Raw genomic sequence first — 144,179 nt, forward strand, 5'->3', positions numbered from 1 at the left:
GAAAATGTTAGGAATGTTTGTGTCATTTTTGTCCTCCTACAGAAACCATATTTAAAAAAAAAAATGCTTCCCTCACCCATCTTTTTCCATTTTCAAACATTTTTGAAAAGCACCAGGGAGGCACTTTGGCAGTGCTAAAGAGCTGCATGCGGCTCTAGAAATGCCTGTTGACCACCCCCAATCTAGGTGGACCAATATAATGGCCCGCAGAAGAAAACCATAACTACAGTGTCGCTCACGACAAAAAACACCCCTGTACTAGAGTGAGGTAAAAAGTCACAGAGGTCATAAATGCAAGTTCACGATAACTTGGTGACGGAATAACTTATTTAACTCAAATTTGCAGGGGAGGTGATATGAAGACTGATGACATTTTGGGAAAAGGTTGAGTGCCCACTCTAACAAATATAGCAATGCTTTGAATTTGGCTGCTTAGGCGGAAGCCTGCCCTTAGAGTGCTCCTCTAATACGTTCACAACAGGAACAAAGCGGAAGAAAGTAACCCATGACCAACAAACTTCCTCTTGCTACAGACCAAAATCTCGAAATAAAAAACAGTGATGCAAGTGAAACTGTTAAGACTCGAAATGCCAAGTCTGACTTGGACAGTTACACATTCTTACTGGGGTTACCCAAAAACAAATAAAGAACCAGCTCTAGCAACAAGCCAGACAAATGTGTCACCAACTAAACAACAGACAGCCCACGCAGTGATCACATTACTTTGACTGAAGAAAATCAAGATGTAAAGATATTCCTGGAGAAACAAAATATGACATCTACTGTATTACCCTTGCCTGACTTTGGTGAGTGACTCACGGACCACCTCAACACCATGGACACCACCGGCAGCATCAAATTAACCCATGAAGAAGAAATAGATCAATCCATAGCCTTTCTGGACATAAACATACATCACACAGACAACAGCTACATCAAAATAAAAGTACACAGGAAACCCCCACACACCGACCAATACCTCCTATGGACATCGGAACACCCCACTATCCACAAACTGTCAGTAGTCAGAACACTACATGAACGTTTGGCCATAATAACGGACCCGGAAGAAAGAACACAGGAAGAAAAACATATACAACAAGCATTAAAAAGGTGTCAGTATTCACAGCGGGCAATAGAAAAGGGTACAAGACAATTGTTGTTCAGGTCAAAAACAAGAACAACACAACACGGGGGGGAAAAAAACCAAACAAAACAAGAACACAGAGATAGGGTGACATTGCCGTACGTGAGGGGAGTCATGGAATGTATCCAAAGGGTCATGAAAAAATATAACATAAACACACCGGTCAAACCACACACAACACTCCACCAAATATTGGTCCACCCAAAGGACAAAAACCATCCAGAAAACAAATGCAACTCAATATATGAAATTCCATGCAAATCATGCAATAAATCATACATTGGGGAGACAGGGAGGAGCTTTATTACAAGTAAAACAGAACACAGGAAGGAATGTGAAAAGGAGACAGCAATGAGACAAACAAGGACAATAAAAGAACAATCACAACAAGAACATCACAAATCAGCCAATACCGATCACTGCAAAAGGGAAAACCACATCATGGACTGGGAAAAGGCCAGAGTCATCTGCATTGAAGAAAACAAACATCAGCGCTGGAGCAGGGAGGCCAATGAGATCCGCAAGCGGTGCTCGAGGACCATCAACAGGGACGAAGGGGCGTACATGCTCTCTTCGACCTGGAACAGCATTCTGGAAGAGTGAATGGGCAGCAGAGGGTGTGACGCGAGTCACGCCTTCATCCATCAGCTGATAAAGACGCGTCACACCAACATCAGTGACCCTCTGACGAAGGCGGACGTGTTTGCCGAGGCATGTCAGGTAAATAAACCACCTACTATTGTCTAGGATAAAAGAAAAGTTTTACAAATTTATAAGTGTAGGCAAAATGAAATGTAACAGATGTATATCAAACTTGCTAATATTGTATGTTTATATTTTATAATTACATAAAATTTGGTAGTTTATATATTTTATTTTTGTCAATCCTCCTTCAAAGTTGGAACTTTTTGTTTGTATGTTGTTTGTTTCCTCTGTGTCATTGGAACTTTTTGTTTGTATGTTGTTTGTTTCCTCTGTGTCATTTATTAACGTGACACCTTCCCCTTTAATTTGGGTGCACTTTATTAGTTTTGCCCTTTTCTGTATGGATGTTGATGGGAAGGTAAGTGCCATTTAGCTGTGAAGAGTTTTGTTAGGAAATGTAATTTCCAGGCATGCATTCATGTATCAAAATCGCATTGCATATCTTTTTTATATTCGTGTTTAACGGGAGGATTGGCTTTTTCTGACTGTTATCGGGTACTAGTATGTCGCGTACTTTTCTGTGTGGATGGCGATGGGGAGGGGCACATTGTTAAAGCCACGTTTAACGGGAGGTTTGACTTTTTCAGACTTTTATCAGATTAAAAGCAAGTCACACCACACTCTTGACTCCCGTCGTCATTTCAAACTACACATACAACGAAGAGTCTAAACCCACCGGTCACACACACACACTAACGTAACACATTGTAGATATAAATAAATGAAATATTTTTCTTAAATACTTTGTTCATTCCATAGTTGAATGTGCTAACAAAAAAATCACACAAAAATTATCAATGAAAATCAAATGTATCAACCCAAGGAGGTCTGGATTTGGAGTTATACTCAAAATGAAAGTGGAAAACCACACTACAGGCTGATTCAACTTTCATGTAAACAAGTCAAAATGAGGCACGGTAGTGTATGTGATCTCCACGTGCCTGGATGACCTCCCTGCAATGCCTGGGCATGCTCCTAATGAGACGACAGAGGGTGTCCTAGGGAATCTCCTCCCAAATCTGGACCAGGGCATCACTGAGCTCCTGGACAGTCTGAGGAGCAACCTGGCTTTGCCAGATGGACTTAAACACAATGTCCCATAGGTGTTCTATTGGATTTAGGTCAGGCAAACATGGGGGCCAGTCAATGTTATTAATTCCTTCTTCCTTCAGGAACTGTTGCATACTACAGCCACATGAAGTTGGGCATTGTCGTGGACCAGGAGGAACCCAGGTCCCACTGTACAAGCGTAGCTTATGACAATGAGTCCAAAGATTTCATCCCGATACTTAATAGCAGTCAGGGTGCCATCATCTAACCTGTAGAGGTCTGTGTGTTCTTCCAGGGATATGCCTTCCCTGACCATCACTGACCCACCACCACACCGGTCATGCTGAATGATGTTACAGGCACCATAACGTTATCAATGGGATCTCCGGACCCTTTCACGTCTGTCGCATGTGCTCAGGTTGAACCTGCTTTCATCGGTGAAGAGCACAGAGCCAGTGGCATAGGAGCAAATTCTGGTGGTCTATGGCAAATGCCAATCAAGCTCTATGGTGATTGGCAGTGAACACAGGGCTCACTACAGGATGTCAGGCACTCAGGCCATCCTCATGGAGCCCGTTTCTGTTTGTTTGGTCAGAAACATTCACTCCAGTGGCCTGCTGGAGGTCATTTTGTAGGGCTCTGGCAGTGTTCATCCTGTCCCTCCTTGAACAAAGGAGTGGATCCCGATCCTGCTGAGGGTTTAAGGATCTTCTACGGCCCTGTCCAGCTCTCCTGGAGTAACTACCTGTGTCCTGGAATCTCCTACAGGACGACATGTTGGTCCTCAAACTGTCCAGGAACTCAGTGATGTGCTGGTCCAGATCTGGGTGGAAATCCCTCAGGAGAACATCCGCCACCTCATCTGGAGCATGCCCAGGCATTGCAGGGAGGTCATACAAGCATGCAGAGGCCAAACACACTATAAGCTTCATTTTGACTTGTATAAAGGACATTACATAAAAGTTGGATCAGCCTGTAGTGTGTTTTCCCACTTTCATTTTGAGTATAAATCAAAATCCGGACATCCATGGGTTGATACATTTCATTTTCATGGATAATCTTTGTCTGACTTTGTTGTCAGCACGTTCAACTATGGAATGAACAAAGTATTTAATAAAAATATTTGATTCATTCAGATCTACAACGTGTTTTATATATATATATATATATATATATATATATATATTAGGGCTGTCAAAATTATCGCGTTAACGCGCGGTAATTTATTTTTTAAATTAATCACGTTAAAATATTTGACGCAATTAACGCACATGTCCCGCTCAGACAGTAGTCTGCCTTTTGGTAAGTTTTACAGCAAGGCTTTTTGTGCTAACAGCTAACTCTTGTGGTCGTTTTGCGACATGGTTTATTTTTTTCTTGCCAGTTCAATATGACGTCTCGGGCTGACGCCTACGTTGTAATGTTGTGCTTATATGATCCTTGGACAAGATTTGTCAGTAAGTAAGTATGGTTGTTGTAAAGAATGTACATATTATGTTAGTAAGTGAAATGTTCTATTTTTTGTATGAGACGCTTTTTGTTGATGTTTAGTGAACCTGTATAGCGTGCTAAGCTAACGTTGTTGCTAATGCAATGCTTGTGTACTTTTTTTTGGTAGTTTTACGACGGTCTAAAGAGGACAATGGTTTGAGGCTATTTTATTAATAAATCAGATGAAAAAGGAAGAAGTCTGATTATTAAGGCGTCGTTCACTAGCTGTCTAGCTTTGGAAAAAGTAGACGCTTCGGAGTGAGGACAGCATAGACAGATTTAAATGACAGTAGAGTGAAATGCCCACTACAGTCCTTATGTACCGTATGTTGAATGTACAGTGGGGAGAACAAGTATTTGATACACTGCCATTGGGAAAACCCATTGGCAGTGTATCAAATACTTGTTCTCCCCACTGTATATATCCATCTTGTGTCTTCTTTACATTCCAACAATTTATTTTACAGAATATATATATAATTTACAGAAAAATATGGCATATTTTATAGATGGTTTGAATTGCGATTAATTGTGATAAATTATGATTAATTAATTTTTAAGCTGTAATTAACTCGATTAAAAATTTTAATCGTTTGACAGCCCTAATATATATATATATATATTTATATATATACAGTGGGGAGAACAAGTTTTTGATACACTGTCAATGGGTTTTCCCATTGGCAGTGTATCAAATACTTGTTCTCCCCACTGTATATATACATATGTATATGGCGGAAAACACTGACAAGACTGAAAAAGCAGTTTCTGCTCTTGCACTCCTCTGTAAAAGAAACTGCTGTATTTTAAGCCAAAACAAAACAACAGCCATAGCAGATTCATGGCGCATTAAGCCCCCCAACTATTTTTAATTTGTCTGTTTTACCCTGGAAACCCCCGTTTACAGACGTCGCGCAACCGCTTTTGTTTCAACCCAGCCATAAAACGAAGATAATTAATTATATTTATTATTCAAAATGTCTGTCGTTTTTAGCTTGGAATTATTAATTGATGTCTCATGTTTCGTTTAAAAAAAAAAAAGCAACTTTAAAATATTATTCACTCACATATTTTAAACTTTTGAACAAAATATGTCACAATGAAAAAAATGGCGTCTGTAAAAATGTCACGGATATCTACCTCATAACTATCGCTTAATTGTATTTTTTTTTGTTATTTTCGCATTTTCTCCGATATGTTAGATGATAAATAATCGATCCAAACAAAAAAAAGTTGAAAAAAAACTTTAAAAGGGTAAATATATGAAAAAAAAAACATCTCGACCACTCATTGATGTCTGCGATTTCTGCATCACGACCCTTGTTATATTACCATGTTTCACCCATAAAATCCCCCAAAAATCCAGCTGTGGCCATTCACAGCTGTGTCTTGACACTCAGTGATACATGCTGCATGGAGTTTTTGGATCGAAACAAGGTAAGTACGCGATAATATCTCGTTAAAGTCATGGCGTCTCTAATTCTGTTCTTGCGTGCTCTCACCTCCAGATAGGGTTTTGCTGTTTAAAAAACATAAAAAAAATAAAAAAAAATGCTCTCCTGTTTAAAATTTTTCTTCCCCCAGAAAATTGAGATTTTAAGCTTTCCAATGATGTATCACACACGCATATCGGACAACTTTGAAAGTTGGCTAAATTGGGGGTCTCAGAGCGGAACTTCAAGTCACCTGAGTGTTTTCCGCCATATATATATATATATATATATATATATATATATATATATATATATATATATATATATATATATATATATATATATACATACATACAGTATATGTATGTACTGCATGTATGTATGTATGTATGTATATATGTATGTATATATACACACACATATTCCGTGACCCTCGTGAGGATAAGCGGCATGGAAAATGAATGAATATATATATATATATATTTTGCAACGGTAGAAAATACTTTTAGTTTTTACTTGTAAATTTTAAAGCAAGTACTTTTGTTATTTACTTGATTACCTTTTTTCTTAGATGCTTGTACTTTTACTTTAGAATTTTTTTGCACCTGTATCTGTAATTTTACTTAAGTAAAAAAAATGATTACATCATCCACCACGGTTGTAAACAAAGAACCTTACCGACTTCACACGATGGGGATGTTAAAGTTCCCTCTCTCCTCTTCTTGTTTGCACGCATCATCACAGAAGCTGAAATACGTAATGCGACGTCATGACGTATACAGAAACAAACATGGCGCCGCGAAAGTGAGAGAAAACTCCGACGTGAGTGCCTTTCACCATAATTATTTCCTTTATAGTAGTTTTTCTGATATTTGTAGGATTGTACAACATTCGCTACATGTTGTTGCTAACTTCTCATTAGAACGCTCTAAAAAACAATACGAATATTGTTTTGTCTTTTAAAAACGTGAGGTACCAGTAGCTGGTTATGGACAGTTGGCGAGCTCCAACATAGCAGGCGGGTAGTGTTTTATTTTAGTTTTATCTTAGTCACTCATGTCAAATTGATGAAACAAGTAAATTTAGCTGAGTTTCCCGTTTGATACTACAGTTTATGGACCAAAAAAGTCACTGTTATGTTTCACGTGGAAAATATTAGCCATTAAAGACGGTTGACGTTGAAGTTGAATGCTACCAAATTTAGCTGGAAAAATAAGTACCAATACATTTATTTATGTAGCACTTTTCACAGAGAGGATCTGTAAAGTGTTTCGCTTATAGAGTATAGGCATACCTACAATTCTGAAAAATAAATAACCCTAAAAAACAAACAGAGCTGGACACTGGCATTTTGTCTATAATTGCGCTTTACCAAACATTGTAGCTGCTGGGCCCATAAAGCAAAGGTTTGCTTCAAATAATGTTATGAAATGTTTGAAATTAGAAGCTAGGGATTAGTCAGGTGAGATTAAAGGCATTGTCATACAATGATATATAATTACATATTATCAATTATAATTGCTGAATTTCCATTCTACTTGAAGTGGGGAGGCTGGCAGCGAATGAATGTTCATTCAATCCTCCTTGCATTCTGAATGATCATTCCCTGCCACTCCTCCCACTTTAGATGAATCAGATGTCTAGCGCCGTCAGTGGCTGCCAATGAGTTAAGTTGTGTGTTTTTAAAAGTTATAGTACAGCCAAGCAGGATGTCCCTGAGGAAGCAACGCAGTAGGGACAGACCCCCTGAAAGCCCATCATTGGATGCACAGGAAAACAAAGGTGTCACTGATGGGAAGGAACAGGTAGAGAATTGAACACATTCCACATGAGAGAAGTATTCATACTTTTTACTTTAGTAGACTTTTCAGATATTTGAACATCTTAGAAATAATACATTAATGTGCTTTAACATTATAGCAGGCTTCATTGTAATTGTTGTTGAGAAGACCGGTTAAACTCTGTTCTTTCAGGATGAATGCTCAGCTTGGCTTCTGTCCCCAGTCTTGTCAGAACGAGAAAAACGATGGCGAGAAAGGAAATACAAAGCCAAGTACAAAGGTACACAACATCACGACTCAATGTTAGACAAGTATGGTAACACGCACATGCACTTAAATCTGCAATCGACAGTCTCTGGCTTTTTGAAAAAACAAATCTGACAGCTATGCCACCAGGGTTTGTATAACGGTCTGAAATGCACATCAAACCTTATGGCAAGTTAGGTTTGGCTGATAAATCAATGTTATAAATCAATTTTAGTTTTTTTTTTTTTTTTTATTGTGGATGAATAAAACAAGTACATATGAATGTTTTATTCATTTATTTTTTGCCATAAAGGAAATCTAACAACCACTTATAGAATTTGTTTCTTTGTAAAGTTAGTTATTACATTGTATGTTTCTTTATTAGACATGACAGATGAGGAGATGATGGCTTTGGCCCTCCATCAAAGTGCGCAAGAAGCTGGCGTCATTGCGCACAAAGTGCAACAGGAAGAAGTAGCCGTGATGAGAGCCATCCGAGAGAGTGTAAGTACAGTACATTCAAGTAAAAGTTGAAAGCAAAGTGCAATTAGGTCAGACTGAAGTCAGCATGACTTGGTTGGCAACAACTTTAGCAGTAATGCTAGTCAAGTTTTACAGCAACTCTAATTCATTTATCACCATCAATGGCTGCCAATGAATTTATAACGATGTTGGTTTTCTCTGCTAGAGTGGTGATTCCACGCAGACTGAAGACTGTCTGCTCCATGAATCCCCCGTCTTCCCCGCGTGTGACCGCGAAGCCAAAGTGACCGTTCCCAGTCTGAGCAAGGACATGCTGCAGACATGCGAGACTGTTGGCTTTGTGGTCTGTTCGCAGCTCTTGCCTGAGGAAATCCCTTCTTTGGCTGGGCCAAAAAATCCCTTCTTCTCCGAGTCAGACACAGGAGACGATTGCGCCGTGGGAGACGATTGCACACAGTGTATAAAAAGCCCAGTGTTTGGCGATGGAACGCGACTCATCGAGTCTCTGGATGCCAAAACTAAGAGTCGAGATGGACCAAACTCGGGCTGGATCTTTTATTCTCAGGAAAGCTCAAGCCCATCTGAAAGACCTTCTACCTCTCTGACGTTAAGCCCCGTATTCCCAAGAAGCCCGACGCCCTCTGAGAAATTTGCTTCCCCAATAAACTCGACACTCTTAATAGATGATTCCGTCTCGCCGTGGAAAGACTTAACGCACGACCAAGATGCCCAGTCGATAAGCGAAGACGAGCAAAACATTCCCGATATTGCTGGCGACTCATCCGAAACAGAGCTGACCAGTGACTCGACGCCTCGTCGAACCATCAAAGATAGAGATGAGACGGTAATTACCGTAGGTTTTTGATCAGATCTTTTTTTCATGGAAGTGAACAGTGGAAACAGCTTAGTGGGTTTGACAAAAATCTTTTAATCAAACACTGATTTTTGCCATTTGTTTGGATTGTGGGATCTGCTTTTGTATTGTGTCTGCATAAAGGCATATTAGATTTCCAGGTAGGAGGGGTTCCTTAAACGCTTTAGCGTTCTTCTGTAGATTGGCTGTCTTTGAACCTTCCCTGTAGGTAAGATCATGCAGTCCAATCTTCCCAGAGGAGAAGCGCTTCCAACGGACTCCAGTGGAAGCTGTCTGTTTGAACGACGAGACCCAAGTCGACCTGGGGGCAAACGCCGCCAGCTGCAGGTAAAAACAAGGCAAATATTGCTCTCCAGCTGCTTAAAGTGCCTGTGACAGAATAAAAAAAATCTTAAATAGTATTATTATATGAATTAGAATCATATTTTGAGAGGATTCGACTATATACAATAATTTGGCAAAGCGCAGATGACGAGAAATTGGTCTTTTAATCCGCCGTTTAGCCCCGCCTGTCATTATAGCGCTCTATTGTCCCCACTTGGAAGATGACGTTGGCAGGGTCACGATTTCATCTGATTTAGAATTCAGCCCATTGATGGGGAAGATTCAGAAATGCGACAGAGAGCAGCAATATGTCATCATTGTTTCAATCTTTCAACTCCAATATTTTTACAGGATCTTCTTTTTATCTAAGTATTTGGCCCCAATTGCTAAATAAATGTTCATGACAATTAACAGTCTTGTGCTAAATGGAATATTAAATATTAAAAATGCATTTATTCAGTATGGCAGGGCAAAATAACTGCATAATGGTTAAAACTGCTGACTTCTTCCTTTCCTGAACGGTATTTTATGCCACGGGAGTCAATCTGGCTTTTGTCATTTGCCTGCCCCTGGCTTCAGAGACAGAGGAAAGAGCTTAAACAAAGGCGGGCTGGCACTGCTCGTCGCCGGAAATGAACGCCGAAAATAGCCTATGATCGGTGGACAAACCAGCCGATGTCGGAGCTGGTCGTGGCCAAGCTGAGGAAGGTCGTCGGCCGTGTGGCCTTCTCTGGTTTGTCACCTACAAAATGCAAGCCACCTGCCTATTAAAATGTTTGTCATGATCCCAGTATTTGACATAATATAAAACACAAAGCTTAATCCCTTCTTGTCCGTCCAATGGTTCCTTGGTTGTCCGACAACCTTGTCGGACTTGTTTTGCCCATCGCGGTTAAAAAGAATCTTTTGGAAATCCAAAAAGCCTCACACCACTCTCCCTGGTGCAGAAACAAAAGCCTGCACCACATTGGACTGGTCTGATGCGAAAAATTAAAAAAATTAATCTGCAAAATAGCTGAATCCACAGCCCATCTGCATGTTATGAAGCAATGGCTGTGTTGTGAGATGGTGACCCATCACATTCGCATTCATCAACCCGAGACTGGAGCCGGAAGTCACTCATTTTCATGTTGTGTTATTAAAAAATTGAATGAATCGATTGCATCCACACACATCCAAGCGTTTCATTTAGGAGCATAAAATACCACGTGAAATATGAAATAAAGTTAATAAACATGCTTTTGCTGTCATTAGCACTTTAACTCATTGGCTGCCATTGACGGCGATAGATGTCCAATCCATTTGAAGTGGGAAGATTGACAATTGGGAGAGGACGTCTACTCGTGACAAACTTGTTTCAATTCATAGCAGAAGGATGAAAAGAGCCACACAATTGGGCATTTATCATTGTCAGTTGACTGAAAGAGTTGAGTGTCATATGAAAAAACTACATATGTGGACATCACATTTTGTAAGAAACTATATTTATTCAGAATACTTGCTAGTATTTTGTTTATATTAGAGAATATTTAATATTCCCTCATTGCCTGCAATTGAAAAGTATAGACGTCCAGTTCATTACAGCTGGGAGGAATAGCTGCAAATGTTCATGTTTTAGTGCCACTGATTGCGCTAAACGTCCAATTCATTTGTACTACAAGTCAAAGACGTCATTCGACCCTCCCTGGTCAAATAGATTGGATGTCTAACTCTGTCAGCGGCAGCCAATGAATGTCCTAGAAAAGGTTAACCAATGCAATATGTTAGCCCACTTCCTAAATGCTTCACAACTTTGTGCTTCCAGCCTAAACGAACAGCGGTTTGTCCCCTCCCAGCCGACTGTTCACTACTACTGGGGTGTCCCCTTCTGTCCTCGCGGTCTGGACCCAGACGCCTACACGCAGGTAGTCAGCTCTACGTAATAGCACTGAGAGTACTGTTGTAGTTGGAACTCGCCGTATCTTGCTTTCAGGTCATCGTAACCCAGTTTGAGGTGTATGCAAACTGTCTAAAGGAGGCACAGAGGAGTCTGCTGAGAAAGGCCCCATGGGGGGATCCCATTCTCCCTCTATCAGAGGTAATGGCTAAAGCGCATAGAGCAGGCATGTCCAAAGTCCGGCCAGGGGGCCAAATGCGGCCCGTGGTTAAATTTCATCCGGCCCCTAGCCTCTGTCGTAAAATCAATAAGGTCTGGCCCGCACACAGACTTAATAAATTGGTCAGCAGTACTGCTACCAGCATATGAAGTAGCTTACACACTAAATGCTGCTCCTCATTTACCCACTAAAAGACAGCACTCTAAGCAACATTACCCCGTGTGACCCTTACAATTTTCTAAAATGGCGACAATCAACAACAAAAAAGTTGACTGCGACGGCTGACGCCTCAAGGTTAGGTGGATATAGGACTATTTCTTTACTAAAATATGCAACAACTGTGTCTGCCTCATTTGAAAAGAGACAGTCGCTGTTTTTAAAGAGTTTAATGTAAGGCGATATTACCAAACAAGACACGCTGACGTGTACAACAAGATTAGAGGGAAGAAACGCAGCAAGAAATTGAAGCAACTTGAAGCTAGTTTAATTTCACAGCAGCGGTATTTCGCAAGAGCCTGAGAGTCGAAAGAGAACACCACAAAGGCTAGTTGCGAGATTCTTGAAATTATTAATTTAAAAAAATAATAAAGCAAATGTGACACACAGAATGGCTTGCTAAAATGTGCTTAAATATATTGTTCTACGTGAAGGACGTCAGCCAAGGTCGGCCCCCCACATTTTTACCACACCAAATCTGGCTCCCTTTGCAAAAAGTTTGGACACCCCTGGCATAGAGGATCATAACCACCAATATTGACTGTATTTTTTTTTTATCATTCAAGAATCATTCACCTGATTGAGTTTACAGTCAACTATTTGGGCATTTTTTAAATTTCTGAATCCTATTTTTTGTTTTATTGGGCATTTTCCCATATTTATGAAAAAGAAACGAGTAGGGATGGGTATCTTTATCAGATATCCGTTACTCGGAATGTCCCAATGATGGTGTTTTTTACTTTCGATTTGTTTTTTTTTTCCTCAATGTATATTTTGCCAACACTGATGCCGAACGAATACTTGGTTTTGGACCAGTAAAAAAATAATGGAAAACATGTTATTTTATTTTTTTTATATTAAACAGAGCTCTGCTGGTTCTTCCTCAAGAATATTACATGATGCTCTGTTACTACCATTAGTTTCTAAAAAGCAAAAGTCTCACTAAGCGGACATAATTGCCTAGTGGTTTGATTTACAGCAGCCAAAAAGCACGATGGCACTGAAAATACGTGACTACTGTATTGAATTCAATCTTGTGACTAAATTCAGTACTCCAAAAATAGTCGTATCGGGTCCCAATACCGATGCAGAGTATCGGGTCGAGATATCCTTAGCCTTTACTACTCGGTACTTTTTAAGAACCATTCTGGTGCTTAATTGGTTCTTGAAGTGATACTTCACAAAGAAACCCAAAACACACACAAACTAAACAAATCTAAAATAAAAAACAAAATCTACCCTTTAATTTACAGCGGAAGATTGAATACAATTTAGAATAAATCTTTCAAAATTATAAACATTATTGAATTGGATTTACCTTTCTTTTAATGTTATTGTTAAAAGGAAATGGAATTGAAAATGGTTAAATACCGAGATATAACAAAGTTATGCCCCCCAAACCATTAAATTCATTAAAAAATATGTTATTTCACTCATTTGCTGCCATTGACAAGGATATGCATCCAATCCATTTAAAATGGGAGGAATATCATTATCTGTGTAATCATTTTATTTGTGTCGCTTGGGTCCAAAGTAAATGAAAAAGTGCCACTAAAGGTAAAAGTTTGGTTTTGCTAAAATTAGAGGCTATATTCAAAATTTCCGATTTTACGTCCTAATTATTCAAAAAGTATTTGTTAAATGTCATTTTCAGGTCAAACTAAGTATATAAAATAAGGAGGACAATGTACATGTATATAAATAAAAGCATTAGAAAGTACAACAGTAAAGAAAAGTGGAAAATACAATTTCAAAGTCGTGACCACAAATCCAAACTTTTTGGGGAAAAGTGTTTTATATGTCAATGCGACGAAACAAACTAGGAAATACCACTTAGAACCTGGGAACAAAATATATTACATGGTGAATTGACCTAGAACAGGTTAAACAGTTTTTTAAATTGTCACCTTAAAAAGTGGGAGAAAAAAAGAGCTGCAAATATCATAAACCAAATTTTGGCAAAAAAAAGTATTATTATTAAGTAGGGCTGCAGCTATCGAATATTTCAGTAATCGAGTAATCGAAAATTCTATCGATTAATCGGATAAAACAAATATATTTTTAGGTGAAGAGCAATTATAAATATACATGAGAAAACAAGACATTTCATCTAATCTTGAACCATTTTCAGTCAATCAATGTCTTTATTTTCTATGTATATTGTTGAAAACAGCCAACAATTGCATCTCAGCTGTAACTAGAATAAAAAAAAAGACTAATTCACTGCTTTCACTCAAAAAACCTTTAGATCGTATTTAAAAAAAAAAAAAAAAAAAAATATATATCTAAAAATGCCGTTACGCTTGATAACACACATCACTTAAAAATTAGGATTCTTTCCCACTTGTTTCAATTGAATTTCTATTTGTGTCAAGCCATTTTTAAGTTCTAGTTAAGTTTTAAGTTAGTCTAAACTGTAAGTCCTGATAGGATTTTGAGTTTTTGCAGTGTTCAAAATAAATGTATGATACAGGCTGTATTGGAGCACATTAGGGACCAGTGCTACTTGGTGTTTTATCCAGCAATGACTGCTGAGCTAAAATTGATAGTTAGCATTATTGAGTTTTTATATTACACCCTCATCACTCCACAACGCTATGTTATGTTAAAGCCTGTATGTAAGACACTTTAGCCACGCATCGACAGTGGTCATAATTAATAGAAACCTAGCCCTCCACAAGGCAAACGTTACGTGAGCTAGTGACAATCACGTTAATCTTATTTATTAGCGCTTAGTGCTCTTTATCAGCGCTTAGTGCTCTACTGCTTTAAGATGGCGGCTGTTTACTAACGCTGCCCAGACGTGGCCGAGTCTGTCATTTCGCATCTAGTTCAACATACATGTGATCTCTATGAGACTCATCAGACGCTACCTGCTATCAACGTAGCATCGTGCGGGCTAGTATTTAGCAACGTCCGCGTCGTTTGTGGCGGCTGTCGGCTGATGTAAGTTTTTTTAAACAAAGGCGGCATTAAAAGTAGTCCAAGCAAAACGTGATGCTTAGAGCTGTCAAAATAAACGATTACTCGAGGTGAATAAAATTACTCGGATCAGTTTTTAAACTCGAGTTGCTCGAGTATTCGTTTCAGCTCTATTATTAAGCCATATTGCGCAGCCCTAGTTAGAATAAAATTTTATATGTAGTTGACTAAAGCTGCAAAGTGCTGAAATCTGACATGTGACTGGTTATTACTTTTTGTTCCAGAAATTACCTGAGATTCCACAAAGGTAAAAACCTGTCATGCCCTTCAACATTTTATTTTTGATCCTGACAGAAAGTAGTTAACCGTAGACTGATTTCCATCTATGTATAGCAGGTGTGGCGGCAGAAAAAAACGAAAGCTTGGTAATCAGGACACGGTCAGCCATCTGGGTGAGATGGAAACAAGAACGATGGAGGAGGTTGAAGAGGAGGAAGAGCATCAGCAGCAGCAGCAGCAGAGTGGGAATCCATGTGAGACTGGAGATCTGACAGATACCGACGAGAGTTTGGTTTGTCCAGGTAAACAAAATGGATTAGACATCGAGCCTCAGTCACTGACCTCTAGAGGGTTAAATCATCTTTCCCATTTGAAATTATTTAAAATGTTCTGATCCGTTCCAGACAAAAAAAAAAACGTAAAGATAATATTGCCCTAAGCAAGCATTTGGTTGAGTATCTGCATTTTTTTGTTTTATGTTTCGTCACAATAATGAGAAGAGTTCGCAAAAAAGTACATGGAAATACAAGAGAAGAACTGTCAAATATATTTTAGTACTCTGTGGTTATTCTGTCTTGTTTTATGCCCACAGAGACCCAAATGAGTCAGGATTGTCACACCGATATATTTAAGGTATATAAAAGTACTGCTGCGTTTGCGATGGAAGTTGCTTGATTTTACATGATCTCACCATCTTTTGTTCTGTCGTATCCTGTAGCCCAACAGCCCGAAATGCCCCGAAACTACAAAGAGAAGCCACGAGTCAGATATCCAAAAGCTCGGGGATGAGGAGCACATGAGGAAAGGTGAATTTTTTTCGAAGGAAATCTATTAGGGTTGAGACACAATAAGCAAAAATAATCTCATTAATTAGAGCAGGAGTGCCAAATTCATCTTAGTCGCATTGTTAGGGTTTCCTTTGGAGGCAGGGCCATTATGTTGTTCGACCCATTAACTGCCATTGACTGCGCTAGACGTCCAATCTATTATAAGTATTTGAGCTCATTCACTCCTTTCAGTCAAAATGGATTGGTCGTCTCGTGCCGTCAATGACAGGCAATGAGTGAAACGACTGTCCAATTAAGCATGCCTGGTGGATGCTCTTAAGCTATTCTTTAATTTTGTTGCAGTCTCTGCCAACAGAGAGAATCAGACAAACCATCTTGTCAGCAGCTATGGTGCGACACATGAGGAAGAAAGCGTACCTACGGTGTTGCGTTCACCCGAGCCGGAAGCTGCCATGGAGTGTCCCATTTGTCAGGGAACATTCGCCATTGATGAGATTGAACAGCACGCGGCATTCTGCAACGACGAGGCAGAGACCGAGGACGACGGGGGACTTGGTGACCAATTTTTGCAAGGTTGGAGAAAAGAGATCTTCCAAAAATACTTTTCAGCTTTTTCACCACTTGATGTCGCTGTAGTATCCTTGAGGCCGCGAAGGAAGAGGAGGAGAACAACAGAAGAGGGCGACGCCTCGTCCACTGACAAGTACGGATGATTAAGAAAAAAGAATTGAGTTTTTTTGTTTTTTGCCCAAAAGGAAATATAGCTATTAGTCATTCAACAGATTATTTCACAAGAAAACGTTTTTTTTTTCTTTGGGAAGTTATAACTTTGTATTTTGGGATGACAGCACTAGAGGGTAACGAAAAGATCGTTTTGCACTTTATTTTCTTGAATTTTGTTCATTATTTCAACTTTCAACAACTTTTTTTTCTTTGTCAGGAAAGTGCCAATTTTTGGTAATTAAAAAAATGCAATAAAGACCTGGCATTCACATATTTGAACATCCCATTTTGGGTCATGTAGGCCAAATTAACATTTCTATGCTTATGTGGCCAATATGCCTCAAAAAGTGACGTCCACATATGTGGACGCCAGACCTCAATTATGATTATAAATACACTTTTTATTTTTAATCACTTTTTATTGAATACATGATAAATTAATGAAGATAAAATGAATAAAAACACAAACATACTCTGGTTATAGCCCCTCAATAACTCTTAAAGTTAGTATCTTTTTATTCAATTTCATAGTATTTAACTCATAGCCTACAATTGACAAAGATAGACTTCCAATTACCCTCTAACACCTAAGCCTGTTTTGGTCGAATTTGTATGCCTTTGAAGTTGCCTTTATATTTCAAAGAAAAAAATGTTAACAATGGCCAGGTGTGGTCCCTTTTTTCAGGACACCATAACCTTCATGTCCAAACTGTTGTTTTCTTCACTGATCAATTATAATCAACATTTTGGACCAAAAAAAGACAAAAAAAATCCCCAAATCTTTTGTCAAAATTTGTAATATTGATGTGCCATTGACAACCAAACATGCTCGATCAACTGTTTTGAAGCTTGATCATATTTATTCAACTTGTTAGGATAAACATTCAACAACAACAACAACAAAAGAAAAGAAATAATTTCATGTTTGACAATTCAACGCAAACAGCAGGTATGGTCATAGGCGTTTTTGGCCTTTACACGTATTATGGTCAAAACAGGTTATATACAGTGCAATATAGTGAATATATACAGTGTATCACAAAAGTGAGTACACCCCTCACATTTCTGCAGTTATTTAAGTATATCTTTTCATGGGACAACACTGAAAAAAAATGACACTTTGACACAATGAAAAGTAGTCTGCGTGCAGCTTATATAATAGTTTATTTATTTTCCCTTCAAAATATAGCCATTAATATCCAAACCCCTGGCAGCAAAAGTGAGTACACCCCTTCGAAACTACATCCCTAAATGTCCAAATTGAGTACTGCTTGTCAGTTTCCCTCCAAAATGTCACATGACTTGTTAGTGTTACTAGGTCCAGGTGTGCATAGGGAGCAGGTGTGTTCAAATTTGTAGTACAGCTCTCAAACTCTCTCATACTGGTCACTGAAAGTTCCAAAATGGCACCACATGTCAAAGAACTCTCTGAGGATATTAAAAGACGTTTTTTTCGCGCTACATGAAGATGGCCAAGGCTACGTGAAGATTGCCAACACCCGGAAACCGAGCTGCAGCACAGTGGCTAAGATCATCCAGCGTTTTAAAAGAGCAGGGTCCACTCAGAACAGGCCTCGGGTTGGTCGTCCAAAGAAGCTAAGCGCACGTGCTGAGCGTCACATCCAAATGCTTTCTTTGAAAGATCGTTGCAGGAGCGCTGTCAGCATTGCTGTAGAGATAGAAGAGGTGGGGGTCAGCCTGTTAGTGCTCAGACCATACGCCGCACTCTACATCAAATTAGTGTGCGTGGCTGTCATCCCAGGAGGAAGCCTCTTCTGAAGACAGTACACAAGAAAGCCCGCAAACAGTTTGCTTAAGACATGTCAACAGAGCACATGGATTACTGGAACCATGTCCTATGGTCTAATGAGACAAAGATTAATTTGTTTGGTTCCGATGGACTCAAGCATGTGTGGCGGCGACCAGGTGAGGAGTACAAAGATAAGTGTGTCATGCCTACAGTCAAGCATGGTGGTGGGAATGTCAAAGTCTGGGGCTGCATGAGTGCTGCAGGTGTTGGACAGTTACATTCCATTGAGGGAAACATGAACTCCAACTGTACTGTGAAATACTGCAGCAGAGCATGATCCCCTCCCTCCAGAAACTGGGTTGCACGGCAGTGTTCCAGCATGACATTGACCCCAAACACACCACCAAAATGACCACTGCTTTACTGAAGAGGCTGAGGGTAAAGGTGATGGACTGGCCAAACATGTCTCCAGACTTGAACCCAATAGAACATCTTTGGGGGGGTCCTCAAGCGGAAGGTGGAGGTGCGCAAGTCTCAAATTTCTGGCAGCTCTGCAAAGTCGTCATGGAGGGGTGGAAGAGCATTCAAGTGGCAACCTTTGAAGCTCTGGTCAGCTCCATGCCCAGGAGAGTTAAGGCAGTTCTGGATAATAGTGGTGGCCACACAAAATATTGACAGTTGACATGTTGTATGTAAATATTGACAACTTTCACTAAGGGGTGTACTCACTTTTGTTTCCAGGGGTTTAGATATTAATGGCTATATTTTGAGTTATTTTAAGGGGAAAATAACTCTATTATATAAGCTGCTCACAGACTACTTTTCATTGTGTCAAAGTGTCCTTTTGTCATTGTTGTCCCATGAAAAGATATACTTAAATGTCTGCAGAAATGCGAGGGGTGTACTCACTTTTGTGATACACTGTAAATACATATATGTCATCTAACACAAAAAAGTGTTTGGAGGATATCTCTGTGAGGTTAGGTATTGTACCATCACCTTATCAAAAGTATATACATGCAATCAAGCTTCTCGAACACACACATCTTTACACAATTTGAAAAGATTCATAGTGAAGAAAAAAAAAATTAAATATAACATGGAAAAAAAGTATTTTCAAAATATTGACCACAAACCAGTTAAATTTTTTTCAGGCATGCCACTCAGTTTCCTCTTGAACAGGACACAGAGCTATGCTACGTCACACAGCCCACTCTTCTGCCATTTGCGCGCTGCTGTCACTTCTCACTCGCCGAGACGCCGACTCATCCGAAGAAAACAACGACAAATCCGGCTCATCCACTTCCTTGAGTTGATGAAATAAGGCATTAACGTGCGCTAAATTTAGTTTTCGATTCATTCCGCACGTTTCAAAAGTTGCCTGCTCAATCAAACTGGCTACCTTGCCTCCCTCTCTTTATTTGGCGCCTCGATCGATGATTTACGTAGGTGACGTAATTACAGCGTGACAAGGCTTCATAGATGATATACGGAATTTTTTCGCCGCCGACACGTTTGGTGTTAAAGGGTTAAACTCTGATGAGTGGACTGATACAGCAGAGTTGCATTTTAAGTGTGCAATTGAACCAAACCTAAAAGGAGAGTAAATTCTGATGGTATTTCTCCCTTATAGAATCCAGGAGAAATGTTATGTCTGCCAAAAGGTGGTGGCTCGGCGAGACTACGGTGCGCATACTGAGCTCTGCATTCAACAGCGGACGACAAAAGACAACAGAGTTGGAGTAAGACTACCTACATTTATTTTTACAAATTTATTTGGGTGTTTGTCACATTGATTTTTTTTTTTTTAAACTTCCTGAAGGGAAATCTGTTGAAAGCTTTGGAAGATATAGAGAGCAGGCATGCAGGTAAGCCTATTGTGACAATTGCCATCTGTTCATGTCAAAGCCAGTCGATATTTATGATGAGTAGATTTTGGGCACTTGTATTCCAAGGAAACTTTGCCTTTTGGACAAAACAAAACGCCAAAGAAACAAGATGTGGTTTACAACAACTCAGTTGAACAGTTTTAGGACTTACTACAGTTTGCAATCAACCATTCCCACTTTTTAAGGTCAAGTTAACATTCACAAAAAAACTTGACTCCCAGTCAAAATGGATTGGACGTATAGCGTCGTCAATGGCACTGAAACCTCAATCAATGTCAGCCATCCCAGTTAAAAATTTATTTTGATGTCCATCGCTGTCAGTGGAAGTAAATAAGTGAGGAGACCAAATGTAATGTGACAACCGATGTAATGGCGTTAGAGCCAAAAAGATGAGAATTGCGTCATTTCTGGACCTGACTACCGGTATGTATGTTCATTTGTAGGAGCCGGTCCATCCAGTTGCAAACTCCAGCAAGGGTAAGTTGGTGTCAGCTCAGTTCTAAAGTCTTCAAAGTTTCTTAATTTAAAGCCATAACGCCATTGCGAACAATTCTATTAGCTGAATTTAAAAAATGATAATATTTTTGGGACAAATAGTATTGTGCGATAAAAATGTGATTAATCACAATTATTAACTAATTACAAAGTGGCTCATTAATTAGATTTTCTTTTAATGGACTCCCACCCCCAATAAGAATCCAATCTTGCTCACATTCAGCGATGTCATCGACCTTCTGGATGACGACGAGGAAGAGACGGCGGCTGTTTCCATGGCAGATATTTGCAACTCACCCATTAGGTCGTTCACACCCATCTCAGAGGTCACTGATTGCCTCGTGGACTTTAAGCGGCGGCGGCGGCTGAAGAAGCCAGGTCACAAACCAAGGTGAAGGATGAGGGGAAATGCCCGACGAGCCTTAACAAAGATGGTAAACGCCAGAAATTCTTTAAATCATTGGCTACCATTGACGACGATTGACGGCCGATCATTCAACTGGGAGGCGCCGACCAGCGCCTCCCATTTGAAACGGATCAGATGTCTTCTAGTAAAAAAAAAAATTCACACATGAAGGTTGGACGCCACATGATTGGACATCTGTTATCATCAATGGGAGTGAAGGATTTAAACTGATGCACTTCAATAAATTGTATTCTGTATCAATTTCCTGTTTCTCAATACATGTCTAATAAATGACAAATTTTTCTCAGATGAATTTTGTAATTTTCATTCGACTTTATTTGATGAAATTGGCTATATTTAATATACAGAACTTTTTGTGTGAAAGTGATTTTGGTTGCAAGAAAATTGAGAGGGTTAGTACTGTAGCTTGTTGCTCGACGTGATTACTTTAGGATACAATGTTTTACAGAAATGTTTTTCTATTTTCTTTTTTTCTTTTTTCAAACAGTTTTCCAATGAGACCGTTTGATGCCTTATTTAATTTTAGAGTTTGAATATTCCCAATTTGTTTGGGGAAAAAATAGGTCTGGAGTGGCGTGGCTCAGTGGTAGAGTAGTTGTCCCCCAACCCAGAGGTTGTGGGTTTGATTCTCTGCCCTGATGAACTCGTCTAAGTATCTTTGAGCAAGATATTTTACCCCATGTTGCTCCTGGTGCTGCGTCACCAGTAGGTGGATGGGGATGTAGTGTAAAGCACTTTGAGGTCTGCGAAGGTGGAAAGGCGCTATACAAGTATAACTATTTACCAGTTTCACTAACCGTTTTTAGGGCATTCATTGGCTGCCATTGACGACTCTAGACGTTCAATCTGTTTGGACTGGGAAGGGCCACCGACTCCAAATGGATTGGATGTCTAATGCTCTCAATGGCACTGAAAGTTCAGTATTCAGAGCCAGTTTAAATTTATTGGATGTGTATGGTTGTCATTTGCAAGCAAAGAGGTAAATACGGTATTATGAAAAAACAACAACTCTAGAGTTGTATCGGGTGTCATAACTACAGTATATTTTTTTATTCATTAAAAAAAAAAAAAAAATCATAAAAATAAATCACAGAGATGTGGCCTCTATATACAGTATACAGGTCACGAGTGAGTTTTTAGAGGGATTAATTTAATAAGAAATTCACCCTATGTTGTTACAAAGTACCCTTTACATTTCATCAGGCTGGAGTTTTTGTATTTCCCCTTAAGTGTGTGTGAGTGAGGCACTTTGACGCACACTTGGGTTTTCGCAATGTCACAATCAGCTTCTCGCTGCTGCCCTCTTCATGTGCCTGCTTGTATTATTGAATTTTTTTCCTCCTACATGTGCTGTCACTTTCTCCCTCTGGCCGGATGGCTGAGCATACTCAGTTTGGGAGAGGACATAGCAGGTGAGTGACGCCTTTTTCCCTACTTGACTGGGAGGCGGTGTTTTTGGGTGATCTAAATGCACTGTTCATTCAGCTTTTACGACAGAACTAGTAAGTGGAGCTTCTTCGTTGTTCACGAATATACCGTCATTTTCTTTTTTTTTTTTTATCTGTGGAGCACAACTTGGAGGCTTTAGAACTTGTTTAACCTGATTGACTGACACAGTTTAAATTCCTCTGTAGCTCTTGAGTAAGCGACTTACCTCCCTTCTTCATTTATCTCAGCATCCTGATATTCCTTAAGAATCTCACATCCATAAGGCTTTTCTTTGTGTTTCTTTCAGATTGCGTGTGAGAGAAACTGGGACTACTGTACTTGTGTGCTTGGACGACTACAGTGGGTGTATACGTTACTTCAGTCAGGTAAAGACAAGGCTTTTGCGTCATATGAGTCTTAAATGATCACCACACCTGAAAAACAAGCATCCTCAACCAGGATTAATGTGACCTCAGTCATTAGTATCGGTGTGTTGGCAATGTATTTTGTTAAATTCATTTGAATCCCTGTTATCACCGAAGACGTGATATTTTTGGAGGCGTTTCATCCTATTTGCATGATTTAAGCAACGTATAAAACCCACCCTAACCTATGAAACATACTGTATGTTTTAAGGTATTCCTCATCACCTTTATCCACTGTCTTGCTTTTTAGACAAAGACTAATGTACTGCACCGCTTTGGGGGAATAAAACTTGAACGCACTCCAAATGGGAAGCAAAGTGTACTTGCATCTTTTCATTTTGTCACACTAAATAGAATTTTACTGTAAAACTGACCCAAACAGAAAGCATTATTAACCCTTTATAAGGTGCTCATTAAATATGATTTTTTTTTTTCTTTTTCGGAGTGGTATTAGAGGCTTCAAGAATTTATTGCCGTGGAAATGCCCCAAAATCAAAGGGAAGTGACTTAGAAATGCCCCAAATCAACAACATGTGACCTGAACAATGGTTACTTACCCGAAAAAGCATAGATGTTATCTATGGTAAATCTAAATCTTTCAAAAATAGAACAAACAAAAATAATTGAGTTTGTGCTTCTTGATTTTGATCTACAGTGTAGGTGAACGACAGAAATGCAAAGACAATCATCAATGGACGGCAACATCTGCACCATCCATGTTGACGGCATCCCTCAGGACACGCTCACCAAGGTTAGGCGTATCTATTTAATCATCTGGCCAACTTTAAGGCATTTACACATTTATAGTTAATAATCATTCTGATATAGGTTTATAGAAAAAATTCATGTTTTTGACAGGACATTAAAACATTAGTATGGCCTTAACCTCTGCAGAGCACTATTGAACCTATTGGCTGCTATTGATGACGCTAGAGCTAGACGTCCAATCCATTTGAAGTGGGAGGGTTGACACCGAAAAAATGAATGTGGGCTCGACGATATGCCCTGGAAAAAAATGCCACTTCTAAAACAAGTAAAAAATTACTTGAAATGAGATAAGATTTGCTTATAACAAGAACATTTTGCCAATAGAACAAGCCATTTTTGTCTTGGTAAAAATTCTTAAAATAAGACATCCATTCAGGATGAATGAGATCTTGAAACTAGTTATATTTTACTAGTTCATCCTCAATGGATGTCTTATTTTAAGAATTCTGCGCAAGACAAAAATTGCTTGTTCCATTGGCAGAATTTTCTTAGTTGTTATAAGCAAATCTTCTCATTTCAAATAATTTTTTACTTGTTTTAGAAGCGGCATTTTATGCAGTGTGGCCTAAAATATAATCTCAAATTTCAAAACAAGTTTGATCCTTTATACGGCCATCATTGAACTCTGGCTGCCTTTGAAGGCACTAGACGTCCAATTCATTTTGACTGGGACTGTGGGATTTGCGATTGAACATTCATTCATTCATTCATCCCTCCCGATTGAACATTCATTCATTCATCCCTCCCACCAAATGAATGAATGTTCACTCGCCCCATCCAGTCAAAATGCATTGGACGTCTTGCACCGTCAATGGCATTGAAACATGAGCATTCACAACCAATCCTCGCAGTTTAAATGAATTTGATGTCTGTCCTTGTCAATGGCAGGCAATGATTTGAAGTTATTTGAAGTTTATGAGTCATTACTAGAGTGTATTATGTGTTTTAAAAAATATATATTAACTTTGTTTTTATTAATTATTTATAAAATAATAATGTCAAAGGCAGTCCCCGGTTTATGAACGACTTCCGTTCCTATGCCGGTGACCTAACACGAATTTCCATGCAACTCGGAATTAACCCTTTAAGTACCCTTAAATACCCCTTAGATCTCAAAATATCTATCCAAAAACATGTATTGTACTTCATATTAATACAATAAAATAAAAAATAAAATACTGTACCTACTATCAATGATGAGAGGTGTTTCTTTTTTGGGGACATGATGTGTAAAAGGATGGTAAAAAAAAAAAAACGACTGGAAACTAAATGGCGGACGAGAAACTGGCGTCAAAAAGTCGAAATCAAGTAAGTCGGGTACGTCGTAACCCAGGCACTACCTGTAGTAAATAAAAAATATTAATTTTTTAAAACATATATATTTATATATAATTATAAAGGAGATCTTGTGTCCACATATGTACATCACTTGTATAACAAATGTTAATATTGTAGCTTACATGACCCAAAATGTATTGTCCTCATAAGTGGACGCCAGGTCTTTATGGGTTAGTTTTTAAAAACATTTTTTTTTTAGATTACCAAAAGTAGTCACAACAATGTTAAATGTTGAACTACATTAATGTAACTAAAGCCCAAAATGTGTGTGTTCAATATCATTTTGTGTCCCTTTATTTGTGCTGTCAGCTCCGAAATAGAAAGTAATAACTACACAATGAAACAACCCCTTTTGGATGGAATAATTATTGAATAACCGGTTACTAAATATCCTTTTGGGCAAAAAGTAACGACAGAAGACTGAATAAAATGAAAATGAATTACTTTTTTAATTTTGCACAAAAAAACCTTGAATTAATACATAAAATCTATTTATCGGCCAGGCATAATGTCGGTTCTTACTTTAAATCTCAGAATGAACTGCAACAGCAACCTCTGTAACCTTGTGTGGCACATTACAATCCATATTTTTCATCCAATTTTTATATTTTGAAGTCTTTCAATATGTCTGAAAGAGAAAGTACAAGAGACACAAGGCATTTGGTGAGATGGGCTGTAATTCCTGAGTATTGTTAAGCGATAAAGAAAATCATCTCATAAGATTAAGACTATTATGAGCTGTTTTGATACTCATATTTTCATTTAGATGTAATTTAATTTCTAATCCACATAACCAATTTTAACATACTCTTGGCGCTCAGATGTCCATGCCTGCTTCTATGTGTCGTGATGGAATGAAGTCATGTACTAACAAGTTGGCGGAAAGCAGCAGGCTGGATTATAAACAGATCCAAATAGCGAAATGAGGCGGGAGCCGACACGCCTGGAGGAAAAAGACAGGAAAATGGCCACAAAGTGGCAAAATTTACCTTCCAGGTTTACACAAAGCTAAGTTGTATAAGTAACGCAGAAGTGCATGACAAGGATGTGATCATGTGACGGAGAAAGATGACGGCCAAGGAAGTTCGCCAACAGTAGCAGGATGTCATGAAATGAGTCCTGTGTCGCAATGTACACATGCCTTGCGTGTGCACCTTTGTTTAAGCACTTCACAGCACTTCACTTTTAACTCATTGTCTGCCACTGACAAGGGTAGATATACAATTCATTTTAAATTTGAGGACTGGCTGTGAATGCTCATCTTACAGTGCCACTGACGGTGCTAAACGCACCCCTTCCAGTCAAAATAAAATGGACGTTTAGTGCGGTTAATGGCAGCCAATGAATTAAAAAAATGTGAAGAGGGAGAAAAAAAATACCTAGCGAATTCCAAAATGGTTTAATTTTGTTTTATTCTTGAATATTGAGAGAAGAGCTTAAAATGACCTAGTAAATACACTACCGTACTAACCGTAGTGTATCATATGGGATTTTTCATTATGTACACTACGGGTCGCTTAGACCCCAAACTTTTGAACGGTAGTGTACATCCCCCAAATTTTAAACTCATTCATTGAGGGTTGAGTTGATGGGACCAGCACCTATGGAAATACAAATCGAAACATGTTCTATTCAAGCAAACTTGAGCTTTTTCTCAAGTAATTTGACTTGTTGTTGTCTCATTATGTTCTGGGTCATTAGTTTATTTGGACTTTTGTGTGACAAGGCCATTCCTTACTTTATTATGAAGCTAAAATCATGCTTGAGTTCCTTCACTCAATATTTTTATACTACAATGGGATCTCTACTTACGAACATCTCTACATACAATATTTTCAGGCTAAGACACATCTCAACGGGAAAATATTGAACTTCATTTAACTTTAAATTTCAGGATAGGAAAGGCAAAAATACAGTATGGCTGGTACTTGCAGCTCCCAGAGTTAACTGAACTAACATACTCTTAGCTTCTCTGCCATTTTCTGTTGCCAGGCAAACCTGGCATCCAATTGGCTAAGAGGGACCTCTACTGTATGTGTGTATCCCAGCGTCATCTTCATTTGCCCCTCGTGTTCTGACAGCATTACATGAGTCTAACTTCTTTATTCTTGTTTTTTTTCCATTATGCGCAACTATGATTTTATGTTTAGTGTACAATAATCTAATTGTAACATTTATTTGTTACATGTTTTGATAGATTTTTATGCATTATAAACGATTTAAGTCTGAATTTTGGAGGAGCTTGAAAAGGATTAGGGCATTGACATGGAAAACACGTCTCTAATTACAGAATTTTAAAATTATGGAACTATTTCCAGAACCATTCAATTTCATAAGGAGAGGTACCACTGTGTTTTTTATGTTTGTTTTATACATGTTGGTTAATTACAATCAGTGGGTTGCTGATTGATGCTTGGTGTTTTGCTAGCTTGAAGGGGAAACAGGAAAACGGGAATTTTTGCTATCTCGAGGTGATCGTAAACATCAGCCTTTTCCTGCCCAAATTACGTTCTCTTCGCTCTGCATGCTAAAGTTTGTAGCAATCCAGCACATTGAGTACTATGTCGTAACTGTACTTTTTATATTTGATGGAATTGATAATAGGCCTGGGCGTTTTTTAAATTTTTTTTATTACAGATGATTTTTTAAAAAATCCTTCAAATTATTTTGTTGTGGTTGTGTTTTTTTAAATTTTTTATTTCATAAAGTAAATCTAGCAAACAATTATTTGATAGATTGTTCCATTATGAAGACTTTGTTTCTTCGTGAAGTCATTACTTTGTATTTAGATGCTGACAGCACAGATGGTGGGAGAAAAGGTTTTGAACTTAAGTTATGTTACTTCTTTTTCCAAAAGCATTTGATAACAGTTGTCCTTTCTTCTTTTTCTCCTTGTGCAGGTGGAAAGCTACCTGAAGCCGTTTGTGCTGTCTCTGGATGTACTGCAGCAGGTTTCTACTCGCCTGGAGCGTGAGCTGAAGCGAGGGTTGGGAAAACACTCGCACCACAGAGCCGCCGTCCAGATGCTCCCAACCTTCGTCACGGCCACGCCAGATGGGACAGGTAGCATTTTTGACTACATTTTCCAAAATCACATCTTAGCACGTCATTGCAATCTCCAGTGAGTGTAATTATACCACATAGCAATGTTGTTATTGTCAACGGGACAGTAACGAGCTAAACATAGCTCTTTAGACAAAACCTCCACCAGCTGTATTGGGGATTTGTCAATAATGGGACTAGACTAGACCTGGGCAATAAATAAATTTGAAGAATTACTTATATTTTGACACAATTTTTACTTTTACAAATACAAAGTAATTTGTTCTAAAACATTTTTTACTAATATTTGAAATGGCAATTTTTCCCAGTGTTATTACTTTTGTATTCAGGGGCTGACAGCACAAATAGGGTGAGAGAAAGAATATATTCACGACTGGGGCTGCAGCTATCGATTATTTTAGTAGTCGATTAATCGATGAACTAGTTAGTTCAAATAATCGAGTAAACGGATAAGGAACATAAAAATTTAAAATACCTGAGCTGAGCCTCAAATGGTATAAAAGATAATAAATAAATGAGGATGTAAATACAACAAAAGAACAATTGGCTAGTTCTTTTGCTGTTTTTTTTTTTTTTTTAACAGTGCTCTTAACAAGTGGTTCAAACATATATTACCTAAAAAAAACAGCTAAATAAACCTATAAACTAAATTACGAATGTGTTAGAAAACATTAGCTCATACAAAAACTTAGCTTATGTTGGTCTTAACATGGAGCAGCTAGATTCAGCCATGTGAAATGAGTTATGTCTTATTCACTGTTGCCACTATAGGGCAGTGTATCCACCCAAATCAATAAAACTAAATGCAAAAACTTTTAAAACAAATCATTACAACACCTCTTTAATTAAACGAATACTCAAAGCAGCAAAATTTAATTCGAATCTTTTTTCTAATCGAATTACTGGAGTTAATCGATTAATCGTTGCAGCACTTTTCATGACAAAGTTTAGCACTTTATTTACGTTCGTTACATTCGTTCAACATTGAAAAACTATGGCACCTATTTTGAGCTTTCTCTTTTTTCAATGCCTGAATGAAGGTCTAGCGCCATTAATATCACCCAGTAAGTTCAATGAGTGCCCTAAAAATGGTTAAAGCCAAAAATCTTTTTTTTTTTTGTAAATGGACTATAAATAATAAGTTATTATAAATCTTTTTAAAAGCTTTTGTAGTTCTCGTTGACTAAAACTGGACATAAACTGCCCAAAAGCACTAAAACTGAAATGTCTGCCAAAAACAAGTTGGGACTTCAGTCCAACATTTGTTTTTTCTATTTGTGCCCGGTCATCGAGAAGCCAAATTTGTCGCTGCTTGTAGAAAAAGGCGATTTCCTGGCCTTGGACCTTGGCGGGACAAACTTCCGGGTACTTCATGTGCGAGTGCTGGAGGAGGAGCAGAAGGTTGTGAAGATGGACGGGGAGATCTGCGCCATTCCGCAAGAGATGATGCTAGGACCTGGAGACAAGGTGCACTAAAATTACCTGTGTCGTTCAGCCCTAGTAATCAAAAAGAGCTGTGCTGTGAATTGGAAAGAGTTTATCACTAGTAGACGCTCAATCCATTTGAAGTGGGAGGGCTGGCAGCGAATGAAAATGAACATCAACTTCTACATCATATTGATTGGACATCTATCACTGTCAATGGCAGCCAATAAGTTGGTTTTCTCTTTACAGCTGTTTGACCACATCGCCGCCTGCCTGGGGGATTTTCTCAAGTCGCAGAATCTGCAGGGGAAAATTCTCCCTTTGGGATTCACCTTCTCCTTTCCTTGCCATCAAAAAGAAATTGACAAGGTCTCACACAGACGCCACCAAACAAATCAATTATTCTTAAACTTCATAATTCGGAATGTCCCGATTGCAAATTTTTGGACCCAAGTTGCCTGATTTTGAGTCCCGATCCGATGTTTGTGATGTATTAAAAGAAAATAATGCATCCAAATAGTGATAATAATACAAATATTTTTGTACTACAGAGATGATTACTCTCACACCATGCTCTCTTAACATTAGCTTTATGTGACAGCTACCAGAACGATTGCGCTGTTCTACGATGTTGTCGCATAAACCAAATATATTTTTACGTCTGGAATATTTTTTTGCTTTCCAGCCCTTAAAATTAAAAAGTAAAAATAAATACAATTTAACAACCTGATCTTTTTCACCCGATTTCCATTAACTCTGTTGATTTTGGGTCACTTCCTCTTTCAGTTTCAGTTGCTTCCTGTTGATTATTGACTTACTGATTGTTTCAGGAGGTTTTTGGCAATGTGACGTTTTAGTACATGTTGTATGTGCCATTGGAACTGAATGGATGTATTGGAAATGTATGAGAATTTTTTCATCAGATTGTGGTGGAACCATACATTTTTGCCAAAAACCTTTGTGCGCTTTGATTTTGAGAATTTTTTGAGGTGTGACTTACCGTATTGGCCCGAATATAAGACGGTGTTTTTTGCATTGAAATAAAAATGAAAAAGAGGGGCTCGTCTTATATTCGCGGTCTAGACATTATACCCATTCACGACGCTAGATGGCGCCAGATATCATTGAAGTGATGTTCTGTCATGACAGATCTCAGCTACTCTCAAATTTAACCATTTTGCATTATTTTATTGCAATGTTTTTCCTTATTCAGATTTGTTTCAAGACTATAGTTACAGTTAGACTTCACTTTGATGGTTAATGCAGTTATTGCAATTTTGTTGTTTTATCACAACAGATTGGTTTATTCACACTTCAAAAACCAGAAGCCATTCATTTACGAATGTGATTGCACTTTAATTTACATATTTAAATGTTCAGATATTAAGATTTGCTTTCTCTCTCAAATATATTGTTATAATTATATGTTTTGGATGTACTGTAATTATTTTCTGTATAAAAATGAATTTGGTGTTCAAAAAGTCTTTCAAACTTGAGTCTTGAAAAAGAGGGGGTCGTCTTATAATCAGGGCCGTCTTATATTCGGGCCAATACGGTATCTGAATCCGACAAAAACTGTAGGAGGCCAAATAGCATGTTTTTTGCCACTGGAAAAGAAGCCTTTTTTTTTTTTTTAACTTGAAATTCCTCCAAATTAACAGGAAATTACCCATAAATGCTCCAAAATTAACAGGAAAAGACCAAAAAATAAACAGAAATGACTTGTCAATGTCCCACAATCAACAGGAAGTTACTCAGGGGCGTCTACTGACCAGAATAGCAAGCGTCCTCATGTAATTTCCCTAGTAATTTTTTGTTGTCGTCTTTTTAAATGCCATTTTCCGTTTTATTTCTTCTGCAGAGCATCTTGATCCGCTGGACGAAAGGCTTCCAGTGTTCGGGCGTGGAGGGACAAGATGTGGTGAAGCTCTTGAGAGAGGCCATCCACAGACGAGGGGTGAGTTGTCGCCTTTGCCATTGGCTGCCACTCATTGAAAATACCTGACCGTTGTCCTTCAGGATTACGACGTTGGCTCCATTGCCATGGTGAATGACACGGTGGGCACGATGATGAGCTGCGGCTACAAAGACCAAAGCTGCGAGATCGGGATGATCATCGGTGACTATACCGCACGCATGCGCTGAGTGCTTCGACGCGCGTGACCGTCTTCGCGTTTGTTTCCACGTAACAGGCACGGGAACCAACGCTTGCTACATGGAAGAGATGAAGAATGTGAAGCGTGTAGAAAGTAACCTCGGGCGCATGTGCATCAACACTGAATGGGGCGGCTTCGGCGACAGCGGCTCGCTGGCGGACATCCAGACGGAGTTCGATGTCCTGGTGGACAAGACATCCATCAACCCTGGCGTCCACACGTATGTGCACCGTATTTTGGAAAAGAAGTGGCTGACTTTTGACAGTCATTTGAAGAGTACAGCTGACTTTTAGTGCTGGATGTGGGCTATATAATAAATACACTTAACCCTTTCTGGTGCCGTCAGTGTGGAAGCCAGGTCTTTATGGAGTTGAACATTTTTATATGACCAACCAATAAAGGGTTAAACACTGTTTATCTGAAGGTCAGTCAGAGCAAAGCGTTTAGATTAAGTATTTAATATTGGCTGTTGGCAGAGGCAAGGAACTAAACTACTATATAGGACATTCTGTGCATTTGATTAATTGTGATCAAAGCCTATGAAAATAATGTAAAAAAATGAATGCAAGCTCACCTTTAAGATTCAGTGGAATTGGACTTTTAAAAGAAGTTTCAGTCTTCTAAAACATTGTTGTTCCACAGCTTTGAGAAAATGATCAGCGGCATGTATATGGGTGAGATTGTGCGCTTCCTGCTGGTGAAGATGACTAAAGACGGCCTGCTGTTCAAGGGACAGACGTCCGAGGTGCTGCTGTCGCCCGGCGGATTTGAGACCAAATACATCTCTGAAATTGAAGAGTAAGTCCATATATTAGTCTGCTTTACAAAATTATCACCTGTCCAAAATATTTTCATTTGAATTGCACCACTTAAGCCATAGCTATATATACAGTACAGGCCAAAAGCTTGAACACACCTCATTCAATGCAACCCAAATGAAGGTCCCAACCCCATTAATAAAACAATAAATCCCACTAATTAACCCTGAAAAGGCATACCTGCGAAGTGAAAAACCATTTTAGGTGACTCCCTCTTTAACCTCATCAGGAGCTTAAAGAGCTGAAAGCTTATTCTCAGACATTTCTTTTTCTAGTTACAGTGCCTTGCAAAAGTATTCGGCCCCCTTGAACCTTGCAACCTTTCGCCACATTTCAGGCTTCAAGCATAAAGATATAAAATTTTAATTTTTTGTCAAGAATCAACAACAAGTGGGACACAATCGTGAAGTGGAACAAAATTTATTGGATAATTTAAACTTTTTTAACAAATAAAAAACTGAAAAGTGGGGCGTGCAATATTATTCGGCCCCCTTGCGTTAATACTTTGTAGCGCCACCTTTTGCTCCAATTACAGCTGCAAGTCGCTTGGGGTATGTTTCTATCAGTTTTGCACATCGAGAGACTGACATTCTTGCCCATTCTTCTTTGCAAAAGAGCTCGAGCTCAGTGAGGTTGGATGGAGAGTGTTTGTGAACAGCAGTCTTCAGCTCTTTCCACAGATTCTCGATTGGATTCAGGTCTGGACTTTGACTTGGCCATTCTAACCCCTGGATACGTTTATTTTTGAACCATTCCATTGTAGATTTGGCTTTTTGTTTTGGATCATTGTCCTGTTGGAAGATAAATGTCCGTCCCAGTCTCAGGTCTTGTGCAGATACAATGCCTTGCAAAAGTATTCGGCCCCCTTGAATCTTGCAACCTTTCGCCACATTTTAGGCTTCAAACATAAAGATATTAAATTTAATTTTTTTGTCAAGAATCAACAACAAGTGGAACACAATCGTGAAGTGGAACAACATTTATTGGATAATTCAAACTTTTTTAACAAATAAAGAACTGAAAAGTGGGGCGTGCAATATTATTCGGCCCCTTTACTTTCAGTGCAGCAAACTCACTCCAGAAGTTCAGTGAGGATCTCTGAATGATCCAATGTTGTCCTAAATGACCGATGATGATAAATAGAATCCACCTGTGTGTAATCAAGTCTCCGTATAAATGCACCTGCTCTGTGATAGTCTCAGGGTTCTGTTTAAAGTGCAGAGAGCATTATGAAAACCAAGGAACACACCAGGCAGGTCCGAGATACTGTTGTGGAGAAGTTTAAAGCCGGATTTGGATACATAAAGATTTCCCAAGCTTTAAACATCTCAAGGAGCACTGTGCAAGCCATCATATTGAAATGGAAGGAGCATCAGACCACTGCAAATCTACCAAGACCCGGCCGTCCTTCCAAACTTTCTTCTCAAACAAGGAGAAAACTGATCAGAGATGCAGCCAAGAGGCCCATGATCACTCTGGATGAACTGCAGAGATCTACTGCTGAGGTGGGAGAGTCTGTCCATAGGACAACAATCAGTCGTACACTGCACAAATCTGGCCTTTATGGAAAAGAGTGGCAAGAAGAAAGCCATTTCTCAAAGATATCCTTAAAAGTCTCGTTTAAAGTTTGCCACAAGCCACCTGGGAGACACACCAAACATGTGGAAGAAGGTGCTCTGGTCAGATGAAACCAAAATTGAACTTTTTGGCCACAATGCAAAACGATATGTTTGGCGTAAAAGCAACACAGCTCATCACCCTGAACACACCATCCCCACTGTCAAACATGGTGGTGGCAGCATCATGGTTTGGGACTGCTTTTCTTTAGCAGGGACAGGGAAGATGGTTAAAATTGACGGGAAGATGGATGCAGCCAAATACAGGAACATTCTGGAAGAAAACCTGTTGGTATCTGCACAAGACCTGAGACTGGGACGGAGATTTATCTTCCAACATGACAATGATCCAAAACATAAAGCCAAATATACGATGGAATGGTTAAAAAATAAACGTATCCAGGTGTTAGAATGGCCAAGTCAAAGTCCAGACCTGAATCCAATCGAGAATCTGTGGAAAGAGCTGAAGACTGCTGTTCACAAACACTCTCCATCCAACCTCACTGAGCTCGAGCTGTTTTGCAAGGAAGAATGGGCAAGAATGTCAATCTCTCGATGTGCAAAACTGATAGAAACATACCCCAAGCGACTTGCAGCTGTAATTGGAGCAAAAGGTGGCGCTACAAAGTATTAACGCAAGGGGGCCGAATAATATTGCACGCCCCACTTTTCAGTTTTTTATTTGTTAAAAAAGTTTAAATTATCCAATAAATTTTGTTCCACTTCACAATTGTGTCCCACTTGTTGTTGATTCTTGACAAAAAATTAAAATTTTTTATCTTTATGTTTGAAGCCTGAAATGTGGCAAGGTTCAAGGGGGCCGAATACTTTTGCAAGGCACTGTACCAACAGGTTTTCTTCCAGAATGTTCCTGTATTTGGCTGCATCCATCTTCCCGTCAATTTTAACCATCTTCCCTGTCCCTGCTGAAGAAAAGCAGGCCCAAACCATGATGCTGCCACCACCATGTTTGACAGTGGGGATGGTGTGTTCAGGGTGATTAGCTGTGTTGCTTTTACGCCAAACATATCATTTTGCATTGTGGCCAGAAAGTTCAATTTTGGTTTCATCCGACCAGAGCACCTTCTTCCACATGTTTGGTGTGTCTCCCAGGTGGCTTGTGGCAAACTTTAAACGAGACTTTTTATGGATATCTTTGAGAAATGGCTTTCTTCTTGCCACTCTTCCATAAAGGCCAGATTTGTGCAGTGTACGACTGATTGTTGTCCTATGGACAGACTCTCCCACCTCAGCTGTAGATCTCTGCAGTTCATCCAAAGTGATCATGGGCCTCTTAGCTGCATCTCTGATCAGTTTTCTCCTTGTTTGAGAAGAAAGTTTGGAAGGACGGCCGGGTCTTGGTAGATTTGCAGTGGTCTGATGCTCCTTCCATTTCAATATGATGGCTTGCACAGTGCTCCTTGAGATGTTTAAAGCTTGGGAAATCTTTTTGTATCCAAATCCGGCTTTAAACTTCTTCACAACAGTATCTCGGACCTGCCTGGTGTGTTCCTTGGTTTTCATAATGCTCTCTGCACTTTAAACAGAACCCTGAGACTATCACAGAGCAGGTGCATTTATACGGAGACTTGATTACACACAGGTGGATTCTATTTATCATCATCGGTCATTTAGGACAACATTGGATCATTCAGAGATCCTTACTGAACTTCTGGAGTGAGTTTGCTGCACTGAAAGTAAAGGGGCCGAATAATATTGCACGCCCCACTTTTCAGTTTTTTATTTGTTAAAAAGATTTTAATTATCCAATAAATGTTGTTCCACTTCACGATTGTGTCCCACTTGTTGTTGATTCTTGACAAAAAAAATAAATTTCATATCTTTATGTTTGAAGCCTGAAATGTGGCGAAAGGTTGCAAGATTCAAGGGGGCCGAATACTTTTGCAAGGCACTGTATGTTAAACAAATTAAACCATTTGTTACTGTATGCCCACTTCCCCAAATTTAAACATATTTCCTTAATTTTTTGTAGATGTAATGCAACTCTAAATATTATTGATACCGTGCATCATCATGTGATGCAGTAACGATTTGTATTTCCTGTCTTGAGGGAGGGGGTTGGCCTGCAGAAGGGTGAGAAAATTCTGACTGGCATGGGTCTGGCATGGGACCCGGTGGACGTGCGTGTGGTGCGAATGGTCTGTGATACGGTGTCGTCGCGCTCCGCTCGCCTCTGCGCTGCCGCCCTGTCCACGGTCGTCAACCGCATGCGGCTCAGCCGTGGCCTCAACCATCTTAAAACCACGGTGGGAGTGGACGGCTCAGTGTACAGGAAACACCCTAAGTAAGACATGGCTTTAAATGGGAAGTAACATAAGTGGGCTAACTCCATTTTTTTTTTTAAGTTGGGAGTTGGCCCAGTGTTGCACTAATGATACAGGAAAACTGCTAATACTGTACAATATAATGACTATACCATAATCTCTTTTTTCCCCTCTCAGTTCTAAAAATTTGAGTTAGACCACTGTAGTCCTCAGCGACCCAAATTATGACTGGGGGATATATCATTTTCATGAATTTCAGTTTTTTTTTAATTAAATAGATTATTCCCAAAAGTTTGTTTCTGTGTGAAGCTATTACTTTGTATTTGGGGGCTGACAGCACAGAAAAGGAAACAGAAAAAGATACTTAAATGTTTTGCAATTGGTAACTTTTGTTCAACATTTAACATTTTTCACCTTTTATAGGGCAAGAGACTAATTTTGGTAATTAAAAAAAAAAAAAAACACATAAAGACCTTTGTTCATTCGCCTCTCTCAATCCAAATGATTGACATCTATCACTGTCAATGAGCCAATGTCTTCAATGAGTTAAAGGGTTAAATTTGTCTTTGACAAGTGTATTTCATTAATGAAGCACTGCCGTGCTGATTGAAAACCCAATGTGTACTTTGTGACTTCCACAGCTTCAGTGCTGAGCTCCAGGCCACGGTGCGCAGGCTGGCCCCCGAGTGCGACGTCACCTACCTGCTCTCTGAGGACGGCAGTGGCAAAGGCGCCGCCATGGTAACGGCCGTGGCGCAGCGGCTGGCCCGCCAGTCGCGCCTGCTGGAGGACAGCAGTGGGGAGGACAGCGATGACCAAGACTAAGACAAGATCGTGCCATCTTTCTACATACATGTTAACGTTTTATTTATAAATGGAGTTTTCCTTAAATTTGTGCACTTTTCAGACATTGTTATATTGCAGACCTATTCCAAAATGGAATAAATTCATATTTTCACTCAAAATCCTACATAAGGACAACATGAATTTTTTTTCAAATATTTTTTTTAACAATAAATCACATAAACATCAACTAAGTATTCACATTCCTTCCCTTTCTCACATTTTGTTGTATATGTATATAATTATATTTTTTATGTTTCTATTATTTTATGTTACCCCTATTTAGAAATACATTAAGTACATACAAATAAGGTTCATAGGATTGTCTTTGGAATTATTTTTATTATTAAAATTGCATCTGGAAAGTATCAGCGCTTCCACATGTTGTTACATCACAGCTGTATAATTTGTAAAAAAAAAAAAAAAAAAAAAAAAAAAAAAAAAAAACCACCCCACCCCAAACAAACACATTTTGCACACTGCAGCTCAAAAAAGTGAAAGTAAAAGGTTCATGAAGTGATTTTTTTTTTTCTTATGCAAGGGTGAAAATGTATTTTGGAGCTCCCTAGCAATGCTCATATTACCCCCTAGTGTTCTGTTTGCAAATTTCACACTACAGCACAGGGCTGGTTTATCTTTTTACCTTATTGTACAAACAATGTTTCATAAATAAAATATTTGCATTTTTGAGAGGAAAAGGTCATAAATAATAAGATTAAAGTTAGAGTGTTGCTCGAAAATGTATTTTTCTCTTTGGTTCTAGTATCAACCCAATTAGGGCACCCATTAAAGTCATTGGCTGCTACTGATGGTGCTAGACGTCAAATTATTTAAACATTTTTAAAACCTGTTTTAATTTAAGAAAACTTTTTTTTTTTTTTTTAAATTTCAAAATAACTTAAGAATACTGCCATTATCCACATTATTAGATTAGATTATTAGATTTGCCTTGCAATGGCCCAGATAGTTTAAAATGTTTATTCATTTTTAAATGTTAAAAAAAAAAAAAAAAAAAAAAGGAATTTTTAAAATGTTATTTGTTGTGAATGCTGTTTTATTTATCAACTTTATTAATAGGGGCCATAACCAGAGTTTATTTCTATGTTCATTTTAATTTATAATGTTATATTATAATGTTATATTCCTAAAACAACACATTTGGATGCCACATTTTGGGTCGACCCCAAAATTTTGAACGGTAGTGTAGGCCACAATTTTATTAGGTTTTTATCATGAAGCCATATTGTATGTTTTTTATATTATCTTTACATAAAGTAATGATTGAATGAATATAAAATGTGTACATTAAAATTGTTAATAAAAACAAGATCAATCAAATTAAAAATTAATAAAACCAGAAATACGCTCTGTTTAAGGCCCACTATAACAAAAGTTTATTTTTTAAATTTTCAATAATTCATACTACAGTGTTTAACTCTGCCCTGGCATTGACAACAGTAGACGTCCAATTCATTTAAACTGGAAGGACTGATCGAATGCTGATCTTTCAGCGTTTCGCATTAAAAGAAAATTAAGATTTGCTGTCCCCTCCCTTTTAAATTTAACAGTATTTAAAAAGTAATAGAGTATTCACTGTTTTATTTTTTAATTTGGGGGGGGGGGGGGGGGGGAGCACCAGTAAATAGAGAATTTAGTATTAACAGGCTCAAAAAAGAGGAAATGGAAGATTTGCAGTTCAAAAATATCTCAGACTATCAAATCAAAATAGTTCTCGGTTAAATGAATGCTCTACAAAGAGTTAAAAAAAAGAAAAATATAAATATGTCTTCGAGTTCACCTTCATTTTCAACAAGGCTATCAGAAAATGGCAGGCTGCATATTTGCAGACACATGAACAATGGATGCTGTCATTACAGCCACCATTCAATGCTCAACCCCCCCAAAAACTACACACTTGGTCCTTCATATATTCCCACACATTAATTGAATACTAATAAGTTCAGTATATTATTAATCAGACGGATTGAGCTCTACAAATAAAATTCCCCATATTTTCAGCTGTCTTTTTTTTTTCCCCCTGCAGGCTTTCAAGCTTTATGACCACTGGAAATCATCGCCATGCGTTCAGTCAAGCGCATGCGCAGTAGGCGAACACACAATACTGAAACACACGCACACAAAAAGAGAGGGAGAGAGGCAGCTCTGGGACCAACTCAACTATTTTATTTTATTTTATTTTTTAATTTCCCGACGTAACGCGACAATGTTAATTACCTGGACGTAAATATCGCTTCCAAACTTGGACATTCGATTTATTTTGTCACATTTATTTATTTTATTTAGGCAAATTTATCGAGTTGCTCGCTCATCCGTAGATTAAATATATAGAAATTGTCATTATTAACATTTGAATTGGCGAACTTTGGCCACACCTCGAGCCTGCCCTATTTCTACATAAAAAAAAAAAAAAACATTTTTTTTTCTTGGTTTCTTTTTTCCCTCTGGTTCGGTGGTGGTGCGTTTGTTTTTGTGACTGCAAGTCCCGGCGGCGTAACCGGAGAGGGGGCCTCATAGAGGGAATGCAGGACTGCAATGGAGCACAATGCAATACAGGTAAAAAAATAAATTTGATATTTATTTTCCTAGCAATAATTTACCCGATTGGTATCACTCGATTATCTAGCTGTTCACCGCCTTGAGGAAATTAACCGTCGATAAATTGGACCTCGGTCTAAGAGTTTTATTTCATTTAGTTTGACCATATCGCATTGATTGTCTCCCCCCTCTTCTCCCCCCCACACATAGTTGCTGTGACTCAATTTCAACTTTTATTTCAACTCCCCCCCACCTCAAACGTGGCATATATGTGAATAATATTGTGGTATTTGGATATTTTGCCAACAATAAACATAGCCAACTGGAGCCTGGGTTTTCTCCCCTCAAAGGCAGCACGTTCAAAATCCTCGTGTAATAATTTCTTGATATTTCCCGTCGTGTTTAATGATTAATTTCTTTGTGTAGTCGTGTCGATATTAGTCTCCCCCCGGTTTCTCGACTAGGCTAACTGAGCACCCACACTCACCCACCCACGTCGAAACACATTTAACCGAAATAAAATGACATTTATCGTTTAAAAATATGAGGAAAAACAGGAAACTTTTAAAGCTACCCTCCCTCCTCCCCTTCTTTTCGAGCCTAGCCAACTAGCTTGCTTAGCATGGCTGCAATCTATTTTGCGTTATAATTTTAAAAATAAACTTGATGTTATTTTGTATTTCAAAATGTTGGAATTGGTCGAATGGGGCGACGTTGGACTGTTTCGTGGGTGTTAAACAGCGTGCTGATATTAGAATAAAGACCCGACATTTTGTCTCGACTGTAATTAAAACAGTTTAGGGAGGAATGGTAATTATTGAGGTAAAAATGTATTGCCTTTTTTTTTTTTACCCCCCGACATAAGATCTAGACAGCAAACAAGGCTCATGAAATTAATTTAATTCGAAAATAATCCTCCCACGAGTGTATTTAATACTATTGTCTAATAGTCATGGTTTAAAATGTAAAAAATTCACTGCTGTTTCCCTTCACTGTGGCGTTAAATAACAGGATATAGCCAAGGTCAATACTCCTAGCTTGTTTTTAAAGGCTTATTTTTGAATTATAAGGCACGGTGATTTTGATATTCGTTGAGAGCTTTCTCAAAACTGTTAACAAAAATGTCTGCGCATGTTATTTCCCAGAAATATCACGAGCACTGACGCAAGCAGATTAAGGGTTTCCATCTCAAACTCCCTCACATTTTGAGACTGGCCTCTCAGATTATATTATGTTGCTTTTATTTTCCTGCCTCATTTCCACCACTAGGCAGAGTTGAGCACTGTACTCTAGACACCCCCTTCAGGCTCATGGAGGAGGGACAGAGGTGGGGAAAAAAGTCTAGATAGACAGCTGCATGAAATGCTTGTATTGGATAATAATATGTTTATCATACTCTAAAGTTGCTATTCATCACATGGCCTCACTGTAATTAAATTTAAGAAATGTAGAATATACATTCTGGTGTACAAGCTGCTGGAAAAATGAAGACATGTTTTCCTTGCTTTTTTTCTTCTGTTCGTTTGGACAGAAAACTGTTCTATGCTTGGGTGGTAGATTTTATGAATTGATATGATTTTTTTTTTTTTTTCTTTTAATTGCAGCTGATTAAAAAAAAAAGAGTTGTTTTTCCAAAAGAAAATCTAGAAAACTGTTATTCAATATATGATTCCATAGGAATTTTTTCTTTATGCAGTTATTACTTTCTATTTGGGGGCTCACAGCACAAATGGGGCAAGATTTTTGAGAGCAACGTTTAACACTTTACGGCCCCCCCCCCCCCCCAACATTTTTAAAACATTTTATTGTGCAAGTGACTATTTTTGGTAGTTTAAAAATACAACAACTACACCATGAAAACCTGTCATCCACATGACAGGCGGAAAACACTCAGGTGACTTGAAATTCCGCTCTGAGGACCCCAATTTGGCCAACTTTTAAAATTGTCCGATAAGCATGTGTGATGCATCTTTGGAAACCTTAACCTTAAAATCTCAATTTTCTGGGGGAAGAAAATTTTTGAACAGGAATGCATTTAAAAAAAAAAAAAAAAAAGCAGAATTAAAGATGCCACGACATTAAAGAGATATTATCGCGTACTTCCCTTGTTTCGATCCAAAAACTGCATGTATCACTGAGTGTCAAGACTGGCCACAGCTGGATTTTTTGGGGGATTTTATGGATGAAACATGGTCATATAACAAGGGTCGCGATGCAGAAATCGCAGGCATCAAGGAGTGGTCGAGATTTTCTTTTTCATATATTTACCCTTTTAAACATTTATTTTCCATTTTTCTTTGTTTGGATCGATTATTTATCATGTAACATAGGAGAAAATGTGACAGTAACAAAAAAAAAAAAAAAAATACAATTAAGCGATAGTTATGAGGTAGATAACCGTGACTTTGTTACAGACGCCATTTTTTTTTTCATTGTGACGTCATTTGTTTAAAAGTGAAATATGCGAGTGAATAATTTTTTTAAGTAGTTTTTTTTTTTTTTTTTAATGAACGAAATATTAGACATCAATTAATGTTTCTAAGCTAAACATGACAGACATTTTGAATAATATAATTAATTACCTTCGTTTTCTGGCTGGGTTGAAACAAAAGCCGTTGCGTGACATCTGTAAACGGGGGGTTCCAGGGTAAAATGGACAAATTAAAAATAGTTCGGCGGCTTAATGTGCCATGAATCTGCTATGGCAGCATATAGACTTATTGTTCTATCAATCACAACAGTTCTTTTGGCTTAAAATACAACAGTTTCTTTTAAAGAGGAGTGCAAGAGCAGAAACCGCTTTTTCAGTCGTGTCTGTTTTCCGCCATATATATATGTGTGTGTGTGTGTGTGTGTGTGTATGTATATGTATAAATATATGATTAATTGCATTAAGTAATTTTTCAAATATATTCTAATGAATAAATAAATGAATCATAAAATATTATAATCAAATAATAAAGATGCAAGATAATATCAGTTACCGATCATTATCGGGCAATAATGGCAATTATGACGTCACGCAGATGATCCAGAAACAAAAAAACTCAGCTGATGAAGCAATGGGATAATTGTATACTTGATTTAGCCTCCAAATGTGCACAATCAACACAGTTTTGTCCAATTCTGAGCTAGCGCCTCAACCCCTCCTAAAGGCAGTTTTGGGCGATTAATAAATATACATTGTTTCGATGTTGGCATTTACTAGTAGTTCACATTTTGTGTGGAAAAAGTAGCAATAAATTCTATTTTTGCACAGTAACATTTGCACTTGTGTAAAATTTAAAAATGTATATTTACCTTGTAATAGAATTATTGGCTTGACGTTATCGGCTCGAAGGAAAAGGAAATTATAGGTTATCGGTATTGGTTGAAAAATGCATTGTCGCGCATCACTATTAAATAATTATGAATTAATAAAAATGTTAATAAAATTTAAATGAATAGAATACAAAATATATAATGTTTCTTCCCTGAGAACACTGTAGTCTTTTTTATTTTATTTTATTTTTTTAATTTAATACTATTTAACTCATTGCTTGCCATCGACAACTATAAATATCCAATTTAAACTGGGAGAACTGGCTGTGAATGCTCAAGTTTCAGCGCTGTTGACAGTGTTAGACATTCAATCCATTTCGAATGGGAAGTGCGAATGAACATCATTTACCCCTCCCAAAAAAGGAATAAAAGATAAAGTTGTGTTTAACATAATTCTCATATATATACTGTATATTTTTTTCAATTTCTGTAGCCAAATCCAATAGCGCCTGCCTAACAAAGTTACGTAGACCTCAAATGGTAGACAACACGACATGTTATGTTGACATTTAGGAAAAAATGAGTAATAAACTACTATATTCCATGCTCGATTACCGTGGAAAAGGTTATAACATTTGTAAATCATTTCAGGAGTGGCTGACCAAATACCAGTCAGTGCCTTATATTTTCTGAAAATGTTATTTTTATTGTATGTCTCCTCTGCCAATGTGCCATTATAATATCGCTGCAGTCTTCCCACACTTATTTTTATTCTTGCTTCTGTAATTTCAGCTGCGTATAGATGACCTCGCCTTTTAACGTTGGGGGCGATAGATATCGCGTTGAGACTGAAAATATGAAGACTTTGTTGTGGTTTGGGAGTGTTAGTGCATGTCTGTGTGTGGAGTTTTCCCTCTGGGCCTCTGTCATGTGTGACTTCCTTTTTTTACCCTCCGATAATGAGGTGCTGTGACAGTACCACGTCACCACTCAGCTTATCCTTTTTGTTTTTTAAGCATCTGAAATTTTGATTTCCTCCAGTGACTTTTTTTTCTATTATAAATTGATCCTGTTCCTGCTGCAGCTTGTCTGCAGAATTGTGGCGCGTAGGGGGAGGGTGGGGGTTAGGAAGGCGGAGTAAGAGTGGCTATGCAGTGGGGGAGGGGGTGCACACGCGGCGTGGTGGGTCTTTTTTTTTTTTTTTTGGGAGGGGGCGCTGATTGTGCCTGTTCAGAGCAAGAGTGAGAATTTGAGAATATTTTATATTTAGGCAGGCTGGCAGGGAAGTTGGGCGCCAAGCGTGACAATAACGGGCCAAACAGGAACGACTGGTTGTTGTAATGTACGCGCGTGCTCTCTTTGGGCAATACAGGAAATGCGGAGTAAGCTCTTTATTTGGATGAATTTTGTAGTCCAAGCTTTTTTAATAGGAGCAAATTAGAAGCAGCTGCACAGGCGACCCCGCCCATACACAAAGACGCACACAACTCATTGACAAAAAGATTATTGTAGTATAATATGACAGGAAGTGACCCAGAAATGGCCCAAAATCAACAGCAAATGACCTGACTTTATGGGGTTATTATTATTTTTAACTCTTTCAAGCACAAATTATGAATTTCGTTCATTTGCCCCTCCCGTCAAAATGGACTGGACATCTTGTGCCGTCAATTGCGATGAAAGATGAGCATTCACAGCCAGAACTCCCAGTTAAAATGAATTGGGCGTCTTTCGCTGTCAATCCTATGCAATGAGTTAAATACTATGACAAAAAAAATTAACAGTGTTTCTTGGGGCCATAACTGGCTAACTGTATATTTATGTTTTTATTTATTATACTTTCAATAATTTAGCCTTTGTAAACATAGTATTAATTATCAATATATTTATTATTATTTAAAAAAAGACAATAGTTATGAATAATTTAAAAATTGCTAATATTTAAGGTTTTTGTTCATGACCAAAAATAGTCACTTGCTTTATAAAGGGTTATGACGTCATCACAAGTCACAACAGTTCAAGATTAAAGTTGTTGTAAATTGTCATAATGAGAATGATACTCTAAAACAGAATGAAAAATAGAACAATATTAAGATTTTTAGCCATGCTCATGTCATCTTCTCCTCCTATTCTCAGTGGTTGGGTGCTCCCTCCTGCCAGAGAGGCAGCTACGCCTTCTACAAGTCAGTCGGCAGCAAGACTGGAGCCGATGGCCCCTTGCGAGTTTGGAGGCTGGGCGAATTTTACTTTGTTCGGTGCGCACCGGGGGATCCCGTGTGCATTGCTGAGGTGAGGAGGATAAGTAAAACAGCTTTACAAATACCTAACACCTCCCTAGTTAAACCCTGAGTAAAGGTGACTATCTTTGTTCCTATAATTGTTATTTTTTTAAAAACCCCACAATGATCAGGCGTCTCGCCGTCTACATATGTGGACATCACATTTTGGGTCATGCAGGCCATATTATCATCAATTGCTGTACAAGTTATTAGGGATGTCTGTTTGCATATTTTTGCGTCTGAGTCCGAGCCACCTCATTTTGAGAATCTGCCCTCCATGGGTTTTTATTTTTTATTTATTTTTTTAATTTGAACAAAATTTCCAAACATGTTACAGTACTATACTGTTTACTGTACCATATTTTTCGGACTATAAGTCGCACCTGAGTATAAGTCGCACCAGCCCAAAAATGCGCAATGAAGAGGGAAAAAAAAAACAAAAAACGTTGCACCGGAGTATAAGTCGCATTTTTGGGGGAAATTTACTTGATAAAATTCAACACATACAACAGATATGTCATCTTGAAAGGCAATTTGAAATAAAAATACAATAGAGAACAACATGCTGAATAAGTGTACAGTATGATAATATTACATGAACAACGAAATGCAAACGTGGTCAGTATGTTAACGTAACATAGCTATTAAGAGTTATTCAGATAACTAGAGCATAAAGAACATGCTAACAAGTTTACCAAACCATTAGTGTCACTCCAAAACACCAAAATAACATATGAAATGAGATAATAATGTGTTCATAATTTCATACATAAGTCGCTCCAGAGTATAAGTCCCACCCCCAGCCAAACTATGGGAAAAAAACAGTGATTTATTGTCCGAAAAATTGGGTACTTACTCTTGCGCTTTTCCCGGAAGTGTTGCGGAGTATATATTTTGTTTTCTTTTGGCAATGCCGTTGTATTTCTAGTAGGGATGCACGATATCCATTTTTTGAAACCGATATCGATAACTTCCTGCTCCTCAAGGCCGATACCGGTATGATAACTGATAATATATATATATAATTTTTCAATGTATATCAATCAGTCAATATCGTTGACGATGTGTTACCCTGAACAATGAGCTGATCTAAAATATAAACCCAACAGGCTGTTTTATCTGCTTTGTCAGCAGATAAAACATTTGGTGCAACGGGAGAAGAGACTTTTGTGGTCTTGGTCCATGAAACAACTTTCTTAGGCTGGCAATTATAGAACAGCAAGCCTATCAATAACCAAAAGGCCTCTCAATAACTTGTAAACATAACACTGTAAAATGCAAACATTTGCTAATTGCCATAGAAAGGTTTATACGTAATTCTTTGAAGGAAAAATACGGCCTCTAGAACAGTAACAAAAGTTTGCATACTGGCAAAACAGGAGTGGAAACAAACGCACACATCGCAATCAGACACCAAAAATATTATTAAAAGGACCGATAACATATATTGTTATTGAATTTATTGGGATGACATCATAATTCCTATTATCGGACCGATAATTATCGGACCAATAATTATTGTGCACCTCTAATTTCTAGATTATTTTGTTGATTTTTATTTAAAAAAAAAAAAATCCTTTTCACCCGATTCCGATCCTCTGAAAATGGCCAGATTTCCGATCACATTATCGGATTGGGGACATCCATACAAGTTGTTATTAATCATTATTTTATTTTGAAAATAATTAAATTAAGGGTGAAATTGTTTGCCTCATTTGTGTGTAGGTGACCTTACTGTGGGAAGACCAGGCACAGCGCCACCTCCTGGCCAGTGCGAGACTGTACTTCCTGCCTGAAGACACACCAAAGGGTCGAACGAGGGAGCATGGAGAGGTAGGTGAAAGGTCCCGGGAATGGGAGGGACTGAGGGGAGGGGGTGTCTGATTCATTCAATACCAGCATTGTGTTCTTGTACTCTCAAGGCAGTTGTTGATTTTTTGTTTTTGCAATGTAATCCTCATATTTTGGGGGGTGTATTTAGAAGAAAATTAATCATCTTTTAGACTGGAATTATATTTTTAAAAAATATATATATGTATCCATTTTTCTAATTGTATTTGAATAAAGATTTGTAAGTTATATATATATATATATATATATATATATATATATATATATATATATATATTTTTTTTTTTTTTTTTTACCAAAATGGAAATCTAGTAACCAGTTAGTAGATGGATTATTCCAAGAGAAAACGTTTATTTTATTTGTGTAGTTATTACTATTACGATTACTGTAGTTATTGTATTTGGGGTCTGAGAGCACAAATAGGGGGAGAGAAAAAGCTACTCAAGATTTTCTTTACTTTTCTTCCTTTTGACTTATAATATTTTCCCCAGCCTAGGGAAATCGACTATTGTTGGTAATTAAAAAATAAAATATTATATATGACGGAAAACACAGACAAGGCTAAAAAAGTAGCTTCTGCTGTTGCACTGGTCTTTAAATAACTGCTGTATTTTAAGCCAAAAGAACTTGTGTTTGATAGAACAATATGTCTATATGCTGCTATAGCAGTTTCATGGCGCATTAAGCCCCCAAGTATTTTTGATTTGTCAGTTTTACCCTGGAGACCCCAGTTTACAGACATTGCGCAACTTCTTTGTTTCAATCCAGCCATAAAAAGAAGGTAAGTAATTATATTATTTGAAATGTCTATCATATCTATAGCTTAGAATCATTAATTGATGTCTAATATTTAGTTTAAAAAAAAAAGACTTTAAAAAATTATACACTCGCATATTTTATACTTTTGAGCAAATTATGTTACAGTGAAAAAAAAATAGTGTCTCTAAATAGGTCGCGGATGTCTACCTCATAACTATCGCTTAATTGTATTTTTTTTTGTTACCTTCCAATTTCCCCGATATTTTAGATGATAATCGATCCAGACAAAAAAAAATTGGACAAAAAACTCTTTAAATGGGTAAATATTTGAAAAAGATGTCTGCGATTTCTGCATTGCAACCCTTGTTATAGTACCATGTTTCACCCAACAATTACCCAAAAAGTCAAGCTGTGGTCATTCACAGCTGTGTCTATGCACTCGGTGATACATGCTACACAGAGTTTTTGGTTCGAAATAAGGTAAGTATGCGATAATATCTAGTTAAAATCATGGTGTCTTTAATTATTCCCTCTCATAGTCTCACCTCGAGTCAGGGTTTAAGGGTTTCAAAAAAAAAAATTTTTTTAATGCCCTCCTGATCAAAAATTTTCTTCCCCCAGAAAAATGAGATTTGAAGCTTTCCAATGATGTATCACACATGCATATAGGACAATTCTGAAATTTGGCCAAATTGGGGTTCTCAGAGCGGAACTTCAAGTCAGCTGAGTGTTTTCTGCCATATTTATAATACACCATAAAGACCTGCCGTCCACATATGTAAAAATGACATTTCGGGTCATCTAACCCACAATATTAAAATTTGGAATACAAGTGTGATCTGCATGACCCAAAATGTCATGTCCACGCTACTTATTGTCGCTCCATTAAACGCAATGTCATACATGACACTTGAAGTGTTGCCCTGTATTTGCATAGGACGAGGTTCTGGCCGTGTCCCGAAAAATGGTACTGCGAGTGGAGGACCTGGTCCGGTGGTCGTGCGCCGAACCGTTAGGGTGGAGTCACACACCCAACGGCCTTAACAAACCACCACAGAGCAGCGACGTTGACGGTGTCTGTGTGACCGACTACAAACCCCTGAAAGACAAGCGCGAAAGTGAGAAATGCACAGAACAAACACAGCAAAAGCATTCAAACTCTCCACTTTTGATGTTTCGTTGTGCTAAACGTTCCACTTTTTTGTCTTGTAGACGTTGTGGCTGAAAGCCAGAGCGTCAAAGTCCTTAGTTACCCTCAATACTGCCGCTACCGCTCGCTGCAGAGGCGCATCCAGGATGGTGCCCGGGGCCCGACCCTGCAGGATGCCCACCTGTTAGCGTTAGGTGGCATCAGGGCGACGCCCAGCACCCGCTTGATGTACTGCAGGGACACCTTCAACCACCCGACGCTGGAAAGCAGCGTCAGCTTCTCCTGGCAGTTCCGTAAGTGCTTTAGAAACACTGGCTTAGATCGATGCAGGAAGATAAACCAGAGATGCTTTAAAAAATTGCTGTTTTTACTTTGACCTCACAGTAACCTTGGCATATTACCATTTAAAACTAGTATCGGTACCTATACATCAGTATCGGGGAGCACTAAGAAATATCGTGCCGATGCTGCGCAATATGTTCTATGTATCTTCAAGATCTAGTTTCCAACCGCCACAATGATAGCAGTTAATTTACATTCAAATAACTATGCAGTCATTTAGTATTAAAGGAAAAAAGCTTTTTTGCCAATATTTTCAAAAAATGTATCGATGCAATTTTGGCATCTGCCGATACCACACTTGTAACAAAATTGCTTTTGGGAGCCAAAAACAATTGGTGCAACACCAAATATCTGAAACTTGGAAAACAAATGAACAACCTTGCTAGTAGGGGTGTTATAAAAAATCGATTCAGAGATATATCGTGCTATTACGTCACACAATTCTTGTTCTTGATTCAAAATCCGTCTGTATTGATCCTTATACATGTGTTTTTGGTGGAAATAAACAATTCAATGGCTGCAGTTCTACTCCCGTCCACTAGTTGGCAGCGCACAGCAGCATTGCCTTGTAGTCTGCTGAAGTAACAACAACATTAGACTGAGTAGAGATTTGTGTACATCGCCATCGAGTGGTTGGCCGCCATTACTGGGGTGTTTACACACCTATAGCAGCTCAACACCAGTCAATATGAACAGTAACATTAGCTGCTGTTGGCTGTGTACTGCTGGCGATGGCGGACACCGTACTTCCAGTCCTTTTGCTCAGATTAGTCATCTGAAATTTGAGCTCATTTTGGCTTTTACTGCAAAAACAGAGGCATAGAGTATTGAGAATCCTGCATTTAAGCAGGTTTGGGCTAAAACAGGTTTAAACTAAAAAAGAGAAAACATTATCATAAAAGCCCTATGTTGTTCAAACAAAACATTTTTACTTGAGTGGTGGATGAAGTTTCAGGAATAAATTCAATTGAAATGTACTTTAGTCCATTGCAATTGTTTTTTTTTTTTCTAAAGTGATTTACAAATATCTGTCTTCAAGTTTAGTATCGGGATTAATTAGGATCTAATTGAATGGTAACCTGTGAATCGTGATATGAATCGTACCGCCATATATGAGGCAATACACACCCCTATTTCCTTGTATCCGGTTGGCTTTAATGTTATTTCAGCTACTATAACCCCTAGCAAAAAGTATGGAATCACCAGTCTCGGATGAGCACTCACTCAGACATTTTATAATGTAGAAGAAACTCTGATAAAAAGCTTGAAAAAATAATGAATTAGTAAAAAATAGCAAATCCTTGGCATTCAGAAACACTAAAAGAAATGAACAAAAAACATTTTGGTGGTCAGTAAATGTTACTTTTATAGAGCAAGTGCAGGGAAATAAATATAGAATCACTCCATTCTGAGGAAAAAAGTATGGAATCATGAGAAACAAACAAAGAAATAACAATCAAAACACACCTCTAGGATTTAGTTGCACCACCTCTGGCTTTTATGACAGCTTGCAGTCTCTGAGGCATGGACTTGATGAGTGACAAACAGTATTCTTCATCAATATTGTGCCAACTCTCTTTGATTGCAGTTTCCAGATCATCCTTGCAGGTCGGAGCCTTGCTGTGGACCATTTTTTTCAATTTCCACCACAGGTTTTCAATAAGATTGAGATCTGGGCTATTTGCAGGCCATGACGTTGACTGGATGAGTCTTTCTCCAAGGAATGCTTTAACAGTTTTAGCTCTGTGGCATGATACATTGTTGTCTTGGAAAATGATTTTATTATCCCAAAACATATTTTCATTTGAAGGGATAAGAAAGCTGTCTAAAATTTCAATGTAAACTTGTGCATTTATAGAGGATTTAACCACAGCCATCTCCCCAGTGCCTTTGCCTGACATGCATCTGATTTGCATTTGATGTTTTCTTCAGGCAGTTTGTAAATCTCACTGGAACGGCACCAAACGAAAGTTCCAGCATCATCACCTTGTCCAACGCAGATTCTTGACTAATCACTGAAAATAACCTTCATCCAGTCAATATGCAGTCTTGTTCTTCCCATTTCCTTTAGGTGATTTTGCACAGTTCTGTCACATACCTTGACTCTAGCTTCCTCCCATTTCTTCTTCATTTGTCTTATTGTACATCTTTTGTTTCCAAGGCATATGGCCTTTAGTTGTTTGTCTTGACGTTTGGATGTCTACCAGTACGCTTATCTTTAACAACCTTGCCATGCTGTTGGTACTTGGTCCAGATTTTTGAGACAGCTGGCTGTGAACGGCCCACATCTTTGGCAACCATATGTGTACCATTACCTTCTTCAAGAAGGTTGATAATTCTCTCCTTGGTCTCAAGAGACATCTCTCTTGTTGGAGCCATGATTCTTGTGAATCTACTTGGTCCAGCATTGCCTGGCTCTGCCAGACTGTTCTCCCTGTATTTTTCAAACACTGAGAGAAATAGTCTGGGAACCATCCCATTAACGGCCTCTCGAGCAGGTACAAAATCAATTGACAAATCAGATTCGTTTATTTGCGTGACGTGTTCTTAACGAGCAATGTCACTCTTGCACGTCGGAAGTCGTCTCCACAACAAAGGTGAACAGGAGAGCCGAGAATATGTTCCAATCCACAGTAAAATCAGTTTTAAATTACCAAAAACACATCGACACGAGTCATTGACAACAGTCTGTCTCGCGCTAGCCATGTTGAATAAACTCCGCTCTCCTCGTATATTTACTTCCGCGCGCAAGTCCCTCGTCCTGCCCTCGTCGTTTTACTAACGTCACGTCTGCCCTGCCCGTCGCTGATTGGTCCCCTCCGCTGTCTGTTTGCTGTGGCTTGCTCCGCCCTGGAAATTGTATCCGTGTGAATGGTGGCCAGACTCAATAGCTGGAACAGCGGTGAGTCTGGTGTTCCAGGCAAGGTCCAGCAGCCCTCCAAGGTGTGATAACTGCACTGTTTTTTAACTGCTGACTAACGAGCAGATCTAATCTGAGGCTGGGGCCCAATTATGGAAAGGAAATTGACTGGGTGTGTCTGTATTTTCTACACAAAATGGAGTGATTTCATATTTTTTCCTCAGAATGGAGTGATTATAAATTAATTTTCCTGCATTTGCTCTGTAAAAGTAACGTTTACTGACAACCACAATGTTTTTTATTCATTTCTTTTAGTGTTTCTGAATGCTAAAGAGTTGCACTTTTGAACTAATTCATTATTTTTTTAAGCTTTTTATCTGAGTTTGTTCTACAAAATGTCTGAGTGAGTGCTCGTCCGAGACTGGTGATTCCATACTTTTTGCCAGGGGCATTTGACTGGACGTCAATGTCACTGAAAGCTGTTTTTTCTCTGCAGGGTGTCCATCTCATAGCCTCCGAGGTCGACCTCGCAAAAGACGAGGCCGCGACGACAGAGACGATATGACCTCCAGCCAGTCCGAATCCTGGATCGAGAGGATGAAGGTTTATTTCCTTCTACAGATGAGATATAACCAAATAATTTTGCTTCCCCATTTCCGACATTCACATGTCTGCTTATCAGGAAAATGTGATGGGCAGCGTGGAGGATGGCGGCGAGAGCGGCTGGCTGCCCCATCCTGAAGAGCAGATGTTCCTAGATGAGCTATTCGCCTTCATGGAGCGTCAAGGCTCGCCCATCCACAAAGTGCCCAACCTTGGCTTTAAGAAGAGTGAGTTCGGTGTTATCTGGTCTTTGTTTTTTTTTTTTCATTAGCCAGATTTCTAATCCCTCTTTGTCGTCGTCAGTCGACCTCTTCCTCATGTACTCTTTGGTCAGACGTCTCGGAGGCTACGAAAAGGTGACGCCCGCGTCGAGTAGCACAGCCAATTGAGTGGATAGAAGCATTTTTATCCACTATATATGTTTGGTTTCTTTCTTCAAATTGATGAGAATGAAGACGTTTTGTATCTCAGGTGACGTCCGAGCGTTTGTGGAAGGTGGTTTACAACGAGTTGGGTGGATGTCCCGGCAGCACCAGTGCTGCAACCTGTACTAGGAGACACTACGAAAGGTTCCGTTGAATGTTTCAAGTATAAGAAACAAGAACAAGAATCATTATAACTATATGGCAAGTATGAATATGTTTATTTGTCTTAGGCTGATGCTGCCCTATGAAGAGCACCTGATAGCCGGAGGCAGGGAATTCCAAATCCCAGAATGCGCACTACCCATCAAGCCGCGAGGCATCCGGGGAAGGAAGCCACTGCCGCGAGGCAGAAAGCCAGGACCCAAAGTCAAAGCCAAGCTGGTGGTTGCCACTTCACCGACCACTGTAAGAAAAACATTTTTCCTATTTTGAGAGCCAATAAAAATTTTAGAAATATTGTCAACCTTAAAATTGCTCAAATCCATTTCTGAGTATCTTAACAAATATATATATATATATATTTTTTAAAATCATTTTTATTTCCTTTTTTCCGTTGTATTATGGGATATTAACACCAAAAGACATGCACCTTATTATTAGAGGCGTGCGAAATTTCCGATTCTTAGGTTATTTGCGATTCGGCTGTGGAAGATTCGAGAACGATTCACAAACATCCAAATTCCGATTATTGAATTATACCAGGTAAAGCGGAAGTAAAACACAGTCAGCGCGGTCTTTGGGACGCAATGAGGAACGGACCGAGAGTAAATATCATGTTCAACTCATTCAGCTAGATAAAAAAAACTATCATACCTGACTGGGGCCGACAGCCGCTACAAACAACGCCTAGTTGCTAGTTGCTACAAACATACGGCTACAGTAGATATCATATACTGGACTGTCTCAGAAAATTAGAATACACAATATTCTAATTTTTTGAGACAGTCCTGTGTATATATACAGGACTGTCTCAGGAAATTAGAATACACAATATTCTAATTTCCTGACTGTCTCAGGAAATTAGAATATTGTGTATTCTAATTTCCTGAGACAGTCCTGTATATATACAACTAGATGCAAAATTGACAGACGACGGCGGTGTTAGAACATGTATTATTGAACAGAGATGCGAAATGATAAGACTTGCCGGCGTTAGTAAACAGCCGCCATCTTAAAGCAGTAGACTTCTCTAGAAGGCTCTGTCGTAGCGAACCTAATTAACTTTTTATCTAAAATACTTCTAAATCAGCAAAATCTTGTCTTGAATATATCTTTAAATGATGAAACAGTTTTAAAACTTTGACATGTCAAAAGTAGACAGAAGGGAAATTATGGGATAACGGGAGCAATTTTAACAACTGTAACGGTTGATTCACAACATGAAATTAATTGAATGTAGTTTAAAGCTGCTGATACAGAATGGGGACTGGAGTATTTTATTTACTGTTATTTTTGTATATTAGTTTACTATTATATGTTAACTTGATACTGAAATAGTAGTTTGGTTTAGCCTGAGAAGATTTTTGAACAATTTTGGAACTAATGTACAAAACATTAAAAAAAATTTTTTTAAAAAATCAATAATCATTTTGTAATCGAATCGGAGCCTCTGAATCGTAATCGAATTGTTAGGTGCCCAAAGATTCCCAGCTCTACTTATTACCGTCCCATAATTAGCTGCACTGGACCATAAGTCGCAGGGGAAAAAAGTAGTGACTTATAGTCCAACAATTCCAGTAATAAAAACTAAAAATAACAGTAAACAATAAAATAACAAAAAACCCTCAGTTGTTGTTTCTATTCCTGTGGTTTCAGATCACCACCGCTGACGGCACTGTAGTGGTGGTGAAGCGAGGGCGAGGCCGGCCGCCCGGCAAGCGCAACAAGGCCACGCTGCTTGCTCAGGCCAAACTGCAGGCTCAGCAACAAGCCAAAGACAACACAGAGTCTCCCAAGCCTCTTCCTCTGGTCCGGAGCGCCAATGGGCTCACGGCGCCAAATATCGCTACGCAACAGGTACGCTCACGCTTGAAGGTCTGGTTTCATTTCTGCAAGTTCACACATGATTAAAACCATTAGAAGAGGTCTAGACATCATAATATATTGAGGGGGCACGAAGCCTGCATTGTTGGCGCGTCCGTCAAAGCTGACCGAGTGGAATCACAAAGAGCTTTTTTCGTTGAAAATTCTTGTGAATAAATGCGTAAATCCCTAAATTCTTTATAGATATGGATGTAAAACAGTCTCGATTCTTGTTTAAAAGCACAAAAAAACGTGCAGTTGGCATTTATTTTACGTAAATATTGCGAAGTGATGCTTGTCAGTAAGTCAGTAAGTTAGCGGCAGCCATTTCACAGTTAAGCTTTTTCCGTTGAAAATTCTTGTGAATAAATGCTTAAATCCCTGTATTCTGTATAGATATGGACATAAAACAATCACGATTCTTGGTTAAAAGCAAAAAAAACAACCCAGGCATTTAGCATTTATTTCACGTAAATATGTCAAATGTGCTGGTAGTCTTAAGGTCACTGTGGCGGCCCCCTTAGTACAACAAAGAGCTTTTTGCGTTGAAAATTCTCATGAATAAATGCTTAAATCCCTGAATTTTTCATAGATATGGACGTAAAACGGTCTCGATTCTTGGGTAAAAGTAAAAAAACGGGCAGTTAGCAGTTATTTTACGTAAATATTGTGAAATATAATGCCAGTGTTGTAGCGGCTAATTTCACCCATTGATTTTTTTTCACAACGTTTCAAAATGCATGCATGGTATGAAAAATATAATAATTACCTTGACTCCTCGAACAAATCACTCCTGAGAGAATCCTTCCTGTTTGTATGCAGTACAGCATTCATACTTTTTCAATCTAAATCCGGCATTAGATCGCTGCATGTGACCGACTGCTAATAAAGGAAGCGAAGTGTGAGACTGCCCCCTTTGGGAAGGCATGACGCAGAGGCAAGAGGCAAAAAAAAAAGCCATTTAACTCTTTCAATGCCATTGACTGTGATAGACGTCCAGTCAAATGAGTTTATCATGACTAAACTTCCAATCAATTTGAACTAGGAGGAGCTGGCTATAATGTTCATTCGCAGCTAGCTCCTCCCAGATCAAATGGAACGTATGTCATATCGCCGTCAATGGTAGCCAGAGTCAATTTATGAAATAATGTTATAGACGATAGAACACTAGGAAGTTTGGCATTTTACCACTTAAAACAATGACAAAGTTACTATGAGGTCAAAGTAAAAACAGCAAATTTCCTGTTCGTCCAGTGCCGTCAACGGCGGCCATGTGTTAAAATGGGGACGCGCTGAAATTAAAATTTTTGGCTGAAAACTTATTTATGAGGAAACCATGGCCAAAAACCAAAACGCGTTATTTATTTATTTATAATTTTTAAACTTTTTGACTGCCTTTGCCCACGATAGATGTCCAATCCATTTGAAGTCAGAGGGATGGCAGCGAATGAACAAACATTCGGCAGAGCCAAATGAACGGTTGTTCATTCGCTACCACCGTCTCACTTCAAATGTATTGGACATCTAAGAGTGATAAACTCATTTAAAGATTTTTTTCGTTTTTAAGAGCCACATTATTAAACTTCTATCATCGTCAAATTCTAAATCATTTTGTGTACTGTGCTAAATTTGTGTAAGTGTGCAGACCTTTTTTAGAATAGAATAGAATAGAATAGAATAGAATAGAACGCCTTTATTGCCATTACACAAAGTGTCATGAGATTCAAAGCTGCCCCATGGAGTGCACACACACATAGAATGGATTGAAAAATATGTACAATCTCCAATATGCAAAATAGAAAAATATATAGAGAGAGAAATACATGAAGATATCCATCCTTACTCCACACAGACTATCTGTATACAAGCCACTAAAACATGGGTTCTCAAGTCCGGTCCTCAAGAGCCCCTAACCTGCTTGTTTTCTATGTCTCCCTCTTTTTACACACCTGAATCAACTGAGCAGCTCATCAGCAAGCTCTGCAGGAGCCTGATAATGATACTGATTATTTGATTCAGGTGGGCTGGAGGAGGGGGACATGGAAAACAAGCTGGAAAGGGGCTTTCGAGGACCGGACTTGGGCACTAAAATGTCAAGACGGTGACTTATGCATTATGACCCTCCAACTTTTGTGTCCAGGTGTCGCAGCCTGTTCCGTCTCCCTCCCTGCAGCCCATCCAGCCGACGCTCCTCCCCATCAACCTGCCCCTTACGCCAGACCTCTCCCCCTTGTCCTCCCCCTTTCTTTCCTTTCCGCCCAAGCAAAAGGACCTCAAGGATCGGGTTGTGGAGCCTGTAGCTCTGGCTCCTGGCACAGTCCTCTCTGCGCTGCCCTCCGCGCTGCCTCGCCACTTCGTGGGAGGATCGCTGGGCGGGTTCAGTCCCATCAAAGGTCTGTGTCCCTTGGACGTGCTCAGGAACCGTGTGGGCTTCCAGATGGTCAAGGACAGTCCGATGCCCAAGGAGCCGGGTCGACCGCAGGCTGCCATCTACACCATCCAGCCCAAACACCAAAGCCCGACTAACCCACTCCCGAGTGGAGAATGGCTGCCTCCCCCAGCCCGCCCGATCCGACAGCACGAGGAAGCCCAGAGGGCGAACGCTCGGGACACCGGGAACCGCCACCCCCCTCCGCCCCCTCTCCGGGTCCTACCTTTGGACCTGGACTGTAGCGTAAAAGTCCGACAGCTGATGAGGAGTCCTCTGGGCTCGAGTCAGTTCCAAACTTTCACCCGTCGGCTGTCTGAAGCGCTCGCTCAGGACCTGAGCGCCAAGCCTCCCAGCTCGCCGGTCACGCCGCCACCCGAGCAGGCCCTGCCGCTCAACCTCAGCAAGCGCTTTACGCTCAAGAGACCCGGCACGGACACTGCGGCGCTCCCTCCGTTGACCGCTAACGGAACGGCAGACCAGACGTCTCCCAAGAGAAGCAAAATGGACCACTCTGAGAACGCAAAGGATTTGAGTCATTGCGTCAGCAGCAGTGCACACGCCACCTCTGGGGGCAACGGAAGTGAGGGCCAGGATCTGGGAGCAAAGAACCAAGAGGAACCGGCAGACCTGAGCTCCCCCAGCAGGATCAGGGCCTTTCTGCTCGGCCTGCCACCGTTCCAGGTGAAACTGGACGAGGATGCGAATGGGGCCAAGTCGGGCAAAGTCCTTCCGTCGGGCTCCGGGTCGGAAAGCCCGAAGACTGTGAAGATCAAGAAAGAGGCCGAGCCCGTGGAGCTGAGCGACTGCCAGGTGGACTCCCTGACCGAACAGGTAGCAAATGAGGAGATGCTAAACGAGGGCATGGTGAAGGAAGGGAATGGCAAAATGGAGGACTTGAGCGATCAGTTGTGTGAGGTGGAAGCCTCCAAAGGCCACCTGAGCCCCGTTCTCCCCCAGGCCAGCACTCTGGTCTTGGCCCAGCAGAGCTGAAAACAGTTGACCTTCAAGTTTTGCTCTTCATCACAAGCGTCCCGCTCTCGTTCTGGACAACAACTGAACTCATGAACTTTGGTTTTGTGGCTTTTGATGACATTCTTACAGACAATCACAAAACATTTCTTTCTCTTCAGTTGAAACAAGAAGCAGAGAACAACACTGCCGCGTCGCCCCGCCCTTGCCGCCACTCGTTATTCAAAAGAATATTGAATAAGATGCATAAATAATTCAAATCCAAGTCTATTATGCATTGGGTGATGCTATGTATTGAGGCGCCATAACCAACTGTACTGTAGTCCGCTATCTTAAAATTGAAATTGTACTCTACTTCTGTTTAGAGATATTTTCTGATTTAAAAAAAAAAAAAAAAAAGTTCTCGGGAGTCTTCGCATTATAAATATATATATATATACATATACAGTATATATATAGCTCATTGCGTGAAGCGCTCCTGTAGTCGTGCTCGTTAGTTAGCTAGGCATTATATAAAGTGTATTATTAACTGGCTTTTACGACACGAACGTGCCTTAGGGGCCCGCGGCCATCGCGGCTTCGCTTTGCTTTAAAGAGATACCTTGATGTCGGAACTATTGCTACAAGGAACAGGGTCCAATGTGTCCATGTTCCCGTATACCGTAGGCGAGTCTGTGATTACGCAAAATCGTTCTTTCATTCGCCGCCAGACCCCTCCCACTTCAAATGGATTGGACATCTATCGCCGTTAATGGCAGACAATGAGTTAGTTTTCATGTTTATCGCTATACAGCACAGAGGCATAGATCAGGGGTGTTAAACTAATTTTTGTCGCGGGCCACATTGTAGTTCTGGTTTCCTTCGGAGGGCCATTCTGTCGGCCAATCCATGTAAGTATTCAACTCTTTTGGCTGCCATTGACATTTTGACTGGGAGGAGCGAATGAACAAATGGATTGGACGTCCAGCGTCATCAATAGCAGGCAAACTAGGGCTGTCAGGATTAATTGATTAGCAATTGAATGGGTCGTCTATTTTGTTACCCAATATTTCGCTAAGAAAAATCAAAATCTCGGAAAATTGTATGGACAAAAAAAAAATTGTTTTAAAGAATCGTTTTTTAAATTGGTTGATTTTTTGGGACTCAGCCACCAAAGGAAAACAAAAAGCAAGACTTAACATGTCAAGGTGTCTCTTTAAATTCTGCCTTTTTCCTTTGGAAATCATCAGCTGACTTTCTGGTTCAAATTTGCACACTTCCATATTAATATGCCTGTTTATTATTACCTTGGTCTTTCTGAAAGAAAGAACAAGGTATTGTTATTGTGCAACTTTATTGTACTTATTATTTATTCATCTTATTCTCCGCGTTTTTTTGAGCCAACGCACAGCCCAAACCGTAGCACCGATCGGCACCGTTCAAGTATCGGCACGACCGGATTTTTCGTGTGACGATGGGAATTTTTCAAACCGCCACGAAAAATTTTCCGTTCGCCCGTAAACGGCAATTTTCCGAAAAATTAAAAAAGTTTCAAAATGTATCTAGTCCTACAATTTTTGACCAAATCACATAATTTGGGCATCAAAAATTCCGGGATGGTGAGGGGCATAAAAGTTGTATACAGAATTTGGCAAAAATTTACGGTTCCCCGGAAATTTGCCAAAAACTTTCCTATTCATTTTGAATGGAAAAAAAACGCGCGCTTCACAGCCCGAACCGTTAGACCGATCGGCACCGTTCAAGTATCGGCACGACCGGAATTTTCGCGTGACACAGGAAACTTTACAAATGGCCCCGAAAATTTTTCCGTTCGTCCGTAAACGGCAATTTTCCGTGAAAAAAAAAAAAGTTTCAAAATGTATCTAGTCCTACAATTTTTGACCAAATCAAATAATTTGGGCATCAAAAATTCCGGGACGGTGAGGGGCATAAAAGTTGTATACAGAATTTGGAAAAAAATTACGCTTCCTCGGAAATTTGCCAAAAACTATCCCATTCATTTCGAATGGGAAAAGTCCCATTCACTTCCAAAGGGATTTCCAATGGAATTTACATTGCATTGATGCCATTGACGGCCATGCATGTCGAATCTACTGATGCCAATGTATTTGGATTCAACTGACTATATAGATGTCGATGCCATTGACTGCCATGGACGTCCAAAATTTTTCCCATTCATTTTCAATGGGGAAAAAACAAAATTACCCCAAATCAACAGAAAATGACCAGATATCAATAGGACGTGTCCCCCAAACTTCCCCAATTCCATTGACGCTTATGAAGGGTGCCGCCATTGACTTACATGGACGTCCAAAATTTTTCCCATTCATTTTAAATGGGGAAAAAACTAAATTTCTCCAAATCAACAGAAAATGACCAGATATCAATAGGACGTATATCCCAAACGTCCCCAATTCCATTGACGCTTATGGGGGGTGCTGCCATTGACGTCCATGGACGTCCAAAATTTTACCCATTCATTTTCAATGGGAATTTTTTTTTTTCCCCCAAATCAACAGAAAATGACTAGATATCAATAGGACCTGTCCCCCAAATGTCCCCGATTGCATTGCTGCTTATGGAGGGTGATGCCATTGACGTCCAGGGACGTCCAAACTTCCCATTCATTTCCAATGGCATTTCTTCATGTTTGTTCATTCTTTTGATGCCAATGTACTTGGATTCCATTGACGGTTATGTAAGTTGATACCATTGACGTCCATGGAGTCCAAAATTTTTCCCATTCATTTTCAATGGGAAATTTTTTTTTTTCCCCCAAATCAACAGAAAATGACTAGATATCATTAGGACGTGTCCCCCAAATGTCCCCGATTGCATTGCTGCTTATGGAGGGTGATGCCATTGACGTCCACGGACGTCCAAACTTCCCATTAATTTCCAATGGCATTTCTTCATGTTTGTTCATTCTATTGATGCCAATGTACTTGGATTCCATTGACGCTTATGTAAGTTGATACCATTGACGTCCATGGACGTCCAAAATTTTTCCCATTCATTTTCAATGGGAAATTTTTTTTTTTCCCCAAATCAACAGAAAATGACTAGATATCATTAGGACGTGTCCCCCAAATGTCCCCGATTGCATTGCCGCTTATGGGGGGTGATGCCATTGACGTCCATGGACGTCCAAACTTCCCATTCATTTCCAAAGGCATTTCTTCATGTTTGTTCATTCTATTGATGCCAATGTACTTGGATTCCATTGACGCTTATGTAAGTTGATACCATTGACGTCCATGGACGTCCAAAATTTTTCCCATTCATTTTCAATGGGAAATTTTTTTTTTTCCCCAAATCAACAGAAAATGACTAGATATCATTAGGACGTGTCCCCCAAATGTCCCCGATTGCATTGCCGCTTATGGGGGGTGATGCCATTGACGTCCATGGACGTCCAAACTTCCCATTCATTTCCAAAGGCATTTCTTCATGTTTGTTCATTCTATTGATGCCAATGTACTTGGATTCCATTGACGCTTATGTAAGTTGATACCATTGACGTCCATGGACGTCCAAAATTTTTCCCATTCATTTTCAATGGGATTTTTTTTTTTTTTCCCAAATCAACAGAAAATGACTAGATATCATTAGGACGTGTCCCCCAAATGTCCCCGATTGCATTGCTGCTTATGGAGGGTGATGCCATTGACGTTCATGGACGTCCAAACTTCCCATTCATTTCCAATGGCATTTCTTCATGTTTGTTCATTTTATTGATGCCAATGGACTTGGATTCCATTGACGCTTATGTAAGTTGATACCATTGACGTCCATGGACGTCCAAAATTTTTCCCATTCATTTTCAATGGGAATTTTTTTTTTTTTTCCCAAATCAACAGAAAATGACTAGATATCAATAGGACGTGTCCCCCAAACTTCCCCGATTCCATTAACAATTATGGAGGGTGCTGCCATTGACGGACATGGACGTCCAATTCTCCCAATCTTTTCTAATGCCTTTAACTTTGTTTAGTGCCAATGACTGGCATTATGGTCCATTCTATTGATAGACCTGAGTGGGGCTAAGATTTGTATCTCCACAGAGGAAAGACCAAGGTGTGTAATTTCTCCCGAAATTGCAGTTTCTAGTTATTATTGTTTTTCTTCTTAAGTATTTAAAGCAGCAACTACTACTGTACATTTGTCACGTGAAGCTTGTGCTGTTTCTTTTCATTGATCGGTTGCCATTTTGTTGCAGCGCTAAAGCAAATCGAATTCAACACTCAAACCTCCACAAACACTACAAACTAGAACCCCAAACGTGAAAGTGTTTTACAATATATTGGCTTTTTGTGGAATACTGCTCATTTGAGGTATAGTGTCACTTTTTTTTTTTTTTTAGCTCGCTGTTTCAGCTCATTTGACACCAGAATGATTATGGCTAATTCTTTGACCTTTTATTGTCATCGTCACAGTGACGATTGCTAAGCTGAGAATAAAGTTGTAATATTACGAGAAAAGTAAAGTCATTTTACACTAAATAACCGTATCGTTACAAGTAATATAAGAACGCCATGTAAATTCGCTTGAATTAACGTCGTGTTTTACAAGAAAAGAAAAAATCTACTGCAATAGTCCCAATAGTAGGGAAAAGCCTGAGAAACTAACATCACTTTAGTAGGAAAAATATTGGGAAATTTAATAAAGTATATAACATTAGTCCTTATCTTAAAATAACCAATTACTTACACCTAAAACTGCTGAAAAGTTGCAAATTTACTACTATAGGTTTAATCGAAGAATAGTGTCATGACGTTAGCAGGGAAAAGTCCAAATATGAAAATAAACTTGTCGTTTTAAAAAATGCGTCTAATTATGAAACTGGGAAATAAAGTGAATGCGTTAGACAAAATGTAAATTACAAGAAACTTTTTTTTTTTTTTTAAAGAAACAATATCGCGTCGTATTCCAAGAAAGAGACGTAGATGTAGTACTGCTAGTAAAAGAAGTCAATGTTATAAAGGAAAAATGTATGTTTAACAAACAAAAAAATTGTCCGTCAAGTTTTAATGTTACAAGAAAATCCATGTGTAAATTTGAAATTTCACAAGAAAATAAAGGTATATTTAAAAAAAAAAAAATCCGTTATAAAACACTATTGCAAGAAAAAGTTTTAAATTTACTTAGTCGTAATTTATAAGAAAAGAATTGTCTTTAGAAGCTAGTAGACGCATTATTTTCGTCAAAAAAAAAAAAAAAAAATCTGGTCCTTCACATTTGTGTTATTAATTATTCTTGTGCCATTAAGAGTTGTTTTGTAATATTACAAATTTATTCCTATAAAATTGTGATTTCTTTGAAGAATTAAATCATTTCAGTGTATTCCTGGAACATTTTCAGTTCTTGTCATTTTACTAAACATTTATTGTTTAAAACCTTACAGCTATATCCCTGTTACACACTGAAATTGTATTTATTTTTCTCCTGAAGAATACAACTTTATTCTCTTAACCTTCCCAGTGCCATTGACGATGATCGACGTCCAATCATCCTTCTGCTGTGAATTGAATGAGTCACTAGTAGACGTCTAATCCATTTGAAGTGAAATGTTCATTCGCTGCCAGGCCTCGCACTTCAACTGGATCAGACGTCTGTCACTGTCAATAGCAGCGATGAGTTAAGATGATTAGCAGTTTTTTAAAGATTTCAATGTTTACATTTTTTGTTGTATGCATGTTAAGAATTGTTGATGTATATCCGGTGTTTTTTGCACACTACCACAGCATTGATAGGGTTCCTTTAACGGCACCGTACATAAATAAAATAAAACAATAAAAAAAAAAAACTGCCTGAATCCTTTGAAGAATACTCTGATACTGGAAAAAATTGTTGGCGTGAAACCTATGTATAAAAAAGTTTAAATCTGTTATAGTAGTAGTCCCCAATCTTTTTTTGCACCACGGATGGGTTTGATGTGAGCCTTTTTTCATGGACCGGCAATGTGTGGCAGAAAAATACAGTAAATATAAAATAACTTTAAGTGCAGGGAAAATGTAACTCACCAGATGCTGAATCCTTTTTTAATAAACAGCAGCCTCTCCTAAAATAAATAAAACAAAAGTATATACTTGGTCGCAAGCATAATAAGTTCTTCTCCAATGGTTGAAGGTTTCTTGGCTTTAGCATTACGCTTCGCCACGAGGTATGATGCTCTCAGTGCATTCGCTTTTGTTGATGTGATGGCCCTCACTAATTGTTTCTGTCCCTCATGCTCACGGGTTTTAAAAATTCCAAAGGCTTAGGGATATTTGTATTTTTTGCCAGTAGCAGCCACTGTGAGTAATGTAAAAAGACGGCAATGTAGTGGAGGTGGGGGAAACACCACTAATTTTACTACTGAAGTCCGCCCTGAGTCAGAGTTAGCATAACATTAAACTGTGTGTACTGCTAACCTGCAAAACTATCGCGTTCAGGCCAGCCTCCACAAGGGACAACGAAGTCGAGTTAGCCGTCCCTCATTTGGATCATTGTTTGCATTATGTGCATTACGGGAATGCTTCAGAGTACAAGTCCCTTTATTTACCCCCCCCCCCCCCCCCCCCCCCCCCCCCCCCAAAAAAAAAAACGGAGCTATCCAAGAATGTGTCCACTTCAGGGCAATGCTGACATGGACATGAAGTGACATGGGAAAAAAATCTGTGAAATGAAATCACACATCAGAACTCCATGACAGTATTTTAAAGAACTTATTTCCAAATTAGAGTGGAAAATAAGTATTTGGTCACCTACAAGCAAGCAAGATTTCTGGCTGTTAAAGAGATCTAACTTCTTATCACGAGGTCTAACAAGGCTCCACTCGTTACCTGTTTTAATGGTACCTCTTTTAATTCATTATCGTTATAAAAGACACCTGTCCACAACCTCAATCAGTCACACTCCAAACTCCACTATGGCCAAGACCAAAGAGCTGTTGAAGGACCCCAGAGACAAAATTGTAGACCTACACCAGGCTGGGAAGACTGAATCTGCAATAGGTAAAACGCTTGATGTAAAGAAATCAACGGTGGGAGCAATTATTAGAAAATAGAAGACATACAAGACCACTGATAATCTCCCTCGATCTGGGGCTCCATGCAAGATCTCACCCCGTGGCGTCAAAATGATAACAACAACGGTGAGCAAAAATCCCAGAACCACACGGGGGGACCTAGTGAATGACCTACAGAGAGCTGGGACCACAGTAACAAAGGCTACTATCAGTAACACAATGTTTCGCCAGGGACTCAAATCCTGTACTGCCAGACGTGTCCCCCTGCTGAAGCTAGTATACGTCCAGGCCCGTCTGCGGTTCACTAGAGAGCATTTGGATGATCAAGAAGAGGACTGGGAGAATGTGTTATGGTCAGATGAAACCAAAATCTAACGTTTTGGTAGAAACAGATTCTCGTGTTTGGAAGAGAAAGAATACTAAATTGCATCCGAAGAACACCATACCCACTGTGAAGCATGGGGGTGGAAACATCATGCTTTGGGGCTGTTTTTCTGCAAAGGGATCAGGACGACTGATCTGTGAAAAAGAAAGCATGAATGGGGCCATGTATCGAGAGATTTTGAGTGAAAATCTCCTTTCATCAGCAAGGGCATTGAAGATGAGACGTGGCTGGGTCTTTCAGCATGACATTGATCCCAAACACACAGCCAGGGCAACAAAGGAGTGGCTTCGTAAGAGGCATTTCAAGGTCCTGGAGTGGCCTAGCCAGTCTCCAGATCTCAACCCCATAAAAAAAATCTGTGGAGGGAGTTGAAAGTCCGTGTTGCCCAAAGACAGCCCCAAAACATCACTGCTCTAGAGGAGATCTGCATGGAAGAGTGGGCCAAGTTTTGCCTCCGTCATTGCCAACCAAGGGTACATAACAAAGTATTGAGACGAACTTTTCGTATTGACCAAATACTTCTTTTCCAGCATGATTTGCAAATAAATTCTTTAAAAATCAAACAATGTGATAATCTGTTTTTTTTTTTTTTCCCACATTCTGTCTCTCATGGTTGAGGCTTACCCATGTTTACAATTATAGGCCTCTGTGATATTTTCAAGTGGGAGAACTTGCATAATTAGTGGTTGAATATATACTTTTTTGCCCCACTGTATATCGGTTCTTGGATATCTCAGATATATCTTGGATATACCCCCCCCCCTTCTTTCCCCCCAAATCACTTTTATATTACAATACTGTACTTTAGTTCGAGTCAAGGGGTGCTCTAGTGTCGCCCAGATGTGGACCCCCATTCTTGGAAAGCTCTCCGTTTGCACTTTAAAATGTTTTTTTAGTAGTTTTGAAAACTAAGCTTTGATTCAAACATATGTTATCTCCTGAACCAATACACATGAAAGTTAGTATAAGTCAATACAGATTTAATTTGTATTAATCATTCAGCCTAGCAATTAATTAGGTTCATATTCATGAGAAATGTAGCCCTGACCCCCGTTCAATAATCTGTTTGGTTTTATTAATTTCTCGTCCCCAGCAAAAAGTGCACATGCAGGTTATTTGTTATATCGTCCCTACCAATGTTGAGACCAAACCTACGCCCTTGCCTTTTCCCCATAAAAAGCTGTCTGAAGACGTCTGTTTTTCTGTCATTTTGGTAGCTTGTGGGCCTATTATTTCCGGGAACAAATTTGATGCGCCAACGTCATTATTGAGTACAAGCGCACATAGATATACAATGGGGAGAACAAGTATTTGATACACAGTCAATGGGAAAACCCATTGGCAGTGTATCAAATACTTGTTCTCCCCACTGTAAATAGATGCTAGTTCCAATTGATGTCTACGAGTACATCCTATCCAGTTTTATTTTTGTATCAATTCACTAATCCGAGCAAAACAACTGGAAGCCCCCTGTCCGCCATTGCTGAGGTGTACCGCCCGCAGCACACAGTCAGCAGCTAACATTACTGTTTACATTGACTAACTCTGGGCATTTAAAACCCCCAGTAATGGCGGAGAACACTAGAGAGAGCATGATGTGTACATATGATGCCCACTACACATTTCTGGCTGCCCCCTCATACAAGCCTGCCTACAACCGGCCTTGCTCATCAGCCTAATTCTATTTTTGGTTTTGAATATCTGTTAACAAAAAACGAGAAATTTAGTAACGGAAAAAGAGCCTTAATCCGTTTTTTCAATATGAGTTTTTTTTTTTTTTTTTTGAACAGAAGTGGGAAAACAAATACGACTAGTGTTTTCGATTACTTTTGATGCTTTGCTTATATGAAGGATGCATTACATCAATGGCAGTTCTATGATTTTTCTGAAACAGGCCAAGATGGGGCCACATGATGTTTACCCTCAGGGGCCAAGTGTGGCTGCCACCTTTGTTCAGCATTTGTTTTGGTCAACAAGGCTATACGGCAAATTATTCTACATTAGGGGGTAAAAACATCTTTCTTGACACTTTCAAGCAAAGATGAACCAGTAAAGTTTGTAATAATTCATATTTAATCATACTGTGTGCAAGTTAGGACAGTACATGGAAGAATCATTTTTATCACTTTTTTAAAAGGCAAGGCAAGGCAAGGCAAGGCAAGGCAAATTTATTTATATAGCACAATTCAACACATGGCAATTCAAAGTGCTTTACATCACATGAAGATCATAAAAATCACATTAAATCAATAGAACATAAAAACAAGGACAATCGAAACAGGAAATAAAATTATACATAAAAATTATATTTAATCACGAATAGAATAAAAAAATATGAAAAATAAAAATAAAGAATACTAATACTACTACTAATAATTGAAATTAGCAATGGAGATAATGCACAAGAGGAATAGAAAGCAAATAGCTTGAAATATTTAGACAGTTATGGATATGCTGTGCTAAAGAAAAGTGTTTTTAGCCCTGATTTAAAGGAGCTAACAGTTTGAGCATACTTCAGACCTTCAGGTAACTTGTTCCAGAGATGAGGAGCATACCCAGATTTTCCATCAAAATCATCGGTATGGTTGGTCAAGTTGAAACAACGTTGTTCTGTGGTTGGGTTAACATTGTTTTATAGTTGATGAACTAATGTTGACAAATATTGGATTTATGATTGACCGGGAAATATGATTAAAAAGTCATTGAATTATGGATGAGCGGGCATTTTGGTCGAAAACATAACATTGATTCAGCGTTGTTCCAATATTATTAATAATCGAAATGACGTTTAGGTTTTGTAAGGATTTCAATGTTGAAACAACATTAATTGAGGGTGCAAAAGTGACGTTGATTCAACAATATAAGATCGACAGCAGAATGTTGATCCAACATCTTTTCAACGGCGGTGTGCTATCTGGGTAATAACTAAATGCTGCCTCACCCTGCTTAGTTCTTGTTCTTGGAACATACAGGAGACCGGTTCCATACGAACTTAGGGGTCTAGGTGTTTTATAGGAATCTAACAAATTAAGCATGTATTTTGGTCCAAGGCAGGGGTTGGCAAACTATTCCACAAAGGGCCGCAGTGGGTGCTGGTTTTGGTTGCAACCCATTAAGAGGACACCTTTTCACCAATCTGCTGTTTTACAAGTGCAATCAGTCAATTGCAGTCAGGTGCTTCGCATTTCTACTGAAACCGCATTGGTTAAACTATCTGTGCTGGGTCAGTTGGAACAAAGACCAGGACCCACTGCGGCCCTCGAGGACCGGTTTGCCCACCTCTGGTCCAAGGCCATTAAGTATTTTGTAGACGAGCAGTAGTATTTTATAGTCTATTCCTTCACTCACTGGACGCCAGTGTAACGATTTCAACACCGGTGTAATGTGGTCCAGTTTCCTTGTATTTGTAAGGACTGGCAGTAGTATTCTGTACTAGCTGCGGCTTCCTGACTGATTTTTATCAAGACCTGTAATTATACCGTTGCTATAGTCCAATCTACTGAAAATGAATGCATGCACAAGTTTTTCCATGTCAACGATATAAAAATTCACAATGCAATTTGTGTCACGATTCTTGACCCGTGTTTCGATACACAAAAGGATTTTTTTTGAATGTGAAAAATATTTTACTTAAATTACATTAATACTAACATTTAATGGAACAAGTCACCTGATAGTTTAACAACAAGTATATGTGAAATAAATATGTTACAATTCTGTAACCACCCCTCCCCCAAAATATTAAGAATAATAATGTTTTGGGGAGCCGGGGGTGGGTTATAACAAGAAATATGTTAAATTGCTGCCATCTTGTGACAATCTTAAGCCACTGCATCCATTAATGATTCAACATCCAACTACTTGTTTTCTATAATGTCTAATGCAGGGGTGGCCATCACATCGATCCCGATCGACCAGTCGATTGCAACGCTAGTGTGGGTAGATTGCGGCAAATAGATAAATGAATTTAAAAAAAAAAACAAAAAAAACACATTGTTGATTATGTTGTGTGAGCAATATAACCTCATATGTTGGTCAACATAATTAACATAATTATGTTAATTAACATAAAAGGACACCTGAGATGACTTGAAATGGCCAACTCTGTCGCTCCACACCCCCACCCCTTTTTTGTGTGCAATCACGAGAGCCACTTGTTGGATTTCATCCTGAACAACGTGGATGCGGCGTCTGCTAGTTCTGAGCATGCTGCAAAACAAAATGGCTGACGTGAACATTTTTAAACACCCCCCCCCCCCCTTTTTTTTTTTTTTTTTTTTTTTTTTTTGTAACACAGGCTCCCCAAAGCAGCATTCAAGTAAGGTACCTTCGCTTCTCTTGCTGTGCATACTCATATCCAGCAGATGGCGCTGCAGCATAAAATGACTGCAGCAGAATTACTCCCGCATCATCTGTTGCAAAGACTGACTTGATTATTTCGAAGGTTTGTGTCCAACATTCAGAGAGTGGAAGCACGTTTGTAGAGCGCTCATCTCCTTTTTCTTTACTGCTTCCAATAAAAGCGCCGCCATGGAGCAGACCCGCCCTTCCTGCCAAATCATCCAATTGTGAGACAAATGAGTTCTCTGTGAATTTAGTCCTCAATGTTGAAACATGCTAATTAAATTGAAATGTCAGTGTGGCTTGTCAAAGGGTTTGCTGCACAAAAAATTCATGGAGGTCTTCTCTGCTTTTGGGCCACGCTACGTCATGACCTGATCAGTTGTTGACTCTCATCCAGGGAAGTGCCTGCTGGAGATTTGTGCGTTTTCCCTCATTGAAAGTTCTTAACCCCAGTTACCCCACCATCCTCATGACTTCAACCCAAGATTCTTCCAGTCATGCGAGCACCTTTGTCAATCCCAGTAAAGTCATACCCAGGGCCGGCCCAGCCTATACGCAGACTATGCAGCTGCTTAGGGCCCCTGACCACTAGGGGGTCCCTAATCTGGCGATTGTTTAATTTATATTCTATTTTGTTTACTACAGTTTGCTTTATTTGACTTTTGTGAGTTTTGACACTTGATTACAAGCTTAAAAAAAATAATAGTTCTTCCTTAACTTCTTTCCTCTTTTAGAAAAAGGTTTGGCGCTATCTACTGTAAGTACTGACAATCATTTGGGGTGAGAAGTTTGAAGTATGCAGTGCAACAAAATCTGATTAATATACAAAATATGGACGTATGAGTTGGATTGCATGTATGGGTTTCACAGTACACTGACGAAATGGTGGGCCAAAAATATGGGCACCTTTGCATTATTTTGCTTTGGGCCCCCAAATGGCCTGGGCCGGCCCTGGTCGTACCTCTTCTTCCCCAGTGGAGTTTCATCTCAGGTGAAAAACCTTTTGCTTCTCAACATGAACGTTTAACTCATATTTTTTGGTCTTCAGTTCTCCACACTCTCCTCCAACTAACCAACAGCCCACAAGTTGTCCATAAAATAAAAGTTGACCAACAAAAACAATCTCAACAGAATAGTTGAGATTGTTGTAAGCATGGTCCAATTTGATTGGTGGGAAAGGGAGAAGTGGGTGGAGTGATGGGTGACGTCATGCAAATGAATAAGCATGCTGAATGCTGATAGGTTCTCAATGAATGGGTGGAGCATTACAAAATGTTGGATTTGTGGGCGTGGCCGGGACTTTGAGCTCAAATAGTTTTTGAGAACAAAACGGGTGCGGCTGCCATTGATTGGCTGATGTGTTAGAGTAGGTGTGGTTATGAAAAGGTATTTGAATCTCCACTGCGATTGATCCTCGCTGAGGTGGGCGGAGCCAGAGCAGGCTCAAGCAACAATTATGAACATAACTCTAAGGCGATTGGATGGCAAAGTTGTGACCGGCTTAGTTCTTGGGCAGATTTTGGGCTCTCCGTGGCCAGTTTTTCTTACTGTTCTGAGGGCTGTGCTTGTCATCCATCTGATGCCCATAAAGACAAAATTTGAACAATAAAACTTTTAATTTAACTTTTAATTTTAAAGTTAGTGAGGGTGCATTTGGCGAAAAAAGACAATGACTCCAATTCAAGTTGAACAATGTATTGTACAAAATAATATGTTTTTTTGACAATTTGACAGCAGATGACAAGCTGTACGTGTCCACAGCAGCAATGGACGTTAAGGTCGATTTCAGGAGGTCTGTGAGACGTCACATACCAAGCGAGGGTGTGCGCTTGCCCATAAGCAGCCGGCAGGCAGGTGAGCGCTGGCCAATCACACTGCTCCGACCCTACGTCTGGGGGTCGTGTGCTCGTCCAAAACTAAAAAACCTCCAACTCTGTCATGAAGAAAATAAGATCAATCAGTGATGTTGAGAAAAAAAAAGAAATATATATATATTATACTGTATATATATACACGGTGGGGCAAATAAGTATTTAGTCAACCACTAATTGTGCAAGTTCTTCCACTTGAAAAGATTAGAGAGGCCTGTAATTGTCAATATGGGTTAACCTCAACCATGAGAGACAGAATGTGGAACCCCCCCCCCCCCCCCAGAAAATCACATTGTTTGATTTTTAAAGAATTTATTTGCAAATCATGGTGGAAAATAAGTATTTGGTCAATACCAAAAGTTAATCTCAATACTTTGTTATGTACCCTTTGTTGGCAATAATGGAGGCCAAACATTTTCTGTAACTCTTCACAAGCTTTTCACACACTGTTGCTGGTATTTTGGCCCATTCTTCCATGCAGATCTCCTCTAGAGCAGTGATGTTTTGGGGCTGTTGTTGGGCAACACGGACTTTCAACTCCCTCCACAGATTTTCTATGGGGTTGAGATCTGGAGACTGGCTGGCCACTCCAGGACCTTGAAATGCTTCTTACGAAGCCACTCCTTTGTTGCCCTCGCTGTGTGTTTGGGATCATTGTCATGCTGAAAGACCCAGCCACGTCTCATCTTCAATGCCCAAGCTGATGGAAGGAGATTTTCACTCAAAATCTCTCGATACATGGCCCCATTCGTTCTTTCCTTTACACAGATCAGTCGTCCTGGTCCCTTTGCAGAAAAACAGCCCCAAAGCATGATGCCCCCCATGCTTCACAGTGGGTATGGTGTTCTTCGGATGCAATTCAGTATTCTTTCTCCTCCAAACAAAAAAGTTCTATTTTGGTTTCATCTGACCATAACGCATTCTCCCAGTCCTCTTCTGGATCATCCAAATGCTCTCTAGCGAACCACAGACGGGCCTGGACGTGTACTGCCTTCAGCAGGGGGACACGCCTGGCAGTGCAGGATTTGAGTCCCTGGCGAAATATTGTGTTACTGATAGTAGCCTTTGTTACTGTGGTCCCAGCTCTCTGTAGGTCATTCACTCGGTCCCCCCGTGTGGTTCTGGGATTTTTGCTCACCGTTCTTGTTATCATTTTGACGCCACGGGGTGATATCTTGCATGGAGCCCCAGATCGAAGGAGATTATCAGTGATCTATCAGTGTACTGTATGTCTTCCATTTTCTAATAATTGCTCCCACAGTTTATTTCTTTAGAACAAGCGTTTTACCCATTGCAGATTCAGTCTTCCCAGCCTGGTGCAGGTCTACAGTTTTGTCTCTGGTGTCCTTCGACACCTCTTTGGTCTTGGCCATAGTGGAGTTTGGAGTGTGACTGACTCAGAGGTTGTGGACAGGTGTCTTTTATACCGATAATGAGTTAAAACAGGTGCCATTAATACAGGTAATGAGTGGAGCCTCGTTAGACCTAATTAGAAAAGTTAGACCTCTTTAACAGCCAGAATTCTTGCTTGTTTGTAGGTGACCAAATACTTATTTTCCACTCTAATTTGGAAATAAATTCTTTAAAAATCAAACAATGTGATTTTCTGTTTTTTTCTCTCCACATTCTGTCTCTCATGGTTGAGGTTTACCCATGTTGACAATTACAGACCTCTCTAATCTTTTCAAGTATGAGAACTTGCACAATTGGTGGTTGACTAAATACTTATTTGCCCCACTGTATTGGCCTTTTGCACACCTCAACGACTGACAACTCATACCATATATCTACTATAGATTACAGTATTTCTGTTATGTAATTCCTTAATCTAAGTACACGCAAGGCCGAGACTTGAATGGAACAACACTTCTTTATATTCAGCGTGCATCTCAGCATATGTGTCACCGACACATCACAGAGATTCCTTTTATTCTGTAATACCACACCCACAGGAAGTGCACACTATGACAACAGCATTGTGACATAAATATGTCACAATTTCCACATTGTTGGCGGCAAGTTGTACGTAATATTTTGACCATTTTAAACATGTCATTAGATTCCCTTAAGGGGAAAAGTTAAAACAGATTGATATGGGGGGTGTCACTTCACTATGGAGTCTGACTACGTCTACATAGTAAACATATAAGACTGCGGATGTACCCAATATTTTGACCACTGTGGAATTTTCACTTGGTACACTTGAGAGTTTGGAAGGGTTCTACCTACGTTTCCATCTTCTACAATACAATAAACTGTACAGAAGGCACAACAAGAACAGGATGCACCTAATATTTTGCCCATTGAGAAATTTTAATTTGGTAAACTTTGGGGCGATGACCTGTGTCTCTCTGCTATGATAGTGTAAGCCCAGTCGAGAGCGTACCTAAAATTTTGACCATTTGGGAGACTACATTAGGTAAACCGGTTGGGGGTGGTAGTCACATTCAGGTAACTTGGGGGCTCTACTGGCCACGCATGACAATTGTCTAGTGACTACAATAGGCAATGATAAAACAAGTAGGATGCCCTTAACATTTTGGACACCTTATTACGTACACTTGTTGTTATGTACTTCCCTGATCTAAGTACATGTAAGGCCGAGACTTCAATGGAACAACACTTCTTTATTCAGTGTGCTTCTCATCATACAGAGACATAACAGACATTCCTTTTTATACTGTAATACCACACCCACAGGAAGTGCACACTATGGCAACAGCAGTGTGACATAAATATGTCACATCTCCTCCCACCTTACATAACATGTCCCAGAAATAAACACAAAAATACCTCCTGTTTTCCCCTCATTACTTATTACTTATAAATCCAATCTATCAGGCGGTCGCCTGTCGCGTGCAGGATAACGACGTTCAACAGTCACTTCCTATTTTCCACTTGTGGAAACAGGTTCCGATACCGTTTCAGGTTCTGTTTGTGCATTGGTTGAATTAGACACAATTACAGCAGGATTGTTTTGGTTTGACACATCCGTTAAGCTAGACATTCCTGGTATTTTTGGCACATCCGGTAAGCTAGACATTTCTGGTATAATTACAATGCTAGCATCATCACAATCAATAGACAGTTCTGGAGTCTGGTTTGGTTTGGACGCCAAACCCCATCAGCTGTCTGAACGGTGTAGGAAACAGGCCCGGTTTGAGCAATGATGGTGGCAGGGGCCCACTTTTCTTTACTCTGGTAACTCCGGGCCATAACAGAGTCACCAGGTGCAAAAACTAGGTTCTTGGAATGCAGGTCTCTGTACTTGACTTGCTTCTGTTGATCCATTTGAACAATCTCACTCAGGGTTGGTGGTTTCAGAAGATCCATGCCAGTTCGTATCTCTCGAGAAAACATGAGGCTCGCTGGCGATACTTTGGTAGTTGCATGCACAGATGTTCGGTATTTGAGGAGAAATTCGTGTAGTCTCTGATGGAGTGTACTTTGCCCTTGTGATGCTTTGAGAGCATGTTTGAGGGTCTGCACAAACCTCTCTGCCAGGCTGTTGGTTGCTGGGTGATAGGGAGCCGACTTAATGTGTTGAACCCCATTGGCTTGCAGGAATTCAACCATTTCTTTTGGGGCTGCAGGTGGATTGTTGCGAATCTTCTGGCAAGATGAACAACTTTTTACCGTCTCTTCGATCTGTTTATCTAATCCTGGCCACCAAAAATAACTTCTCGCCATTTCTTTCATTTTAACAATACCACTGTGACCTGCATGCAGTTGCGCAAGCATTTTAGCACGCAATGACTGTGGCACAATCACTCTGTTCTGAGTTGCACGTTTTACTTGCGACGCTGAAATTGGTGCATGTTCAACATTTCGGAAATAGAATATGTCCACTGAGGTAGGTTCACGTTTTGTAACAGGAAGCGGCAACCTCGAAAGTCCATCAGCATTGCAATGCAAATCAGATTTACGATACTTGATGTCGTATGAGTGAGCTGATAACAACAAGGCCCACCTCTGAAGACGTGCAGCAGCCAGTGAAGGGATTCCTGCATTAAGTCCCAAAATCATTGTCAGTGGTCTGTGATCCGTTAACAGAGTAAACCTCCTTCCATACAAACATTGGTGGAACTTCCTCACACCAAAAATAATGCTCAATGCTTCTCGTTCCAATTGAGCATAGTTTGATTCCGCTTTGTTAAGTGTTCTCGATGCGAAAGCAATTGGTCTTTCATTTCCGTTCGGGAACACATGGGAGATGACAGCACCCACCCCATAGGGTGAAGCATCACATGCCAGCTGTATTGGATATGAAGGGTTGAAATGAGTGAGAACATCTGATGAAATCAGGGCGTTTTTCGCATTTCGAAAAGCTTTGTTACACTCATTCGTCCATTTCCATTTTACATCTTTGCACAACAGCTCATGCAATGGTTTAAGAAGTGATGCCAAATTGGGAATAAACCGTCCATAATAGTTCAATAGACCTAAAAAAGATCTAAGCTGACTCACATTTTCTGGGGCGGGTGCATCCACAATTGCCTTTGTCTTTGATGGAGCCTTGTGTAGTCCTTTGTGGTCTATCACATGCCCGAGATACTCCACCGATGGTCTCAAAAATTCACATTTTTCCTTGCGCACTCGAAGACCATACTGCCTTAGCCTTTTTAAGACAGCATCCAGGTTGCGAAGATGCTCCTCGTCGTTGGCACCGGTGCAGAGAATGTCATCCAAGTAACATTGTACTCCTGGCAATCCACTCAAAATTTGATCCATAGCCCGTTGAAACAGAGCAGGAGCAGATGTGATGCCAAAAGGTAATCTGCAATATCTGAAAAGTCCCTTGTGCGTGTTAATTGTCAGCCACTCCCGTGATTCTTCATCCACATGCATCTGCAGATAAGCTTGGTTGAGGTCAATTTTGCTGAATTTTTGACCACCGCTCAGACCTGCAAACAAATCATCGATCAATGGAAGTGGTTACTGCTCCACACAAAGCACCGGATTCAAAGTCACTTTAAAATCGCCACATGTGCGAATTCCGCCATTCTTTTTCGGAACCGGCACAATTGGTGTCGCCCATTCGCTGGTGGTGACTGGTTCCAAAACACCACTTTTGACCAACGCATCCAGGTCAGCCTCGACTTTGTCACGAATAGCATACGGCACTGTCCTAGCCTTCATAAACACAGGTTTGCTTCCTGGTTTAATGTGCAATTTCACTGTAATGTCCTTCATGCTGCCCAATTCCTCACGGAAAACCTCTTCATTCTTGCCCAGGATGACTTGTAGTTGTGAAGAACCGTCTGACAGCTGTCTAACTTCTAGCCAATTTACACGAAGTGCATTAATCCACAGTCGTCCCATGATGGAAGCAAAATTCCCTTTTGTGACATACACTGGAAGTTTAGCAGTTTGATCCTTGCATTGCACAGTAATGTCAGTCATTCCTTTCATGTGCACTTTGTGTCCAGTGTACGCTTTGAACACAGTGTCTGACGGTCTTAATGGAAGGTGTCTCAAACACTGTTTATAGACTTGGTAAGACACAAGCGATGCCTGTGATCCAGTATCTATTTGCATTTTGACTGGGTGACCCTCTAACTTTGGTGTGACCCAGTAACACCCTGACTTCCCGTCCACGCTCATTACATGCACGGTGTGCACGTCACTTTCACCTTCGGAAGTAGAGGCACTCTCTACCGCTTTGACATATTTCTTTGTTTTCTTCTTGTCATTCATTTCCTAATCTTTGTCTGTGCTTGTTTTTTTCCGACAGGCACGCTCAACATGACCCTTCTTCCCACAATGATGACAGTTCATTTCTTTGCACCAGCAGGTGGAGGAAAGGTGCCCTGTTTTACCGCACCTAAAACAGGGACCAGCAACATTGCTCTGGGTACTTGCCACTTGGTGTATTCTGCTCGTAATGTTCAGTTGTTGAGCCTCCTTTGAAGCCATTTCCATAGCCACACTTACATCAAAGGCTGTCTTTAATGTCAGTCCACTTTCTGAAAGTAACTTATTTTGTGTTGCTTCATTTCTCAGTCCACATACCAATCGGTCTCTTAATGTGTCTTCTAAAACATCACCAAACTCACAATGTTCAGCCAGCTTCCGCAGCGCCGCTACGAACATAGTGACAGATTCCCCCTCTTCCTGATTTCTCCTGTGAAATCGGAATCTCTCTGCTATCACAAGGGGCTTGGGTGAAAAATGTCCATTAAGAGTTTCCACGATTTCCCTGTACGTTTTACTACCAGGTTTATCGGGTTGAAGCAAGTTTCTCAATAAATTGAAAGTCTTTGGCCCAATAACGCTCAAAAACGTGGGCACCACTTTCTCTTCCGCTATTTCGTTAGCTTCCACGAAATAGCCGAACCGCTCTGTGTACGAGCTCCACTATTCCACAAGCTCATCAAAAAGACCAACAGAGCCGATAACTCCCGCCATAGTGCCTGGTTACACAGCACCTTCAAGCTCCTTTTGAAAACTCCGCTTGTCCTCCCCACGAAGTCACGACGTGGAAGCTGAGGTCGGCGTCGTCTGTCCCCAGGAGCACCGCGACCCGCAGTAAACTCCAAAACCAGCACGTCCAAGCTGACGCAGGTCCAGACGTCCTCGTTGCCACTTTTGTTATGTACTTCCCTGATCTAAGTACATGTAAGGCCGAGACTTCAATGGAACAACACTTCTTATATATGTCACAGAGACATAACAGAGATTCCTTTTTATACTGTAATACCACACCCACAGGAAGTGCACACTATGGCAACAGCAGTGTGACATAAATATGTCACACTTGTGACCCCAGCTCGGTAGGTATTGAGGGACCACCTATGACACCTATCTGGCTACTGAAGCTGACCGACTGTACACACGGCTAAGAAAGTGAACGCATCATATATTTTGAACAGTTCAAGAAGTACAGACGGGGGTCAAAGTGTGCAATATGAACACAAATCTATCAACTAGGGTTGTTCCGATCATGTTTTTTTGCTCCCGATCCGATCCCGATCGTTTTAGTTTGAGTATCTGCCGATCCCGATATTTCCCGATCCGATTGCTTTTTTTGCTCCCGATTCAATTCCAATCATTCCCGATAATTTTCCCGATCATATACATTTTGGCAATGCATTAAGAAAAAAATGAATAAAACTTGGACGAATATATGCATTCAACATACAGTACATAAGTACTGTATTTGTTTATTATGACAATAAATCCTCAAGATGGCATTTACATTATTAACATTCTTTCTGTGAGAGGGATCCACGGATAGAAAGACGTGACTTTGTATAATGTGACTAAATATTGCCATCTAGTGTATTTGTTGAGCTTTCAGTAAATGATACTGCAGCCATGCCCCAATGCATGATGGGAAGTGGAACCATGATGGGAAGTGGAACTATGACTGTACATCGTGCTCCCAATGGATATACAGTGCCTTGCAAAAGTATTAGGCCCCCTTGAACCTTGCAACCTTTCGCCACATTTCAGGCTTCAAACATAAAGATATGAAATTTAATTTTTTTGTCAAGAATCAACAACAAGTGGGACACAATCGTGAAGTGGAATAACATTTATTGGATAATTTAAACTTTTTTAACAAATAAAAAACTGAAAAGTGGGGCGTGCAATATTATTCGGCCCCTTTACTTTCAGTGCAGCAGACTCACTCCAGAAGTTCAGTGAGGATCTCTGAATGATCCAATGTTGTCCTAAATGACCGATGATGATAAATAGAATCCACCTGTGTGTAATCAAGTCTCCGTATAAATGCACCTGCTCTGTGATAGTCTCAGGGTTCTGTTTAAAGTGCAGAGAGCATTATGAAAACCAAGGAACACACCAGGCAGGTCCGAGATACTGTTGTGGAGAAGTTTAAAGCCGGATTTGGATAAAAAAAGATTTCCCAAGTTTTAAACATCTCAAGGAGCACTGTGCAAGCCATCATATTGAAATGGAAGGAGCATCAGACGACTGCAAATCTACCAAGACCCGGCTGTCCTTCCAAACTTTCTTCTCAAACAAGGAGAAAACTGATCAGAGATGCAGCCAAGAGGCCCATGAACTGGCCCACTCTGGATGAACTGCAGAGATCTACAGCTGAGGTGGGAGAGTCTGTCCATAGGACAACAATCAGTCGTACACTGCACAAATCTGACCTTTATGGAAGAGTGGCAAGAAGAAAGCCATTTCTCAAAGATATCCATAAAACTCTCATTTAAAGTTTGCCACAAGCCACCTGGGAGACACACCAAACATGTGGAAGAAGGTGCTCTGGTCAGATGAAACCAAAATTGAACTTTTTGGCCACAATGCAAAACGATATGTTTGGCGTAAAAGCAACACAGCTCATCACCCTGAACACACCATCCCCACTGTCAAACATGGTGGTGGCAGCATCATGGTTTGGGCCTGCTTTTCTTCAGCAGGGACAGGGAAGATGGATGCAGCCAAATACAGGAACATTCTGGAAGAAAACCTGTTGGTATCTGCACAAGACCTGAGACTGGGACGGAGATTTATCTTCCAACAGGACAATGATCCAAAACATAAAGCCAAATCTACAATGGAATGGTTCAAAAAGAAACGTATCCAGGTGTTAGAATGGCCAAGTCAAAGTCCAGACCTGAATCCAATCGAGAATCTGTGGAAAGAGCTGAAGACTGCTGTTCACAAACACTCTCCATCCAACCTCACTGAGCTCGAGCTGTTTTGCAAGGAAGAATGGGCAAGAATGTCAGTCTCTCGATGTGCAAAACTGATAGAAACATACCCCAAGCGACTTGCAGCTGTAATTGGAGCAAAAGGTGGCGCTACAAAGTATTAACACAAGGGGGCCGAATAATATTGCACGCCCCACTTTTCAGTTTTTTATTTGTTAAAAAAGTTTAAATTATCCAATAAATGTTGTTCCACTTCACGATTGTGTCCCACGATTGTGTTGATTCATGACAAAAAATTAAAATTTTATATCTTTATGTTTGAAGCCTGAAATGTGGCGAAAGGTTGCAAGGTTCAAGGGGGCCGAATACTTTTGCAAGGCACTGTATCTTCTCTGCTTTGGGAAAAAACTTAAGGTGTTAAGACAAAGATCTTGCTGCCCCACATTGCTTCCCATGATATTTCCAATCATATGGAGAGGGATTGCAAGGCCTTCACCCATTTGAAGAAAGGCTCCAAAGGCTGCCAAAATTCACTCTACTCCTTTAGCGCTGCCTTTTAATCTCTCTATATAGGTAAAACGGCGTCATTACAGATTGAGCGCGTCAATGAGTAAGAGGGTCGTGCAGCGCATACATTAATTGCGTTAATTATTTTAACGTGACACATTTTTAATAAATTAATTGCCGCCGTTATCGGGATATTTTTGATAACCCTCCCTTAAGCCTAAACTAAAGACTCTGGATGAGTGTAACATATTATGTCTGTAACGTTAAATACAATTACAAAACGATTTACTTAAAAAAAATATATATATATATTAAAAAAAGGCATGGCCGATATTTTTTTGCCGATTCCGATACTTTGAAAATGACGTGATCGGACCCGAGGTAGTAGTAGAGATGTCCCGATCGATCGGCATCCCGATCGATCGGGAGATCTCTACTATCAACCTTGTTCACAATTTTGCGTCCCAATCACTTTTTTGAGCTTCAAAATGGATGAAATTAAGAGAATATTTACCAGTGGGTGGAGCTAAGCAAGCTCATTAACATATTGTGAGATAAAGGTTTCAGGCATCAATTGGATGACAAAGTGACTGCTGAGCTTATGGACAACTCGTTTGTCCTGTGGTTCAAACAGTTTCCTTCATTTAATGCACATTCCAGATTGACGCTCAGACCAGAGCAGCATGAGCTAAGTAAGGGCAGCCTGCTCTGACCAGAGGCCAAACGTCGACTAAAGTACAAACTAATCTCTTTGCGATCCAAGCCATGCCCTGTGAGTGCTGCATGAAGTCAGTGAGCTGACTGCGGTAGCCATGCCCATTTGACCAATCACCACCCATCGCTCCGCTCAGTCGCATAAATACTCCCCCTCAAATGACCACCCTCAAGAAGCTGTAAACACAAGTCGCAACACATGCTCATTAATTTCAATAACTCTAGCTCGCTTGCAAAACAATTATATTGTCGATAAAAGCACCCTTTCATGAAAAGTCATCACTGAGCCATTCTCTTTTCTTTAACGCTTGTTCTCATTGTGTCTTAAGAAAAATACTAAATGCATTTGTCTTTGCAGATATTACGAATGTTTTGCGTTTTATGCCAGATGGTCTAATTAATGCATTTTGAATTGGAAAGCAGCATAATTGTGGTTAATTTTATTGTGGAGTTGCACTGTAAAAAAACAAAGCAGCCGATGTAGAAAAACTTCTTTTTGGATTTCTATTGCTACGCAACTTCAGCAGCGTTAAAGTGCGCAAAAGACGTTTACAGACAAGAAAAGCACACCAAATGAATCAGTTTTTTGTTTTCTATTCCGGTCTGTTTCACTTCTGCCACTTTCATCATATGTCGCAGATTACGTGTCATCTCGAACAGTACATCGAGAAGGTTTAAAAGGTTTAAATGATAGCTATAAAAAGCATCACGGGTATTAACTTTCAATAACGTACCGCACGAATGCTATTTTTAGACCGAGAGGCAGCGTGACGTCACCATCGTAAACCGAAGGGGGTCAACATAGAAGCTCGCATACAACCCATGCTAGTACTGCTTGTTTTCTGCTGGTAATCTTTCAAAAAAGAACATGCTGAGTAAACACTGCTGCTATGGAACTTGTAGAAACGACTCTAGACATTACGACATATTAAAGATGTTTTCTTCATAAGTTTCCCGAAGCCAGAAACTCAGAGGAAAAAATGTCAACAATAGATCAAATTGAGCGGACGTTCAAAAGGCCAGTTTAACGCCAGCAAGGTGAAGCCTTTTACTTTCATATGCAGTAAACATTTTGCTGTGGGCCATGGTCCAACAGATGACAATGCTGATCCATTGCCTGCCACTGCCTGCCCTGAAGAGGTAAGCCACTTTTTTAGCGTGGCGTTTTGCCGTGCTGCTTCTGTCTGACAATGAATGACCTGAAAAAAATCAAAATGGTATCTGACTGCCACTGTTGTTACCGTTTCTGTTGTAAAGAAAGAGGGAAGTATAAGTAAATTTATAGTTAAGATTTCTTATTAATAAAAAAATTAAAAGTGTTTGTCGGCTGTCACTGAGTAGCATTTGCGATCGCTAAACAAAAATAGCAATGTAAATGACCCCTAAGAACGGTCAGTGACGTAAGACAACTAGAGGATATAATATATAAGAAAGACAGGGCATATGGTGGTAAAGGATAGCTTTTTGGAACAGGAGAATGTCATTGTCAGTGGCGTAAGGCAATGCACAAAAGAAAAAGGTGTCAATAATCTCTGGTTCAGGATGGCTCTTTTTCCCGTCATTTTCAGCACTCGACACTCTTTTTAACTGAACATTTAACTGAACATTTCTATATTCTTCCACATCTTTACCAGTGAATTTTGCACCAGGGACATTATTTTCGTACAGAATTGGTAGGTTTAGCTCAGTAAACATCTCGTTCGTACACTATTTACATGCATCTAGCAAGAGGGACAAACGTTTGACCCCCCTAGCAACAGTTGCTAACGTCATGAATATTAATTAGCAAAGGTGATGTGTTACGAGTGGTACGCCATTCAGGGAGTGTATTAGATGGCGCACATTTGCAAACGCATCCTACATATGAAGCGTCAAAGGCAATCGAAAAAAAATTCTACTCGTATTTTGTTGTCTATAAAGGCTGCAGCTATCCATTATTCAAGTAATCGATTAATCTATCTATTAGTTCCACTAATCGAGCAATTGGATTAGGAACAAAAATGTGATGCAGAATATATTTTAGGAGATGTAAAACAAAGTCTCGCTAAGATTACACTTTCAAAAGAGCGTTAAATGTAAATGCAAAATAAAAATTCCATGTAGAATTGCACTTTTATTTCACAACAGCAATAAATTAAAAATGTATAAATAAAATAAAATAACTGAGCTTAGCCTAAAACGATATAAAATTAATTAATAAATAAGGATTGAAGTACAACAAAAGTACAATTGGCTAACTTGAATAGCAAGAGACTGCTAGTTTAAATGTTATAAAATGCTTTTACTATTTTTTTTTTTTAAAACAATGCTCTAAATAAATTGTTCAAACACATATTCCCAGATAAAACTGCTAAATATACCTCTAAACTAAATTAGGAATGCATAAACAATCACATTAGCTCAAACAATAACTTATGATCCTATGTTGGTCATAACAGGGAGCAGCTGGATTCAGCCGTGTTAGATGAGTTATGTCATATCCACTGTTGCCAATAGAGGGCAGTGTATCCACCACTGGCGTAGGTTTGGTTAAAACATTGGAAAGGACGATATAACAGCATAACCTGTATGTACACTTTTTGCTGGGATAGAGACATTTATACGACCAAACAGACTGGGTGAACGGGGGTCAGGACTACATGTCTCGAGATTATGAACCTAATAAATTGATAGGCTAAATGATCAATGCAAAATAAATCTGTATTGACTTATAACTATAACTTTCATGAGTATTGGTTCAGGTGATACACCATTCGATTCAAACCTTGTTTTCAAAAACTACTAAAGAAAACTTCCAGAATAAATGTCTGGATTTTTTTTAGCAAATTTAAATTGCAAAATTTTAACACAAATTATATTAACATACACAAGAAATACACACTTATTAATCATCAATTAACTATTTATAAGGGGGTAATCCTTAGTTCACTACATTTCTTAGTTGAATTAACATTAACAGATGAAAACATACAGGAGGATATTTCTCTCAACGCAGCTTCCTCCTAGAGGTCGAGAAATTTTAACTCTGATTCAGGTCGGACTTTCAGTAGCAAAATTAGTGCTGTGTTACCCACCTCCACAACATTGACGTCTTTTTACATTTCTTACTGTGGCTGCTGCTGGCAGAAAAAAACTTTTAGTATGTGCATGTTGTATTTCTGTCAGGCTGTGAATGCGTCTGTGTATGGTAGGGGGGAGGGGGTCAAGTCATCAGCCAATCAAACGTGCGTTTGAGGGGAAGAAAATGGAAAAGGGGTCAATGTAAGTCTGATCATAATGAAAGTACTGTAATCCACTTAATAATGGTCGGGTCAATTATATCCTTACAACATATGGGAAGACAATCTAAATGACCTATTTAACTGAAGTCGTTATATAATGCAAATAAGGTTGCTTAAAAGGTGGTGGGGACAATTTCAGCATCCTGAAAAGTTGCTAGTGTCATGTCCCTACCGTCCCTATGCAAACCTACGCCCTTGGTATCCACCCAAATCAATAAAACTAAATGCTAACACTTTAAAAACAAACCATTCCAACGCCACTCTAATTAAATGAATCCTCAAAGCAGCAAAATTCTATTTGAAGCTTTTTTCCTAATCAAATTACTCAAGTCAATCGATTAATTGTTGCAGCACTAGTTGTTTGCAAAAAACAAAAAAACATAAAACAAAGAAATCATATTGAAAAACGGATTGACTCGTTTTTCTGTCATTGAATTTCTTATTTTTAATCGGGAAATGGAAGACGAGTCATTTCTCGTTTTATGTTGAAACACATTAAAAAAACAAACAAACAAAAAACAAAACAAAACAGGAATTAGGCTCGTTTTCCATGTTTTATATTCCAAATTTAGATGAAAAACGAATGGCCAAAAGGTATATGGACCCGCATTCATTAGTACAAGAAAACATCAAAAGGCAGGAGTGAACACTGTAAACTGTTTAGAATCAGACGAAAACGCAATGATAATTAGGTCTTCAGATGACAATGCTGTGTCACTATTTTCGACGTGGTGAAGTCTGTTGACAAGCAGCAACAAAAGCAGGAGGCGGAGGAGCAGAAGGAAAAAAGCAGAAAGTTTGCCGCAGGCAGCGCTCATAACCTCGAGGTTGATTGTCGCCTTGTGAAATGTCTTGACATTCTCTTGCTTTCAAAGCCACGTGGGCGTACAGATTTGAAGCAGGAGGTGGCAATGAGGAGATGGGAGAGAAAGTCAGACTGGCAACTCCCAGGCTGAAATGTCAAGATAGAACGCAGGCATATTGGCAGCCACTGACGACGTTAGACGTCCAATCCATTTAGTCTAGTCAAAATAGATTGGACGTTTAACGCCGCCAATGGCAACCAAAAAGTTCCTCACAAAAGTTTAACTGCGAGTGTTCTATTCATGTTTGGGGGCAATATTTACATAACACTCCTTTCCTATATGGACGTTTATGTGTTTCTGCACATGGCACAATTAAATGTTGATGTTTGTATGGGGAAAGTGCGCCCCCATGTGGGTGTGAAAGTCAGATGCAGGCTAATTCTCCAACTTGGTGAACATGACAGCCAGTGAATGTCATTGAACATCAGGGCTTTGGGAGGCAGGGCACGCCATTTATCCGCCACGGTGTTCCCAACCTTTCGGAATAGCTCACCTGCGACCCAAATGGCCAGACATGGTGTAGAATAGGGGTCCTCAAATACAAATCTTGAAGGTCCACAATTATTTTATTCATACAAGCATGGGTCCATTTATTAATGCCAGTGAAGTACAAGGTAGGTCGAAGGTGGTAAAGGTGGATTTCTTTAGACCAAACAAAAATACAATGCACATTGTGATTAGATAAAAATAAGTTAATAAAACATTTTCTTGATTAAAAACAAAAACAAAAACATGCAAGTACAATGTTTACACATGTACACTAAATAATTGACAAGATCTGTCATTAAGGTGCAAACAATATCTATTGACCGTACATTTTGTAACAGTCAAACACTGCTGGACAAAAAGGAAAATGTGCAAGTAGTACAGTACATGTACAGAACATAAATGACAAGCTCTGTCATTAAGGTGCAAACATAATAATTATTAACAGTAACTTTAACTGTAAAACATTGCTCAATGATAGAAATGGCATTTGGGGGTCACAAAGCTGTTTACTCACATCATCAGCCAGTACTTCAGTGCGTCTTGTGGTTGATCAATCTGAGAGGGAGATTTTTTTTTAAAAATGTTGTTGTCATTTTCTCCTTTTCTTTCATCACTTCAGTCATACACTCTTTTATTATTTCTCCATCAGAGAACGGCTTCTTTTGTTTGGCCAACACCCACGACACTCTGAGTAAGCACTCCGTTGCAATTTGTTGTTGTGTCACATATTTAACAATAACCTTGCTTGACACTTGATATGACTGCTTCAACCTGTTAATTTCTTGCCTTCTCAATTCTGATCTGGAAGAAACTTATCTTCAAAAGAGCTGTGCTCTTTAACATAATGGCGTTTCACATTTTCACTTTTTATTAGAGCAACTGTCTTGAAGCATATTAAGCACATAGGTTTGGTGCTTGCAGTTGATAAAATTGACACATACTGTATTTGTCAGTCCATTCCTCATTGAAACGGCAATTCTCGCTGTCCACTTTTGTTCTCTTGGTCAACTTTGAGCCTGTCATTTTGTTCGATTAGGTCTTCGACTGGTGGCATGTAAACAAACAGATTGCAAAGTGCCGGATGCGACTCGTGTTTCACACTGCTGCGGTCCATCCACCAGCAGCATGCAAGCTCACTCAGCCAATCAGCCATCCATGCATGCTCTCTCAGCCAATCAGCGCATCCATGCAGGCTGTCTCAGCCAATCAGCGCATCGTTGCCATAGAGATGACAACAGAAGTGGGAACATGGAAGATATTTGACTAAAAATGAAACCGAATTTAGTGATAGAATAGTAGCGCCTAGCGATAGATCGTCGATTCATACAAATAATATACGTTTAAAAAAGTATATTTTTTTTTAGTTTAAAAGTGCCATTTGCTCTGGGTCTGCAGAGAGGTGAGCCGTGGTCCGGTTGTGGACCACGGTCCGCTATTTGAGGACTCCGGGTGTAGAAAATGCTTGGATGGAAGAGTAAAAGTTAAAACACAAATTGTTTGTTGTCTTGTCAATGGAAAAGGCAAGGCAAGGCAAATTCATTTGTATAGAACAATTCAACACAAGGTAATTTAAAGTGCTTTACATCTAATGAAGATCCACAAGCAGAGATAAAATGATTCGTAAAAATCACATTAAATCAAAAGAAAGTTGAAAGGAAGACAAATGAAACAGAAAAAAAATTACAGTGGTACCTTTACATATGAAGTTAATTTGTTCCAAGACCTTATTTGTAAGTCGAAATGGTCGTGTGTCGAGCAGGATTTTCCCATAAGAATGATTTATAATTCCATTAATTCGCTCCACAGCCCAAAAACCTACACTAAATCCTTCATAAATACTGCTGGTACTATTACAAATGGCAATTACACACAACGAAACAAATAAATTATTAATAAAAACGGAATAATAAAATAATAATAATTCCTGTAATAATGTAACGAATCGGGTTGTAATGTGGCGGACATGTTTTGTGTGCTGTACCTGAACGCATCGCGTCACTGACGTGACAGAGCGAGGGAGCGGTGCGGTGGAGAGTTTACTTTCCTTTTTAATTTTTGTTGAGATCACCATCAACTGTGGTGGACAGCAGGCGTGTTGTGTTTGACAAGTTCGGAAAAAAATGATAAAAATCTGACAAAGCTGGCGATTTCTTTTAAGATGTTACCACCATAATAATTGTCATCTTAACTTATAAAGACTGGCGAATAGAGGTCGGAGGAGGACCGTGGAGATAGTTGACATTCTACAGCTTTATTATTGAGCTAGTTCACCGATGTGCACCCAACGCTCAAATTTTTATTTCATTTGCATCTTCATTTCAATTGTAAGCGTCACCTTTTTTTCCTTTTTTCACCACTTGTACCAACCTTTTTGAAACCTGTGTTGATTTCTCTCACTAGAGAAATCCGCCACACGTCCTTCTGCGGCGCTGTCATGTCGTTTTATTTCGAGCATGATCACATGTCAGTATGTCAGCCAATTGAATCGATAAATGAGTCCAGGTGTTTTGCTTTGCTGCGTGCGTGCGTGACGTGACTCGTCATCATCAGACTCAGATAACTGCAGCAGCTTGGGAACCTCCATGCCATCCGTGGAATAAAATAATAAATATCGGTGGAAATGGATGACACAGGCACTTTATTATGCCTGTTGTTAACACTTGTGTATGCAAATCTGATGTTGGTAGATTGTTTTCTTCTTGGAGATGAAATGCATGTGTGGCAGCTTTGTATTTTTTTTTCATAGCGTTTTGACAGTTGCTGTCATATTTTTGGAAGCAAAGCACCGTATACCGGTACTGCGTTCCGGCCCTGAATCTTATACCGGAACTGCGTTCCTGACCGTTCTGGCCCACTTTCTAGATGGGTCTAGATGGTTGATACAGATCCAACTCATCAAGCATGTATTTTGGTCCAATTAAGTGTTTCGTAAACGAGCATTAGTATTTTATAGTCTATCCCTTGACTCACTGGAAGCAAGTGTAACGATTTCAAAACCGGTGTAATGTGGTCCAGTTGCTTGTATTTCTAAGGACTCTGGCAGTTGCATTCTGTACAAGCTACAGCTTCCTGACTGATTTAATCAAGACCTGTAAATATACCGTTGCAATAGTCCAATCTACTGAAAATGAATGCATGCATAAGTTTTTCCATGTCTTGTTTAGTCAGAAGCCCCAGAAAGCGAATCAGATGGAAATTTCCTGGTATTTTTCATATACATGTGAATATCTTATCAACATTTATCAACAAAACAATTATTTCTCACTCAGTAATTTCAGCTTTTGATTGCAAAAATGACTGTGATGGGTTAGGCGCTGATCCTTGTAAACAATCAGCTTCTAAAAATGTATGTTTTGTACAGCTGTCTCCAATTCAAAACCACAGCTCACTCAGCAGTACTGATTAGCCATAATTGATCTCAACAAGCAAACAAACTAGAAAAATGCAATTTCTGGAGAAATTGCTCGAGGATGCTTGCTGGTCTTGTCGGTAAATTTCCGTTGGTCACTTTCTGTTGATCTCGGGTCACTTCCTGTCGATTTTGGGGCAATTTGAGTAAGTTTTTGTCAAAAATAATGATGCATTTGTGGGTGTTGCATGTGCTATTGAAAATCAGTAGAGGCGTTGAAAATGTACGCTGAAGTTTTTGTTGAATTTTGGTGGAACCGTACATTAACTGATAACTTGTGCACCATGATTTTGTGATTTTGTTTTTTAATGTGTGAATAACGCAAGTTAGAGAAAATCTCTAGAACAAGTATCATTTTGAAAATTTGAATTGCTTTTACCTTTGGAGACGAATAGGGATTTTTTTTTGTCAATTAAAAACGTGGTTCTGGTGTAACCATAGGGGAGAAATTGAAAGAGATGTTTCACATAAATTTTTGGAACATTTCCAAGTAGGAATATGTGAATCGGTCAAAGCCTGCAGGCTGTGCGGCACGCTGAAAAAGTGCACAAAAACAAAACAATACTAATACTAGCCCTGCAAGCAGGACTGAACGGGCCCTTGCGGTATGGCGCAACTCGGAGCTCAGGCAAAGTTGGACGGCATGCAGGTGGGGGTGGTGGCAGTCGACAACAGACAGATATCCAGGCAGATATATTGCATGTCTGAATGTTCAGAATTAGTGGCGAGACAAAATGGCGACGGTCATTATGACTTTCCTATTGGACCCCTCTGCTTTAACGAAACAAAATTGTTCATCAGGCACCTGAACACATGTCTTAAGGCTCCCCTGATTCAGGTTTGAGGTCAATTAATTTTTGTCCCCGAGAAGCAGGAGCCTTTCTCGTGAATTAAAAGGGTGTTTCCTGTTCCCACTAGGTGGCGCCAGGCGTAATGGGTAATATTTCAATAAGGTCATATGTGCAGGCTGAAATACCTCACATTCATGCCAGATATGAAAAAGATTGCACCTTCAATCAGGAAGTTATTAGTCATTTACTGAATTGGCGTGTTGTCAAAAATACACCGCATTTGCTCCCCTGCCCAGGTCAGGCCCGTGAATGAAATGTCACCATTTTGATAACCTAACATCTCATATGTGTCATGAACAGTCTGACCAATTTTGAGGAGCATTCAACTTACTGCCTCGGCGTAATGGTCTCAGACATGCATGCTGGTTTTTGACTAAAGTGCCATGTTCTGCAAGATTCAATCCATAATACCCGATTTCCTGTTGGGTTTGGAATATGGGTGCAAGAGACTTTTTGGAGCAGTTTTGCACAACGTATCCACTCCCCAGCTTTCATCACTCTACATCGAAAAAAACTAATAGGAAAGGCCTTTTTTAAAAATTGAAGGGGGCGCCACTGAGCCATTTTATTACATCTTTTGGCAATGTTGCTAAAGTCATGAAATTTACATGAAGCCGCATGTATGTGCAAATTTTGGTGAGTTTTCAATCATGTTCAGACCTTGAAATTGTCCATTTTGAGACAAAATGCCGAGGGTCTTTTCACTTTCCTGTTTGGGTACTGCTACATCAACGAAAACTCAACATTTTTTTATCAGATACCTAAAGACATGTCTTAAGGCTCCTCTGATGCAGGTTTGAGGTCAATTATTTTTTTTCCCAAGGAGGAGGAGCCTTTCTCGTAAAAAAGGCAGTTTCCTCTTCCCACAAGGGGGCGCCAGGCCTAATGGAAAATATTTCAATGCAGTCGTGTTCAGGTTAAGACACCTTACACGCATGCCAAATATGAAAAAGATTGCACCTTGTATCAGGACGTTATTAGTCATTTACTGAAATTGGCACGTTGCCAAAAAAACACCCGGCTTTGGTACCCCGCCCAGGTCAGGCCCGTGGACGAAAACTCACCATTTTCAGAACTTAATATCTCATATGTCTCATGAAGACTTACACCAATTTTGAGGAAGATCCAACGTACTGGCTCGGCGCAATGGTCTGAAACGTGCATGCTGGTTTTCCACAAAAATGCCATGTTTTTCAACATTCAATCCAAAATATCCGTTTTCCTGTTGGGTTTGGAATATGGGTTCTGCAGACTTTTTAAAGCGGTTCTGGACAACGTATCCACTCCCCAAATTTCATCGCTCTACGTTGAAATACATCAAAGCAAAGGGCATTTTTAAAATTGCAAGGGGGAGCCACTGACCCATTTCTTGATTTTTTTTTTAAAACGTTGCTAAATTATCGAAATTTACGCGAAGCCGCATGTATGTGCAAATTTTGGTGAGTTTTTATGCATGTTCAGGCCTTCAAATTGGCCATTTTTATTTGTCATGAAAAAAAAAAATCCTTCAAAGAACAATAGGGCCTTCACATGCGAAGTGCTCGGGTCCTAATTATACTGAGCTTTTCTTAACAAAGGGTGCCCACAATTAAGAAATAGCCCAAGACACTGATAATAGCAATGCCAAGTTATTTATTTTACAAAAGTAACTTTGATAATTACTTTCTATATTTCTTTTCCTTGAAATGACTTAAGACGCCTAATTTAAAAAAATATTTATTCTCACTTGTGAGCAATATAATACAACTTGGAGGGGAAAAAAAGGTTCATGAACTGTGTGCTAATCAGAAAACACAGTGCAGCATCCCTAGCTCTGTAGTTCTGTGCCGCTGCATACAAAGACAGCACTCTCATTCTCTATAATTCATAAGACATCAGCTTTAACCTTCCTTTGTGCTTATATATTTTTCTTTGTACACTTACAGTGTGTGGACAGAAATATTTGGACTAATGCTCACCTCCTGGAAGCCTAAGCAAAAGTGAGATTCATCCTCATTCTGAGGGTGGAACTCTAGCACAAGTCCACATTGGACAAAGGAAACCGTTACACCTATAATTAATTTGGAATCGATGGAAAAACACTCAGTAGGCCTCAAGAAACTCACCCATCCAAAGTTACTCACTTGAAATAGAATGAAATAAGAATATTAGATTGCAAGTATTTAAGATACCTGAAAGTACTTAACTCATTGGCTGCCATTGATGGCGCTAGACGTCCAATCCATTTGGACTGTCAAAATTCCAATACCTGGCTGTGTGCTATCGGCCTAGGCTGATACTGTACCGATACCACGTTTTTGATCAAATATACAACTTCAAATGGATTGGACATCTACCAGTGATAAAATAAAATCAATTTACAACAGGGGGCATGAAACGACTCTCATTGCCCCTTTTGAAATGGCTTCAGGGCAGCTATTTTAGTTGGGGCGACATTCCAATCTAAGTAAATGCATTAAAATTAAGTCATAACTAAGGTATCTTATTTCTCAATTGATTTTTACCAGATTCAATGTCAAAGCACATACTATTTACTCAGGGGCTGCCATTGACAGAGCTAGACATCCAATCCATTTGAAATGGGAAGGACCATCCCTCCCACATCAAATGGATTGGATGTCTACTAGTGATAAACTCATTGAATTTCACAGCAGAAGGATGGTTGGATGGCACAAGATTGGATTGGATCGTCCTGGGACGGGTAACAAGTACTCCTTTTTTTAATGACAACATGCAAAACTAGCAACCATCTTAAACACTGCGAGCTGCGGTTGGAAATTAGAACTTGAAGATTACACATTACACAGCATCGGCGGATTATTTAGTATTCTCCAATACCGATGACATCATTAAAATGCAGTGGTGTTACTTAAGTAAAAGTACAGATACAGGGGCAGAAATGTACTTAAGTACAAGTATCCAAGAAAAAAATACTCAAAAGTACAAAAGTACTTGCTTTAAAAATTACAGCAAACTACAGTAAAAGTAAAAGTATTTCTGCCGATGCAAAAATGTGATTGATTATATACATGTGATATATACGTATATATTCATAGATCTGAGCAATATTCAAAGAAAGAACCAGAAAATTCATTGACAGCTCAATTTTATTTTGAACTGTGCAAAATGGAAAAAAAGCAAGAAAATTGCACTGTAAACAGAAGCTTAACAAGCACAAAAAAAACACAAAAATTTAGCTTAATGGCGGATTGCAAGCAACTATCAGGTGCTTACTTCTACCTACTGTACAAGAGTGTGCAGCACTCATATGCTGTTCACCTGCTTAATGTTGCTTGCACTAGTGTTGCTGCCTCTAGTGCTCAGTATAGTTGTTATCTATTGCGCCAGTGCAAGGGCGTGGGTTTGCATAGGGACGTTAGGGACATAACACTACCAACCTTTTAGGATGCTGAAATTGTCCCCACCAACTTTTAAGCAACCTTATTTGCATTATATAATGATTTTATTTATATAGGTAATTTAGATTGTATTCCCAGATGTTGTAAGGATAGAATTGACCCTACTATTTATTAAGTGAATTATTTTCATTGTTCTGACCCTTTTCTCTTGCTGAACAGACACACACTCGCACAGCCCCGATAGATTCATTTCGACAACATGCCGCCCCCTTTAAAGAGGAGGGATATCAAGTTTTTTTCGGCCAACAGCAGCCACTGTAAGTTATGTAACAAGAAATCAATGTTGTAGAGGTGGGGGAAACGCCACAAATTTTGCTATTGAAAGTCCGACCTGCATCACAGTTAGCATAACAGTAAACTGTGTGAACTTGCTGACCTTCAAAACTGCTGCGGTCAGGCCAACCTCCACAAGGAACAACGAAGTCAAGCTAGCTGTCCTTCTTTTGGATCATTGTTTGTGTTATGTGCATTACAGTACGGCATAGCGGATGATTGAGAGTGCAAGTCCCTTTTATTAAAAAAAAAAAAAAAATAACGGGGAGCTATTCAAGAATGGTAAATGGACAGTACTTATACAGAGCATTTATTTACATGGTTACCATGCCCAACACGGTAGAATGGGTCCACTTCAGGGGGACGCTGACATGAACATGAATTGACATGAAAAAAAAAAAAAAAAATCTGTGAAATGAAATCACACATCAGAATTTCTTGAGAGTACATTGGTTTAGTTTGAAAACAAATGTTTGAATCGAATGTTGGGTCACCTTAACCAATACACATGAAAGTTATTATAAGTCAATACCAGTGTTATTTTTGGCAGAATTACTTTTTGGCAATTTTAGTCTTAGTCTTATGGACAATAATACTTACAAGGCTTAGTCCAATTTTAGTCATTTCAAAATGTGTTTGTCTTCATCTAGGTTTTAGTCCACATTTACTCGATATTTTCGTCTGTAGAATTTGAAAGTTTTCCAGTTATTTTGAATGAACATTGACAGACTAGCACATATTGTAGCATCTACAAATCTATCAGATGATGATACACACTCGGCAGGAAAACAGTACATTATTTTCTATTAATTATACCCATCTGGACGCCACGAACTGTCTGTAAAAAAAGTTGTCCGAGTGTTTAAGGGAATGCTGGCCGTTAGCAATTGATAATCCTAATGTGAATGCTATGCTAACGCTACAAGTTACATGTGTGATGATCACTCAGAACAGACTTTTAAAGGCTAAAGCAACATTGCTTATTCTCTATTGCCAAGATTAGCAGACAAATCATACCGTGTGTGTCTCAAAGTCTGGAGAGGACACTAGTGGGTTGGTTGGGGGTGGCGCAGCACGTCACATGAGTGACACAACAAGACCCTGCTATGATGCAGGTTAACTACACATAAAGGGGCAGTTTACATGGCGACTCTGCGACACGAAGATGCAATGACTGTGTTGCGGAGTGGCCTCACGCTTGTATGGTGTCGGCGAAGATGGAAGGCAAAGACACAAACTTTGGAATCCTGCCTCAAAAGTGGAAGAATTCGATTGCGGGGGCTTGAGGCGGGCTTGCTCAGCATGCATATCAAAAGCTCCTGCGGCGCTGGACCGCGCCGATAACATCAGCACTCGTACACATCACCAGAGGTTGCGCTAGACTTTTTCGTTGTCTGTCATTTTGACTGACAGGGTCATAAAAATCCGGTCATAATCTATTTTTACCCGTCACTTAAATTTTTAAAATGATAATAATGACATATTCAATAGTATTTAGGTTTCATTCATTTTTAATTAATATTCTGTCCGAACAAGCTTAGCAGAGAATCCACACCGTGCCATCACACATCAAGCAGATGAATATGTAACTTTTTCTCCACAGCTGACTGTGGCCCCAATAGGTAGGCTACATATGGAACAATGAAATTAACAGTTCACCTGCTGTGGCCTGAACGCAGTCTCACACCTTCCTCCTTGCTGCCGCTTGCTCACTCAGTAGTTGCCGAGGGATGATTGCTTGTTTGTCCTTTATCCTCCACTGCATCAGTCCCCTTTTTTTCACCTCTTTTATCAACACCATCGTCGTTTTGGGGCTTTTTGAAGAAACTTCGGACACTCAATTGCCTTGACATTTTTCCGAGTAAGGCCAACGACGTCATGCATCAAGAGGCAATAGCTAATTAATATGCTTACTCGCCACCCAGTGGTCTGGGGTGTGAATTGCAACCTGTCAAAATGACAGATGGACTTCTGTTTTTTCCGTCACCGTTTAAAAAAAACGGTCAACGACGGAAAATATTCGGTTAACGCGAACCCTGCACGTCACATTGGGCGTACGCAACGGTGCTACTAAACATTAAAAACAGCAAATATGGTGGAACGTCGGCTTTAATTTACTGTTTTTATAATATTTTTAAATATGTTGAATGTTTCCATTTTTGTGCCTTTTTGAACAAAAGAAAAGGCATTGCTTGGAGTGGGCGGGCATGTTTTCTTCCGGGCTGAGGAGGTCAAAGTGCATCATTCGCTGTCGCCTTGTAAATCTGCACTGCCCCCTAGGGCCTGGCATGAATACTACATTGTTTTCATGCGTAATTGCGACATTGTTCGAATGGAGACGGAACCATATAAATGCAAACATGGCATTTTCCATCTTCTCGGGGAGTCACCATGTAAACGGCCCCAAAGTCACACGTGTGACAGAAACTACTCCGCATTTTTATCTCGTTCTCGTCTTGTCAGACGAAAACTGGCATTTTTGTTGTCATGTTTTAGTCTCCCAAGAACTGTTTTGAGCTCGTTATCGTCTTGTCAAGGAAAAATATTTAGCCGACGAAATATTTTCGTTATAATCATCGTTGACAAAAACAACACTGGTCAATACAGATTTATTTTGCATTCTTCATTCAGCCTAGCAATTAAATTAGGTTCATATTTATGAGAAATGTAGCCCTGACCCCCGTTCAATAATTTCTTAGATCATAAATTTCCCGTCCCCGGCATAAAGTGTATATGCAGGTTATGCTGTTATATCGTCCCTACCAATGTTGAGATCAAACCTACGCCTTTGTACCAGAGGCATGAATGATGAAAATTAAACAATCAACTCACAATGAGAAAAAAACATACAAAGAAAAGTAACGTGCTACGCAGGCGAGAATTTGAAAAGTAGCGGGGTAAAAAGTACAGATACGTGCTGTAAAACTTAGTTAACGTAGTTAAAAGTAAAAAGTAACACGTCATGTTTGTACTCAAATTTGTAGTATCTGTGCAACATTAATCAGAATTGTAGTGCACTTTAAATGAGGTTAAAAACAACACAGGCTTATACATGAGTGAACCAAAGTGCTTCCTCACAGGATTTTAGTTCAAATATCAATTAAGCAGTGGCGAACAATGTATAATACCTTTTAGGGCATAATTTACAAAATCTAATCATTGGTTTTGTAGAGGCTAAAGCAGGTGCCATTCATTCTGTAGCAAACAATGGAATGCGGTTAACCCAGGAGAAAAGTGGCTTGCTGCGCTTCATTTCAATATGCTGCTTTTGTGCTCTTTCTGTTGACAGTGGAATGAGTGACTGTCACATTAATTTAACACCGGTGGACGATAATGGATTTTTATGCAAAGGACCGCACGTGTTTTTGTTCGTATGGGTGCCGGAGGACCGTGAGGCATGTTCACGTGGAGGTTAGAACAAAACAAAAAAAAAATCACACGGTACAAAGAAAATGCAGCTATTTTGCATATGACGGAGCCTTTGATGCAAAAGAGTAGTCAAATAAAAGTGGATTTGTTTGTGGTGATTGTGCTATAATGAACAGAGTGTGCCTCTCACACTGCTCGACAACAACCCCTGCGCGTGTATGCGCCCCCCCCCCCCCCCTTTCAGGTCACAGGCCATTTAACAAACTGTGACATTTTCATGTGTTTGTGCTCAGCCATAGCACAACTGCCGATAAATCCTAAACTCTGTTACTCAGCCTACTGTAAACAACCCGCATAAGAGAGGAAGGGACGCCATTGTGCCTTCTCAGCATTTATAGAAAGGACAATGGCCCCCTTAGGTCTTGGACTTTAACTCATTGACTGCCATTGACGGCGCTAGATGTCCGATCCATTTGTCATTCATTCATTCGCCCAGCTCAGTCAAAATGGATTAGACGTATAGTGCCATCAGTGGCACGGAAAGAGCCACTCTGGATGCCAGTTCTTTATAAAGGCTCCTCTTGCTTTTCTTACAGTTGAAATCCTGGCAATTCTCGAACAACAACCGCTGTATCTGTTGAGGATAGTTTCTTTTAATCGTTAGGTGTGGTTTGGTACTGATAAAAATGCCACTGAAATTGATAGTGGGGCTGTCAAATGGCTTTTAAGGGTAGTAAATTTAAAGCAGGTATAAATTTACAGACAGATTTATTGAGCAGGTAAAGAAAAGGATTGGGGAGGCAAGAAAGTACATCTATTTATTGTGAGAGCTAAGTGAACACCAAGCGGCAGCAAGAGAGAAATTTGTTTTTGGATTTTCAATTGAGGGAGGAAAAAGGACGTAGTCCAATGTTTGTTCTTTTTAATAGGATAGTTTTGTCTCCAGCATAAAAATGCTTGCTCATGTTGGGATCTGTTGGATATTTTCAAGGCACTTTTATATTTTATAATGAGCAGGCTTAGGCTACTCCTTATACATTATGTATGCTTTTTGTAAATTGGTGCAATGTAGGCCTGAGCGATAAATCGATTTCATGAATTCATTCAAATAAAAAATTATTTATTTCAAGTTTTTTTTTTTTTTTTTTTCCAAAAATGAAATCGAGTGTCCAGTTGTTTTTGAACAGGATTATTCAACGAGAAAGAGTTTGTTTCTTTGTGAAGTCACTACGAGAATTGTCTGATATTATTGGGTTGATAAAAGCATTTTAAAATCATATCAGATAATATCGACATTGTTTTTTCAATTATCAGTTTTGGGCCAATATGCTTGTTGCTTTTAAAGTGAATGTAGAAGCTTTCTGCCTTTGTACAAGGGCTGGACAGAGCTTAGCACAGCAGTTACTGTATGCTTATTGACCATTACTGTATTTTTTGGTCTATAAATTGTGAAATTATTAACACATTATTATATCATTTCACATGTTATTTTGGTGTTTTGGAGTGACACTGATGGTTTGGGAAACTTGTTAGCATGTTCTTCATGCTATAGTTATCTGAATAACTCTTAATAGTAGAGGCGTCCCGACCGATCGGGTCCGATCACGTCATTTTCAAAGTATCGGAATTGGCAAAAAATCGGAACATGCCTTTTTTTAAATAAATATATATATTTTTAATTAAATCATTTTCTAATTGTATTTAACGTTACAGACAAAATGTCTTACACTCATCCAGAGTCTTTAGTTTTGGCTTAAACTAGGGCTATCAAATTTATCACTTTAACGGCGATAATAACTTTTAAATATTTAACGCAATTAAGGCATGCGCTGCACTACCCACTCACGCATTGTCGCGTTCGATCTATAATGGCACCGTTTTACGTATACATAGCGGCAACGTTAAATGAGTAGAGAATTTTGGCAGCCTTTGAAGCTTTTTTTTTAATTGGCTAAAGCTTTACAATCCCTCTCTCAACAATTAGAAATATCGTGGGAAGCTATGTGGGGAAGAAAGGTAGTAGTTGATCTTTTTCTTAATACCCTAGTTTATTTCCCAACGCAGCGAAGATATATCAGTTGGTACCACTACGCAGAGTCATGGTTGCACTTCCCATCATGCATTTGGGCAGAAGTTAAATGGCTACAGTATCATTTACTGAAAGCTCAACAAATACACTAGATGGCAATATTTAGTCACAATATACAAGGTCACATTTATCCTTTAATAATTACAAGTCTTTCTATCCGTGGATCCCTCTCACAGAAAGACTGTTAATAATGTAAATGCCATCTTGATGATTTATTGTCATAATAAACAAATACAGTACTTATGTACTGTATGTTGAATGTATATATTCGTCCGAGTTTTATTCATTTTTTTCTTAATGCATTGCCAAAATGTATATGATCGGGAAAAATTATCGGGAATGATTGGAATTGAATCGGGAGCAAAAAAAAAAGCAATCGGATCGGGAAACATCGGGATCGGCAGATACTCAAACTAAAACGATCGGGATCAGATCGTTTTAGTTTGCGGCTCTCTTCGTCGCGATTTACACGTTGTGAATCATTCCCCCTCAAGAGGCTGCATACTAAATCAGATGAAATCGTGACTCCTCTGATGTCATCCACCTGTTGGGGACGCTAGAGCCCTATAATGGTAGGCGTGGCTAACCGGCAGATTAAATGACTAATTTCTCGTCATCTGCGCTTTGCTAAATTGTTGTGTATATAGTCGAATCGTCTCAAAATATGATTCTAATTTACATAATAATCCTATTTAAGACTTTTTTTCTCCTGTCGTACGCACTTTAAGCTAATTTTCCACCTGCTATTTTTCTTATTTCAAGAAATCTGAGCAAAAATTTACTTGAAGCACTGGCAGATAATTTCACCTACCGTATTTTTCGGACTATAATTCGCAGTTTTTTTCATAGTTTGGCTGGGGGTGCTTATGTGTGAAATTATTAAGACATTATTATATCATTTCACATGTTATTTTGGTGTTTTGGAGTAACACTGATGGTTTGGTAAACTTGTTAGCATGTTCTTTATGTTATAGTTATCTGCATAAGTCGTAACCCTTTAATGCCTGCAATATGAAGCAATTGTCAGAAAATCACAAAATTTGAAAAATAAGGTCATAATGAAACCTTTTTTTCAAGTTTGTAAAAAAAAAAAAAAAAAAAGAGAAAAATTAATGTTTGATAAGCGCTCTAATATCTATAACCCTTACTTTAACCCTTTAAAGGTTGAAAATTGTTGCTGCCTTTAATTTCCTTCTTTTAATAAGCCATGCAAATTGCTATGATCCAAGGTTTTTGAACAGGTGTGATACTGGTGTGTGTACACATCTGATGTTGCTCACCGTGGTCCGCAGTGTGCTCAGAGAGCTTCCGTGTCGACTCAGACACATGAAAAATTAGAGGGAACATTGGTGGACATCACATTTTGGGTCATGTAGGCCACAATATTAATATTTGATATACAGTGCCTTGCAAAAGTATTCGGCCCCCTTGAACCTTGCAACCTTTCGCCACATTTCAGGCTTCAAACATAAAGATATAAAATTTTAATTTTTTGTCAAGAATCAACAACAAGTGGGACACAATCGTGAAGTGGAACAAAATTTATTGGATAATTTAAACTTTTTTAACAAATAAAAAACTGAAAAGTGGGGCGTGCAATATTATTCGGCCCCCTTGCGTTATACTTTGTAGCGCCACCTTTTGCTCCAATTACAGCTGCAAGTCGCTTGGGGTATGTTTCTATCAGTTTTGCACATCGAGAGACTGACATTCTTGCCCATTCTTCCTTGCAAAAGAGCTCGAGCTCAGTGAGGTTGGATGGAGAGTGTTTGTGAACAGCAGTCTTCAGCTCTTTCCACAGATTCTCGATTGGATTCAGGTCTGGACTTTGACTTGGCCATTCTAACACCTGGATACGTTTATTTTTGAACCATTCCATTGTAGATTTGGCTTTATGTTTTGGATCATTGTCCTGTTGGAAGATAAATCTCCGACCCAGTCTCAGGTCTTGTGCAGATACCAACAGGTTTTCTTCCAGAATGTTCCTGCATTTGGCTGCATCCATCTTTCCATCAATTTTAACCATCTTTCCTGTCCCTGCTGAAGAAAAGCAGGCCCAAACCATGATGCTGCCACCACCATGTTTGACAGTGGGGATGGTGTGTTCAGGGTGATGAGCTGTGTTGCTTTTACGCCAAACATATCGCTTTGCATTGTGGGCAAAAAGTTCAATTTTGGTTTCATCTGACCAGAGCACCTTCTTCCACATGTTTGGTGTGTCTCCCAGGTGGCTTGTGGCAAACTTTAAACGAGACTTTTTATGGATATCTATCTGAGAAATGGCTTTCTTCTTGCCACTCTTCCATAAAGGCCAGATTTGTGCAGTGTACGACTGATTGTTGTCCTATGGACAGACTCTCCCACCTCAGCTGTAGATCTCTGCAGTTCATCCAGAGTGATCATGGGCCTCTTGGCTGCATCTCTGATCAGTTTTCTCCTTGTTTGAGAAGAAAGTTTGGAAGGACGGCTGGGTCTTGGTAGATTTGCAGTGGTCTGATGCTCCTTCCATTTCAATATGATGGCTTGCACAGTGCTCCTTGAGATGTTTAAAGCTTGGGAAATCTTTTTGTATCCAAATCCAGCTTTAAACTTCTCCACAACAGTATCTCGATCCTGCATGGTGGGTTCCTTGGTTTTCATAATGCTCTCTGCACTTTAAACAGAACCCTGAGACTATCACAGAGCAGGTGCATTTATACGGAGACTTGAATACACACAGGTGGATTCTATTTATCATCATCGGTCATTTAGGACAACATTGGATCATTCAGAGATCCTCACTGAACTTCTGGAGTGAGTTTGCTGCACTGAAAGTAAAGGGGCTGAATAATATTGCACGCCCCACTTTTCAGTTTTTTATTTGTTAAAAAAGTTTAAATTATCCAATAAATGTTGTTCCACTTCACGATTGTGTCCCACTTGTTGTTGATTCTTGACCAAAAAATTAAATTTCATATCTTTATGTTTGAAGCCTGAAATGTGGCGAAAGGTTGCAAGATTCAAGGGGGCCGAATACTTTTGCAAGGCACTGTACAAGAGAGGTCCACACATACTATGAACCACAGATCTCAATCTTATATATTCTTATCTGATATCTTATATATACAGTGGTACCTCTACATACTAAGTCAACCCATTCCAGGACCTTGTTTGTAAGTCGAAATGGTTGTATGTCGAGCAGGATTTTCCCATAATAATACATTATAATCCCACTAATTCGTTTCACAGCCTGAAAACTAAACTAAATCCTTAATAAATTCTGCTGGTACTATTGCAATTGTAAAACAAAGTGTGAATATAAATCGGAATAATAATATAATACTTATAATACCTGCAATAATGTAACGAATGGGGTTTTAATGTGGTGGATGTGTTTTGCGTGGTGTACCTGAACTCACTGCGTGGCTGACTTGACAAAATGAGGGAAGGAGGACTTTTTACTCTCATTTTGTTCAACTGCGGCAGACAATAGGCTTGTTGTGTTGCACAAGTTCTGAAATAAATGATTAAAAACATGACGAAGCTGGTGATTTTTTTTTTGGCACCTTTTAAAGACTGGCGAACGGAGGTCGGAGGAGGACCGTCGAGATTCTAGACATTCTACGGCCGTATTGTCAAGTCAGCAGGGGTGAAAGTGGCTAGAATTTCTTGCCGGAAGTCCCTAACTCCATTTTTTTGTTTTTTTTTAATGGGAGTGGGGGGTGTCAAACCTCCTAACACCACGGAAATGCAAAAAATCAAGGGTTCAATCCCGGGCTTGGGCCTTCCTGTGTGGAGTTTGCATGCTCTCCCTGTGCCTGCATGGGTTTTCTCCGGGTACTCTGGTTTCCCCCCTAAATCACAAAAACATGCATGGTAGGCTGATCGAACGCTCTAAAATTTCCCTATAGAGCCTACCCACGTACCACGTGCTCGCTGTATGGTTCCGCCCACTTGTCCGTCATTTTGACTCTGTATTAGCATTGTTTTCAATTGATGGCGGAATTTAAAATGCATTTCATGGAAGACCCGGTGCTTTCTGATGCCGCAAACTCACTGGATCTGTTGCATAAAAGGCGTTATGAGGAAAAGCTTCGTTCTATACAGTCGCCAGATCCATATTTGATGCCCAAATCGATGTTTTTCGACCCACTGTCTTCGCCCTGTCTGCCTGACATCTGCTACGCTGATATTTACAATTATCTTGTCCACACAAAATCAGCCTATTCCCACGAAAATTTGAAAAACTTCAAGAGCTTGGAGGCTTATAATACTTCGTTGCTGGTTGGGTGAAACAGGTCCTCGTTCGGCAGGAATCTATCTTGTGCTTGGAAAGGTGAGTTACGAAATTTTCAATTCAAAATCTTTTGTTATTGCTAACATCCACTGTCAAGTCTAATGTATTTCATGTCGTTTGTCAATGGAGTTAAGGCTTTTAATGTTTATATGGTTTAGCGATAGCACTCTCACGACATACATACGTGTATGTTGTCGGCGATTAGCCTAGCAATGATCTTAATTGTGGTTATTTGTCAGCCCCGTAGACGAGGCCAGTTTCTTTCACTTGGTACCAGCTAAATATTATTCAAAAAATAACAATGGTGGAAGAAAGGGAAGTCACAAACATCTTGAATTTGAAACTATGTCGTACTACGTCGTATGTTGTCGGCGATTAGCCTCGCAATGATCTTAATTGTGGTTATTTGTCAGCCCCGTAGACGAGGCCAGTTTCTTTCACTTGGTACCAGCTAAATATTATTCAAAAAATAACGATGGTGGAAGAAAGGGAAGTCACAAACATCTTGAATTTGAAACTATGTCGTACTACGTCGTATGTTGTCGGCGATTAGCCTAGCAATGATCTTAATTGTGGTTGTCAGGCCAAAACCCTCTAAATATATATTAAATGCATCTTACCGGATATAAAATGACTACTACATAGTCTGTGGTGATTTTTTGGTGTCCAGTTTTCACGTCGAATTGCAGCCGTCCATTTCGCTCTCCTCTTTGGATCCCTCGGAATACGGTAAAACTTCAAGTCTCTCCTTCCATCTTCTCTGTTAGTGCAACCAACAGCCACACACGCCTTCACCATTTTGATTATTAATGTTAAGGAGCAGAAAAACACGCTGTAAATAGGATAAATGTACGTAGCCGTAACAGGTTAACACTATGTTTTGACGGACAAGTGGGCGGAACCATACAGCGAGCGCGTGGTACGTGGGTAGGCTCTATTCAGGGTGTACCGCGCATATTGCCCATAGTTAGCTGGGATTGGCTCCAGTGCCCCCGTAACCCTTGTGAGGATTTGTGGCTCAGAAAATGAATGAATGAAAGGTTTAACACATGCATTAGGCTACTGCTTTACATTGGAACAAGGCATAAATGAGAAACTGATTCCCATTCAAAATTGTATTTTTTCACTTTTTTCATTACAAAATTACGTCTAAATCGCAATCAAATTTTTATTTTCCCCTCATTTCTTCAAATCTAAAAGTAAAACCTGAAGCGGCATGCAATGTTAAAGAGTCTTGTGAGCTCGATTGCTGTGTCCAGCGCTATAACTCTGCTGCACTCTGTGAACTCTCTCTAATGAGCCGGAACGCGCGCGGCTCTTTATAGTGTCTCTGTCACGTGACTGTGTCGTAGCCGGTAACGCGCTCGGCCAAACAGACACACAAGTACGGTGGGTGAATTATGTCAAACAAAGGGTTACCACACAGGTCCCCCCAGAATTCACCCACACAGGACGCCAGGCGCAATCCGAATCAACAGTACGGAACGGAAGGGTTGTGCGGCCGGGGCGTCTGTGGAAGACGACCAATTGGACAGTCAGGCGGCCGTCCAGGATGCCAGATGCGGGACGCCCAAGCAGAACAGTCTGGCGGACGCCCAGGATGCTAGGCGGCGGGCGACCGAAAGCGACGTACAGGTGGCCGTCCAGGAGGCCAAATGCGGGACGTCCGAGCAGAACGGTCGGGGGGACGCCCATGACGAGGAGCGTGCCGTGCAGCACCGCCCAGGCGAGGCCGGAGAAGCGGACGCCGAGAGAGGCGGCACGCGTTGCTCAGCAGCGGTCGAGGAAGAGGTTGAGACGAGCGACGAGCAGCACCACCCAGTCGAGGCTGCAGATGAGGGTGACGGGCGCGGCGGTCGGAACCGACCGGTCGAGGCCGGAGACGAGGGCGACCGGCGAGACGAACCAAGTCGACCGGTCGTAGCAGGTGCGGAGGAAACGCTGAAACCGGAGTGACGCCATCGTTGTCCAAAGGCGGAGGATGGGGACCGACGTCGGGGGCGGCGTTCACTGGCGCTGGCCGATGTGCAACCTCGGAGACTTCCGGAGGCGCCGGCACAGCAGCAAGGCTAGCGGCGATGGCCAGCGGCGTAGGCTGAGGACTGACCTCAGAGACTTCCGAAGGCGCAGGTGCTGGAGCGACGTCAGCAGCGGCCAGAGACGCAGGCACAGGAATGACGTCGTGAGGAAGGCCAAGAGCAGGCGCAGTGTCGACGAGAAAACCAGGGCCGGACGGGACGCCGTCGAGCAGACCAGGGCCGGACGGGACGCCGTCGAGAAAACCAGGGGCGGACGGGGCATCGTCAAGTAGGCCCGAGGCGGACGGGCCGTCGTCGAGTAGGCCGCAGGCGAACGCACCGTCGTCGAGTAGGCCGCAGGCGAGCGCTCCGTCGTCGAGTAGGCCGCAGGCGAGCGCTCCGTCGTCGAGTAGGCCGTAGGCCGGCGCATCGGCGCCGAAGCCGAGAAAGCCAGGGACGGGCGCAGCGACGTCGGTGGAGAGCGGTGCCGGAGCCGAGGCGAGCGAGAGCGGGGCCGGAGGCGAGACAGCAACGTCGTCGTCGGGAAGTGCCACAGCTGAAACGGGCGGCGGTGGCGTGGGTACCGGGACAGAAGTACGGCTGCGAAGAACCGGAGCGGAAGTGCCGCCATCATTGGCGGGAACCTCGGGCAGCAGGGCTCTCGAGGCGGGCACCCTGGGCGCCTCTGAAGTCGATTTGTACGACGGTTCAAAAAGCCTGAGAAGGTGTGCCTTGAGCCCCGCATACTTGTCCTCCTTCGGCGGATAAACCACAAAGCGCTGCGCTCTAACCGCCGTTGAGTACCCGAGCGCGGCCACCACGTGGTAGAAGCGCATGGTGTCGTCGGAAACACCACAGAGGACGAACTGCTCCTTGCCCAACGACAGCCCCAAAACATCACTGCTCTAGAGGAGATCTGCATGGAGGAATGGGCCAAAATACCAGCTTGTGAAGAGTTACAGAAAATGTTTGGCCTCCGTTATTGCCAACAAAGGGTACAAAACAAAGTATTGAGATGAACTTTTGGTATAGACCAAATACTTATTTTCCACCGTGATTTGCAAATAAATTCTTTAAAAATCAAACAATGTGATTTTTTTTTTTTCACATTCTGTCTCTCATGGTTGAGGTTTACCCATGTTGACAATTACAGGTCTCGCTAATATTTTCAAGTGGGAGAACTTGCACAATTAGTGGTTGACTAAATACTTATTTGCCCCACTGTAAATCGTTGTATTTCGAGCATGTCGTCAGGTGTAGAAACAAATGGCGAGTCAAATTTTGTGTCGTATTTTAAAAAGATCGTGTGTCGAAGCGATCATATGTCGAGGTATCGCTGTATTTGTATTATCAATTATTTAATATATTGTGTAATGAATAACTAACATAATAAATTAATACAAATGTTACATTAAAAAAAATCAATTAAAATGAATAAAAAGAGTAATACACTCTGGTTATGGCTCCCCAGTAACACTCCAAAGTTGATTTTTTTTTAAAATTCATTTTTAATTATTTTTTTAGTATTTAACTCAGTGCCTGCTATTGACAAGGATAAAAGTCCAATTCATTTAATCAGGGAGGAGTGGCTGTGTCTTCTCATCTCTCAGTGCCATTGAAGTTGCTAGATGTCCAATCCATTTTGACTGGGCGGGGTGAATGAACATCATTCGCCGCTCCCAGTCAAAATGGATTGTTTGTCTAACGCTGCCAACAGCAGACAATGAGTGCCCTAGAATAGGTTAATTAGATTTTTACTGTCCTTTGATTGCTCCCCTCCATGTTTTGAAGCCATTCTTGTTTATCTTTACTCTGTCTTGACATTTTTTTTTTCACGGTTAAGGCATCTATCCCATTCTTGATGACAAACACCAGGCCAACAGAAGAAGAAAATTACAGATTAGCATTAACACTGACTAACGCAGCATGGCAAAAAATGGGGAGAAAGCAGCGCCTCTTAGCACTTTCACAGCCCTGGGAGATTTAAATAATAAAAAGCGTCGGGCTTCTGAACAAACAGGATAATTATGGCCCACAGTCTTCCTGTCGTTCAACTGGCACGGCCAAGCGGAAAGAAACACGTTATTACCGCTCGAATGTTCTGCAAGGAGAATTAGTAAAAATGCATTTTGAATGGAGAAGGATGCTTTCACATTTGATCCTTTTGACCGGTGGGAAAAAAAAGCAAAATTAATTTTCCGCAATTTTGATTTAGCATGGCACTGACCTCTGAACATTCTTTAGTCTCTATATACAATTCCTTTTCATAGTCAATGTTTTGCCATCCGTTTGCAACTTTAGTTTAGTAGTTTAGTTTTTAACCTCAAGCGACCGAGCTATTTAAGCAACTAATATCAATGAGTGGGGTTGACTTTATACATAAATAATGAATTCTTCTATTTCAATGATTGTTTTAGGTTAGGTTCGGTATGTGCCTCAGTACGTTGGATCACTTTTTGGTACCGGTTCGGTACAACAGGAAAAACAAAAAGTTTAGTCTTTATAACAGCATTTGGGTGATTTTTCGTTTTCGAAAGGCGAGAATAAGACTTGGAAAAGCTGCTCGGTTCAGGTTAGCATGTCGGCTCGCTGTCACGCCTCCTGTTTTGATGACCTGTTTCGTCCGTCTCCGAAGCCGGGGCAGGGAAATGAAAAAATCCAGACTAACTCCGGTGGAATAAAGTACCACTCGGGAGAGGAAGAAGTCGGCAGTTTTGACCATTATGCAGTAATATTGCCCTGGCCTACTGAATAAAGGCATTTTTAATATTTCATAATCCATTTAGCACAAGACTTTTATTTGTCATTGCCATACCATTTATTTAGCAATTGGGGAAAAATACTTACAGTAGATAAAAACAATATCCTGTTAAAATATTGTAGAGATTGAAACAATCCACAAAGGTGGATATTGGACTATTTCTTCAATACAATACGCAACAACTGTGTCTGCCTCATTTGCAATGAGACATTACGTGATATTACCAACCAACCGCCACACACGCCTTCACCATTTTGATTATTAATGTTAATGAGCAGAAAAACACTCCATAATAGGAGGAATTTACGTAGCGGTAATACGTAAACACGACGAGCTGACGGACAATATGGCGCGGAGGCGTCGTTGTGACGTCATGTGAGTGGGGTCTATATGCCACCACCCACAAAATTTGACACGAAAACGGCATTTGTTCATAGATAAGCCGCACTGGACTGTGAACCGCAGCTGTTCTCACGTTATTATGGGATATTTACACCAAAAGATATTAACCGGAAACACTTCATTGGAGAGCCGCATCATACGACTGTCATAAGAACAAATGAACCACCATTAAGCTTTAAACCAATTGGCTGCAAAGCTTCATTGCTTCAAGAAGCTTCATTTGGCCATCAGTGCTCTCTTGGGGGATGACAGTGAACCTCTGCTGCCACAACACTGTCATCTAACATGCCTCTTAGCATGCATTGCAGCACTACAGATGTAAAAAACAAACAAAATTCATATTCTATGCTAGTTATTTCTTCAGTTACTGTTCAGTTACCAGTTGTTTCATTAATTCTTATAGTATTTGCTAACACTTTAATTGACAGTGGTGCCATGAGACTGTCATTAGATAATCATAATTATGACATGATACTGTCATGAGCATTAATGAATGCTTATAACAGATGTTATTTAGTGTTATCTGGCAAATTATCTCTCTTTTAAATGGATGTAAAAGATCCAAGCTGGACATAAACAGAGTTAGTGACATAATTTGCCAGATGACACTTAACGACATCTCTCATAAGCATTCAGTAATGCCCATGAAAGGGTTATGTCATTATTATGACGGTCTTATGACGCCGCTGTCAAATACAGTGTTAGCTATTGACCCAAATAAATCGACAAATAAGCCTCACTGGACTATAAAACGCAGGATTCAAAATGAAGGAAAAAAGTAGCGGCTTATAATTCAACCCTACGTCATCATTGAGCGTTTGAAGTTCTGAGTGAAGGGAACGTGTTGCTCTGTAATTCAACGCCAAGTCACTAGAGGGTTGTGGCTTTGTATTTGTATGGTTTTGGCGGACTCTCATCGAATTCCTTTAGTTGTCCTCCAATTAGCTGCAGCTAACCAATATTGAACAACAAATGTTGTTAATACAAATGTTGAGGCATGGCGACACAGAAGATGTTTGCGGAGGGGTTGTTGTGCTGAACCTGAAACAGCATTCCGAGCCGCCCAATCAACGTCCTTTAACGTTCACGTGACGACGTGTTGACGTGACGAGAAGTCAGCATTTTTTGGAGGAGCACGTCAGGTTGTGGCGTTGGGTCCAAATCAGTGTCTGCGTTAACGATGTAGGTCCACCATCAGTGCAATATAGAAGCATAAAACAGCCTTTAATAACACAAGAAATAAAGGGGGGGGGGGGGACTCATTACGAATCTCAAATGAGTCATGACAGTATCAGAAATAACATTGACAGGTGATGTACTTTTCCTATGTTACTTTTAAATAAACTGACATTTGGATAATGAGCAAAGTTGGCATGCTCATCTACGTTTTTTTGCATGTGACTGAGGCAAAGATAGCAGTCTTCAGATAGTCTTTGTGGATACAGTCAACACCAAATTAGATATGTCTTTGCCTGTGTGCTTACATGTTGAGAAAAGTAGATGCCCTCCCTCCCATCATGGAAAAAGAAACTAACGTGGATCTCTTAATTCAGCTCTTTTATCTCTGCATTAATCTACCTCGCTAAAAATGATTATTTATTCATGCACCAACCTCAGCCCGGTGCAATTTGAAACCCTTAGTTTTGACGACTACCATGTACTTATTCAATTTTTGGTATGTAAAAGACATAATTCGTAGACTACACATGCTGCATATTCACAGGATCATTGCTAATGTTCGTGTGTAGTTTGTTCACCTCTGATTGAAATACAACAATGGTACGAATGAATCAGCTGGATTTTTACCAAAAATTTGATTACAAAGTGCTTATCTGGGAACCCAAAGTGGACGGGAATCTTGTGCCCCTTAATAATTTGATACTGGTTGCAGTACCATTTTTAACAACCATATACCGTATTGGCCCGAATATAAGACGGTGTTTTTTGCATTGAAATAAGACTTAAAAAGGGGAGGTCGTTTTATATCCGGGGTCTAGACATTATACCCATTCACGACGCTGGATGGCGCCAGATATCATTGAAGCGAATGCTGAACTTGACTCCCCAGGCCAAAGCGACCCATTATGGTTAATGCAGTTATTGCAATTTTGTTGTTTCATCACAATAGATTTTTTTTTTTTTTTTTACATTTCAAAAACCAGAAGCCATTCATTTACGAATGTGATTGCATTTTAAGTTTACATATTTAAATGTTCAGATATTAAGATTTGAATGAGGCAAAATAACATGCTTTTTCTCTCAAATATATTGTTATAATCATTTGTTTAATATGTAATGTAATTATTTTCTGTATAAAAATTAGTTTGGTGTTCAAAAAGTCTTTATTCAAACTTGAGTCTTGAAAAAGAGGGGGTCGTCTTATAATCAGGGCCATCTTATATTCGGGCCAATACGGTATATTTACATTTACACCTTAAATTAAAAAAAAAAAAAAAAGTCGTTCGCCAGCACTAAGCATCACAACTAATTTTAATCAGTTCATTTGAAACTGAAATAAAATACGACAACATTCAAAGTGATCTCATCATGTTATATCTTCTTTGCCTGGGATCATAAATAAACCAGCATAATGTTGTTTTGCGGTTGAAGTTGCTTCCATCTTTCAAATCCAGAGGATGTAGGAGAATGCAGGCAAAGGCTTGGTGGACGTGATGAATATAAATGGGCCATGTGCTTCAGCGACAGACATTAAAAGTAGAGAAGTGTCGTGCTCATGTGTTGCAACATTTGGAAACGTGCGGCAATCCAAAAGCACGCATCGACTGCATGCCACCAATGACTATGTTACAGCAAGGCAGGCCGGTTAATGGAGACAAGCTCTTTCCATTAGAACACCATCTGTTCCAGTGCTACCGGACTGGTGGCAGCTGCACACATGTTGAAGCCAAACCTCCAAATTGGACGGCAAAGTCCATGGCCTAGCACGTGCCGAAGACCTCACTGGGCCAGTTGTTTTAGGAAAAAAGCTACATTTGGATTCACTGAACAACAGGGTTCTGTTAAAATTATCTTCACTAAACTAACACTTTAGTCAGTGAAATTGTAGGTTAATTTGAACTGCCAAACTAAATAAATCCCACAATTCACTAATGCTCAAGTGACCGAATGTGGGGTAATATATGTACTCCAGGCATATATTTTTGCACACCATTTCTCTAATTTTATTTGGGGGGAAGAAAAATTCCTACCAGAAATTTTTCAATCGACATTTGTTCGTGGAATTTTGCAAGTATCAACTGATCCATGTGGCAAGTATAATCCAAATTTATGACCCCATGAAATTTTTGACGTAGCTTCAGATAGTACTTACAGTAATCTACGAACGCTAATCATTATAATACCATACTATATACTAAAGTGCCTGTGACAGCATAAAAAAAATCTTAAATAGCATTATAATGTGAATTACAATCATATTTTGAGATGATTCGACAATATACAGCAATTTGGCAAAGCGCAGATGAGGAGAAATGAGTCTTTTAATCTGCCGTTTAGACCCGCCTGTCATTATAGCGCATTCTTGGCTTTATTGGATTGTTCAAAAGCTGTTTTTTTTTTTGTTTTTTTTTTTTAGGCCCCCACGTATTTGTTTCATTAAATTCTATTGACATATTAGTGCCTTTAAAAGAATAACTAAAGTGCATTTTCCACAAAAAGCTACTTTGAAAGAGAAATATAAAATGACTGATATGTGGCTTAAACATTTAGAATCCACTATAACTGAGCCTCATTTCGATCATAAGAAGACAAGGGGCTTCATCATTCAGTCAGTGGGACAAGTAAAATTTCACATTTCCCCCAATAACTTCATTTCTATTTGGAATTTTTGTATGAAAAAAAGAAAGTTCTGGGAGCCTTGTAGAATGCAAACAAAATGAGTGAAAAACCTGTCTACCGTAATTTTCTGACTATAAGGCGCACCTGACTATAAGCCACCACTTACCAAATTTGACCATAAAACGGCATTTGTTCATAGATAAGCCGCCCTTACTGTATAATGGGGTAGTTACACCAAAAGTAACCGATAACACTTTATTTGACGGCAGCATCATAAGACTGTCATAAGAACAAATGAACCACCATGAAGCGTTGAACCAATTAGCTGCAAAGCTTCAAAAAGCTTTATTTGACCATCACTCCTCCTTTGAGGGAGACAGCCAACCTCTGCTGCCACCTGCTATCAACACTGTTGTCGTCTAACATGCCTCCTAGCATGCGTTGCAGCGCTACAGATGTAAATAACAATCAAAATTCATGTTTTGTGCTAATTATTTCTTCAGTTACTGTTCCAGTTTTTCTTTAATTGCTAGTTATGGTATTTAGTAAGACTTTACTTGACCGTGGTGCCATAATACTGTCATAAGGCCATCTTAATTATGACATGACACTGCCATGAGCATTAATGAATGCTTAAAACAGATGTAATTTAGTGTCATCTGGCGAATTATCTCGCTTTTTAATGGATGTAATAGATCCAAGCTGTACATAAATGGAGTTCGTGACATAATTTTGCCGGTTGACACTTAATGACATCTGTCGTAAGCATTCAGCCCATGATAGTTTCATGTTATAATTATGACGGTCTTATGGCAGTGTTACGACACCACTGTCAAATAAAGTGCCGCCTATTAACTCAAATAAATCAACAAATAAGCCGCTCTGGACTATAAGCCGCAGAATTCAAAATGAGGGAAAAAAGTAGCATCTCATAGTCCGAAAATTACGTTAATTTGTTGTGTCTGAGCACAAAGGGTTAAAGCATCAGAAAAAGTCCAATTAAATATTGCATTTTGGGACGTAGCAGAAGACCGTCTGTGTTTAGTTCTGCTATAAATAGGAAGAGTATGTGTGCTTGTGTGTCTCTCATCAGAAAAAAGCGCTTAAATTAAGGCAGAGTGCTGAAATGATGGATGCAAGATGAGTGGCTGAGGTGAAGAATACAGATGGCACGTACTCCTCCTCACCTCATTCCCTCATCCAAGTCCGTCCTGCAGCATGTTACTCTCACCATCCATTTCCCGCCACTGCCCCCTAAAAACAGTCCGTGCCGCCCTGAGAGGAAGCTTTTAATTGCATTTTCATGTAGGTGTTTTTCTGAGGGTGTCGTTCCCCAGGCAGAAGGGAGAGTGCTCTGAGACGAATTTTACATGTGCGCGAGCGCAGTGCGGGCCCACGAGGGGAAGTGTGTCGGAGTGGATGGAGAGGCGTCCCTGTAGGGACACTTGAAAAAGCCGTTCCAGCCGCAATATAAATAAATGCATGGCCAGAGCATTTTTCCTCCTGGATGACAAGCCTTTAACCTTTTAGTCACCATAAAAGCAGAAATTGCTTATTGGCATTTAAAATGCATATGCTGCTTTTCTTTCTACATTTCTTGCTTTTCTTATGCTGATCCATTACACCCTCATTGAATGCCAGCAATTTATGACACATCCAAAATAAAAGTGCACTGCCCTTTCAAAAAAATTGAACTAAACTAAAAACAAACAAACAAACAAACAACCAAACATACAATTCTGCCAAAATTTGACAAAAACCTGCCCATAAATTTTCAATGGCACATTCAACACCTACAAAACGTTTCCACTCACTCCTATTGATTGTCAAATTGGATCTGCAATTTAAAAAAAAAAAAAAAATACTTTGGTGGTCATTATTTTTTTTAATTGCAGCAAAATTTCCCAAATGTAATTCAACATCTGTCAAGTAGCAGGTAGTGACCTGGTAATGCCCCAAAATCATCAGAAAGCGATCGATGAGTGCCCTAAAACTAACAAAACGTTATCCGAAATCAATAGGATGTGACCTGAAAATGCTCTAAAATGAACAAGAAGAGACTCACAACTAACTTCTTTCCTGACATTACCAACGATAGACATGCATTTCATTTAAACTGGAGAACATTTACGTGGTGACACTGCAACACCCAGATGCAATGATTGTGTGGCCTTTACACAGTTATGATGAAAACGGAAGGCGAAGACACAAGCTTTTGATTCGTGCCTTCAAAGTGGAATGATTCAATTGCGCGGCTTTTTCTGCAGTAAAGCTGTTCCATTTTGCCTAAAAAGAAAATCCCGATTATTTTCCCTCAAACCTGATTTTCCAATATCGATTACGATTTCTTGGCAAAATAAAAATAATGACAACTAAAGTACTCGTAATGTCTTCTATTTAGACTTACTTTTTTTCTTTATTTGAACTGAAAGTGCCAGCGATTTTAACTGTTAATTCACACAGAACAATCCCTCGGGATTAAGAGCGTTATATTTACACAACATACTGCTCTGTCCTTAATTAAAACAATAATGAAAGGAGAAAGTGCATATACCATTTGAAATGAAACAAAATCAAACATGAGAAAATGTAGTCAGTCTGTAAGTCTGAAAACCAAATAGTCTGTCAGCAAGTCAGTCTGCCAACAAGCTAGCCAGCCAGTCAATCAAGTCTGTCAGGTGAAGTAGGCAGGCAGTCAGGTTCAGGGTGATCTGCTGTTATATTTCACTCCGGTCTTACATAAATTAATGATTAGTGAAAAACAGCCACTCTATAATAACAATATGCAAGGTGGCAATCACCTTGTCTAATCAAACACAAATATGCACCCCAGTGAAGGGAACAAACAGTATGATCCCTTGGGTTTATGAGCACCTCATCTTTAAAAAAGACAACAGGCCAAACACATTAATGGGCAATGAACAATGTGCATATAGATTCAATTTTCAAATGTAGACCTATTCATTTTTGCCAAAATATGTTATTGTAACAAAAAACAACACGGCATGCTTTTAGTTACTGTAATCTTAGTAGCAGCAATCTTGACAGGAAAACGAGACAGAGGGACAGACAGACACACACACAGCGAGACAGAGAGACACAAACACACTCACGCATATACTTTCATACTTGTGGTGTTATATTACTGACTGTCATTGTGTTGTACATGAGAGTGTGCAGATGGAGCAAATGAAGAAGTGTTGAATGTTTCAAGGCTGCATGGTTTATTTGACAGTCCACTGCAGTCCTTCTACATATACTGTACAACAATACTTTAAGTACAACATGACATAATACTCTTATTCAAGACGTTATGCAATTTGTGTCCAAAGTTGGCTGGGCAAAAGGAGCAGAATCGCCAGTAGCCATGATTGTTGTTGATCTTGTTATTAAAGACGCCGCGCTCTGGTGGGAGGGAGGAGAAACGCAGAGGAAACTACTGCGGCTTAGATAAACCAAAATGGTGTGGTTTTGAAAACTGAACGTACAGATTTGAACGTTTTTAACATCGGTTTAACCAGAAAAGTCTGTTTCGGTTCAGATTCAGAGATTTATTTGTCATTGACGCCAGCTCTCACAAAATGACAACAGATGCAACGAAATTCCGTTTGATGAGTGAGCATCGGGCCGCTGCAGACTTTGTTCCGCGCCGCCCCTTCTCTCTCTTCTTCAGAAATTACAGAGCAAGTTACAAGTAGACACACATATATCATACAACATAGCATGGGTATGACGCGACGCACAGGCCACGTGCAGGGATTTTTTGTACCAAAAAAAGAACTACCAGTCATGGCTGGAGGAAAGGGGGGGGGGGATCAGTGATAGTAAGAAAAAGTCGGTGGTGGACTGAAAGGGGGGAGATTGTGTGTTAGTGCGTGTATGCGCAAGTGTATCAGTATTTGTATGTGTCTGTAGACAAAATAAGAGTCGCAAAGCCCTGCGACCGGCCTTGGGAAGAGATCAATGTAAACGATAGGGCCATCTGCGCGGCTCTCTCCAGGAGAAGGGAGGGGTGGGGTAAGGGTGTTCGGGAAAGGGAAGGAAAATATTAATCAAATTAAGCCGAATAAGTAATTTAATATATCCAAATACAGTTGGTCTTCAGTCAAATTTGCGCTCCTCATGGCACAGGCGAGATTTCAGGTCCCTTAAGTCATTGTCAATGGTCGCGGTCTGCCTTGACAGTTCAGTCACCTGCCCCGTTCAAAATGGATTAAACGAATAGCCTTACTCTGCAGCCATATAAAGGGAACACTCTCGCGCCGATGACGTCAGCACTCGCACATCTCACTTTGGGCATGCGCACTTGCTGCTACGAAACATTCATAACAGCAAACATGGCAAACGTCGGGTTGTTCTTTGTGTGGTGCGACACATATTTGCGTTATGGTGTCTTTTGAAGCAAAAGCTTTTGATATTGCAGCATTAAAAAAAAAAAAAAAAAACGCATGGACGCCGCTGCTTCGAATGAGTGGGTATGTTGTCTTCACTTTTCTGGAGGTTGTTGTCAATAAAGTGCATAATTGGCTGTCGCCTAGTAAAACTGCACTGCCCCCTTGGGCCTGGCATGAATACTACATTGTTTCACGCAGAATTTTTACATCGTTCGAATGGACACGGAACCAAGATGGAACCATCTAAATGCGAACATGAAATGTGTTCTGTTGTTTTTGTCAGCGCGTCACCATTTAAATGGCTCCTGAGAGTTGTGGCTGTGAATGCTCATGTCTCAGTGCCCGTGACGATGCTAGACGTTCAATCCATTTGGACTGGGAGGGGCAAATGAACAGTACTGTTTTAACCAATGAAATGTGAGTTCTCGTAGCATCATTAATACACATTATCACATGCGTTTGATTTTATCAGTGCGTATGTGCGTGGTCATAACTGACATTACAAAATGGTTGCGTGTGTACGCAGCGTCATTTTGTTTGTGTTTAAACATTATTTTCTCCATCATAAAAGGCCAAAGAAATGATTTTTTTGGATAGTTATATTTCTTTGAGCAACTATCATCCATATGAATGTCCCTTGAACTGGATCTTTCCTTACCCTTTAAAATCACAATAACAAATTTCTTCATGGTTGTGAGCTTCTGAACAAGCCATTTCTGTCTACATATGCATGACAAAAAATGCTTTTTTGAAAAGTAACCTGAGAAGATTTGGGAGTGCAATCAAGCCACACAATAGCACAGACGATATTCCTTGTCGTGGTTGAAAAATTCAACCAGCAGTTTCCCGGCCATTGAAGTAAAACAGCTTCAGGCTGTACATCAATGTGACATCACAGATCATACACTGGGATCTCTGCAGGCTCATTTATAAAGCTTGTATACACTGAAGACCCCAAAACTGTGTGCAGCAGTTTCCAATCTCAAGATCTGAAAGAACAGATGTGGGGCCATAAGTATGCGCAAAGAGGGAATTCGTGTCCGATTCGGAATACAAAGAAGAGACAGTCGAAGGAATGTCGGAAACAATTTGCACTGTTTAAAATCCATCTGGGACGAACGTCTTTGAATTTTCTGGAATTAGGATCCTGGTGCTTGCTTTTTTTGGTCACAAATAGTGACTGACTGGAGAACAATCCGTTCATTTTAGCCTCATAAAGACCTGGTGTTCAGACTGCCTGTGAATGCTCATCTTTCAGTGTCATCTAGGGCACTAGACGTCCTCATAGTCCAAATGGATTGGACGAAAATTGCCGTTAATGGCAGTCAATGAGTGCTCTATAAAGGGTTAAAAATAGTTATTATCTTGATGACAGAAATACATAATATTATTGTTTATATTATTAAATACATTTTTATGAATAAATTAGGGCTGTCAAAATTATCGCCTTAACGGGCGGTAATTAATTTTTAAAAATTAATCACGTTAAAATATTTGACGCAATTAACGCACATGTCCCGCTCAGACAGTATTCTGCCTTTTGGTGAGTTTTACAGCAAGGCTTTTTGTGCTGTCTAACAGCGAACTCTTGTGGTCGCTTTGCAACATGGTTTATTGTTTTCTTGCCAGTTCAATATGGCTGCACGACGTCTCGGGCTGACGCCTACAATGTAATGTTGTGCTTATATGATCCTTGGACAAGATTTGTCCGTAAGTATGGTTGTTATAAAGAATGTAAATATGATGTTAGTAAGCGAAATGTTATATTTTTTGTATGAGACGCTTTTTGTTTATGTTTAGTGAACCTGTATAGCGTGCTAAGCTAACGTTGTTGCTAATGCAATGCTTGTGTACTTTTTATGTAGTTTTACGACGGTCTAAACCCTGAGTTATACTCCCGCGTTGCGGTGACGGCGCAGCGACTACGGCGTCATTCGACATTCGATAGTTCTGCGGTGAGGGAACGCATTGCTCTGTAATTCACCGCCAAGCCACTAGAGGGATGTGGCATTATGTTTGTATGGTTTTGGGGCATGCTTGTTGACTTCAGCTAGTCGGAGAAAAAAGAAACAATGCAAGATGGAACTCTTGAATGTAAATCTTCTGCTCATCAACATTGAATAAATATTGAACATACGAATGTTGAGGGGCAGGCGACGCAGAAGACGGTTTCGAGGCGGTCTGGCCGACTTTTGATGCCGCACAGAGTTTTAGACTCGGGTGGAGAGAGCTAGCTGTGGCGGCTAGCTTCAAACTGGCGTCAAGCACTGCGTTCAAGGTCTGCAAAGCCCTCCAGCCCGATTTCTTTGCCGTGTCCTACAACCAGCCAGTGGAAAGCCATAGCAGATATCTGGCGTCTATGGAACTTCCCAAACTGCGTTGGAAGCCTTGATCATAAAAAGCACCGAGGCACTCTCAATCAGTGATGATGTATCGTGTGTGTGAACGGTCTGTTATTGAAAATTAAAGATCAAAACAACTCTTGTGACACCAAATCTGTGCTTTATTCTTCATATACTTGAAGTGTGACACGTAAATAAGTCACAGACTCACAGCAAACATATGTACACAATAAATGATGAAGTGCACCAACCAAAAATACGACATAAAGTGATAAAAAGTTGGCAGTTTTTGGCCGACTGGGCCAACGCTTCGTGTGGCCACTCTATTCCGAACACACACGTCTCGGTGGTTCTTCCATTTTTTTTTTTTTTTTTCAATCGCCGACCTTGCCATTTGGCAATCACAATAATTTCTTGACGAGACTTGCTCTTCGATGATACTCCCGTCAGCTTGGTCCATTTTTGCGTGTAGAAAATAATGTTTGATTCTATTCTACAATGGCGGTGATTTCACGCTAAACCGGAAACAACAGTCTGAGCGGACCAATCACAGTCCGTTTTCGCCACGTCATACACGTCTACGTGATGCGAAGGTTAGAAAATTCGAGAAGCGCGCGTCAGGCTACGGCGTAGGGTTGTAGTTCAGTTCTTCCTTGACGGCGTAGGTCTGACGCGGAAGTATAACTCGGCCTTAAAGAGGACAATGGTTTGAGGCCATTTTATTAATAAATCAGATGAAAAAGGAAGAAGTCTGATTATTAAGGCGTTGTTCACTAGCTGTCTAGCTTTGGAAAAAGTAGACGCTTCGGAGTGAGGACAGCATAGACAGATTTAAATAACAGTAGAGTGAAATGCCCACTACAGTCCTTATGTACCGTATGTTGAATGTATATATCCATCTTGTGTCTTATCTTTCCATTCCAACAATTTATTTTACAGAATATATATAGTACTGTGCAAAAGTTTTAGGCAGCTAACACCTGCCTAAAACTTTTGCACAGTACTGTATATATATTTTTTAATTATTAAATTTATTAGGATCATGGAAGCTTCCACTTGGGGAAAATATATACATACAGTATATCCTGTATACACATAATATAATAAAAATATACAGTACTGTGCAAAGGTTTTAGGCAGGTGTCCTGCCTAAAACTTTTGCACAGTACTGTATATAATTTACAGAAAAATATGGCATATTTTATAGATGGTTTGAATTGCGATTGATTGCGATTAATTACGATTAATAAATTTTTAAGCTGTAATTAACTCGATTAAAAATTTTAATCGTTTGACAGCCCTAGAATAAATATAATTACAATGGCACCTTGACTTACGATCGCTTCGACACACGATCAACATCTGACGTAAAATATGACTCGCTATTTGTTCCTACATCCGACGACATGCCTGAAATACGACGATTTATGACAGTGCCGCAGTTTCTTTGTTTTCCAGTGAAACGGATGCACGGTGGATTATCTTGTGACAGAAATCAGCATTATTTCCAACAATGTTAGTTCAGGTGGTGAAAAAAGGAAAAAGGTGAGGCTTACCATTGAAATGAAGATGGAAATGATAATAAAATATGAGCGTGGTGTGAGCGTTCGTAAACTGGCTCGACAATACAGCCATAGAACGTCTATGATCTCGACGGTCCTCCACTGACCTCCGTTCGCCAGACTTTATAAGTTAAGGTGACAATTATGATTGTAACATCGCCAGCTTGGTCAGGTTTTTAATCATTTATTTTCAGAAATTGTGCAACACAACATGCCTATTGTCCGCCGCAGCTGAACAAAGTGAAAGTAAAAAGTCCCTCTCTCACATCCGCCCCATTAGAATCCGATTCGTTACATTATTACAGGTGGACGGGGCCACGCCCGCGGGAGCCTGCCTCTTAACTCACGCACTTCTCACTTCGGCACTGTAAATATTTTTCACCCTGGCACTTACATGCTCATACATTTCTCCGGGGAGAGTTGGGACGGGGCTTTACAGTCCCAGCCCGACTCCCCCCTGTTTTTAATGCACCAAACACCAAGGTTGTGGGATGGTTGGGACCTGTTGGGGGGGGGGGGGGGGGGGGCGGGCTCACGGCTGCCTCCTCACCACAGGCCCCGCCATCCCTGCACCTTTTTTAAATGCACCACACACATCATACTCGACAGGAGAGCTCCGGCAAAGGGCGGTGGGACGGGCGGCTGGACAGAAACTCCATGCTGCGGTCCCACTGCCCCAAGCCAAGCTCTCCTATTTTAATGCATACATTGCACTACCCTCCCCTCACACCCCCATCACGGTGCTGGGTGATGGCTGCCAGTCGGGAACCTGGCAGCCACAGTAATAGGGTGGTAGGTGGGTCCCACACTTTTTCTATATGGCGTGGCTCCCGGGGTGTGGCCTCCCCTCTGCCTCGGCTGCCGGCCGCGGGAGTGGGTTGGGGGGTCGGGTCTCCGATCTTGCATCACCCCGTGGCAGTTCCTGGGCGTTCTCCTGCCTCCGCCTTCCCCTCTCTTCTCTGGCTGGGCATCCGCCCTGCGCTCCGTCGCGGGTCGCTGGCTGGGCGCCGGTGTATCAGCGGGGTGTCGCCTGCACCGGCGGGGGACCCTGCCTTGCCTGGGGCTTGGTGGGCCGCTGGGGGTCCCGTGGCGTGCCGTGCCGGTTGGGGGGCTGTGGCTGTGGCTCGTGGCCCGGGTGGGCGGGCGGGGGTGGGTGTAGGCGTTGGGTTGGTGATGCGTCCCCTCCTGCCATCCCTGAAGGCCGGTTGATGGGTGCGCGGGTGGCCCGGGGGACCACCCTGGGTCCCGGGGGGGGGGACGGTGGCTCCTTTGCTGGGCGGCGGGAGGAGGGATGGGCTGCGCATGGCCCCCCCACACCCCCGCCCGCCCTCCCTCCCCGGGCTGGCTGGGTGGGGGCCGTGGCCCTGGGTTGGCGCCCGCGCGGTTTCTCCGCCCGTCTGCGTGGCTGTTGCGCGCCCGGTGGGGCTTGCGTGCTGCTGGATGTGGTAGGGCATGCTCGGGTTGGGGGTTCCGGTGCCGGGATTGGCGATGCGGCGGCGTAGGGTTGGTCGCCAACGGGCTTACACTCATAAGAGATTCACACGATTACTGGGTTCTAGATCACAGAACTGATTTGTGTACACTCTACCCCTTTCAATCACTTAGCTTATAGTCTTATAGACACTCCCACCCCCATTCTCCTCTTTCCCTGGCCAATAGGCCCCCACATGGTGTAAACCGGAAATACATCTCGCTGACGATAGCACCAGCATATTAGTAACTAGTTTAGATGTTCAATGTATTTCTTGTTGTTGTTTGTGTATGTGTTTCTTTTCTTTCTTCTCTTGTATTTCTTTTCTTCTGTCCCCCCATAATCCCTTCCTGTTCGCTGCTTTGTCATAATAAAAAGGTATTTTGAATGATCACAATGGGAGTATGTCAGACTCTCAATGTGAAACATTAAAACTGTTCAGAATCCGGGCACTTAGACTTCCATTCTCTGTGTCAAACAGCTGAACAGGACAGGTTTAAAAAAAAAAAAAAAAAAATTACAGGTATTATTATTATTACTATTATTATTCAATAATTATTCCAATCTTTATTCATAATTTATTTGTTTTGCTCTGTGTAATTACTATTTGCAATAGTACCAGCAGCATTTATAAAGGATTTTGTGTAGGTTTTCGGGCTGTGGAACGAATTAATGGAATTATAATCATTATAATACATATTTTACATTATAATATTATGTATTGTTATAGGAAAGTCCTGCTTGACATACAACCATTTGACTTACAAACAAGGTCCTGGAATGAATTAACTTTGTATGTAGTAGTATCACAGTATAATAGTCCAATGCAGATTCTTGACTCGACACCTTGTCCAATGCAGATTCTTGTCTCTTGACACCTTGTCCAATGCAGATTCTTGACTTTTGAAAAGGTGATGATGCTGGAACCTTTTGTTTGGTGCTGTTCCAGTGAGATTTACATTGATGACTGCCTGAAAAAGACATCAAAATTCCCTCAGTCCTTGATGATATGGGGCTTCATGTCAGGCAAAGGCACTGGGGAGATGGCTGTGGTTAAATCTTCAATAAATGCACAAGTTTACATTGAAATTTTAGACAGCTTTCTTATCCCTTGAATTGAAAATGTTCGTCATTTTCCAAGATGACAATGCATCATTCCACATAGCTAAAACTGTTAAAGCATTGACTCATCCAGTCAATGTCATGGCCTGCAAATAGCCCAGATCTAAATCCTATTGATAACCTGTGGTTGAAATTGAAAAAAAAAAGGTCCACAGGAAGGCTCTGACCTGCAAGGATGATATGGCAACTGCAATCTAAGAGAGTTGGCACCAAATTGATAAAGAATACTCATCAATTCCTTGCCCCAGAGACTGCAAGCTGTCATAAAAGCCAGAGTGGGTGCTACTAAATACTAAAGATGTGTTTTGATTGTTATTTCTTTGTTTGTTGCTCATGATTCCATATTCTTTCCTCAGAATGGAGTGATTCCATATATATTACCCTGCACTTGCTCTATAAAATTAACATTTACTGACCACCACAATGTTTTTTAATAATTTCTTTTAGTGTTTCTGAATGCTAAAGAGTTGCACTTTTGAACTAATTCATTTTTTAAGCTTTTTATCTGAGTTTGTTTTACATGATAAAATGTCTGAGAGAGTGCTCGCCCGAGACTGGTGATTCTATACTTTTTTGCTTGGGGTTGTACATTCCCAGATTTCTTTAGATGGTTGATACAACGTACATACAGTATGTGTCCTATAATTTTACAAATTCTTTTTGTATTCCTTTAGCAATTTAAGTCAGTCTTTTCATTCCTATGCCTTCCGAAAGTTCCTTGATGCATTGTCTTAACGAAGGATGTTCCATTTTCTTCCATTTCAAAGCGATCACTCTTCGTGCATACAGTACAGTAATTCAAAGTCTAACATTTTTTTTTCGTTATTACAACATGTAATGTTGGATAAATTCTTAAAACACAAAGTTTGGCCGAGGTAGGTACATTCATTTTAAATACAAGTGATAAAATTTTCATTCCAAAAATTCTTTCTAAAAATTCAGAATTTTCGAACACTCCCACACACAGTGGATGAGAGTACCTTTACAGCTGTATAATTTAATAGAAAAAAAATTATAAAAAAAAAATCAAAATGAATAAAAATAGAAATACATTCATGTTATGGCACGCAATAATACTCTAAAGTATCATAAACAAATTGAAAATAAAAAGTTTTAAAAAATCCCATTTTGTTTATATTCAATACAAAAAAGGAAAAACGTTAAACGAATAAAGGGATTAATTGCAGTTTTAACCTTTTAAAAGCTATTTTAAAAAATTAAGAGTTAAAATTAAAGAGAGAATATTTACAATCTTTTCCTCTTTTTTAATTAAAAAAAAGAAAGAAACTAAGTTTACATTTTTAAAAATAAATTAATGAGATAATATTTACCATTAAATAATTGCCTGCTATTGACAAGGATAGACGTCCAATTCATGTTCACGAATGTTCAATGTTTAAGAGGCCAATAAGTTAAAAGAGTGGCATATATAGGTCTAACTTTTTATGCTTTTGGTTGAGATAGTCAAAATTGGTGTGTAGCTGTGTGAAAGATACAATAATAAACATGTAGCTTAAGTCTATAAATGTGCATTCTAGCTTTATGAGAGCGTAAGGCATGCATTGGCACTTTTTGAAGTGAAAGGCAATCGCAGTTAGAAGCAGTTTATCGCACTCAACATTTACTGACAGTTTTGCACAGTCAATATAATTATCTTTAATTTTGTATTACTGACAGACGGGAGAGTTAGATAGAAAGGGGGATCCATACAGTATCGGCATTGTGGGGAAAAACAAATCTATTTTATTTGGCACTTCCTTCTTAGGTTTCATTTATTTATTCTTTTCACAAATCACTGACTGACTCACTGTTGAAAATGGCTTGTTTTTGTTCCATGATTCAATGTCACCGGCTTATCAATAGTGTCATTTTTGTTGTTAGCTTTGGTCTTCCTGAAAAGTATTGGTTTTAGAGATGTGGATATTCCAGCCAAGGCTAGCAATATGCAAAAATATCCAAGCAACACTGTTAGAGTGGGTACACGCATGACTAGGTGCCACTCAGTGGTGGATGCTGGTCTTTCCATGAGTGGGAAGCTCAAAGTGTGTCCGCCTGTGAGTGCTTTGTGACGGTAGAAGGGCTCAGCGGCACCCGCTGCTCGGTAGGGAAAGAAAGTGCAGAGAGATAAAAGTCGGTCTCCAAACGCAAAGCAGCTACAAAAAAAGAACAGAAATAGAAGTGCAGATTTTTCGCTAGTCGTTTTTAAGAAAATGTCGCTAGGATGATTAGGAGTCTCCAATTCAAATCAGAACAACAGAATGACCATTGAAAAATGCTAGGGATTCAGCCTCGGACCAATGGCGAAGGTTTGCATAGGGACTGTAGGGACATAACACTACCAACTTTTCAGGATGCCTTAATTGTCCCCACCAACTTTTAAGCAACATTATTTGCATATTATAATGCCGGTCCATTTTTTTCCCCTCTCGAACACATTTGATTGGCTGATGACTTATGTTCAAAATAACAATCCCCCCCCGCCCCAGGTCAACAACATGCAGCCTCCCCCCACCCCCTTTGAAGAAGAAGGTGTTACAAGTTTTTTTCTGGCCAGCAACAGCCACTGCAAGTAATGTAAAAAGACGTCAATATTGTGGAGGTGGGGGAAACACTACTAATTTTGCTATGGAAAGTCCAACCTTTATCATAGTTAGCATAAAATTAAACTGTGTAAACTTGCTAACCTGCAAAACTACTGCGGTCAGGCCAGCCTCCACAAGGAACAACGAAGTGGAGCTAGCCGACTCTCGTTTGGATCATTGCTTGCATTAAGTGCATTATGGTAATGCAACGCGGTGGCTTTCTTTTAAAAAAAAAAAAAAAACGGGGAGCTATCCAAGAATTGTCCACTTCAGGTGCACACTGACATGAACATGAACTGACATGAAAAAAATCTTTAAAATCAAATTACACATCAGAATTTCATGAATGTACTTTGGTTCGAGTCTTCTTTCTTTCTTTCTTTTCCCTTCAGGCATGACAAATCCAAAAAAGCATTCAGCATTTATATGTGTTTACAATTAATTCAACCCGAAAAGAAAGGGGCAGACGGGAGAAGCCGAAGCTTATTGAATCCCGCCCCCAGTATACCATAGGACGCAGAAAATATCGAATAACAATTTTTGACATTCAGATTGTATCGTGATTACAATTTTTTTTTTTTTATACTATCCCCTTGATCCACCTTGATTGTTCATTTTCCCAATAGTGACTTTGTCGATCATGGCGATGTGCTTGTTTTGTTGATTAAATCCAGTCGATTTTAAAATTCAGTGGTTAGTTTATTCAGTTGATTTGATCCAGAAGATAGGGAATAGCTGAGGACCGATGGTAGGCCGTGTCCGCCACCCCCCTTTCGTCAACTTAATCCTCATCGCTGTTTTCATTCCTTGCTGCCTTCCGACGAACATTCATCTCAAGGTTGCGCAGCTTTGTAGCAAGTTGCATTGCCATTCCGGTTGTGGCAGTGTTGGTTGCCGTCAGGTCATTATTCACCTGTAATAGATCATCACAGGCCTTGTTGAGGCTGACATTCACTCCAGCGATAGCATTGACTGCAGAAGTTGCCAATTCCACCGATCGATTTTGGCTATCCAACACTTTGATGATGTTCCGACAAATCAAGTGTGCTCCAAGCCCCTGCAGAAGAATCGTAGCCAGCAGCACAACAAAAAGAAAAACATCCTCGATGTCTTCCACTTCGAGTGTGGTCAGACACAGCGGCCGCCATCTACCCCAGCCATCCTCCAAATATCCAGACTTGAAAGTGTTTCCCAGGCAGGCGCGTTGTCCAGGTTCTGATTGCATTGTAGAAAAGATCTTGTCCAGGGCACTCAGTGACCAATTGACCAGTTCCATGTCGTTACAGAATGTCACAATACTACTAATAGAAGTCAATTGTCTGTGCATTTACAGCCAAAAGATTATCTGTCCTTGTGTTGTCTGGATGAGTTCTGTTTGCATTGGCTTTGAGTGACCCTTTTTTTGTTTGTTTATTTCTCATTTTTTAACCTCCTTTGTTTTGGGTACACTCGGTTTTGTTTACAAGTTTGAGTTGTCACCCAGACATTATTTGCCTTGTGTACAGTTCTGATCATGACAAAGAGTTAGCTTGAGTCAGTGATGTTGTCTAGTAGGGTAGCACTGTGTGATATTGTGTGTGTTATTTGTGGATGCAGCCCTAATGTATACATAGTACTAGTAAAGTCCTCAATATGTAAATTCTTGTTAGGATTAACAGATCAATGTTCATGTCACCACAAACAAAGACATGCTTATTAGTAGTTTTCGACAGAAGTTTTCCTACACATTCAGTGAGAAGTTCAACATTGGAGTCGGGAGCACAATGAATACAACTTATGATTATATTTTAACCTTTTGAACTTAGGGTTGTTGTCAATAAACAGGGCAACGCCCCAGCCGCCCTTATCAGTCCTATCCATTTTTGCCATATTATAACCTTGAAGGTTAAAGTCAGAGCCTTTGGTAAATGGTGTTATACTTATATAGCGCTTTTCCACCTTTCAAGGCGCTCAAAGCGCTTTACACTATCTCGCCATCCACCTACTGGTGACGCAGCACCAGGAGCAACATGGGGTTCAGTATCTTAACCTTTGATATCCTTTGTCCAAGTTTCCGCAGCAATGTTGTTGAACTTGTTGCCGAACTTGTGTAAATAATCCTTGATTTGTTCAAAGTTCTTGTAAAGACTTCTGCCGTTGAAATGAATTAATGAAAGCTTACCGTCCAATTTAAAAGAGCTGTTAAATTGATCATCACTGTAGTATTTGAACTCTTCCGGTCTGTTGACGGAAAAGTTTTTATCAGGATCTAATATGTCATTTAGGTCATTGGAACAATCTTCAATTTGATCTTCCAGCTGTAATTGTGATGATAGCGTAGAGTCCGCTACTTGGGTCATGATTAGTTTTCATAAGCTGCCAGGTCTTCGACTTGCTTGATAATTTTGGTTTTCTGGTCTTGTGTTTTGATGAGAATTCTGCAATCTGCGGTCCATGTACTCACAATTTTTCCAGCTTTCTTCAGTTGACGTGCCTTTCTTGCTATTTCAGCGTGCGGCGGGTTAGGTTCTCATTGAAGAAGATGTTAAATCCTTTCAGGAGATGACCTTGCTTGAGGAGCGCAACTTGTTCTCTCGATCATTAAGCTTCATAAGTATCATTGGCGGTTTACGCCCTCGTGAGGCTAGCGGAAAGCATTGTTGAATGAATTGCTGTTCCACTCTTATTCCCAGTTCTTGTAACTTGGCAGTCACCTACTTTTCCACCGTTTCGTAGTTTTTTTCACGGTCATCCTGAGCAACTTGCTAATATGTTAGTGTTCTCACTTTGATACAGGTGATGAGATCGTTTGCACGTTGATGGAGGCAGTCTTTCAGGATCTTGCAAAATAAGTCATGAGCCTTGCTGGTTGGCAGTTAAAAGTCCATGATTATTGTTGGCAGTTAAAGTCCATGATTATCTGACGCAAAACTAACTATCAGCAGTTTCAATGAAAAACAACTGGTCATGCTTGCAAGCATATCAGAAGATTGCATTAGGCGAGATGTATACTGACTTCAACGTCCACTTTGATCCAGATTCTCTGCCAAAGCTTCCAGTTTTTTGATACGATCATCTCTCTCTTTCATCGCCTTCTTCTTTTCAGCCTGTAGCAGTTGGATTTCCTTCAAGATTTCTTGATTCTGCTTCATAAGGTCCCGATTTTGGACCAAGAATTCAGCCATAATTTGCTCTAATTTTTAGAAGATTTTAAATCTTCCACGTCTTCAGACTTGTCACCTTTTCCCGTTGTAGTAGGCATATTTGGAAAGTTTTGTTTTCCTTCCAGGTGGCGCCTGAGAGTTATCAGAGACAGATAACGGAGCTCCAGAGAAATGTGTCCTTCCTCCTCGAGTGTCTGTGTGTAGTTTTTCTTTAAAAAAAAAAAAAAAAAAAAAACGTGGAGCTTTCCAAGAATTGTCCACTTCAGGGGGACACTGACATGAACATGAACTGACATAAAAAAAAAAAAATCTTTGACATCAAATTACACATCAGAATTTCATGAAAGTACTTTGGTTCGCGTCTTGGGGTAGTCTAATGTGCCTCAGCTGTATATTGGTTTTTGGATATCTTAGATTTATTTTCAATATTTTTTTCCACAAATCACTTTTATATTACAATACTTTAGTTTGAGTCTAGGGGTACTCCAGTGTCCCCCAGAAGTGGACTCATCCTTGGATAGTGTCTTGCTTTTTTTTTTTTTTTTTTTTTTTTAATAAAGGGACTTTCACTTTCACTTTCAGTAGTTTTTGAAAACAAAGGTTTGAATCGAACGTTGTATTACCTGAACCGATACACATGAAAGTTAGTATAAGTCAATACCGATTTATTTTGCATTGGTCATTTAGCCTATCAATAAATTAGGTTCATATTCATGAGAAATGTTGCCCTGACCACCGTTCAATAATCTGTTTGGTCTTATTAATGTCCCATCCCCAGTGAAAAGTGTACATGCAGGTTATGCTGTTATATCGTCCCTACCAATGTTGAAACCAAACCTACAACCTTGCCTCAGAAAGATCATCCAATCATCATGCATAAAGTGTTTAGTCCTGGCCGGCCGAGCCCTGCCCACTGCCCATAGACCCTCAGTGACGCTGAGCGTCCGATGGGTGAGATAAACCCAGCCTTTAGCCAATGACTTGAAGGAGAAAAAAAAAGTCACTTTTTTCTTTTTATAGGTTCTTTTATTCTCTTAATGAACGGGAGTTGACGACACACAATTCAGGAATAAAAAGAAAGCAATTATCACCTAAGATACATGATACATTTATAAAGGAAAGAGTAATTTAAAGCTGGTCGACCAGGAGACATCTCCCCCAAAGCACCACGAGGTGCTCCCTAGAAAAAGTGCCTCGACCTTCAACTTCAAATAGTTTATATTTGCCGTCTACACAAACAGTGGAAAAAAGACAGGCGGCCGAGTGCAGGCCCCAACCTAGATAAAACAATGGAAGAAAAAGTCCTTTTAAGTAAGCAGTACTGTGGATAAACACACAGTTATGAGAACAAAGAATGGACTATGTGCAACGATGTGAAATGAACAGATACATTAAAAAGTGAATACATGGAAATGTATATCTACAGACTTGTCTCGTTTCGCTGTAGTTGAACAATGTACAGTGTTGTCAGTAACGCGTTACTGTAATCTGATTACTTTCTCTCAGTAACGAGGAATCTAACACGTTCATTTTTCCAAACCATTAATCTGATTAAAGTTAGTTTCCTTGGTGTCTGTGCGTTACTATTTTGTTATTGCCTCATAATGTATGTAGAATTAAAAATATTGTAGTCATGTACGAAGAGCATTTTGAATAGAAAATGCTAGAAACATTCCCGGTAGTTCCTTTCCATGGTAACCGGTCACAGCTACTTCCTATTTTGGTCTTGAGTCACACGCGCTAAGTGTTTTGGGACTGAGAAAGGTGTTAGCCAGGCTGCAAGCGCGGGTGCATTTTTGAGCCGAGTATTGAGATGTGTGAAGGAATGTTGATCTGTGTACATCCATGAATTAACGCAAGTATTTTATCATAATTCTGGAGGGTATCAGCGGTAGGTTGGAACCCCTACATGCTCGGCGGTTTCGTAGCTTTGCCGTTGCAACGACGGGCAGTTTTCGCTCCAAGTTGGTAAGCATTGTTTATATCATATTCGTGTTGCACATTTATGCCGTGAGGTGACGTGTTCGTTTAGCATCATTGGAATGTGTTGTATGTCCAATTAAGTTTAAGGTGCTAAGTTGCCAGCACGTTTTGTGGCCAAATTGACCGCGTGTGTGTACGGCGTACTTCCGGGTTGTGCGCGTGCATCCGCACCCGCTCTCACCTTTGTGTTTATTGCACTGTACAATTAATTTGTGTGTTGATGAATATTGTGCAGTCAATTTGCAATGTTTTACATTGGCACTGATATGCTGTTAAGCCTAACCTGAAATTCTGAATTGTTTACATTAGGCTTAATCTTCGAGTTAGCGGGGTTTAATTAGTTGGTGGAGTTGATTTCAAAAAATTCCATGCAGTTTGTCAGTTACTTGTTAATTTCAGGGCTCCGGAGTGGCTAAGTTAACGCTAGTCAATTGTGGTTGAAATCAACTCCATTGACTAATTAAACCTCCGCTGACTCGAAGATTAAGGCATTATGTGAAAAATTCTGATCTGCCCCTTTACATTCAATTATCGGAAAGTCAATTACATGCGATGACATTTTTCTGTTGTCATTCTTATGTTGAGGCGGCAAAAGGAGAAAAAATGGTAAAAAGTAACGAATAAATTACTTTTAAAGCAACTTAGTTACTTTACTTACGATACTTAGTCATGTTACTTTAGAAATAAAATTAGTATTTCAAGTAATTTTGACAACACTGACAATGTATTCTCAACTCAGCACAGTCCACATTGTTTAAAACACTGAAAGCTGCACGAATGAATGAAAAGCAAGCTGCATCGCAACCAGTGATAACCTGCTAATTCTGAACAAAAGTTGAGCGCATTGTAGAGCATATTTGGTCAATGACATGTACACACAACAGTACACAGTTTTCCCTTTTTTTTCCCTTTTTTTTTTTGACACTTTAAGGGAGGCTGTAATTCCCTTGCAGTCATAGAGGTGGTGCTACTTGACCCATACTGGCATATAAAACGGTTTGTCCTCATACTGGGTTCCCGACGACATTTTATTAACATTGCTCGCGCACTCACCTTCTCAGGTCACACTCTTATCCGACCTATCTTCCCTTTCGTATCCTAAGTACCCCCTCCCCACATAGTGTGCCCTTTCTTTCTTCCATTTCTGTCCAGCAGCATCCTCTGAATAAATAAAATAACCTTATGGGGAGTACACCAAACTCCCACATTGCACATTAAAGCGGTTTCAGCCTTTAATGACACTCACCATTCTCCATGTCTAAGCAGCTGAACAGCACAAGTTAAAAAAAGGGAAGGGGGTTGAAAAGCAGTATAATAAAATACTGATGAATAAGAAAAGAAGAACTGTAAACAAGATTGCGATGCATCAGCTTCACATAGAGTGGCATTCGATCCAAATAAACGTTGACATTTCTGGACGAATTATCGCAATGCATGACCAGGTTGTAATAGAGTTGAAACCACAAATAGATCAATGACTGTGGCTTCAAAAGTGGCTTCTTTTTACAGATCCAAACATGCTGGGAAGTTTGCAAACACAAAACATATTCTCAGTACGAACACAATTATTTTCAGCCCACCTTTGCGAAAGACTTCAATTCTGGCACTACTGCTGAAAAACGTGGTTGATCAGCCACATTGGCTGGAATTAATCATGGATTCAATTAAATAACCTGCGAGTGCACCTGCAGCACCAGGATAGTTTGCAGAATAAGTCAAGGAAGCACATCGGAAATCAAGAAGAACCAGCACTAGTTTCATTTAATAGCGTTTTAACGAATAGTGGCTTTCATCATCATCATCATCATCATCATTATTGTACTTCAATACAAAAAGAAGAAAGAACTCTGCATTCTTCTTTGAATTCAATACATTGCTGCCAAAGGTAAATAGAGCATATTTTAAAACTAATTTCTAAGTTTCAAGGTGGTCTTCTTTGAAATATTTAAACTAGCAAGTTCTTATTCAATTCTCACTTAATAATAGCAAAATTACTGCGTATGAATAAAAAACATTGCTATCCTAGCAGAAGCGGAGAAATTATATTAGACCTTGAAGAGATGCAGTGTTTCACTACATTCATTTTCTGTCAGTATTTGTAGTTCCTGTGCAGCACGATTAATATCATTCAAAACATTTCCCCACTAACCCAATACAGCTATCCCATTAATTCCACATATTTATGATGAGTTTTATCTGTAATTGAGGGTGGGAGCATATTTTAATAGCTGATATTAGGGTGGTAATAATTTTTGACAGTTTGATGGGCTATCAAAAATGATACCACACAATGATGAGCTATTTAGCTCATTATAATTTTGCAATCAAATATTGTATGCGGATAGAAAAATTCAGAATCGATTCTTTTGAGAACACAGATAGACGTCCAATCCATTTGAACTTGAAGGTCTGGCAGCCACTTACACTTTAAATGGATCGAACATCTAGTGCCATCAATGGCAGCCAATGAGTTAAAACGGAAAAGGCGAAATTATCATCCATTACTAACGATCTAACTAACTAACTAAAGTCCCTTTCACATATGCCAAAACACTGTTAAAATCCCGGGATTTCAATGGGCAGAAATTGTATGTGACAGTAATTTCCCGGGTTGACTGACACGATGATTACGCGGACATTTCACGGGTCGCATCTTAGTACAATGTCCGGGAAAGTCCCGGGTCGAGGCATAAGTGAAAGCAAGCGTTAAATTCCCGGGTCCCAGCACGATGGCTGATGACGTAAAAATCATGGCGGGCTGATCGTCACTTTGTCTTTCTTTGCAGTCAGAGGACAAGTGGTAAACAAACATCGCAATTTTCAACATACATAGCTGGAAATAGCTCAATTAAACTGAAAACATAACAAAATTGCTACTAGATCGTAGAGCCGAGGAAGAGAGTCCATCATCTATCTTTGGAAATGTGTGGTTTATTTTTTGCCGATGTTAGGGTCCGCAACTGCGTAAACAAGGTTGTACCTCAATGCAGAAAACAATGGAGGAATGCATTGAAGGGTTTATTAATATACAAACAAAAATATACTAGTCCTTTGCAAATTGCATATTGTGATAAAGTTCATTATTTTCTGTAATGTATTGATAAACATTAGACTTTTATATATTTTAGATTCATTACACACAACTGAAATAGATCAAGCCTTTTATTGTTTTAATATTGAGGATTTTGGCAAAAAAGTCAAGAAAACCCAAAAATCCCTATCTCAAAAAATTAGCATATCATGAAAAGGTACTCTAAAGAAACTACTAACCTAATCATTTGAATCAACGAATTAACTCAAAACCCCTGCGAAAGATTCCTGAGGCTTTTGAAAACTCGCAGCCTGGTTCATTACTCAAAACCGCAATCATGGGCAAGACTGCCGACCTGACTGCTGTCCAGAAAACCATCATTGATACCCTCAACCAAGAGGCTAAGACACAGAAAGAAATTTCTGAGCGAATAGGCTGTTCCCAGAGTGCAGTATCAAGGCACCTCAGTGAAAAGTTTGTGGGGAAAAAAAGAGTGTGGCAGGAAATGCTGCATGACCAGAAGAGGTGACCGCACACTGAAAAGGATTGTGGAGAAGGGCCGATTCCAGACCTTGGGGGACCTGCAGAAACAGTAGACCTAGTCTGGAGAAGAAACATCCAGAGCCACCGTGCACAGGCGTGCGCTGGAAATGGGCTCCAGGTGCCGCATTCCCCAGGTCAAGCCACTTTTGAACCTGAAACAGCGGCAGAAGTGCCTGACCTGGGCTACAGAGAAGTAGCACTGGACTGTTGCTCAGTGGTCCAAAGTACTTTTTTCAGGTGAAAGCAAATTTTGCATGTCATTCGGAAATCGAGGTGCCAGAGTTTGGAGGAAGACTGGGGAGAAGGAAATGCCAAAATGCCTGGAGTCCAGTAACAAGTACCCACAGTCAGTGTTGGTCTGGGGTGCCATGTCTGCTGGTCTTGGTCTTAATGCAGCTAGCTATCAAGAGATTTTGGAGCACTTTATGCTTCCATCTGCTGAAAAGCTTTATGGAGATAAAGATTTCATTTTTCACCACTGCAGGTTTACCACTGGTAAATGGTTTACTGACCATGGCATTACTGTGCTCAATTGGCCTGCCAACTCTCCTGACCTGAACCCCATAGAGAATCTGTGGAATATTGTGGAGAGGAAGTTGAGAGACACCAGACCCAACACTGTGGATGAGCTTAAGGCCGCTATCGAAGCATCCTGGGCCTCCGTAACACCTCAGCAGTACCACAGGCTGATTGCCTCCATGCCCCGCCGCATTGAAGCAGTCATTTCTGCAAAAAGGGATTCCCGACCAAGTATTGAGTGCATTAATTGAAGGTTGACCTTTTTTGTATTAAAAAACACTTTTTTGTATTGGTCGTATGAAATATGCTAATTTTTTGAGATAGGGATTTTTTGTTTTTTCTTGACTTTTTCGCCAAAATCATAAATATTAAAACAATAAAAGGCTTGAACTACTTCAGTAGTGTGTAATGAATCTAAAATATATGAAAGTCTAATGTTTATCAGTACATTACAGAAAAGAATGAACTTTATCACAATATGCTAATTTTTTTTTAAGATGGACTATAGTAGATTCCAAAACACGGGCGGCAGATGTGCTGAATGGCACCCAGCAAGTTAATATCTCAGCACCCTTCTCTTGGATCGCCTGGGCTTGAATACAGTCTTGATGAGCTTGAATTTGCTGCAGTTACAACGTCGAGACCGCTCCCACAACCGGTTTTGGAACAACACGATTTGACCAACATTGTAACAATCGATGCCGACCAAAAATGACGTAATGTCTGGGCCTTCCCCGCACAGAGAGCGTCAGTGGGCAACACGGGACAAGTGTGTGAAAGTGTCGAACCCGCGTCATTCTCGGGACATCTCTACATGCATAAAAGCAATGATGTGAGTAAATCCCGTGTAACCTCACACAGGAATTTACTGGGATATGTTTGTTTGAAAAGGGGCTTCACTAACTAACTAACTAACTAACTAACTAACTAACTAACTAACTAACTAACTAACTAACTAACTAACTAACTAACTAACTAACTAACTAGTACAATATGAAATTTACGCAATGACCACAAATTGCTGGTGACCTGTTGTAGAGTATAAACATAAAGCGTTGATACTTTTGCAATCAAATATCATATCTGGATACAACATTTTAGCATCAATACTTCAATAATTTTCAGTACAGTTGACAGAATTACTTTGAATTAAACACAATAGAATAATCATCCTACTTTGTTTTGCCTTGTGTTTCTTTCGTACATGCAGGATTTTTACCTGAGCATACTTTCTTTTTAAGGTTGCAAAATTCATATAGTACAAAAGTGCAAAAAGGACATCCAGCCAACACAACTCACTTGTAGTAGTAATAATATTATTGTTAGATCTATGGTTGTAACTACATTTGGGAAAAAAAAAAAAAAAAAACATGAATAAAACTTAGTGCCACCACACAATAATCCAGTATTTGTTTTCCCTCTATTGTAAAAAACAACTTGGCATTTCTCTGAAGCTCCTTTGAGAAGGCGCGGCTTGTTTGTGCTTCACAGTCAATTCATCACTTATACAGTCGGAATACATGAGGGAAATAAAGACACTGAAGAGTGCAATTATTTTAATTTGACAGGTTGTGCACTTCATGCCTCATGTAATTTCTGAAGTGGATGCTTTATATTGATTATGTTAGGTGCATGTATTGTGCGTGTACATATGTGTTTTCTACTTCCATCACATAGCAAAAAAATGAAGTCAAACAATACAAGTGTAGAAAAATGTGTATTAATTTTCTTGTGACAGTAGAAATGTGAGTTTTAAACCTTTCATACCCGAATGATGATAAAATTTTTTTTTTTTTTTTTACATTCATACAGCAGGACAATATTTTGCAGTCCCCATTTGACATCAAATCGCAGTAATAGTGTTACCTACATATATTTAGTCTATATATATTTATATGGCGGAAAACACTCAAGGTGACTTGAAGTTCCGCTGTGAGACCCCCAATTTGGCCAAATTTCAAAATTGTCCGATATGCATGTGTGATACATCATTGGAAAGCTTAAAATCTCAATTTTCTGGGGGAAGAAAAATTTGGGACAGGAGAGTATTTAAAAAAAAAAAAAGTTTTTCAAACAGCAAAACCCTATCTGCAGGTGAAAGCACGCGAGAGCAGAGCAGAGTTACAGACGCCATGACTTTAACGAGGTATTATCGCATACTTACCTTGTTTCGATCCAAAAACTACACATCGCATGTATCACTGAGTGTCAAGACACAGCTGTGAAAGGCCAGAGCTGGATTTTTGGGGGATTTTATGGGTGAAACAGGGTAATATAACAAGGGTCGCGATGCAGAAATCGCAGACATCAAGGAGTGGTCGAGATTTTCTTTTTCATATATTTACCCTTTTAAACGTTATTTTTTATTTTTTTCGATGATTTATCATCTAATGTATCGGGGAAAATGCGACAGTAACAAAAAAATACAATTTAGCGATATTTATGAGGTAGATATCCGTGACTTTTTTACAGACGCCATTTTTTTCATTGTGACGTAATTTGTTTAAAAATCTAAAATATGCGAGTGAATATTTTTTAAAGTCGTTTTTTTTTTAGACAAAATATTAGACATCAATTAATGATTATAAGCTAAAAATGACAGACATTTTGAATAATAAATATAATTACTTGTTTTCATGGCTGGGTTGAAAGAAAAACGGTTGCACGACGTCTGTAAATGGGGGGTTCCAGGGTAAAACAGGCAAATTAAAATGGCCATGTATGTTGAAACTATTGATGCCCATGTACTTGGATTCCATTGACGCATATGTAAGTCAATGCCATTGACGGCCATTGACGTCCAAATTTTTTCCCATTCATTTTCAATGGCATAAAAAACAATGTCTCCAAATCAACATGAAATGACCAGATATCAATAAGACGTGTCCCCCAAACGTCCCCGATTCCATTGACGCTTATGAAGGGTGCTGACATTGACGGCCATGGACGTCCAAATTTCCCAATCATTTCAAATGGCATTTACTTTGTTTAATGCCATTGCCAGGCATGTTTGTCCATTCTACTGATGCCAATGTATTTGTATTCCTTTGACGCATATGGATGTCGATCCCATTAATGGCCATGGACGTCCAAATTTCCCATTCATTTTCAATGGCAAAAAAACAAATGTCCCCAAATCAACATGAAATGACCAGATACAGTATCAATAGGACGTGTCCCTCAAATGTCCCCATATGACCTGATATGACTAGTACACGCCCCCCAAACGTCCACAAATGACCTGATATGACCAGGACACGCTCCCAAAATGTCCCCAAATGATCTGATATGACCTGGACACGCCCCCCAAATTTCCCCAAACGACCTGATATGAGCAGGACACTACCCCCAAATGTCCCCAAATGTCCTGATATGACCAGGACAAGCCCCCCAAACCAACCTGGCCGGTGCTAAGATCTGTATCTCCACACAGCAAATACCCAGAGTAATTTCTCCAGACATTGCAGTTTCTAGTATTGTAATTAAGTTAAACTTCAGGCAGCATCGTACAACAGAGTAGTCGCTTGGTATGTCATTCTCTATAGCAGAGGTGTCAAACTCAAATTGACAGTGGGCCAACATTTTAAAGTTAACAAAGCCGCGGGCCAAGGTTGAAACAATGAACCTTTTAATATGGAACCAAACAAGTTTTGATGAACAATGAATATTGAAAAAGCAAGGCTTATATAACTTAAATGTATAGGTTTGCAAAATCGAGTTGCTAATACTACTACTAATAATAACAGTAGCAGTAATAATAATAATTAAAAAAAAACATATCAATGGCATATTAAACACAATTTAAATAAAAATTGAAATCCTCCTTTCTGTTTGCCTTCTGAGATAAATGTCAAAATTAGCTTCTTTCACAGGCTAATAAATTTGAAAATAAAAAACATAAGTATGAATAAATCAACCATTCAGACCCTGGAGTAGCATGAAAAAGTGCTTAGAAAATGTATTTACAGCTCATTTTGCGACACACTGATCTACTCTGATGTGCCCAAGCCAGACACCTGGTATCTTTTCTTGGATGCCACTTCATCAATGTCAGGGCTCAGGGTTTGAGCTGAGGAAACCTTCATTATCGAACAAAGGTGTTCGTCAGTCAGACGTCTCCTGTAAGAGACGTGCGCCAAAACAACAGCAGAGCATCATGGGGTTTGTAGTATAAGTGGTGAATGTGGCATTACAGCGCTGCTGCTGTGTAATATCGGGGGGTCAGCTTTAATATTATTTTGAAATTGCCTCGCTGGCCAAATATAATTACACTGCGGGCCAAATTTGGCCCACGGGCCAGCGTTTAACACCTAAGCTCTATAGGATTCACTGCAGGGAAAATAAATATTTATTAATATAGACTCATCATGTATATGTAGCCAAATTAGTCATTTTTATAGTAGGATAATATTGCTAATATACATTCTTGTCAAGTTGTACGATTTCGGCGTAATTTGTACAAGTGAGCACTATTTTTTAAATGTGTACGCTGTACGTTCAAAATCTTTAAGTTTTTCGTGCATTACGTATTTTTTTTCTCCGTTCGGATTTTGTCACCGTTTCGGCAACGAGACAATGTACGTTACGATGCGTTACTACGTTGGTTGAAAGACGCGAGAAAAGTCAGAGACACGGAGAGAGAATGTTTGAAAGTGTTTGTTGTGATGCTGTAGCAAACGCGACGCTAGGCTAGGTGGCTTCAATATTTCCTGACTGTAGCCGACAGCCTACAATCTACGCCTAGATATACCACGCTTATAGAACTACATGCGAAATGACAGACGGCGGCGTTAATAAACAGCCGCCATTTTGAAGCAGTAGACTTCTCAGAAAGGCTCTGTTATAGTGAACCTTCCTAGCGAACTTGAGTAACTTTTTATCTAAAATACTCCTAAATCGGCAAAATCTTGACTTGAATCTATCTTTAAATGATAAAACAGTTTTAAAACTTTCACATCCAAAGTAGACAGAAGGGAACTAATGCAAAAACAGTAGCAATTTCAACAAATTTAACAGTTGATTCACAATATCCAACGATTTCCAAACATAGCAAAGGTTGCTATGTTTTTTTTTTGTTTTGGTTTTTTTTTCAAATGGAAAAAACAAAATAAAACATGAAAGGCAACACCAGTTTCTTTGCCAAGTAACTAATTACTCTTACCTTCAGGTAACTGAGTAACTAACTCAATTACATTTTGGGAGAACTAATTTGTGCCTAATTAATATTTTTTTTAAAAAGTAAGATTAACAACACTGATCATAAAGATGAAGTCTGCAGAATGAAAAATGACGAAAGCGGAGATTTAATTCTGCCAATTTGTTGCCGAACACAATTTGCCCGCAACTATTGCTGATCACTTCTCTGAATTAGCAAAAGAAATGTTCCCTGACTCAAAGATTGCATCGGTAAGTTAATTTTATCAATTGACCTTTTTAATTTATGTTTGACACACTAACGAACTACCTTCAAGTCAAACTGAATTGGGAGCTGAAGTGCAGCCATCAAAAGACATGATAGAAATTGCCAAAAGTGCGACATACAATTATAACAAAAGTCACTTTTAAATTTTAGTCATCATGATGTAGCTGAAGATATTGATTGTTCTTTGATTGCACCAGGTTATATGTTACAATAGTACCAATAAATTCATGTTATTTTAAAAATTGAGTTTTATTTTTGTTTCATATTGGACGCTATATACAACGTTGTAAGATTAGTCACCAATTTGTAAGGGCATACATCACTACCTGTAAGACTGTCAACGGCCTCGGGTTGACAGGTGTGACTATAGATACACACAGCATGTGTTGCCTTTATTTTAACCCTTTCTTGCCTAATGTAACCAATTTGATACACTTAGTTTGATGATTTTGAGAGTAATTCAGAATTTTGAAATATCTTTCCTCAAAAGAAAAAAAAAAAAAAAAAAAAATGGATGCAAGTCAACTCATGCATCTGCAGGTTCCATGAGAAAAAAAAACAGGATTTAGCAAGGGTTATAGATATTAAGTGCTTATTACACATATTAATTAAATTAATTTTTTTTTTTAATTTGAAAAAAAGGTTTCATTAAGACCTTATTTTTCAAATTTTGTGATTCTCTGACAATTGCTCCATATTGCAGGCATTAAAGGGATAAGGCTTATGTAAGGCTTTTAATTTTTTTGCGGCTCCAGAAATATTTGTTTTTTGAGTCCAATATGGCTCTTTCAACATTTTGGGTTGCCAACCCCTGGGTTAACCATACAGTGAATAGCAAGTGTATTTGCGTGTGTCACCCGAAACAAATACAGACATCCTTATGGAAAATTAGTAATGCTGGAGAAATACACGTGGAACTCAGGGAAAAGTGTTGCACAGTACTGTCACCATTCCAAAATATCTCAAAATGGCATAAAGATTTATTACCATTTGTTTGACATTGAAAAGCTTCTGTTCCTTCTCACACAGAGGGGAAAGTGCACCCTGTCAACAGGAAAACTACAAAAAACTTCAATTCTGTCTGAGACAAAAACAGAACAAGTGTATGTCTCGGTGTACTTCAGAGCAAGCATCAAAGGGAGACGCACATGCAACCTGACAAACACTGAGAGGAAGGAGCATTATTTCATATACGGCACTCTCTTGTAACGTCGTCTCCTTCATGTGGGAAAAATCATAGGGAGCGCGAGATCAAAACAACAAAATACATTGCTGCAATCCTATGCGGAATGTGCCAAACTTATCTTTGTTGTGGACCATATTGTAGGATTCCTTCGGAAGGAGGGCCATCATTCAACTTTGCCATAAAATATTAGTAGATAATCCATAGATGTAGATAATAGATAGTTTGATATAAAACTAAGTCTGAATAACTTCATTACTCGAGCTAACTCAGTGTAGGGTTGTCAAAAGCATGGAAAAGTATCGAAGTGTTGATACAGAAATGTTATTTCCGGAAACGATAGTTGGTTGCAAAGTGTCGATAATCAGTTACCGTAATTTTTGGACTTTAAGGTGCACCTGACTATAACCCGCCATCCGCCGAATTTGACACAAAAAAGGCATTTGTCCATAGATAAGCCGCACTGGACTATAAATTGAGCTGTTTTCTGTGTATCATGGGATATTTACACCAAAAGATATAAACCGGTAACATTTTATTTGACAGTGCCATCATATGACTGTCATAAGACCAAATGAACCAACATTGCTTCAAGAAGTTTCTTTTGGCCATAACTGCTCTCTTGAGGGATACAGTCAAGCTTTGCTGGCACCTGCCGTCAATCCTGTTGTCGTTCAACATGCCTCCTAGCAACGCTACAGATTTCTATGCGAATTATTTCATCAGTTACTGTTCCAGTTGTTTCATTAATTGCTAGTTATGGTATTTGGTAGTACGTTATTTGACAGTGTGACTGTCATAAGAACGTCATAATTATGACACGACACTGCCATGAGCATGAATAAATGCTTAAATTATCTCACTTTTGAATGGATGTAAAAGATATGAACTGGACATAAATGTTGTCATAAACGTTGTTAATGACATAATTTGCCGGTTGACACCTAATGACATCTATCATAGGCATTCATGAATGCCTATGATAGATTATGACAGTCCTATGGCGGTCTTATAACTTATATCAAATAAAGTGTTCTATTAACCCAATAAATCAACAAATAAGCCGCACTAGACTATAAGCCACAGGATTCCAAATCAGGGAATCGTCCAAAAATTACGATATTTGTTTCTGCACTACAACAGGTAAATAGAAATTTATTTTCACCTGGTAAATTTGAATTTGCTCTACTGTTTTTTTCGGCCTACAAGTCGCACCGGAATATAAGTCGCAACAGCGAAAGAATGCGCAATGACGAAGGAAAAAAAACATGTATGAGTCACATTTTTAGGGGGGTAAATTTTTTGTTTATTTAACAGAAACCAAAATCACAC

General features: G+C 39.7%; 4 protein-coding genes across 11 annotated transcripts; 2 read left to right on the forward strand and 2 right to left on the reverse strand.

Annotated features, from left to right (window-relative positions):
- Positions 1 to 6,539: 6,539 nt before the first annotated feature.
- Positions 6,540 to 37,982, forward strand: LOC130906442 (hexokinase-2-like). 8 transcript variants are annotated; one of them, XR_009061323.1, is made up of 21 exons: positions 6,540 to 6,648; positions 7,516 to 7,631; positions 7,800 to 7,887; positions 8,239 to 8,357; positions 8,542 to 9,180; positions 9,419 to 9,537; positions 11,339 to 11,438; positions 11,507 to 11,611; positions 15,053 to 15,075; positions 15,162 to 15,349; positions 15,640 to 15,680; positions 15,766 to 15,853; positions 16,178 to 16,408; positions 16,472 to 16,538; positions 19,942 to 20,050; positions 20,131 to 20,176; positions 20,641 to 20,674; positions 20,916 to 22,531; positions 22,855 to 22,933; positions 23,628 to 23,723; positions 27,979 to 28,141. XR_009061323.1 is itself a non-coding variant. In XM_057820794.1 (12 exons), exons 3-12 carry the CDS (start codon positions 23,646 to 23,648, stop codon positions 37,264 to 37,266), a joined length of 1,464 nt encoding a protein of 487 aa, XP_057676777.1. In that variant the 5' UTR covers positions 22,148 to 22,531; positions 22,855 to 22,933; positions 23,628 to 23,645; the 3' UTR covers positions 37,267 to 37,982. The 8 variants fall into 8 exon arrangements, 5 of the variants coding, with proteins under 5 accessions (XP_057676777.1, XP_057676778.1, XP_057676776.1 ...); XR_009061325.1 differs by having other exon boundaries at positions 15,165 to 15,349; XR_009061324.1 differs by having other exon boundaries at positions 6,609 to 6,648; positions 7,522 to 7,631.
- Positions 37,983 to 39,412: 1,430 nt separating this feature from the next.
- zgc:77151 (uncharacterized protein LOC337153 homolog) lies at positions 39,413 to 60,425 on the forward strand. Its single transcript, XM_057820791.1, has 12 exons — positions 39,413 to 39,858; positions 45,238 to 45,390; positions 47,106 to 47,213; positions 48,928 to 49,108; positions 49,203 to 49,433; positions 52,839 to 52,945; positions 53,025 to 53,172; positions 53,249 to 53,301; positions 53,417 to 53,514; positions 53,601 to 53,775; positions 55,186 to 55,386; positions 57,533 to 60,425. The coding sequence occupies exons 1-12, from the start codon at positions 39,838 to 39,840 to the stop codon at positions 58,811 to 58,813; spliced, it is 2,757 nt and encodes a 918-aa protein (XP_057676774.1). The 5' UTR covers positions 39,413 to 39,837; the 3' UTR covers positions 58,814 to 60,425.
- Positions 60,426 to 75,455: 15,030 nt separating this feature from the next.
- On the reverse strand, positions 75,456 to 77,249 carry LOC130906664 (uncharacterized protein K02A2.6-like). Its single transcript, XM_057821198.1, has one exon. It carries the CDS (start codon positions 77,247 to 77,249, stop codon positions 75,456 to 75,458), a length of 1,794 nt encoding a protein of 597 aa, XP_057677181.1.
- An 87-nt stretch (positions 77,250 to 77,336) lies between these two features.
- LOC130906665 (uncharacterized protein K02A2.6-like) lies at positions 77,337 to 78,098 on the reverse strand. Its single transcript, XM_057821199.1, has one exon. It carries the CDS (start codon positions 78,096 to 78,098, stop codon positions 77,337 to 77,339), a length of 762 nt encoding a protein of 253 aa, XP_057677182.1.
- Positions 78,099 to 144,179: the final 66,081 nt, after the last annotated feature.

Source organism: Corythoichthys intestinalis, chromosome 18, assembly GCF_030265065.1.
Source record: "Corythoichthys intestinalis isolate RoL2023-P3 chromosome 18, ASM3026506v1, whole genome shotgun sequence".
In the NCBI taxonomy this organism is placed as follows: domain Eukaryota; kingdom Metazoa; phylum Chordata; class Actinopteri; order Syngnathiformes; family Syngnathidae; genus Corythoichthys; species Corythoichthys intestinalis.

Bases quoted from the DNA above. Each gene is read 5' to 3' on its own strand.
- LOC130906442 (XM_057820794.1), top strand. From the start codon at position 23,646: ATGCAAAGACAATCATCAATGGACGGCAACATCTGCACCATCCATGTT. The intron at 29,936-31,427 runs GTCTCACACAGA...TTTCTTCTGCAG, and splicing joins ATCAAAAAGAAATTGACAAG to AGCATCTTGATCCGCTGGAC. The intron at 36,462-37,082 runs GTAAGACATGGC...TGACTTCCACAG, and splicing joins GTGTACAGGAAACACCCTAA to CTTCAGTGCTGAGCTCCAGG.
- zgc:77151 (XM_057820791.1), top strand. From the start codon at position 39,838: ATGGAGCACAATGCAATACAG. The intron at 49,434-52,838 runs GTAAGTGCTTTA...TTTTCTCTGCAG, and splicing joins CAGCTTCTCCTGGCAGTTCC to GGTGTCCATCTCATAGCCTC. The intron at 53,302-53,416 runs GTGACGCCCGCG...TTTGTATCTCAG, and splicing joins GTCTCGGAGGCTACGAAAAG to GTGACGTCCGAGCGTTTGTG.
- LOC130906664 (XM_057821198.1), bottom strand. From the start codon at position 77,249: ATGCATGTGGATGAAGAATCACGGGAGTGGCTGACAATTAACACGCAC.
- LOC130906665 (XM_057821199.1), bottom strand. From the start codon at position 78,098: ATGAATGACAAGAAGAAAACAAAGAAATATGTCAAAGCGGTAGAGAGT.